Source organism: Barbus barbus (genome assembly GCF_936440315.1).
Source record: "Barbus barbus genome assembly, chromosome: 40".
Taxonomy (NCBI): Eukaryota; Metazoa; Chordata; class Actinopteri; order Cypriniformes; family Cyprinidae; genus Barbus; species Barbus barbus.
The window spans coordinates 13,379,057-13,506,297 of NC_136718.1; the positions used below are offsets into that span (position 1 = coordinate 13,379,057).

Sequence of the window (127,241 nt, forward strand, 5' to 3'; positions counted from 1 at the left end):
ACAGTATGTATGGTGGATCAAGGTGTAGACAGTTTGCCTTAATAAGAACTTAATTATCATGCTGAACAATGGTCAGGTTGATAAGAATTGGTTGCTAAAATGATTATTATCACAGACAAAGTTATGTGACATCTTTTAGTGAAAGGCCAAAGTCTGGTTCACACGTCTCTATAGGGCCTTTTTTGAGTGAGTTATGATCCCAGAAAGCCTAATTTAAAAATCACCTTTCAAGGTTAAAATAAATGAACAGAGAGCTGTGTTTGCCTTTGAGGGATTGAGATCTTTCGCATTCTGTTGATCAAATGTAAATGTTCCCTAATCTTGTGGGAATGATGTTTGTGTCAAAACAGAACAAGCAGGAACCTTTGTCCATTTTCAGAGTTTGACCTCAACAAATGGGGTCCTTGTGTTCAAGAAATATGCATACACAATAGACTTAAGGTGTTCTTCTAATGGCAAATCTGGTCAACAGAGAGTCATTTTTCCAATTACATATATCAATAGGAGGTCTCCAGTGTTGGCCATTACCAAGTCATTGCTTTACCACTAGCTACCAAGACCCTGGCCGTAAAAAAAAATGAATATGTATATATATAAGGACGGATCTGTCACCCTGGATCCTGCCTGAGATGCATCAAGCTGCCTCAGGGCTTCCGCTAATTGGCTGCTGGATCTCTCCAGAGGGACCTGAAGTGGTAGGATGGAACCTGGTAGGAACGCTTTTGAACAAAAGAACAGCACACACATACTTTAGCCTTAAATGACTCTTGTGATCATATAATTTATAAATCCCAGCCATTAACACTTTAACTTTGAAAAATGGATGTACTGCACACTATGCAAGTGTCCGGCAGGCTGATGGTTAACGTGATTATCGTTCTTTTCAGGCCATACATCTGTTTCTCTGTATTGCAGTGATTTATGGTGCTTTCTGAGAACACTTGCTCTTCCTTTAATAAATGTTGTATGGCACCTTGCCAGTTTCTGCTAGATGTTTAACATCTGGAATTAGCTCTATAAATCAGTGTCTGATAAGAAAACTGCTGTAGAGGTTGCTAGTTGAAATATTGTAGCCGTTTGTTATAAAAGGGGATTTAAACACTTTCACAGTTACTTCCTAATTGCTTATTCAGATCTTAAGCATACTATAATTGGCTTTTAATTGGAATAATTGGAAGTCTTTTTGTTCTTTTTTTTTTAACTCTCCCTTTTACAATCTCTGAAAAACTTATGCGGCATAATAGGTAATTTATTTTGTAAAAATTACATTTTCTAAAGGAAACCTAACATTCATTTCAAGAACTAGCATTTTGATTTGTTGGTTGATGGTTGCCAATATTTTCTCTATAGAATAAACTATAGCAGGGATAACACAAATGAAAAAATCAAACGTGGAGAATGCCTCTCAGCTATAAACACTACTTTTATCAGATCTGATCCTCTAGATTGAACAGGAAGTAGCTTAATGGCAAGATTAACTTGCTGTTTGTTGATGGAAAATTGATTTTGTGGTTTTGTGTTTGTAATAGATGTTTTAAAGCACATTGGGTCATTCAAGCTTAGAATGAAATACTGCAGCCTTAGCTTTTTTTGTTTTGATCTGTGTTTTATATATATATATATATATATATATATATATATATAGATATATATATATAAATTTATATTAATCTTCATACATACACTGCCATTGAAAGGTTTTGGGTCAGTAAGAATAATTTTTTTAACGTATTATAATGATTTCTGAATGTGACACTGAAGACTGAAGTAATGGGTTCTGAAAATTCAGCTCTCCCATAACAGGAATACATTTAAAATACATTATAATAGAAAAGTTTTTACTGTATTTTTATTTTAAATAGCCTTTGTGAGCATAAGAGGGCTTTCTTCAAAAACTTTAAAAACTCTTACTGACTTTTTGAATGTAAACTCTTATTTCATTCACCAGTTTCTAGTTTTTTTCTAGTTTTTATCTAGTTTGCAATAACGCTTAAAGTCCTTAAAGTGTCCAGTCATGCTTACAGTGCGGCATAGAGGTGCAGCATCTCGTTCCCGCTTTTTCAGGGAACAGGGTTACGGTCAAGTAACCTGAGACGTTCCCTTATCAAAAGCTACTCTCGATGCTGCCCTTAAAGCGCTATTGGGAACGAGAATACCAACGCTGCCGCACTGGAAGTGTCTGGACCCCCAACGTTGTGTAGTGTGTGCACAACATTGAAGACGTCTCAGACATGACTCTGGGATGCCGACTCAAGGACGTGCGAGCCCGGAGTAGCATGAACATCCAAACTATAGAATCTAACAAATGTGTGCAGAGTGGACCAACCTGCCACATCACAAACTTGCTGCAAGGGGACACCTCTTGCCAAAGCCATAGAAGATGCAATCCCCCTGGTTGAATGGGCCCTAACTCCTAGAGGCGAAGCTTGACCGCACACCTCATAGGCTAGGGCAATAGCATCCCTCACCCAATGCGATACAGTATGCTTGGTGGCAGCCGCCCTCCGGTTGCGTCCCCCATAGCATATGAAAAGCTGCTCCGACTTATGCCACTGGCTTGTGCGGTGGACGTAGATTTGAAGAGCACGTACTGGACACAGTAAGTGAAGTCTTTCCTGCTCCAGGGGCGTGAACGGCGGAGGGCAGAAACCTTCAAGAACGACCGGATTCATGGTCGAGAATGGAACTTTCGGAAGATAATTCGGGTGAGGATGCAAAATAACTTTGACCAGCCCAGGGGCAAAGTCTAAGCAGGATGGCGAGATTGACAGAGCCTGCAAATCCCCAATTCTCTTAAGAGAAGTAATGGCCATTGAAAAAAACATATTTAGAGTCAGAAACCTAATAGGCGCTGACTCTAGTGGTTCGAAAGGGGTCATGACCAGACCCTCGAGCACAATAGCTAAATCCCACGAAGGGACTGTCGCTCTGGTGGGTGGCCTCAACCGCTTAGCTCCCCGAATGAAGCGGGCAACTAGAGGGTGCTTTCCCACAGAAACCCCGTCAATGAGAACATGGCAAGCCGAAATGGCAGCCACATAGACTCTGCGAGTACCAGGACATGTGCCTGAGGACAATTTCTCTTGCAGGAACTCCAGCACTGAAACAACTTGGCAGTGAACTGGGTCTTCAAGGTGTGCCATACACCAATTTTGAACTTGTAAGTTCTGAGGTAGCAATTCAACCCGCGAAGATCTAAAATTGGACGCAACCCCCCCATCTTTCTTGGGAACCAGAAAATACTGGCTGTAATAGCCTGACTCTCTGTCTGGCAGGGGAACATGTTCTATGGCCCCTTTGTCCAGCAGAGCTTGCAATTCCTGTGTCAACAAATACACTCGTTCCAGTTTCACGGAAGTGAAACACGGAGGCCGATATGCAAACTGAATCCTGTAGCCTTTCTCTACAGTCCTTTCTACCCACATTTGGCAGTAGCTTCCAGGCTGCCAGCTTCTCTGAAAGGGGCACTAGTTTTGACACTTCGCTTTGATGGGGGGATGTTAGATGTGCGGTGTCCTGAAACGTGACAGGAAGCAACCGAACACGTAACATTTCGCTGGAGAGCGCTGCTCCCGAAACACCAGTGGCGACGGAGATTGAACAACGGCCTCCTGAGGGTGCCAGGAAGGAGTCTTTTTTCTCTGTTAGAACTTTTCGCGCCCCTCCCAGGGGGGGCACATCCCCGCAGTCCTGGGAGCGCAAGCCTCAGGACTTTTTCTTGGAGGAGATGATGCTCCTCAGGTCCGGTCTCTTTGAGGCGGACTGTGAAGAGCGGCGAGCCGCACCCCAGTCTCTACGAGGGGGTGCTCGGCTCGCCACACTCTCTGTTTGTGCTTCACACCTCAAAGGAACCGGACCTGGTTGGGACCGGGTGGCCAACGGTCCCGACTCTTGAGCATGGCGGTGAAGAAACCTCACAAATGCCTCCTCATAGTGTTTTGCCTCCCGGAACCTAGTGGGGCCGGAAGGCGAGATGGGGGTATCAAGTAGGAAAGCGTGGTCTTTGTCCCTGATGCCCGTGAGGTTGAGCCATAGATGTCTCTCCGTGGAAACCATGGCAGCCATGGAACGGCCAATGGCACGGGGCGTCTGCTTGGTCGCACGGAGAGACAAATCTGTGGCCCGGCGAGGTTCTAAAAATGCCTCTTCATCAACTGACCCGCCTGTGCTCAAATCTTTCAGCAGGTCAGCCTGGTATGCCTGCAAAACCACCATAGTGTGCAAAGCAGCACCAGCCTGACCCGCTGCTTGAAAGGCTTTCCCCACCAGTGAAGATGTTACTCTGCATGGCTTGGTGGGGAGAGTTGACTTCTTTAGTGATGATGAGCTCTCAGGAGAGAGCCCCGTGCCTTTGCATCAACGATAGTCGAGTAGATCGACGTCGATGGCACGAAAACACGGGACGAATACGGTTTGTTCCATGAACGAGTTACCTCGTCATGGAGATCACCGAAGAAGGGGAGAGACCGTCGCTGAGGCCCCTCCCCCCGGCTACCCAACAGATATCTGTCGTCTAACTTTGAGCGTTTGGGGGTCTCTTGCTCCTGCGGCCAGTCTAGATGTAATCGATCGACTGCCCGAGTAACCACCTTGAGTAACTCCTCATAAGCTTTTTCATCACGAGTGGAGCGCTCTGAGGTGGCACTTTCCACCTCCGCAGAAGCAAGAAATGTAGTCTCCTCGGCCCATTCAGAAGAAACGCCGGAGCGTGCTTGAGAAACGGACGCGAGGGCTTCATGATCCGGCGAGAGCGCAAGAGAAGGGGCGAGTCCGTCTCATGCGCCTCAGCCAGATCAACACGCGATCCCCACGAGCTTCTAAAGAAGGCGAGCCATGTGTAAAGCACTTTGATCTAAAGGAAATCGCAGTCCTCGCACTCGCCCTCGAGCCCGAGGATCACGTGCTCTTTCCCCAAACACTCAAAGCAGAAAGCATGGAGATCTTCGTCAGAAAACGTCTCCTCATCTCCTCTCCTGATCTACCATAGTGAGTAGTTTTCTTTTCTTTCTTTCTATATATCTACCTGCTTCCTGCTTTACTTTTTTTTTTCTTTTCACTTTTAAGCGTGCTTACACACACACACACACAATATGGTCCTTGAAGACAAAAGACCTGAGGATGTTTCCGCGTCACATCTATTTATAACCTCCAGGTGTTCGTAATCGAGTGATGTCACCTAACCGAGGTTATATAAGCCAAAGTTGGGCGTGTTTGACACACGTGCTTCAACAACCGGTCGAACAAAGAATGTTCCCAATAGCACTTTAAGCGCAGCATCGAGAGTAGCTTTTGATAAAGGAACTACTGTATACAGGTTCATAATTAATATGAATAATGCATAATGTATAATTAATTATAAAGTGAAGGTCATGGTAACCCACCAGTAAGGACTCAAGCATTACCAAAATGTTCAGAAGGAATAACTAATTATTTGGAACAGTACTCTAAAGTGAAGATCATTATAACTCTCTAGTAATGACTGAAATCATTGTAAACTTTTGAGAGTGTTGTTAAGCATTGGATAATAATTATTCAGGTGGTACTACGTCCTTCTAAAGGAATTACTAATTGTTTGGATCAGTATTCTTAAGTGAAGATCGTGATAACTCCCTAGTGATTACTGAAGTCATTGTAAACTTTTAAGGTTTTTGTAAGGTTTTGGTTAGTAATTCATTTTGATAGATTTGGTAACACTTAAATCATTACTAGTGGGTTACCATGATCTTCACTTTAGAATACTGATCCAAATAATTAGTAGTTTCTTCAGAAGGATGTAGTAATACTTGAGTCATTACTATCCAAAACCTTACATATATCTCACATCAATATTAGGGAGTTACGATGCTTTTCACTTTAGAATACTGATCCAAGTAGCTAGTAGTTCCTTTAAAAGAATTAGATAATTCTTGAGTCATTACTAGTGGGTTACCATCATCTTCATTTTAGAATTAATTATACATTATGCATAATTCACATTAATTATGAACCTGTATACAGTAGTTCTTAGTAGTTCTCCAGGATTTATAAAAAAAAATAGTACTTATTGATTAGCTAATAGTGAACTACCAGTTTGAACTGAGCGCTATTACTTACTAAATCACTAATCATAGTTTCTTGTTAGGTAATAGTAGTTACTACAATGTTAATAGTGCATTAGTGACTTGTTCCTGTGTAGTTATTCATTAACAAAGGATCAGTATTCTAAAGTGTTACCATTTTCCTTTTTATATCTTTCTCTAACAACTACCCTAGTTTATAAATTTGGATGAGAAGTCCTTAAAAATCAGCCAAATCAGTCATTTACTGTTTTAATTTGCATACCGACACAATCTATTAGAGCATGTTTATTATGTTCTTGATTATGAAGTGTGCGGTTCAGACGCTTCTTCATCTGTATTCATGGATTCAAGCAGTGATGTGCTGCCAATCTCAGTTAGCAGCTTGGCTCATTGCGGATCCCCACCGTAATGTCATTAGCGTAAGCTATGCCATTTGCACTTCATTTCTTCAACTCTTTGCAATTGCAGAGAAAAATTAAGTCAGCATTCATGTCGTCTCTGTCTGCCGCATTTGTAGAGTGAGCAGACGGGATTGGAGCCTTAATATTATTGGTAGTATTTAATTTTCAATATTTAGTTTGCAGATCACATTCTATTTTAAGACAGATTTCATCCAGTGGCTTAGATCTAACTTAGCTGTTGTGATTTTAAATAAGGCAAAAGTCTTTAATAAAGAGCTAAGGAGGTTTGCAGGAGCAAAGGTCTCATTCCATTCTCCTCGAGAGATGTTCAGTTTACTTTAAGTGGAAGATTTAGAAGATTTTGCATTTTTACTCTGCAAGCTGGCAAACAAACAGGCTGCTTTATGTAGTATTGGCATTTTAAGAAATTAAGTTGCCCATCTAATTGCCAGAAAAGCACTTTGTTGTTTGAGATGTGCTGTTTTCCTGGTTAAAAATGCCAAATGCTTCATTAATTCAATGGGTTTGTTGGCTGCAGAATGCCTGTTGACATATGCTCAGTGCAAAAGCTTATTCTGTTATTTGCTGAAGTGACCATTGGAGCCACTTATTCAGCACGGATGTCATCTTCACTCTTTTGAAAAATAAAACGATCTTGACATTCTGTTGTGATTGCTTGGAGGAATATTCACAAGTTTTGTTTTCACTGTTTAGCTGCTATCTGTCCAATCTGCCACCATAAAACAGTTTTGCAAACCATTTTGCTTGCATTATTTGATGTTTTACCAAGTGGAACAAATGTTTAGAGGGGATGAAAATAACTTGATGTTCTTTTGAAATATTGTGCACCAATGAACCATTCGCAGTAAGACCCAAAACATATGCCAAAATGTAATAACTTCAAAGATATGCATCATACATTTGTGAATTTTTTGAAGATTAAGATGTGAGATTAATTAGTATTTAATTGCATTTCATATAGCCTATAATTTTAGTCGCAGGGAACATGATGTATCCCAAATATGAGATATTTGCATGCTATGTTTTCACAGCTGCTGTCATCTGTTATATTTAAACAACACTAAACAGCATTGCAACCCATTTTACTTGCAATATTTGACGTTTTTTCCAAGTGGAACAGGTGTTTGGAGGAGATAAAGAGAACTTGAAATATTGTGCACCAATGAATAATTCATAGTAAGACCCAAAACATAAGCTAAAATTAATAAGTTTAAAGGTATGGATCATATTCCTGGTGGGTACCTACAGTAAATTTGTGCACTTTTTGAATATTTATTAGCATTTACTGGCATTTGAGTCTATATGTAATTGATCAAAAAAAGTTAGTGACAGATTGCAGAAGGGACTAGAGGCTTATTTCCACTACAGATAAAAAATGTAATTGCGACTTTCTATCTCACAGTTCTGTTTTATTGTTTCCGCCATGAAATAAACTAACTAAATAAATGAATAAGGCAATTTGAATTTATCACTCATAATACTCACTTCATATCTCACAATTATGACTATTTTTGTCAGAATTAAAAAAAAAAAAGTCAGAATTATTGTGAGATATAAAGTCACAATTACCTTTTCCCCCCCTGTGGTAGAAACAAGCTTCCATAAGGGACAAATGAATGTGTCTTAATCTCATAAGATGAACAGGTGGTATGGGTGTGTGTTTTCATCTTCAATAAGTTATTAGAATGCTAGAAGAACAGTGCTCCAAGTCTTCAGAGCTCTGAATGAAATGTTGTCATTTTATTTTGGAAAGCTTCACAGGCAGAAAAGTCGCGGCAGGTGAGGAGAATGCTGGATAAACCGGATGGCCTTCGGAGAGTGACGGCCTAACTGAAAATAGGATGGACAGGAAGTGTCTGCGGCTGACAGATAGCTTCTACTTAATGCCCTGTCCTCTTGCTGAACTGAAGAGCCTGCTTTTACGGAATGATTCATTAAGATGACACTTACACGAGAGCCAAAACCTACTGGCCGGCTTCTGTGATGGACAGTTCAGCATGATGTGTCTTCCCTGCATATTCACTTTCTGTGGCTTTTTACATTTGCCTGTATCTTGTCTTAGACTCTCCTGTACCCCACAGACCTATTAACTGTCTGTCTTTCTTAGAATTTGATTGTTTTATGTCCTTAAAGTAGAGCAGAGAGAATACTGAATTTACAGAGGGCAAGTTGGGACATGCTTCTGGATTGTTATAAGAGCAAGTTGTTTTAAGTTGTTGGTAAATCTGTAATTTTTCAGACTCCTTAAACATTGCAAAACAGTCATTTTGAAGATTTTCTGATTTTAAGTTTTATTGTTTTTGTTTGTTTTTTCATCTGTCAACATGATATTGAAATGTCTTATTTCTTTTTTTGGAAACAGGCAAACAGACTTGAAATGTGAAATATTAGATACGTAATATTTAACTGTGCATGCCTACATTTTACATTCATACCAGTTTATATAAAAATGGATATCCATACATTATTTATATGCCATAAAATATTTATTATTTATTATATTTATTCATATTTAAATAAGCTTTTATTTTTATGTGCTTTTGTCATACATATATATACAGTATATATATATAAAATTGATCTATTTATTTATTTTTCCATTTCATTTTAGTTAGTTGCAAGGGAGGCATTTCTTATTTTTATGTTTTTCATCTAATCTTTATATTTGTAACAACACTAATTCATATTAGTTGTGCTGTCATGTAACACTTACTTAAAGTTAACCTTTCAAAACACTATTAAATATAATCCAATATAGCCAATCTCGAGAGGAATATCCATATTTTATGCTGTGTAAATTATAATGTTGTGATCCCTAAATTCACATTTAAAATGACTGATTTTAGTTTTTAGTGTTTTTAATTTAAACAGAATACTGTAAAATGTTAATACTGGATGTTAGTAGCCATAACATGACAATAAGTATCGGACAGAATTGGAATATCCTTAACTAACACACACACACACACACACACACACACACACAAGTGGTCAATATAACTAACATATGCACTATATTTCAAGTCTTTCAAAACAGAATTTTCTGTAAATAATTAGCTAAGAAGAAATAATAAGCTGACTGAAATCAATCAGTTATTTATTATCGAAGTATTATTGTCATTTATTATTAAGGTTGAATGTATTCTCCACATGCTCTCAGAGCTGAATATTCTTCTGTTCTTCTGAATCTTGCATTCATGTATCTCAGAGAATCCATCCACATACTCCGTGGTCATGCACAGACAGCGTAGCGCTTGGCAGTTATGGGATTGTGAGTCTGTACAGTGTGCTCTGAATGAATGTGCACCGATATGCTGAGTTATATAGGGCATCCCTGGAAGCTCCAGGTGTATTGCTGCATCACACAGATAAGAAAATCATTTAGCTCTGCTGTGATACATAAGTACAGCTCTCTCTCTCTGCTGGACACCTTGCGAGATACTATACGTATGACTTTCTGAATGGTCTCACTGGACACGAAAGATGCTATTTTTGCTGTTTACTTGATATCCTGCAGTATGCAGCATGATAATGTCAAGGACAGCAAGTTGTGTATACATGAAACGAATTTATTAATTTAAAAATGTGTTAAGTTTTTAAGCAATTGTCTTAATTGAATTCAGCAATACTTTACTTTGTTTAGGTCATTTGAAACTGTTAGTGCAATTAATCCATTAAACTACTTACACGTTACAATTTAATTAATTAAAAATCATTATTTCATTTTTATATATGGGTTTAAATGAACTGCCATCTTAGGAAAATACCATCTTGCAAAAAAAGAGCCTCATTTAGTAAAAAGTTATTAATCACTAAACAACAATTATCAGCAGCTCCAACAGCATAATTAATCTCTCTTTCGTAGCGTTTATCCTGCACTGGTGCAGGGTCCGCTGTTTGGCACATCGCTCTCTACTTCTTCCAGTCTAGGGCATCCTCGGGGGCAGCATTGATTTGTTTCATGTCTTGTTTGATCCAGTTCATCCACCTCTTCTTCGGTCAACCTCATGGACGTCGTCAATCGGGGCTCAGGTGCAATGCTCGTCCGACAAATGATTCTTTTCCGCTGCGGACAACATGGCCGTACCAACGGGGACATGCTTTCCTCATCATCTCACTGATTGGGGCCACTCCTAGTATTTTCCATACGTCCTCATTCCGAACCCGATCCAGTCGAGTCAGCCCAAGTGCCCATCGGAGCATACGCATCTCCATGCTGTGGAGGGCCTGCTGGTGTTTGGTGGATGCAGGCCAACATTATGCTCCATAGAGTGCAACTGGCCGCACACCTTGAGATGGATGGGTAATTGTCGATCGCATAATACTCCTGAGACTTGGCGACGCTGACACGTGTATGTGTGTCTGGGAGGCTGTCACCGTCTGCCGAGAGAGGAGCCGAGGTATTTGAAACATTTCACTTTCTTCAGGCCTTGACCGTCTACTATAATGGTACCTACTATTTGTAGGCATTCCATATATTCGGTCTTTGTAAGATTGAGCCGCAGTCCCTTTTCATTCAGCCGATCTTTCCATTGTTGCACTTGCTCATTGAGAGTCTGACGCTCTTCATTTGCGAGTAGAACATCTTCCACATACAGGAGCATCCACGGGTGTGTTGACTGGATATCTTCCGTTGCTGTATACATACACATGATGAATAGAAAGGACAAAAGGGCTGATCCTTGGTGAACTCCAATGCTAACGCGGAAAGCTGGCGAGATTCCCACCAGCCAGCGGACTACACTGACAGTGTCCTGGTAGAGGAGTTGGGTCCATCGGACATAGGCCTCAGCGATCTGATGCGACCGAAGGGCACTCCAGATCAAATCGTAGGGGAACAGATCAAACGCCTTCTCCAAGTCCAGGAATGCCATGTGGACTTTTTTATTTTTCTCTCAGTATTTCTCCACAAGTAGACGGGCAGCATGGATAGCATCGATCGTTTGGCATCCCTTGGCGAAACAGCACTGATTTGGGGTGGTTCTGGCGATACTTCAGAGACATCAAGAATCCTTTCATAAATTTTCATTGTGTGACACCGAAGACGGATAGGTCTAAAGTTGGTACATTCACTCACACCACCCTTTCCCTTCTATATTGGCACAGTGACACTGGTTGTCCAAGCTTTAGGTGGCTTGTTTTCTGCAATCATCGTATTATAGAGTAATGCCAAGATCTCAGCACCCTGCCATCCCATTAATTTTCAGACTTCAGCTGGAATATCGCCTGGTCCCATCGCTTTGCCATTCTTCATTTTCTTGATGGCTGCCAATACTTCAGCTACACTGATTGGTGGGAGGGGTCCGGAAATGGGCTCATGGCTGAGAATTGGTGGATGTGGGAACTCTTCACAGGAGATCTGCGAAAAATAGTCACACCATCGTTGTAGGATGGCACGTGTGTCTTGAAGTAGCTGATGGTTTGCATCCGTAACATGCACCACCCGGCTAATGGCTTGGGAGGACTTGTGGCGAAAGCTAGCAAGGCAGTAGATCCTATTCAGCCCTTCCTTGTAAAGAGCCACATCTGCTCCTCCATCCCTGATACTTTGGACCCTCTTCAGTTTGCCTATCGCCCAAATAGATCCACGGACGATGCCATTTCTCACGTTCTCCACTCTTCCCTCACACACTTGGACAGCAACAATGGGAATTATGTAAGGCTGCTATTCATTGACTATAGCTCAGCTTTCAACACTATAGTCCCCATCAAGCTGGCATCTAAACTCACTGACCTCGGCCTAAACTCCTCACTCTGTGACTGGATTCAAGACTTCCTCACCGGCAGACCTCAAGTGGTGAAAGTTGGCCAGTTCACCTCAAACTCCATCACTCTGAACATAGGAGCCCCACAGGGCTGTGTCCTGAGTCCCCTGCTCTACTCTCTCTACACGCATGACTGCGTGTCCTCTCACAGCTCCACATCCATTGTTAAATTCGCTGATGATACTGTGGTTCTGGGCCTCATCTCCAACAACGATGAGACCGCATACTTGGATGAGGTAGAGAGACTCACATCATGGTGCCAGGACAACTGTCTCTCACTGAATGTGAGCAAAACTAAAGAGCTGATCATGGACTTTAGGAAGAGACAGCAGCAGCCCTACTCTCCTCTCAGGATCAGCGGGACCCCTGTGGAGAGGGTGAGTAGCTTCAAGTACCTCGGCGTAAACATCTCCGAGAACCTGACTTGGACTACACACATCCAATCACAGGTTAAGAAAGCCAGGCAAAGACTGTACCATCTGCGACAGCTGAGGAAATTCAGGGTCTCACCAGCAATCCTGAAAACTTTCTATTCAGGGACCATAGAAAGTGTATTGACTCAGTGCATCTCAGTGTGGTATGGAAACAGCTCCAATCAGGACTGCAAAGCTCTACAGAGAGTTGTGCGCTTAGCTGAGCGCATCTCAGGGTCTGCTCTCCCCTCTCTGCAGGACATCTACCTCAAACGCTGCAAAAGTAGAGCTGTTAAAATCTTCAAGGACTCAAATCACCCTGGTAACCGACTATTCACTTTGCTTCCATCTGGTAAGCGCTTCCGTAGCCTGATGGCAAAAACTGAGAGACTTAGGAGGAGTTTCTTCCCCAGGCCATCAGGCTCCTAAACTCTAACTCTGTCATAATATCACTTGACTCCATGTAATATCACCATATCAATAAGTTATTCATAATTTTTTTCTCCATGTAAATATCATATATCAATAAGCTATTCATAATTTTTCTCCATGTAAATATCATATCAATAAGCTATTCATAATTTTTCTCCATGTAAATATCATATCAATAAGCTATTCATAATTTTTCTCTACCTCATATTGCTGCTATTCAAATACCCTGTACAACTTTTTGCACATTATTTTTTGCACATTCCTCTCATTACTATTTGTCAACAACATACTGACCTGCACATTTATATTTATATTTTTTATCCTATCTTATCTTATTTTATCTTATCTTTTATTTTATGTTTGTACTTCTTCTTAATATTTGTATTCTTTATAATTGCACTGTCCTTGGAGCGGACCTGACCTACATTTCACTGCTGGTTATACTCTGTGTAATTGTGTATGTGACAAATAAAACTCTTGAATCTTGAATCCTGTGTATCCAGTTTGTCATACAGGTCATTGTAGTGTTTTGCCTTGGCTTTTGTTATTGCCAGCTTCGCCACTGATCTAAGACTCTTGTTTTGTTGCAAATCAGTGGCCAGACATGTCTGAAAAAAGGCCTTATAGGCCATCTTCGTAACCTTGATTGCTGCTTGGACTTCCTCTGTCCACCACCAAGTCGCCTTGTGAATAAATCGCCTTCCCTGCCTCATCTTTCCTAGCACATTGATGGACCTTTTATGGATTTGGGTGGTGATTGCATTCCAGAAAGTCTCTACTGGTTGATCAGGATCGATGTTAAGGGCATCAAGGATGAGCAGCCAATGTTGGGGAGCTATATAATCTGAGGGGATTACCTTGGCATCAAGCACTAGCCTCAAATCTCGGCGACATAACATCAATAGTCGATCTGTGTGGAGCACCCTCCACTGGAATAGGTCGTGAGGTGAGAGGGTCGCTTCTTAAAAAAGGTGTTAGCGATGGCAAAGTCATGCGCCTCAGCGCAGAAGATGCGACATCCATCGTAATTTTGGGTTCCAAAACCCTGCCCTCCGTGATACTGCTCGTATCCATCCCTTGCTGAGCCTACATGCTCATTTAAATCCCTGCCGATCAGGACATGCTCATCTGGTTCCAGTGTTCGGAGGTGGGCATCGAGGGATTCCCAGAATTCATCCTTCACATCCTCTGGACTGCCAGTTTGGGGCATAGCATGATATAATATAAATGGTGGTTAAACCCATGATAATCTTAACTGAGATAAGGAGTATTATAAAGAGATAAAGAGATATTATCAACCTCAACGACATTGTCCCGGAATTGTTGGATGATGACCACAGCTATACCATTTTGGGTTGTCTTGGTGCCATAGTAGATGATCTTATATCCCTCACTGATGTCCCTGGCTTTGCCTCCCTTCCATTTTGTCTGCTGAATACATGTAATGTCCACTCGCCGGTTCCTTAGTATGTCTGCTAGTTCGCGGCTGCGTCCCGTGAGTGTACTGATGTTAATCGTGGCTTCTTATTTGCTAACTTCTTTAACCTTCCTCATCTTTGGGCAGGTAGCCCTTGCCAATTTCTCACGCCATCCAGCGAGGACGCCACGGGGGACGCCCTAACATAGTTGGAGGTTCGCTGTGTCGACATTGCCATTTGATGCGACTGAAAGAAAACCCCAGGCTGATGCGTCGCTCTGCCTGACGCTATGGGGACCCTCACAGTTTGCCAGGGGGTTACCCTGTTACCAACTGGCACCACCAAGAGGTGGTGATAGGTTTTGTCAGCCAACAGCATAATTAATACATTGAGGAAATGACAAGACATTAATCCTATATCAGTCACTGGATAATTTATTCATGCTTCATTGCATGTTGTGAACTTGCAAGGCTTTAAAATGAATCACAAGATTATGCTGAAATACTACTAAAAATACCAATAATATCAAAAATGTCCTCTAGTATTAGAATATTTGTTCAGCAGTACTCTATCTATCCATCCAGACAGTAGAAAATATGCTTAACAACCTGCAAGAACCACTCTTCTCCTGTCTTTCTGTCCTCCTCTCTTTATTTCTCTCTCAAGTTTGTGCAGTCTTGTTAGTGAGGGTGTACCCTACAGAGACATGCTGTGTCATGCTGTCTCATGACATAGAAAAAGAGAGATGCTTTCATACACTACTTTTATATAATACTATTAGAATTTTTATTTATTTATTTTTTGGCCTGTATAAGGATATTCATCCTCGGAAGTGCTCGTTGGAAGCCAGCCAGTCAGATTATAGTTTGCTAGTTTACAGCTTGGTTTGCCAGATTGAGAAAGTGCTTTCCAGTGTTTTGTGTAAAATGCATCAGATGGCCAGGGAATGGACTGTGGGCAGTTCATGGGCATGTTAAAGCTGAGTCAGAGAGTATAATTTAGTACAAATTCACACACACACACACACACACACACACACACGCACACAGACACACGCACGCACACACATATCACTTTTCCTTGCAGTTTCATTATCTGCCAGTAGGTGCCAGTGTTGCGCTAAACAGATTGTGCAACTCACACTTCTTCAAATGTGTTAACAAAAATGCATTGATATAGGAGGCATATCTCTGTGTGAAAGAGAAGGATTGAGCTTTCAGCCTCAGAGGAGAGAAATTAACTCTGGTTGTGCTTCAGCCTTTGTCTGTAGGTCTGGTCTGGTCTGGTCATCGTTGCATCAGGCATCCATTATTACTATAATAGATCTTCTTTTCATGGCACTGAAATCGATGGGCATGGAAGATGCCCATAAACAGTCACTTATTCAGGTCATTGATCCAGCGAGGAGTTTCCTGGGAGGAGAGTGATCTAGTCTAGTATCTGCTGAGAAAGTGAAGTTGATGGTCTTCTGTTAATGCACTGTGATGAATTCTGAATCTGTTTTAGAGAATGCCTCTTCTTAGCATTCTATCAGTAAACATGACAGAAAGTGTGTAATGTGTGTCTGTAATGTCTCTGTGTACTGTATTTATGAGAGGATCATCAAGGTGTGTTATGGCAAAATTCAGATGAGCCTTAAAGAGGTCATGAACTGAAGAATCAAAATTCCCTTGATCTTTTGACATTTAAGAGTTCATTATACTATAAAAACATTCCTTAAGTTTCAGATCTCAAAATGTTCTCATTAGTCTAAAAACATCTTATTGAAGCCAATCTGCCAAAACGACAGGTGGTGCATTGTGCCATTTTATTACGTAATAGTGTAGCAGTGTTCCAGCGTTCCAGACCACTTCAATAAGAACTTGGTCCTTTGTTCACTTCATTTTACCACAGATTCGTTTAAAAACAATGCACAATTTGATGCAGGATCTTCAAAAAGCCTGAAACTAAAAGACGATGCTGTACACAACTATATTGGATCCGACAGTAATGTCGCATGAGTAACTGTTTTTATTACGTGGTCACTATTGCTTTGTCTGTATTACAGATCATCTGATATGTACTGATACATATAGGCTGTCAAACATTCACGACTTTAAGCCAATCATAGCAGTGGGCGTTTACTTCTGAGTCTACAATCCGCCAGACCTATTCACACGAAGTGTTCTGATGATGGGGTCAAAAACAGGGCAGAAAATAGCCTATTAATTCTAAATTATGATGTTTTTTGATGTAAAAAACTTGATAACATTATAACTGGACCTCAGACAGTACTTCAGACAGTACAAAACAATAAAAAACTGATCCCCTTTAATGTTCTTTTTTGTTGGCAGTGGTTTTCGCTTCACCACTCTTTCATGGATGCCATTTTTGGCCAGTGTCTTTTGGGTAGTGGAGTCCTGAACAGTGACCTTTAATGATGCAGGAGAGGCCTGCAGTTCCTTCTACGTTGTCCTTCGGTTTTTGTGACTTCTTGGATGAGTTGTCACTGTGCTCTTGGAGGAATTTTGGAAGGTCGGCCACTTATGGGAAGGTTTGCTATTGTGCTATTGAGTTTTTTCCATTTGGAGATACTTACTGTGTTTTTTTTAAGTCCAAGAGCCTTTGAAATAGCTTTGTAACCCTTTCCAGACTGGTGTATTTCAATCATCTTCCTCATCATTTCTGGAATTTCCTTCATGTTTGGCATAGTGTGCCAATGTAACTGGGTAAGACCTTTTAACCAACTTCATGCTGTTAATTAGGTTCTTTTTAAATGTTGATTTAATTGAAAAGGGTTGGCAGTAACTAGACCTGTTTGTGTCTAGTCCAGCTGAACCTCATTATCAAAAGCAATTTTATATGCTATGTCCAAAAGCTGAAAAATGCTGCTTTCACAGACAGCGTACTTTTCTGAAGTCAGCTACACTCAGAGAAACATTCATATAAAGCCCCACCCCACGTTTCTTTTAACATTTCAACTGACTTGAATCGTCAAATTTTTTTTATTGATTTTCTACTGGCTTGGGATGCAGTGTTACATTCCTAGTACCTACAGCAGGACATATTTTTTTTTTATAAAACAACAGTTTCTAAAACAATTAAGTAAGAAATAAACACAAAAACAGAAGAAATCAGGATGATGGCAAACACTATTTCAAAGCACTGTATCTTTATTATATTCTAAACAGAATGTAAATAGTTCATATCTATTAAAGGGGTCATGAACTGAGAAACCAAAATTCCATTGATCTTTTGACATATAAGAGGCCATTGTACTATAAAAACATCCTGTAAGTTTCAGAACTCAAAACTTTGTTGTTAGTCTAAAAACAGCATATTGAAGCCAGTCTGCCAAAACGACAGCTCTTGGAATGTTCTACTCTATGATGTATTAGTGTAGGTAAGCACCGCCTCCGCAGAAGAAGATCGACATCACTGCCTGTTTGGCCCCGCCCACTGATTCGTGCATAGTGTTTACGAGAGGCGAACACGCAGGTCTACGCAGAAACCAAATGATAAAGGTGCTCTGAAGAGAAAAAGATGCTGTTCAGTGTCAAGTTTTGTACAAACAGTCTTTGCATTGCCTTCCTTCTGATCCCAACATTAAGAGAGAGTGAATTAACTTTATTTTTAACAAAGGTCCAGAACGCGTCATAAGAACTTGGTTGTTTCTTCTCTTCATTTTACTGCGGATTTGTTTAAAAACATGGCACAATTCGATGTGGGATTTTCAAAAAGACTGAAACTAAAAAATGATGTTGTGCTGACTATATTCAGTGTTGCCAAGTCCTCAGTTTTCCTGTGGAATTGGGTTACTTCAACACTGTTGCCGCGGGCTGAAGCGACCTCAATAACATGATATTTATAGAATGTGAATTTTACCAGGGGAACCCCACCTAAAACGTGTATTTTACACCCAACCATTTTACACCCAATCATAGTATTAGGCGTTTACTTCCGAGTCTACAGTTCATCATGCCTATTCATACAGAGCGTTCTGAAGAGGGGGTTAAAAACAGGATAGAAAATAGATTATTGCTTCTAAATTATGATGTTTTTTTATGTAAAAAATCTCGATAACTTGATAAGTGGACCTCAGAGAACAGTAGGCTACAAAATAAAAAACAAAGGCAGTTCATGTCCCCTTTAAGATTAACTCATGTCCCCTTTTTTAATAACTCATTTCCATGTGAGTCCAGTTTTTCTAGGTAAGCGTATGGCATGCTTGAACAACCGTCTCTTTCTCAGTGTGTCTGCAGTAGTGTACTGAGCTGCAGTGAAAGGGTGCAGTGTGCAGGAGGCCATGTCTGCTTCCCTTGCTGGGACGTGGGGTCATGTGGACACTTCTAAACATCTCCTAGTACATCTACGGCCTCTTTAAACATCACAAGCCCATGACACGAAAAGTAGTTCTGTTTGATTTTTTCCATCTGAAACCAGCTCCAGACACCTATAAAAGAGTTTTATGAGTGAAGTTTTACAGAAAGTAATCTTGTTTTAGCACGGCTGAAGTGCTAAAACAAATGATAAAAAAATGAAATGCAGGGGAAGATAAGCTGTAATTTATTTCCAGCACAATTACTTTTTAAATACCTGCCCCCATTAAATCAACTCTTCTCCATTTGAAATATAGTCTTAGCCTCGGTCAAACCTCGTTCATATGCTGTGGCCATAAGCAAGGTGTTTATCATGAGACAGAGTAAATGTTATGGTGTAATTAACCCTCCCGTCTGAAGGGAAGCAGGCTGAACCTTTTCACGCCACAGGATCAACAGCTCATAAACAACTACACCACTGTCTACACTTTTTCATTTCAGCTGAAAGCAGATCTTTGATGGAGCTGTATTTTTCAGAGCCTCTCTGTTATTACAGGAGTTTTCGGACTACAGCCTATGAATTTTCGCCTCGACTCTGACTTTTGTCTTCACCAACATGTTATAAGTTCAAAACTCATATTAGTTCCTTGGTCTCACTGTTGAAAATCCCATTTTCTCAGGTGCTGTAAAGGACATGAGGGTTTATTGGCTTGTGAATGGGACCTGCCAGGTTCATTTGTTTGAGATGTGACTGATATGGCCTCCGTTTGCCCCTCAAACAATAAGCATTCTCTGTGGAGCATCTGGGTCTGTCTCAAGCCTTGAAATGATGAACAGCGGTGGTCCGAAGCAAAAAAATAAGAGCTGCGTAAACAGTATTCTCATTTGATCAATGTCTACCTGGCAGTTTATTCCCTAAGAGCAAATGTCTTTCAGTTGAGAGCAGCCATCTGAGTCAATGAGGACAGCCTGTCCACTCTGCAGACGGATTGACAATATATATCATGCCACATGTCAGGGCTTTCATGTAGTGGGTCTTTCTGTAGGTAGATAAATCCATTTCATTTGGTTGGCCAGTCAGTCACTAGAAAGTTAGATTTGAATTGAGGACTTGTATAAGTGATGTATAAGCAGCTTCATGTATATATTTGTGTGATATATACATATGTAATGTTATATTGATACACATAAAACAATGAAAAAATTAAATATTTAAAAATATAATTAAAACACTAAATATAATATATAAAACATATATATTAGTGCTGTCAAATGATTAATCGTAATTATTCGCATCCAAAATACAAGTATTTGTTTTCATAATATATGTGTGTACTGTGTATATTTATTACATATATATATATAAATAGTTGCATGTATATATTTAAGAAAAATATGTTGTTTATATATTAAATATATGTATATATAAATTAAAGTATATAAATATATACATGTAAATATTTTCTAAATATATATGGTATGTGTGTATTTATAGATACATAAAAAATATACACAGTACACACACACATGTAAACAAAAACTTTTATTTTGGATGTGATTAATCATTTGACAGCACTAGGGGCAGTCGTGGCCTAATGGATAGAGAGTCAGACTTGTAACCTGAAGGTTGTGGGTTTGAGTCTCAGGTCCGACAGGGATTGTAGGTGAGGGGAGTGAATAACCAACACTCTCAATACCATGATTGAGATGAGACCCTTGAGCAAGGCACCGAACCCCCAACTGCTCCCCAGGTGCCGCAGCATTGGCTGCCCACTGCTCCAGGTGTGTGTTCACTACTGTGTGTATACTTGGATGGGTTAAATGCAGAGCACAAATTACGAGTATGGGTCACCATACTTGGTCACACACCATTTCCCTTTTCCCTTCCCTAATATATATATATATATATATATATATATATATATAAAACATATATCATTTATAACAGTATATTATAATACATTTTTATAAACAAAAATTCTATATTTATTCATATAACATAATATATGCTCTATAAACAGTGGGTAAATAAGTGTGTAACATTGGCTAAAAATGGTTTAAAAGGTTTATAGTACAATTTTCTGCTGATTTCAGCACACTATGTATGTACAACAACAAAAAAACCATGATAGGTGCTACAATTCTGCTATCTAGCACTTTAGTGTTTATATACACAATGTAAACCTGTTGTACTTGTTAATATGGATGCCACATAGACATAAATATGTGCTGTTTATGTGTGCAGTGTGAAACAGGCAATTTACTGGATGTTTTTGTGTGCATGAATTTTGTCTTACAGATCTTTGAGTCAGTGGGAAAGTGCCAAGTAGTCATTTTATTGAATTCGCTGTCGTAAACCTGGATTTCACCCATGAGTCAGCAGTTTTCCACTCTCTTGTCAGTGTGGTTTCAGCCGCTGGCTAGATGTGTCGGACCGTCTGGGTTTAGAGCAGCACGTCAGGGTCGATAAGGACTATCTCTGAGGAGATCTCAGCTTTTGCGTTCTTTTGGAAGTCTGTGTGCCATCCACTCCTGATAAAGGACAAAAACATGTACCAGCGATAGTCGAAGAAGACTCGAAACTGCTTAAAACCAGATAAATCCTCAAACCATGGTGCAGAGCAGCTGTGTTTTATTCGGTAATCAGAGAGACATTACTGCCAGACTCAGACTTTACTATCTCACAAGTCCTTCTGTGCAAAGCAAGTCTTAATGACTGACCTACAGATACACTTCTCCTTTGACTGTGTCCAAGGCTCATTTATTATACATGCTCACGACAGAGGTGTAAGTGTAGGTATTTGCGTTAGGTAAATATTTAAGTGACTTTGAAAAAGAACACAAGTCTGTGTCAACTAAAGTGACGTGCCATGTGGCCAAGTATGGTTACCCATCCTTGGAATTAGTGCTCTCTATTTAACCCATCCAGTGCACACACACACACAGAGCAGTGGGCAGCCATTTATGCTGCTGCGCCCGAGGAGCAGTTGGGGGTGCGGTGCCTTGCTCAAGGGCACCTCAGTCATGGTATTGAGGGTGGAGAGAGCACTGGATATTCACTCCCCCCACCTACAATTCCTGCCAGACCTGAGACTCCAACCCGTGACCTTCAGGTTGCAAGTCTATCTCTCTATCCATTAGGCCACAACTTCCCCTAATGTCACCAATAATGATTTTATGGTGGATGATATATTGGTACCGTATCAGCTGATATTAGAGATTTCTTTTATTTATTGTAATATGTTTTTAGAGATTATTATTTTAAATTTGTGTATTAATATTTTTCTTTATTCATTCATTTTAGTACATTATTATTAAGATTTACTTTTGGCATTTTCAGATTTATTATAATAGTACAGATCATAGCTGACATGAGTCGAGATTTGAACTTGGGACGTCTGTAGCACTGTATGTCACTTGCTGCCCACAAGTGGTTATTAACATAATAATGTTTGTCTATAACAAAAAATAATACTCATTTATAAAATTATTATTGGCTTTTCTGTATTAGCCAGAATTTAAATATTGGTGCAGCTCTAATTGATTGTTTTGAAATGGGTTTCTAAAACACACCCCACTTCTGCTAATGGTCAATCAAACTGGTATTCCCACCCCAAAACTCATGCCATTGGTTGAGGCAATGTTGCTGTTCTGGGCTTTTGGTAACACTTTAGTATAGGGACCAACTCTCGCTATTAACTAGTTGCTTATTAGCATGCCTCTTATTAACATATTGGCTGTTTATTAGTACTTATAGCGCATATTCTGCATGACCATATTCTACATCCCTAATCCTACCCAGTACCTAAACTTAACAACTATCTTATTATTAATAAGCAGCAAATTAGGAATTTATTGAGACAAAAGTTGTAGTTAATGGTTTGTTAATAGTGAGAATTAGACCTTAAAACATGACCGGGTTTTAAAAAATAAATAAATAAATAAAATTGTTTTATATATATATATATATATATATATATATATACAGTTGGGCAAAAAAGTATTTAGTCAGCCTCCAATTGTGCAAGTTCTCCCACTTAAAAAGATGAGAGAGGCCTGTAATTTTCATCATAGGTACACTTGGATTTTTAATGAATTAATTGGTAAATTCCTCTGTAAAATAACTATTTGGTCACCTACAAACAAGCAAGATTTCTGGCTCTCACAGACCTGTAACTTCTTCTTTAAGAGGCTCCTCTGTCCTCCACTCGTTACCTGTATTAATGGCACCTGTTTGAACTCGTTATCAGTATAAAAGACACCTGTCCACAACCTCAAACAGTCACACTCCAAACTCCACTATGGCCAAGACCAAAGAGCTGTCGAAGGACACCAGAAACAAAATTGTAGACCTGCACCAGGCTGGGAAGACTGAGTCTGCAATAGGCAAGCAGCTTGGTGTGAAGAAATCAACTGTGGGAGCAATTATTAGAAAATGGAAGACATACGAGACCACTGATAATCTCCCTCGATCTAGGGCTCCACGCAAGATCTCAAAATGGGGTCAAAATGATCACAAGAACGGTGAGCAAAAATCCCAGAACCACACGGGGGACCTAGTGAATGACCTGCAGAGAGCTGGGACCAAAGTAACAAAGGCTACCATCAGTAACACACTACGCTGCCAGGGACTCAAATCCTGCAGTGCCAGACGTGTCCCCCTGCTTAAGCCAGTACATGCCCGGGCCCATCTGAAGTTTGCTAGAGAGCATTTGGATAATCCAGATGATGATTGGGAGAATGTCATATGGTCAGATGAAACCAAAATAGAACTTTTTGGTAAAAACTCAACTCGTCGTGTTTGGAGGAGAAAGAATGCTGAGTTGCATCCAAAGAACACCATACCTACTGTGAAGCATGGGGGTGGAAACATCATGCTTTGGGGCTGTTTTTCTGCAAAGGGACCAGGGCAACTGATCCGTGTAAAGGAAAGAATGAATGGGGCCATGTATCGTGAGATTTTGAGTGAAAACCTCCTTCCATCAGCAAGGGCATTGAAGATGAAACGTGGCTGGGTCTTTCAGCATGACAATGATCCCAAACACACCGTCCGGGCAACGAAGGAGTGGCTTCGTAAGAAGCATTTCAAGGTCCTGGAGTGGCCTAGCCAGTCTCCAGATCTCAACCCCATAGAAAATCTTTGGAGGGAGTTGAAAGTCCGTGTTGCCCAGCGACAGCCCCAAAACATCACTGCTCTAGAGGAGATCTGCATGGAGGAATGGGCCAAAATACCAGCAACAGTGTGTGAAAACCTTGTGAAGACTTACAGAAAACGTTTGACCTCTGTCATTGCCAACAAAGGGTATATAACAAAGTATTGAGATGAACTTTTGTTATTGACCAAATACTTATTTTCCACCATAATTTGCAAATTAATTCATTAAAAATCATACAATGTGATTTCCTGGATTCTTTCCTCCCCATTCTGTCTCTCATAGTTGAAGTGTACCTATGATGAAAATTACAGGCCTCTCTCATCTTTTTAAGTGGGAGAACTTGCACAATTGGTGGCTGACTGAATACTTTTTTGCCCAACTGTGTGTATATATATATATATATATATATATATATATATATATATTGCCTTTTAATAAATTTAGAAATAGCCATTTTAACTGCTTTACTCAGTTCAAGTTTAATATGTAGTTACACATATTGGTAAAATAATTCATCACTTTTCATATTGATATATGAATGGACATTTAAAACATTTCATTTAATTACAATTTTAGCATCAGTCAAGGTTTGTACAGTATATCATTATATATTGAAAAGTGATTTATTTACATTTTTATTTTTGTATTTTTTGATGACGATATTTTTTTTTAGATGGAAACAACTTTTTTTAATAACACATTTTTTATTTAATTTATTTTAAATTTAATTAATATATTTATTTATTTTGATTAAAGCTTTTAATATTTTTCTTTTCTTTTTTTATTCCAGTGTTTGTGCCATGATTGTTTGTCTTTTTTGTTTATAATTGATTAGCTATTGGTCAAGTTTTTTTTTTTTTTTTTTTTTTTTGCGTTAGCAGACGTGAAATCTCATTGAGATGTAATGAGTGTATTTTAAAGGACATTAGGTACTGCTCCATTTCTGCCTCTTTACAATAGCGCTGATATGAATGAGAAGTGGGGAGCAGTTACCAGGGCGACTAAAAGTGGACAGAGCCAACCTCTCAGTGCCTTATTTGCCAAGGAGGCGTGAGAGAGAGCGAGCCTGGGGAGTGGAAAGGAAGGACAGCGTGTTGCATGTGTACAGTTACACACAAAAACACACACGTTCACACATATACCCAGTCAGTCCAGGGAGGCAGAGGCAGTGCTGGTGTCTCTGTAGAGTTCTGTCTCTCTCTGTTTTTCACTCCGCTGTATCCATTAGCCAAGATGCCGCAGAGAAAGAGGAGTTTCACTTTTGGAGCATACGGCGGGTAAGAGCAATTGCTGTTTACCGAAACATCTCACATTCACTTTTCTTACTCTGTGCTGTTAAGTGTGATTATAAAATATTTGTCGGGATATCACCAACTGTGATTACGGTTTCAGTAGAGAGATACAATATCATCATGTTTGAATGCTAATGCATTGTAAAAGTGGAGTGTTATTGCTACAAGCAGACTTGATTTCATCTCTGATATATATGAATGACAGGACTGCTCTCTCGGAGTGCAATGCTCTCGTGAACTGCTCTCCTGCAAGTAAACCCTGTCATTAAAGGCCATTATAGCGGAGAGGGTAATTGAGTTTGGATTGAATTAGACACTGCGGTTGACTGAAGCATTCACACATCCAGGCGGAAACCTTGCGTCTGAGAAGCAGTCAGGGAGGTTAATGTAATCACAGGCTGTTTACCCTATCAATCCGGCCTTAAGGATTCAATTAAGACCGCTTTAAGTGATCTGTTGATTCAGCAGGGAGGAATTCAAACCCGAGATTTCGTTTGACTGAACTCCAGTGAGATTCGTCTGCCTGTTAAGGGTCTGCTCAACAGGTGTAAGGCTGCCATATTTCAGTTCTGTGTTCAGACACATTTATCCTGTCCCGCCAGAACTGTCCTTAAATAGATATATTACCAGGACACATTGCACATTTCATCTAATATGCTTAAATGCTTGAAAATTGTTTAGCAGACCAATATAAATACACATCAATTTCTTAAAAATACTATAATCCTATATACAAACTGCAGACTGAATACTGTTTAAAAAAACATTATATTTATGACCACTTCCTGGGTGGAATTAATAATTAAAATGTGACTGAATATATTACCTTTAAAAGAGTAGGCATTTTGAATCCTTAATTCATGTATAGTGACATAATATTATATGTAAAAAATGGTAAAATAATAGAAATTTGAAATAAAAAACATGAAGTAATTGCAACAAAACTTTCATACTTTAACGTTTTAAAATCGAATTTAAATGGAGGATTTACATCATTTGTCAATTTAATTTGTATTGTTACATTTAAATACAAGTGTCAATTTAAGTCTATATGTCAATTTTAAAAGTGATTAATTTACATTTTTATATTTTAGAATTAATAGTTAATATACATTTCTTAATTGTTTTTGTTTATTAATTTCTAATAAAAATAGGGTTGTGACCAAAAAATTAATTATATATATTTGTGTAATATTTAGTGCTGGGCAATGATTAATCATGATTAATCCAAAGTAAAAGTTTTTGTTTATAAAATATATGTGTGTGTACTGTGTATATTTGTTATATATATATATATATATATATATATATATATATACACACACATACAGTATATATTTTGAAAATATTTGCATGTAGGCTATATATTAATATTATTTATATTATATTTAATATATAAACTTTTTTTTTTCTTAAATATATACATGCCTGTGTGTGTTATACATAATAAATATACACAGCACACACACATTGTACACACAAACTTTTATTTTGGATGCTATTAATTGTTGCCCAGCACTAGTAATATTATATGTTTTTGATTATATACTGTATGTAATATAAAAATGAAGGTAGTTTGGCTGGTGGTGCATTCATCACTTTAAAGGGCAGCTTGTACTTTTATGAGTTTGTTTCACTGACTTTGTTGATGGAAGGAAATTATCCGTATTGATCCCTTTTCTCATTTCGCTCAGTAAATTGTCTTTGGCTGCGTTTTGACATTTGCTTGGTCCTGAAGATTGTGACATCTAAAAGCCATCTCTGAAAATTGCTCCGGGTGTAGATAACAAGTGAACAGATTTGCTTTGCAGGTGATTGGTGTTTACATGGCCTCGTGAACATGCACCTGTTTACAGAATCTAAACAAACACTCTGTAACTTAATGTGATATAGCTGTCTTTCTGTCTTGCTGAGATCTTTATGTATTTGCTTTTGATGACAATCCCATTTGCAATTACTCATTTGGCAGATGGTTTTATCCAAGTAACCTACAGTCCTCCTAAACAAGGGCATATTTCACAATGGCTTCGGTTTCCAGCCCAGATCTTGAAGCCACAGCCATATAAAAGAAACAAAGATTTAGACTCTGTTCAAATAATGATCTCATTATGCAGATTCAGATCTGCATGTGGACAATCCCCTCAGGTGACCTCAGACTGAAATATGGAGTCATTTTCTAAATGAAGCCTGGTTGATGCTATGTTGGCCCATCTCTCTGGCCTCATGAACTCTTAATGGAGTCTAATGAAATAAACAGCAGGCCCAGGCTTTGTCCCAGATCATGAAATGCTTTTCCTTTTTGTCTTTCCCTCTTTCCCTTAGTTTGGCACCTGGGTTGAGTCATAGGACTTGACTCTAGATGTCTCAAAAAGACTCTGAGTGGTCCCTGTTCAGAAACAACCATGTGGAAATGCTACTTGTTTTGCAAGCAGTGGTGCTGATCGTTGGTTTTTGGAGGTCAGCAGATTCTTTATGCCCAATTTCAGTGTTCCAGTGGGGCAAACGAATGGGACAGGGAACGAACCGAGAAGAATTGGAAACACTGAAAAAAATCACTCAGAAATTGCAAGTAAATTTCACAAATAATTACAAAGAAGTCACATTGAATTAAATTTTAATTTTTTTGAAAAACATACTCCAATTATCTCTATTGTGCATTGAAAAATCATTTTAACAGTATAATTGGTTATTGACCATTTCATGCCATTTTCCTTTGATTCTGGTTTGTACATATTGTTTTCCATTAACACAAATTTAGTTAAATGACAAAGATTAAAGGTGCTTGTCAGCATTAGTTTTTCTAATCCACTGTTTGTTTATTGAGTGACATTTTAAAGAGGCAGCTGATCCGTTTTCATTAGGGTTTTGCTTTGCATTACAAAGACCATGTGTGCACCTCTCAAGGATCTGTGAGCACTCATCCACTTCTCTCAGGAAGGTCGCTAAACCAACGTGAACCCTCTCTCCTTCATCTGATCTTCCTCTGAATTTACACTCACGTTCACATTCAGGGCTGTATCAAAGACGTGACTGAAGATGGCTGGATTAATTTTAGTGTTATTTGAGGAGACAAAGACTGTTGATTAGTTCTGAAGCAGCTGTTAGACACTTCCAGTCACATAGATGGCTCATACATAACTCATTTTCAGCAGGGGGAATTTCCTAAGAATGAACTGCACCAATAATAGCACTGTTTTTTTTTGTTTTTTTTTGTAGATGCTGTCTTGTGTTTAACACCCGATATACTAAAGTGAAATTTGTCTGGTTTATGCTATTTAACATCACATTATCATCATCATTATTTTGATCAGTTGCTATAACTCATATTGGTAGATAGAAAATATACACGAACATTTTTTATGATATAGTGTTTTTGTGAATTTAGAAATGTATCTGTAATATTGATATCTGTATTGGTCAGTATTGGATATTTAATTATCTTTGCCATGATCTAACACTGACTTAATCAAAGGTAATCTTTAAAAATAGAAAAAAAATTAACACTGATAATCTTATCTCAAAGTTAATATCAATTCCATACCGTACATTAATTTTGTGATGCCTAAATTCACATGTAGCATGTAAAATGGCTGATTTGACTAATTTATTCAAAAGATTTTTCAAAATTAGGATGCACTAAATTAATCACAAGTGACAGTAAAGACATTTATAATTTTTTTATGAGGGTAGGCCTATAACAAGACTGCTTTAAAATTCAGCTTTTCCATCACAGGAATAAATTTGATATTTTAAAATATAAAACAGTTCATTTAAATTGTAATATTTCACAATATTACTGTTCTTAATTGAATTTTTTCAGTTAGTTTAACGGTTAACGGTTAATAAAAATAATTTTCAGCTTATCTGTATTTTAAGGATTTTAATTTTGCTGCTTTTTTAGTAAATACTGAGCCTAATTTATATTTATTTAATGAATATACCTTTAAACCCCAGGTCAAATTTCCAAATGCTGTCACACTTTTGATGCATTCCAGCACTGTGTCACATGACAGGTGCTGCTGCTGCTGTTTTAATGGGTCTCTGCACCTGTGCTGTTTTGTAACAACAAATGTGGACATTACGGCTTGGAGAGACACTTCTGCTGAAACCTGAAGAGCTGTGAGACGGTCTGCATGTGTTAAGGCATCCGCATACATTCATCTGGCTGTCACATTGTAGACTTGCGACTGGTACCACTATCTCAGTACAGTACATCCACTGTACTGTTACTCTTTACTGTCTTTCAGTGGCAGCTTTCAGATGTTGAATGTTGATATTGAGGCCTGCATTGTTTCACACTTTATGGTTTGCATATGATGTATATCACTTGAACATTATTCATTATTTAACAAGAAGATGGGCATGTAAACATATAAACATGTGCTGTTTATACACATGGTGTTTTTTGCTGGGGTATTGTTCCTCTGTGTTCCAGAGTCATGAAAAATTGATGGGCGTTTATGTAAGGTTCTTGTTATGGTACACAGTGTATTGGCAGTGACTAGAGACTAACGTCTGTTCCCCAGACAGCAGGTGTAACTCCGTCCTCCTTAAACACTCCATACTGAGACATTATAGTATCTGTCAACACTGACGTACTGTTTCCTCACTAGTCACTTGCGTCATTTCTTAAAACACAACAGTATTTAGAGTTTAAAAAGAAGAAACATCTTTCTTTCTGATCTATCAGGAATGTCATATGTTTACAATTTTTCCCTTAATCAATTATTACTATTCACTAGTGCTGTCAAACAATTAATCGCGATTAATCGCATCCAAAATAAACGTTTTTGTTTATCAAATATATGTGTGTGTACTGTGTTTATTTATTATGTATATATAAATACACACACATTCGGTATATATTTAGAAAATATTTACATGTATATACATTTATATATTTATATTATTATATTTTATATTATATACAAATATGTTTAATATATAAACAACGTATTTTTCTTAAATATATGCATGCATGTGTTTGTATTTATATATACATAATAAATATACACAGTACATACATATTTTGGATGCGATTAATCGCGATTAATCATTTGACAGCACTACTATTCACTATTCAGCAAGGGCATATTAAATTGACAGTTTAAATTCACTGAAAAAAAATTATACTAATTTTTTTTAAGGTAAGTGGTTGCAATCAATTTATTTTAGCTACATTTAGCTACATTGACTAACTTTCAACAAAATTTGTTTATTTAAATATAGCTAAAATAAATTGATTGCAGCCACGTACCTTAACATTTTTTTTCAGCATTGACATTAAGTTGACAAAAGTGACAGTAAAGACATTTATAATGTTACAAAAGATTTCTATTTCAAATAAATGCTTTTTTTTTTACTATTTATCAAAAATTCCTAAAAAAAAAGGTAGTTTTATATAAAAATATTAAGCAACAGAACTGTTTTCAACATTGATAATAGAAATAAAGAAAAAAAATAATATTCTTGAGCACCAAATCAGCATATTGAAATGAAAAAAAAAAAATCAGCTTTGCCATGGAATAAATTACATTTCAAAATATAATAAAATAGACAAACGCTATTTTTAATTGTAATTAAAATTTAATTTCACAATATTACTGTTTGTTTTTTTTTTGTGTATTTTTGATCAAATAAATGCAGTGTTGGTGAGCACAAGAAACCTCTTTCAAAAATATAAAAATGTACTTTTACTTTTTTGGCCTTTGACAGCATCTTTGAACATGGTTTATAGCACAGATACATCATGGTTTGTAGCACAGATACATCTTAATGTAGTAGTGTAGTGTATAGTAACGTAGTAGTCACAAAGTAAACAATTTAGTAGTCAATTTGTAATGGGTTAAGTTTGCATCATTCATTTTGTTTCCCACCACAAGGCCACTGATTTGTGACCTTGAGGAGAGTTTAGGATCATGGATTTATTTAAGTGGATAGGACAAAATTAACATTTGGGACAACATCAGTTTGAAAAAAAAAAACGTGTTCAAAAATGTGTCAAAAAACATAGACCCACTAAATTTGTTGACTTGCATTGCAAACTCATACCATCAAAGTTTGTTTTATTTATAGCATGAAAGTGTCTCTGCTTTTTCCTTAATTATTTAATTATTTTCCTTAATCATTTTATTTTTTATTTATTTTTATTAAATTAGTTGTTTTATGTAACATGTTATTATTTATTTATTAATTTCTTTCAATTAATTAATTTAATTATTCATCGATGCAGTCACCAAAACACAAACATCTGTAGGGTAGTGGAGATGCTGGAGCCTATTCCAGCATCTCGGGCCGCGGGCGGGGGAAACACCCCGGACAGATGGCCAGTCCATCAAAAGTCTAACACATATTCATAAGCACATTTTATTTATTTATTTCAATTATTTATTTTATTCTCAATTACTTTATTTATTTTTAACGATTCTTGTTCCTTTGGAGATGAACTAAACCATCAGTGGTTGATGCTTGTGAATTGTGCTTTCTAAATTATAAATGGCATCCAGCAAGATTGTTGTGCTCTCTACTCCAGTAGCCTTGAAGTGTTCAAGACATGATTTATGATGTGCATGCACCATGTTACCTTACCAGAGGCATCATAGGCTTTGATGGTCAACGAGCTTGCGTTAGAGCCAAGTCAGCTTTCACATTTAATTCAGTAAGTCATTGTATCCTGTGTAACTCCTGTGTAAATATCGTCTCTGGCCTCAATATTGACAGTCTCCTCTGTATCTCGTACTGTACCACTCACTCCGAAACCTTTATTGCAGTGTTATAAATCCGAGCTAACACAACCTGCTCGTTTAATATATTGTGTGCGCCCGCAGAGGTTTGAGAGCAGCAATGGTACATTATTACATTAATTCAGAAGATCCTGACAGAAAGGGCCCCAGGCTCTCCATAGGGCTCAGGAAGTGTATGCTCAGAATCCTATAGTGATGAATTATACATCCTTATTGTAGTTCCACAGTATAGGGAAACACAGAATTCCATGTACTGATATGTCTAATATAATTACGCATTATCTATGATGTACTTTCAATTAAAAAGCAATCCATTCAATTAACCTGCATAACATTTATTTCTGCATGAAGCGCAACATCCAAGAGGAACGAAACTGCCTGACATTGGCAAGATAGAGTTCAACGTGAACCGTCACATTTTTAATTAAATTATGGGTGCAGATATATCATTTTGAATATATGCGAAAGAATTGTGATGTCAATAGGTCATTGATATATTCAGGAAAATATTTAATACGTCTGTTAATTTTAGCCGGCTAATTACTTAAGTCTATCACGCATGCCATTGAACAGTAATCCCCTGCAGATATTTTGGCTCAGTCGAAGCTTTGCTTCAGAGTTTTACCACACCCAGATTCAGTTTCTCCTTTTATGAGGATTCTGTGCAACACGAGAAGAGGTGAACATGAAAAAAATCTAGTTTTATGAATCTCCCGTGGGCCGACTGGAGTTCTGATATAGTCCTCATCCTTTTGTTGGCAGCACACATTTGTGACCATTTGACAGTTCATAAACATCATAAATCCTAATGTACACGAATATAGCAAACAATAAAATGTATTGATCTGTCAAGGCATTATTTACGCACAGGTTGATGGCACCAATGTTCCCTGCAGGCTTCAGTAGTTTGATTCTGTTGTGGTCTTTTGGGTGCATTTGAGTGATGTACCGTTTATGTGTTTGAGCAACTGGGGATTTTACTGTTTATTTGCGGATATGAGGCAAAGCTAATTAAACTGGAGAGACTATGAGCATCCCCACAGCACAAACGTCAGAACTGACAGCAATTATGTTTTGTAATCTACACACAGAAAGTCTGTCTCCTTTTGTCACACAGATTGTGTGGATTGTTTGAGGATTGTGGGATGTATAAATGGATAAAAGTATAAAATAACCCCCCCCCCCCCACACACACACACACACACACATTAATATAGCTGCTGAGTAAGTTGCTCAAGGTCATCTTTTTTTTCTTTTGCTGCTAAACCCATTTGAGATTTTTTGCAAAATGATTCTCTGTCAAATAAATGCTGTTGTTTTGAACTTTCTACTCATCAAAGAATCCTGAAAAATTGTGTTACAGTTTCCATAAAAATATTAAGCAACAGAACTGTTTTCAACATTAATAATAATAATATGAAATGTTTCTTGAGCATCAAATCAGCATATCAGAATGATTTCTGAAGGATCATGTGACACTGAAGACGGGAGTAATGACTGCTTTGCCAAAGGAATAAATTACATTTTAAATTATACAGTATATAAATAGAAAACGTCAATTTTATTAGTTATTGTAATATATCACCGTAGTACTGTAAATGCAACCTTGGTGAACATGGTAAAAATTTATGTCAACCCCAAATTTTGAACAGCAGTGTATATTGTAGATTTATTTAAAAAATGTGTTTGTTGTGCAAAGCAAAAGCCATTGTATCAGTTCATGGGGGTGAGTAAATGATCTTTTAAATAGCTTTAGTGAAGTGTGAACCGAAGGCACATACTTTAGGCTTGGTGCCTAAAGGCAACAGAGATGTGAGCCAAGGTCTTCACTGTACTTTAGGTCACCTGCACTGAATGGAAAAATGTAGACAGCCTAATGTGTTTCAGTTTGGCTGAGGGTTAATTACTGAACCTACTGAACTGTTATCAGTGTTTGCTTTTGTTCCAGTAATGAAACTCTGACTTGTATTAAGGAAGCCTTCTTTTGTCTCCTTTTGTAATACACAAACAATTCCAGACAAAAAACAAGCCATGAGTCAGAGTGAAGCTGTGAATGAAATGAAGCTCTGTGGCAGGATTGGTGTGAGACACTTTCTCCTAAACAAAACACTGTGCTGGTTTTCATGAAAACTGACTACGATCTTGTGACTGACTATTATTCTTTTTGAATAGTAAATCACAAGTGTAAACAGATACAGATTTGTGACAAATTAGCATTGCTAGCAGGGCTAGTCAACACATTATTGGCAAAGACTATCAAGCCCCACAGAAAAGGTGTATAAAAAAAGGAAACAATGATCTTCCCTTTTGAAACCCCACACTTCCTCAAACATGTATGGACTTGAGGTGACAATATACTAAAAATATCAGGTAATGTAGTTTTCTTTTAGCACTGTACCTTTATGGAAACATCCGTTGATGTACTTGACTCTGAGTGCCACTAAAGGGGTCGGTGTTTAACATCAGCTGTCTTATTTGAAACAAGAGGCTGTCAGAGGAAAATCAACATCTGTGACATCGATTGTCCTCTTGTCTATTATGAGTAGGTGAGGCGGGATAGTGAATTCAAAGTCAACTGTATAGCAGCTGTCAACAAAACACACACACACACACACACACCAGCAGTGATGCTTTCAGTCCATTTACATTCTGTTAGTGCTTTAGTGTCTAAGAGCAACAACCCTGCGTCTATTTCTAGCTCTAGGTCAGAAATGCCATAGATGTTAGCCGGTATAGTATGAATCCTGATAGTATGCAGCCAAATCCATGACAGACAGGTTCCTGGAAAGATGTATTGCCATAAAGCTGCGGACTCTACCGCCTGTCTGACTGAAAGGGGTGAATGTGCACTTTAAGTAAAACACACTGGAAATATGAGAGTATCTAAACAGCAGCAGGGGAAACATGTACAGAACAACTGATATGTCTGGTAAATATTTTGTATTTTTTTTTTATTTAACAGTTGCAGAGCATATTGCTTATTTTAGGGTCTCATGTGTTGTGCACAATGTTCAGTATAAGATGGTAAGCAGTTTTAATCTTCTTTGTTGCTGTGATGCATGTAAGAAGTGCAGATGTTGCACTGTAATTCTTCAGTTGACAAGCGAGTGTTGCATCACAACACCATCTGCTGGTGGCCAGGATCATGCCCAAGTCAACATTTTCCCCACACAATGTGTGCTGGCAGATTTTTCATATAGTATAAAGCAAAAAAACAAAAAAAGATTTAAATATTAACATCTGTTTCAGTCACTGCTAGCTGTTTTAATGGTAATTGATTGCTTTCAAATGTTGACGGAGGAGAAATTGATAGAAACAAATTACTCAAATCATTTTATTTAGTTTATTCTGCTTGGGAAAGTATCATTACAAACAGGGAAAAAAACAGCATTACTTCCCCTATGATTGGAAAATTATTTTTTGAATAAAGACTAAATCATCATAAGCAATGAATATGACACTACTAGGGTATTTCTGAAGGGACATTGGTAACCAAAAACATTTGTTTTTTTTTTAATATTATTTATTTATTTTTGCTCACAATGTTGGAATATCTTAAAATGTTATGCTAGAAATAAATACCACACAAACATCTGTGAGTACGGGCAGTATTTTATTTATTTGGGCAACCGGTTGTACTATGTAGAGAGAAAACCGGTGCAAGGAATTTTGTTTAACTAAAATGCTTCTTTTTTTTTTTTTTTTTTTTTGTCATTTCAGAGTTGACAAGACATTTTCCAGAGCCAGGAGTTTGTGGTAAGTACTGTCTTTTTCATTTAACTCAGTCAAAGTCTGAAACAGCCATTCCAGAAACCACAAGCTTTTATGCTGTTTTGCTCAAGGGTATCAGCCTGGACACAGTTACAGAGGAAAGACCATTTTCTGTCTGCTGTAAGTGACTTGGAAGTAAACCATTCAAAGGCCCTTTTGGTGTTGTAGCTGCTGTTTCCTTCGTAATACCATTTCGATTTCATATTTAGCTTATTGCCAATTTAAGGATGCTGGTTTAAAAAACCTTTCTGGTTACTGCTGTAGGGATGTGCACAGTTGAGAATTACATTTAGATTTCAATTTTAATTCAGTTTGAATTAAATGAGAAAAATGAAAGATGATACAGAATTGATACAGTTTGACAATTTACACATTGAATTTTGAAGATTTATAGGCCTTATGGGTGGGAGGGTGGGTAGATAGATACCCTAGTTTAAAAAATACTGTGCCATCATTTATTTAAAATTCATTTATTTCATACTAATTATACTTCAAATCCATTAACATATTTATTGTTATATCACATAAGACTTACTAATATAAAATTATTTATTTTGAGTAATTCTTTATTACACAAAGCACATTTCTTAACATTATGCCTAAAATATGTATTTTAATATCACTATTAATAAGGATTGTATGATCTCTGTATAATATCAGTTTTTAAATGTAAGAGATTTAATGTGTACCGGAGGTACAATCAAATATTCTTAAGTATATCTTTAGTTGGACCTCAGCACTACGCTCACACAATTAAAGTGCATAAAGTGTTCGCTGCTGTGTGTGCACTTTGGATGAGTTAAATGCAGAGCACTAATTCTTAGTATGGGTAACCATACTTGGCCACGTCACATCACTTGAAACGTAGGCAGTCAATTTTTAAATTCTAACTTGTGTGCTGTTGGATGTTTAACTCTGTATCTAAAATGTCAAGAGTCAAGACATGTGGGATTGTTTGACTCTGTTCAGGGAGTGTCACAAAGCCGTACAGAGGGAGGACAGACAGATTAAATGTTTTCGATTCGGGCAGTGGTTTTGGGAGGAGAATGGTCCGGAGCGCAGAGGACACGCTGCAGCCCTGCTGCCTTGTTGCCACAGCGACGGGAGACAGCTCTGCAGTGTTGGCAGGACGAACTGGCTGAGGCGCACATGCGACACTCTCATGCCCCTGTCTGTGTGAGTGAGAGTGTGTGTGTGTGTGTGCTGGCAGGCCGTGTGTACAGGCCTGCTCAGGATGCCAGGCACAGATGGACAGCAGCCTGAAGGTCAGTCCTAATGAATCCACGGGATAAACCAGATTCCCGACTCCGACGGCATCCGTCCCTCCACGTGTAACCTCAGGACCCGGCCTGCATCAGTCTCCGCCTCTGTAGCAAACAGCCTGCAGGACGAGAGCCCTACCGCGTCTATCCTTCCTCACTTTTTATCTTCTGAAGGCACAGAGCAGTTGAGGACAACCTGAGGATTTCTTCATATTTACGGCAATCCCAGCTTTTAAAATCACACTTCAGTGGTTTTGTGACGGGACTTTGAAAGTTAGTCCATTGCTGGAGTTGCAGTTTATTTATATATTTTGGAACTTGTGCGAACTGGATGCAAAATTTGAGCTGTGATCATGAAATATGATCATGTATAGCAAATGTATCTTTTTTTAATTCTAATGGTGTATACATAGTGGTGATAATTCATCAAAAAGACATGCAAATTTATGTATGAGACTTATTTTGAGTCTTTGAAAGAGACTTAGAGGAAGAGGATTCATTAGCTTGTCAGAGCGAGACAGGATCTGACTACTGTGATCCACAATTAGGCCATAATCCCATCGGTAGGCCTGAGACCTTCAGGAAGGAAGACAGATCTCAATTTGCCTGACACATCCACAATGCCTTGCTCTCCTTTTCGAATCAGGAGGCCAAAGAAGTTCTGGTGAGTTTGAATTCGGGAAGGAATATTGAATTCTTTTCATCTGAATATGAAAAGAATGTAAATTTTTCGCTAGCGGTGCAACGAGTGTTTGTTTAGTGGTCATTATGTGCGGATTGTACTCTTGGATGTGGCATACATTAGCATGAATGGATTTAGATTGGTTTGCTTAATGAAGGCACCTTGCTTAGCGTCACAAAGCAATCTTTGCACAGATCAGGCAGGAATGCTTCAATATTCAGCAATGATGCTGCATTAGAGGAATGGAGCTGCTTACTTTTATCTGTTGATAAGGTATCTTTATCTCCCTGTCTCTTTCATTCACACGTTCTCTGTCTCTTTTATTCAGAGTTTTTCTCTTTCTTTGGTACATATATGGGCAATCTGGTGACTGTCATTATGCACATATAGCAGCATTAGGTTTAGGTCTTGAGATAAAGATGGCATGAAATTGCCTGACTATCATAGTTTTTGTTCCTGTGGTGATGTATTTGAGCCATGAACGTTGCTACTGTTTAGTATGCATGTGGTGCTGGGGGGGGGGGGGGCATCATCAATGTAGATGGGATGTAATTGGACATGAAGTTGGTTAGTTGTTTTTTTTTACAGCTTTGACTGTGATGCATTAGACTGTATTGGGGAGATCTGAAAATGTATGAGAACTGATAATCCATAAATTAATTTTTTTTAAACAGTTAGATACAAGAAAATTTACTATATTGTTTTTTAGTACAACCCATTTTGTCTTTGACTGTAGTCACATACTTGAGTGTTGTACTACTTTTATAAGACAGTTAACACATAATAATAATAATAAAGAATACTAGGGATATATTCTGTTTAAAAATTTTGGGGAAGAAATACTTGTTCAGTAAGGACACATTAAACTGATCAAAAGTGAAGACATTTAAAATTATACATTTTAATTTGAATAAAATGCTGTTCTAGATAGATAGACAATAGACTCTAGATAGACTGGGCCTAATGGTTAGAGAGTCGGACTCGTAATCCAAAGGTTGCAGGTTCGAATCTTGGGCCGGCAGGGATTGTAGGTGGGGGGAGTGAATGTCCAGCGCTCTCTCCACCCTCAATACCACGACTGAGGTGCCCTTGAGCAAGGCACCGAACCCCCAACTGCTCCCCAGTTGGACAGATATGTAAATGATAACAGAATTTTCATTTTTTGGTGAACTGTCCCTTTTGGTTTGATGCTAGTATCAAACTGCAAACCTTTTCATTCTCCCTCAGGTAAATGAATGCTCCAGCTGCATGTTTTGCAGCTCTCTAGCATATAGTCCTCCTCTTCACAACAGCATCCCTAATACCAGGCCAGCGCTAAATCCGGAAGCACTTAGCACACAATACGGCACTCAGATTACAGGCTGCTGGTCCCACACTACATCTAACCCCATCTCAGGTCAGTTAAACCCATTCAAGGTCCAGAGAGACTCACCTCTCTTCCTGTAGCGGAAATAGTACGCATGCTGTATAGTTTTCCCTTTAACTCAGTGGACTTTAGCTACTTGCTTTCATTAATCTTCGAATGACCTACGGCTATGAGAAGGCTGCTGACATTCTGAGAAGCGGTTTGAAAGCAATCAAGTGTCTTTCCTGTTGCCCTTTTTTACTTCCCTAACATCAAAGAGACATCCCTGGCTTTGATAAAGTATCTCTGAAAAAAGTGCAGAAATATGTCATGTCAGTACGGAGTGATAACAGTTAATTTTACTCTTCTTTCATCACAAAGTGCAGGTGTCACAGAGAGGAGAGACGTGGTTTCCTCAGACTTTCTGTTTTAAGTCGAAGTCGATCTTTTCCTCTGGAAGTATGCTGCATAGTGTCCTATTTTGCTTTATATAATTGAGCACGTTTGTCTAACCGATGTTGAGCTGAGTTCTGTCTGGCATTATTAAACGAGACAGAGATATACAGAGGCTGGTTTAAAATAATACAATGAGCCATTAAGAGCACACAATGTCCTTCTGTCCCAGATAGCCTGTTGGGAAACAGGTTGTGTCTGATGAGATCAATAGAGTAGAGCGATGTCCACCGGTGCAAGCAGCCGCACACAATCATACATAGACATTGGTGGATTGTTTTTTACCGTACTAGGCTGTTGTTTATTTAGCCCTGTTTTGGCAATTATGGTACATTCAAGTCCTCCTGGGAAGTTTGTATTTGTCATCAGAATCACTGCATGTCATCACGTGCATTTAAATCACTTGGTTTAGAGCAAGATGCCAATATACCTTTTCTACAAAAAAATAAAAATATATATTTTTTTACTCTACTTCTAGAATGATGAAAAATGTGCATTAGGTATGTTTTTGCATGTTTCATGTGTTTCTTGCCGTTCATGTGTGTTCTACTCATAAATGTGATAATTTGGACATGAATGCAATGTTGGTTGTGCAAGACATGAACTGGCTACTACTTCTGATTCCAATTTGCTGTTTATTTATTATTAATGAAATTACCCATTTTATCTAAAGAAAATCACACAACATTTGCACTTTATATTTAATAAAGACATCAGTACTGATATTATTGATTTATCATTTAAATTTTGGGTGCAATTGCATGAAGTCATCTGCCCTCTAGTGGCTGTGCAGATTTCTCCAAGAGTTGTGTGTCTTCTAATCTTCATATCACTAATGTCAAAGTTGTTACTTAGTACCTAGTGAAAATAGCAGTACCTTTTTTATATTCGACAACCCAAGTCCCTGTATACTGTACATTCATGTATGGAATAGAGCAGCTTGAACATTTGTATAAATTTCCTTTTGTGTACCATAGAACCAAAATCATACAAGTTTGCAGTGACATTCAGAACTATACCTTCACTTCTTCCTAATGAGTCTCAGAGAAGCAGAATGTTTCTCTTTTGTCTGTGTAATGATGCTCCTGAGATGTTTGAGAACTGCCTGTGTGATATTCTTTCTTTACCAGACTCTGTGCGCCGCCACAGTTCATAGTTGTAGAGCAAAGAAGTAGGCTTTGTTCTAGTTTAGGACTATTTGTTTAGTTTTTCACAGTATGCATGCACAAGAACCGCATACAGGTGAGTTTGCTTGATCTTTCACACTCCTGTATCTGTGTGTGTGTTTATGGGAATCTATCGGCTAGAATTTCAAGGAGAAGGGAGGAGAGAGCTGTCAAACTTAATCAGCCCAGACTGTCTCTGTGTGTCTCTTACATGCAACTGTCTGACTAAATATAGCAACAATGTGACAAGCTAGTCCCTGATTCTCTGAGACAACATTTATAAATGGAAACCCATCAAAATCACACGGTACACAAAATGCGTATTAAAAACAACATTTGCAGAAATGTGCATATTTGGAAACCTGTTAAGTGTATGACAAAGCTCTTTTATGATGAATACACTTTGATGAAGTCTTACTGTATCTTCTATTCATCACATATTCCCGTTGGGTGATTAATTGATTTAGTAAAGATGCTTGTCTGCATGTTTAATCTGTATCTCTGTCACAATAATAAGCTGTGTATAATGACTGTTATCAGATGGTCAGAGAAAGCCTTTAACAATGAGAAGATAGGTCATCATTCTTCATACATACACACACACACACACACACCTTTTGTGGCATAGTGACAGTTTTCTATACAGTAGCTTTATAGTAACAGAGTATAGGAATAAGCATGAACTTCAGTGTGAAGGATGAGCACTTTTTTAAAAGCATAGTAACGTTAACTGAAGCATGTGCATTTGTATGGTTGATGGAGAGCAGCAATAGTCAAGGGATGCTTGAATATGCTCCCATAGGTCATAAAAATGTGATTATGCAATATTGTCACAGTTTGAGGCAGAAGATTCATTGACTCACAGTTTTGAGTCACAAGTATTTTGTTAAAAAATGAATGGCATTTAAATTTATGATGAGCATTAGTAAAGACCTAGTCAGCATTTCTCCAAGCTTCTTCAACATTTGTACAGGCAATAACTCTAATACCCATTTAAGCTTTTTGCTCTATTTCCATTGGATAAGGTATCATATTTTCCCAGTAGCTGTTTTGTAAAAAGATTTAGCAAATTTGCTAAAATTCCAGAAAAGACAGATATATCCACACCACTCTTTTTTTGCTTTTTCAACTCATGCTGAGATCTCTATAGAGGAGTAGTTAAAGTGAAATGAGAATAGCCTGGGCCTCAGGGAAAGCAGCTAGTTTATCAGTGTGGATATCAGCACTCATAAAAATATTAGACCCGAGCATGCTGTGATGTACAAGTTCCCACTCCTCAAACTGAAGCTGCCCATTTGGGTTAATTCCATCAAAATACCTTCAGGACCAGAAGCACCATGGGGTGTTCTGATGGCAGAGACATGGGGAGATGAGAGGCTTGTCAGATTGGTGTGCCACGCATCAAAGCTCAGTCCAAGCTCACTTCTGGAGGTTCTAGCAGGCAGACACTCATCTGACCCATTACAGACTGAGTAGGCACAGCTAGTGGAGGGCATTAGCTGTACCCACAGAAAGAGCTAGTTGTGGTGGTCACGTTTGGACAACTAAGATGAAAAAAATTCATTTGAATTTCTGATTTTTTAATGTAAATATGCTATAATGAGTGCTGGGGTTTCTTAAAAGAACTTGTGGTAATATATACAGCATTATGGTGATATTTTTCTAAAAAAAAAATACACACAGTCACTTATAAAATATTTACATTTTTTTATAAATACAAAAATATAAATGAAAGTTTATTCTTCAGTATAGTGAGGGCTGTTTCTTAAAAGAACACAGGGTAAAAGTTCTTGGTAACATTGACCAATTCTCACTATTAACTAGTTGCTTATTAAAATGTCTATTAATAACATATTGGTTTAGTACATATAAAGCACATATTCTGCATGACCATATTCTACATACCTAATCCTACCTAAATTTAAGAACTACCTTACTAACTATTAATAGGCAGCCAATTAGCAGTTCATTGTGACAAAATTCATAGTTAATTGTTTGTAAATGGTGAGAATTGGAATTGGAATATATATTAAGAAATTTAAATGTATAACAATTATTTAGAAGAAAAAAAAACATATATATATATATATATATATATATATATATATGATATTTGTGGGACATGGATAAAGGTCCCACAAAACTGCTTGGATCCCCAGGATGCTGTTGCTGCTTCTGGCCTTGGTAGGTTGAGGAATGTCAGTGTCAATAGTAGCCAGTTTAATATCAGAGCAGCAACCTGTGCTCGCCTCAGACTCCCTTCTTACTGTCACCCTCTGGAGCCTTTCTTAAATTTTCTGCTGTTACAGGAACCTTCTGCAGTAACCTGATAGGTTTGTACTTTTTCCAGTTTTCTTTTGAATAGGTCCTCTTAGAGTAGTCCAGACAGTTTGTATCAAAAGAGATGTTTGCAGAATTCAGAATTTAAATCTCTGAATGAGTTGCATAATGTATTTTTAAATAGTTGTTGTCAACATGAAGGAATTAGGAGTTCATCTCAGATGCTGCTCCTTGAGTTTTTAGCAGGGCCAGCTGGGGGCAGGTAATGTATAGCTGTTCCCCATCTGTGTCCTCCTGAGGCGGGTCATTTAGTTTCTCATCCTCTGAGCCAGGGAAAGAAGGGGAGACTTTAATTGCTGTAAATGGTGCTTTGGGTTCGTGGGTTCATCAGACACCTCATTTGCTCTCTCTCTCTCTCTCTCTCCCCAGCTGAGAGAAGCTCTGAGTCATGCTCTGGAGTTCACATTCTCTTTTTGCAAAAAATAAGATATTAATAACTGCTCAGTTGTGACAGTGGTCTGTTTAGTAATTATGTGAATGGTTTAACCCGGTGACTCTCAACTGGTGGTTCATCAGGAGAAACAATGACAAATATAAGCCAGAAAATGCAATATAATTATGCACGCTTAGGATATTTGCAAAACTTTTTTAAAATACTATGGGTATTTTAGAGCGAATTCATGTGTCACATGATGGAACTAGATAAATTAGACAGATGCCATGGATAGGTTGTGTGAGATGCACTCATACTCAAAAACCATGAACCGAACTACACAAAGAAATTATGAGTCAGACTACATTTAAATGCAGTTTCACATGCAGCGAGGATGAACATGGAGATGGTTTGTTTTGTTGAAATACTGGGGAATTATTGGAGCATGAAAATTGCAACTCAGCAGACATTTAGAAACATAAAATATATATGTAATTGAAAAATGTGTGTGTGTGTGTGTGTGTATATATACTTTAGCCTATATAAACATATTTATTTAAAATAAATAATTTTTTAATTTAATAAAATATATTAAAAAAGAAAGCAGTTTAATTTGTAATAATATTGCCATGTTTTCCACTTGATGTCCATATAATTTCATGATCTTGAAGCAAAACCGCTTGAGAAAATCCCATCTCGCCTCATTTGTGTGAATTATCCTGAAGCAATACAGGAGATCAAATAGAATAGGTGAAGGACATCTTGCCTTTTTATTTCTTTATCGTAAATCCTAAATCTTGCTGTGGATTGGAAGTGAATAGATGTGATTGATGTCTCCATGTTGCTTTGGGGGGATTAACAACATACAGTAGGCTTATATATACTAGCCACTTTGTTAAAGGAAAATCAATGTTTATAGGTAATGAAGTACATAGGCTGGCTGCACCTGCTCATTTGGTGGGTGGAGTCCAACATAAATGGGTGTTGTCTTCCCAAAGGGTGTTTCCATGTCAACCTTTAAATCCTGTGTGTTTCTAGAGGTCGTTTCCTGGTCACACAGTATCAGGCCTTCATGAGTTACATCATTCTGCCCCTGAGAGGATGAAAACATGTCACTGCATCATGTGATGCACTTGTCATCCTGCCCCTCTATGAACACACATTACTAGACCACAGTTTATATTATGGCTAAAACTTAAAACCCATCATCGGACTTATCCAACAGCGGGCTCATGCAAATTGTATAGAGGTGAGATGCATTGCTTCTGTTGGGAATGGGGAGGTTTTTTTTTTTTTTTAAAGCTAACCACCCACACAGGACATGAGGTCAGTGGCAGCAGTTGTGATCCTGTTGTGTAAATGTTTTGAACATGACTCAGTTTGGCTTCGATGGAGCTAGTGCTAATCTGAGTAATGTTTTCTTCACAAATGCATAAGGGAACTGGAGTAGGGGAAGTGATAGAGAGCATGGGGTCTGCTGAGGTTATGCTGCATTAATTTGTCCTAAAATATATGCAGATGAGTTTTGTGGCTGTGTTTTGGTTTGGTTTGTGTTATTCAGGGCTTTAGTTTTGTTTCTGTTTTGTTAATTTAAGCTTTAAGCCTATGACAGTTCAGTTAAAACTGTTCAGCATAAACAGGCATTGGCTTATAAATAAAGACAATGTGCAAAAGTGATTTGTTTTTAATGTTCAATCCATTATATTTGATACTTAAGATTATTAGAAGTAGTTCTTGTAATTTCGACAAAGTTCAGTTGTTCACATCTTTATTTTTGTTTTGTTGTTCAGGGGTTTGCTTTAGTTTAGTTTGGTTTTGTTGATCAGGGGTTTATTTTATCAGACTTTGGCTTGAAAATTTGGACACAGTGTGCAAACCTGATTTATTAATTATTTTCAATCCATTATAACTGATGCTTCAAAGATTACAAGTAGTTTGTGAAGTTTGGACAAAATTATGACAAAATCCAGCCTGGTCTCATTGTTGATACGTAGGCATTAATACGTAACATTTACAAGCACAGAACGTACATTTTTATATGTTTTTATTGATGCTAAAACGTACAATTTAGATATATTTCAACGTTTAGAATGTGCAAATCGCTACGTATTTTTAGCTAATAATGTAAAATATTTATGTATCTTTTATATCATTAAGATATTCATATCATTATGCCTTTTTATCATTTTATCAATAAGCGATTTAGATTTTTAGACCCCTTAACCTACCCCCAAACCTAAACTTACCCATTTTTTAGCGAATATGCATTTGTATAATTTTATCAATAAGCGATTTAGATTTGTAGACCTGTAAACCTACCCCCAAACATAAACTAGTGCTGTCAAACGATTAATTGCGTCCAAAGAAAAAATATTTTGTTGACATAATATGTGTGTATACTGTGTATATTTATTATGTATATATAAATGCAAACATGCAAATGCAAACAAGAAAAATATTTGTATATATATATATATATGTTTATATATGAAATATATTTATATAAAATATAAAATATAATAATATAAATGTATGTACATATAAATAGTTTCAAAATATATACTGTATTTGTGTGTATTTATATATACATAATGAATAAACACAATACACATACATATATTATGTAAACAAAGAGTTTTATTTTGGATGCGATTCATCGCGATTAATCATTTGACAGCACTAACCTAAACCCACCCATTTTATAGCAAATATGTATTTTCATAATTTTATCAATAAGCGATTTTGATTTTAAGCCCCCTTAACCAACCCCCAATCCTTAACCTACCCATTTTATAGCGAATATAAAAGGTTATAAAACGTAATTTACATGGAAATATGCATGGAAATGACCATTTTAGTAACAATATAGCATTAAAAATATTTTTATAGACGCTAATCCCACTCCTACCTCTAAACCTAACCATAACTATTTCTGTACAGTATAAGAAAAACAAGACAGACAGATAAATGCAATTACAATTATTAATTGCAAAAATGTCAAAATCAGTACCCAAAGTAATCCTAATGGCGATGCGTTGCAGTCACAGTCCTCTCTAGCAGAATACAGAAGGTTTGTGAGGTTCAGAGCAGAATTTATGTTGTTAATCACTGAAAATATTATCCAGATTATTTTCCCGATCCACTCCATGAAGGCGCACGCGCATCATTCAAACACACCTCACCAGAAACATGGCATGTCACAATCTGTGACGAATGCAAGCAAGAGCCAATGAGCGTTCGATTATCCTGCCGTAAAACCTGTCGTTTGAAGCGTCAACATTTGAATTTGTAAAAAGCGAGTAAGTAAACAAGTAAACAATTTAATAATGCAATTGAAAACATAAGGTCATTGATATGAAAACTAAAAAACAACAACAATAATAATAAAATTAATGCCGCAATTTCAATATTCATTAGGATTCATTTTTAGGTGTTGTCAATACGTCAGTATTGTACATTTAAATGCTGAAAATACGTCAGTATTGTACGTTTAGTGCCTGTAAAAACATAAGTAAATGTACGTTTTCTAGAACCACATTTTACATAAAATACATACGAATTATCATGAGATCACGTTGCAAAATCTATGTCAGAAACATAAGTAACATTCTGTTGGTGATTGTATCTGCAAAATTTACAACAACAATGTTTGCAAAGCATAAAAATCAAGACTATAATCAACGATGTACATTGTACAATGGAGTGATATTACAGTCAAAATTACTTTTCCTGAAACTCTCTCACTCTGGCTTTTTTGTGCCAAATGAGAGAAAGAGAGCAACAGAGCGAACTCCTTCGAGATTTTCCTCCTCCCCTGTGCTTAAGTTAGGGTTGTCACATTATTATTCATATATTCTAAGGCATTTTGGATTATCATTTGAATATATTAATATTCTTGGAGTATGCAGGCATGCATTTCAGGAGGAAGAGTCTTTAGTAAGCCTTTATTAGTCTGTATTAGTAATGCTGCTGTAAGAGTTTAACACATTCAAAAGCACCTAAATCCCACCTACACACAAAACCAAGCATCGTTTTTAGATCTTGTGGTCTATGTGATTCAGTTTACAATTTTAATGTGCCAAATATATCTTTAGTCTGAGTCACTCTGCTTTTGTGGTTTTGTCTTTGTTTCCCTAAAGACAGATACTGAGACAGGAACAGGATCTATTTTATGGCAGAAAAACAACTTTTTCTCTCAGGCTGTTGTCTAGACTTACTAACTGATCTCTGTTTTAAGATCATTTTTTTTGTGCTGTTCTCCACATCTCAGATGGAGGACAGATGGAGATGCTGAACACCTGCGAGGCTCAACGGCCACCATTAGAAGAGGTTTAAGTTATCAGGGAGAGTTAGAGATCAGATATGAGCATGACAGCTTCTGGGCAGTTTGAAAGACAGCACTCAGTGTGGGATGACACATTTAACCTGGGTGTGGATTAGGAGGGAAAAATGCAATAGATTTAGACTTTTTTTTAGAAATTCTTTGTGAAATACACAGAGCAGTCAGATGAGGTCTCGTAAAGTAAGATGCCCTTCCATAAAAAGCACTGGACGTTAAAATATAGGATGTGGAATGTCCCAAAGAGCAATACCCTGACAGAAAATTACATTCGGTAAGGAATATCATTTACATTGTTTCCTTTTTTATTTTTCAATAAAATATGAATTAAATAAATCTCTTAAAACAGACAACTTACAATGAAATAACTTGAAAAATTGTTTTTGATTTATATGTTGTCTTTTTATCTGCCATCTTCAACATCTTATTCATATTCTAATAACAGCTCTTCCAGTTTAACGTGATCTTCTTTATTCTCTGAATGGGAAGTTGTACATGAGCCGTGTGTTTTCAGCTTTCCAAGGCCAGCAGATTATGCTCACTGATTACTACAAAACACGTCTCTCAGAGGGGTAGAAGATTTCCTTCTAATCCTGCATTATCTCTTTGAGTTATGCTGTGGACAGCAGTATTTTGCTGTCATACGGTACACATGTGTTGTGTTTGCAGACGTCTAAAACAGCGCGGTGCTGTCTGTGTGTTTAGCTGAGCTTATTTGACTCAGTTACATGACGTGTTTATAGGAGCATCTTAAAGAAACAGTTCACTAAAAATGGGTTTTCAGTTCAGCCTCATGTTGTTCAAAGTCTGTATGACTTACTTTCTTCTGTGGAACATAAAAGATGTTTTTTTTTTTAAATATCCTGGCCACTCTTATAAATAGGGTTTTGGCTGTCATAAAAAAATATGGGGGACAAAAAAATGAGTATCATAAAGTATTTCAAACATCTTGTGTGCTGTATTTAAAGTGCTCTTTAGTGGGGTTATCTCCGTTTGTGAATAAATCATTCTTTTTAGCCAAATATGATTTTTTTTTGGAGACAAATCATTCTTTTAATAGGTCTTTTCAGTGGATCAGATCATAGCTCATAATTGGAATATAGAACATTATTGGCCAAATTTTATGATATATATATACCTATGGCATTATTTTTAATTTATTATATCAATCTTTATGCAGGCCTATAATTTGCTGAGTAGGCTACCAAATCAGGATATTCGATTGATATCTGAAGGATCATGTGGCACTCAGGACTAAAGACTGAAAACCGCTGAAAATTCAGCTTAGCCGTTGTAGGAGTAAATTACATTTTAAAATATATTAAGATAGGAAATAGTTCTTTTGATTGTTGTTTTTACTGAATTTTTCAAAAGCAGCCTTGGTGAGCATAAGAGTCTTCTTTCAAAAACATTACAAATAAAATAATGATTATTCCATAGCCTATTTTAGATTCACACATTACATTATGCATATGTGCATTATCTTTTTTGTGTATTGTATTGAAGAAAGGACATCATATATAATTGAAATTAGTAAATGATTCAGAATTTTACATTTTGGCTGAACTATCCCTTTAATTGTTCCATCTTTGGACCATGTGTGCCATCACCCCTCTGATGTGACAAGCCGGGACGCTCTGTCAAGATACTTCCTATATTTAACTTCCATATTATATTTATAAGTAAATTACCACTCTTTCCATGGCTTCCCATTCCTTCATCTAATCCACTTCCTTTACATTAAGCGTATCACGAGTCCGGGCTCTGCAGTTCTTCCTTTCTCCACCAGAGGTCGCCATCTCCCGTCCTCCCGGACTCCATTCCCCTAACTCCACACACCTGTCGCATATCACACACACCTGTCACAAATTACACTCCCAGCTGTTCCCCATTGTCATGGACTATTTATACACCACACTCCCACTGCTCTGTCTGGGTGAATTAATTGTAATTAATTGTATTTGTTGTAGTTGCGGTTTAACTCTGGGGATACATGCACTGTGTTGCTGTCTTATGTATCCCATTCCTCAACCTGTTTTGCTTTGCCTTGTTGGCCTTTTTGTTCATTAAAATTGATCCTTACCTGCACTTGGACCCAGACTTCGTCTTTCCACGGCGCTGGTGTTCCGTGACAGAATTCAGTGTGCAGGATCCCCCGCTGATGTCGGTGCGAGCGGCGTGGTTTGCTTGTGGTCCTCCCGAGGCGACCGTGCCGGGACACGTTCCTCCCGAGGCGGCGGTGCCCGCTCTCGATCCTCTTGAGGTTGCGTTGCCCACTCACAAGGCTTCGAAGCGGCGGTGTCCGCTCACGATCCTCCCGAAGCGGCTGTGCTCGCTCATGATCCTCCTGAGGTGGCGTTACCCGCTCACACGGCTTCCGAAGAGGCGGTGCCCGCTCACGATCCTCCTGAGGTGGCAGTGCCCGTTCACAATCCTCCCGAAGCGGCGGTGCCTGCTCACGAACCTCCCGAGGCAGCGGAGCTCACTTTAGGCCTTCCCGAAGCGGCGGTGCCCGCTCATGAACCTCCCGAGGCAGCGGAGCGCACTTTAGGCCTTCCTGAAGTGGCGGTGCCCGCTCACGAACCTCCCGAGGCAGCGGAGCGCACTTTAGGCCTTCCCGAAGTGGCGGTGCCCGCTCACGAACCTCCCGAGGCAGCGGAGCTCACCTCAGGCCTTCCCAAAGCGGCAGAGCCCGCTGATGTTCCCTCCGAGGCAGCGGAGCTCACTTTAGGCCTTCCCGAAGCGGCGGTGCCCGCTCATGAACCTCCCGAGGCAGCGGAGCGCACTTTAGGCCTTCCCGAAGTGGCGGTGCCCGCTCACGAACCTCCCGAGGCAGCGGAGCTCACCTCAGGCCTTCCCGAAGTGGCGGAGCCCGCTGATGTTCCGTCCGAGGCAGCGGAGCTCACTTTAGGCCTTCCCGAAGCGGCGGAGCCCGCTGTTGTTCCCTCCGAGGCAACGAAGTTCACTTCAGGCCTTTTCAAAGCGGCGGAGTCCTCTGATGTTGTCTCCGAGGCAGCGGAGCTCGCTTCAGGGCTTCCCGAAGCGGCGGAGTCTGCTGATGTTGCCTCCGAGGCCACGGAGCTCGCTACAGGCCTTCCCGAATCGGTGGAGCCCGCTGATGTTCCCTCTGCAGCAGCGGAGCTCACTTCAGGCCTTTTCAAAGCAGCAGAGTCCGCTGATGTTGTCTCCGAGGCAGCGGAACTCGCTTCAGGGCTTCCCGAAGCGGCAGAGGCCGCTGATGTTTCCTCCGAGGCAGCGGAGCTCACTACAGGCCTTCCCGAAGCGGCAGAGCCCGCTGATGTTCCCTCCGAGACGGCGGAGCTTGCTTTAGGTTTTGCCGAAGCGGCGGTGCCCGCTCACGAGCCTCCCGAGGCGGTGGTTCCCGCTCACAGATCTCCCGAAGCGGCAGTGTCCACTCAAAGTTCCCTCGAGGCGGCGGTGTCTGTTGATGTGCCCCCCGAAGTGGTGGAGCCCGCCATTACCCGCTCCAAGGGGGCAGCTCCACACACCGCTGTGGTGGCCGCTGGTTCTGCTCTGGGTCTCCATCCCGCCGGCGCTGCCTCAGGCCCTAGGTCCCCCTCCAGCACACAGACCTGCCCCCCCCATCCCACCGTTTCCGCCCCCGCCCCCGCTCTGCCATCCCCCTGGATAGGCGCTTGGGAACGTCTGGAAGCCGTTCCTTAGAGGAGGGATCCTGTCACGAGTCCGGGCTCTGCAGTTCTTCCTTTCTCCACCAGAGGTCACCATCTCCCGTCCTCCCGGGCTCCATTCCCCTAACTCCACACACCTGTTGCATATCACACACACCTGTCACAAATTACACTCCCAGCTGTTCCCCATTGTCACGGACTATTTATACACCACACTCCCGCTACTCTGTCTGGGTGAATTAATTGTAATTAATTGTATTTGTTTTAGTTGCGGTTTAACTCTGGGGATACATGCACTGTGTTGCTGTCTTATGTATCCCATTCCTCAACCTGTTTTGTTTTGCCTTGTTGGCCTTTTTGTTCATTAAAATGGATCCTTACCTGCACTTGGACCCAGACTTCGTCTTTCCACGGCGCTCCCTAAGTGTTCTGTGACAAAGTGCTTTTAATAGATCCTTAACTTAAGAGTAACAAGCTCTTTTATACATAAACCCCCTGGAGGCTCAAGAGCGGATGTCAGGAGCAGACAAAGAGAAATTTGTTTTAAAAAGCATGTAAAGGTAGGATTACAGTTTTTAAATGGGATATAGGACATCATTTGTTAGTGAATTGGTTGCCTGAGCAACAGTCTGTGATGGGGAGGTGTGCGTTTAATTAAGGCAAAGCACGATGAATGCAAATTACAGCCCCATCAGACAGCTCAGATGGACAGCCCTCAGTGTTTGAGCGAGCGGGGGAGGGGATGGGACGGGTGCATAAGAGCGCAAACGGGGAGGGTGAGAGACACATAAAGAAAGAAGAGAGAGTAAAAGAGCAGTAGAGTAAGAGCAAGAGAGCGATACATACAACAAATGAAGTGATAGTGGGAGGATCAATGCTTCTAGCAGGTGTGCGACTGCCTTGAGAGGTTCACCGCTGCAAGACAAGAGAGGAGATCCTACGTCCATCCGCACGCAGTGAGTAATAGCACTGTATATGTGTACAAGAATATGAAGTGTGACAGTTGTAAGTGGTTTGGTGTGTCTGGCATACGGCGTGAGATTGGTGGCACGGCCAGAGCATCTGGCAGGTGTGCGGCGCATGAACGGTGACATGTAGAATATGCTTTTAGAGTTGAGCAGATTGGCAGAGTCTTCATTAACACATATAGACGGATGCTCGGAGAGACAGCAATGAGTGCGTTTGCGAGCATAAGCGACGTTCGTTCACGGGTCATCGTTTACAATTAACTTCTTAACGGGTGTCCTACCAACCTCTTTAGTCGTGCTCCGAGCTCCAGCGCTCAGGAATTGACTTTGTACTTTTCTCCAGCACCACATTTGAGACTGTAGTTCATATTTCATTAGTTTCTCCTCCTTGTTTGTGCATTTCATCCTGCATCTGCTGTGGGTACTCAAACTCTCTGAAGCAGTGGGAGGCTAATGAAACATTGCTGTGTGGCAGAACCCCAGGAGTGAATGGTTTACGTAATTTCACATGAAACTACACTCCTCGCAGACTTTAAATATCTGATTTACTCTCAATCTAACTTCGCTCAAGAGGAAACAGGGGAGAGGCTGGGGTTTCATACAAGTCTTTAGAGGGGTTTCCATAGAGTCTTTAGCAGCCGAGAGGAAAATTATTTCACGTCTTCATCAAATCAAATCAATTCAGATGTTTAATAATTCAGTTGTTTAATAAGATAGAAATTAGAGATTGGGAGATGTGTATTATGAATTCTTCTGCCTGGAGTTATTTTCATTAATGTCAACTTAACTTAATGATGCTCTTGTGTAATAGTGATACACCACTATTAAAATTTGTGGTCATACCATTAAACATAATTATATGAAATTATGATTAAAATAATTATTAAAAAGGAATGCCATTTTCATGGTCTGTATTTAAATGTGATACTGTTTTGTCTAAATAGAACAACCAAAAAAGACTAAAAACTCAATTTTAATAAAAAAAATGAATAAGTAAATTTATGCATCAACTATTTGATTTACAGTATGGAAAAATAGATATTCATTTTGAGATTTGCAAAAGATATTTGTATATATATATATATATATATATATATATATATATATATATATATATAAATCATGGATACTGATCAACTAAAACACTTCTACTGTTGGCCAAAAAACAATATAATACCAATAAATATTGTGCATCCTTATTTTGTAAACATTGTGACTAATGTGTTTTTGACAGAAAGGTTTATATGTTTTACTGAAAAAATCTAGCATTACATTTATTCATTTAGCTGACGCTTTTATCCAAAGCGACTTACAATTGCTATATATGTCAGAGGTCGCACACCTCTGGAGCAACTAGGGGGTTAAGTGTCTTGCTCAGGGACACATTGGTGTCTCACAGTGGATTCGAACCCGGGTCTCTCACACCAAAGTCATGTGTCTTATCCACTGCGCCATCACCACCCACTCTGCATTATTTTAAAGAAGTTAAAAATTCATAATTGAATCTTTGGCACTAATACAAAAGAAACCGTTTCTCCATGATGAATGTTTATCAAGGCTTTTGAATGTGTTTGAGCATTAATAACGATTTATATAATGTTATGCATAATTTCATGGCTATACTCCAGTAGTGTAGTTTCACAGTAGTGTAGAGACTTCAGTGAGGATTTTGTCTGTTTGGTGCATGGAAATGGTTTCTGGGCTGCTCAGCTGTAGGGAGTGAAATAATGATCCCGGCTGTGAATACAGAGCATTCAGCAGTCCGGTGGGAATTTCTTGCCTGTGTGGGAATAGAATTAGTACATAGGAATTCTAATCACTCTGTACTGTAATAAAGCAACCAGAACTATGTGTCAGTTTAACGGTATAGTAAGTTACCACTACATTACAGTAATTCACCACCACATGCTGAGCCTATAATATTCAATTTTTATAGCTAAAGTGGGATATGCACTTCTAAGATCCTTTCATTGAAGTTAATTTAAAGGATGCTGAGTTAATGGAGGATGGTTTAATTAAGGATATCAGCACAGTAGAGCTTTCTGAGGATGTTCGTAGTTTATTGAGCTTTTCTGTTATCATTTGTTTTGGAGCTGAGCTGCGGTTCATTTAAGGTCTGTGTTCCAGCACTGCTGATCACTCCCGCATTACATCACATCCATTATCCACAGGAGAAATCTACGCCATAAGACATCTCTGGATCAGTTAAAGGCAAAATTTCACATGAACACCCATATGTGGGTTATAGGGCAATCTGGAGGTTAATTTAAAACAAGCCTCAAATTATGGTTTGCGGTAATGCATTAATGTGAATGCTAAAAGCCAAATGGCCATGTCTTAAAAATCTCATTTACCTTTAAAATATCTGTCTGGTTTTGATGGATAGAATATGCAAGCAATGGGGTGGCTGTTGTAAAGCTCAGACTCCGGGTTTATTTCCCACAACAACCCGTAATAGGCATCAATGAAACTGACATGAGAACTATTGAGAAGTACAAACTGGAAAGTTTTCTTTTGTTTGATTCATCACAGGTCTCCTTTTGACCTTCTCTTACAAACTGGAGAGATTTCAGCGGTAAACATTTGTAATAGTTCTCAACTTTAATAACCCCACTTTGATGTCAGAAAGAAGGATTTTCCCAGATATGGATCTTCAGACAAGTTTTTGCCAAAAGCAATACAAGCACCTAACAGGTCCTGAAGGGCAAATTCAGTCAAGATTTACAACACCTTTTTACCAGATGCTAAATGCACTGAAACACTGCTGCACTGTGTTAAAATAGAAAAAAAAAGTGTATTGAAATGCCAGAAACAATATTTGCTCTGCACATTTAATTGTAATTTTTTTATTTAATTTTTAATTGCAATTTTTTTTTTATAACACATTTTATTGACCACAAAGACTGTGAATTGCACTGTGCAAATTGAATTCAGCGCTAATTTTATGCGCACATTTGCTATTACCTGATTTGCATAAAATCCCTTAGTGGTGCTGTACTAGGTATTCTTATTCAAATCCCCCTTTAATCTTTAAAGTAATTTTTTGGTGCAAGTGCAGCATCTGTTTTGTTAGTGTGTTCGCTTACAGTTCCTTTAAATGGACTCATTATTTTATATCCATATCCATTTTCTAAATTACCATGGAGGATTTGTGTCGCAGCAATCACAGTTATCTTGTTGGAGTTTCTGTCAGGATACATTTTTACGAAAACATTATGAAAGAATAAATTGTCCAGTTGTCTTATTATGGAGCATCCAGGGTCATTCTTTAGCTCACTTACATCGCCCTGAACCGTATTTAGCCTGCAATGTAATACAATCTGTTTCCCCTCAACTAAAGTATAATGGGAAATCTAATCATGGCCTCATGTCAAAACAATAGGAATCTGAAAAAAATTAGATTATGCCAGCCCCCGCATATTGCACATCAACTCTTCAACTCCATGGAGCTTTGCACAGACGGAGAAACCTGCTAATCTAAATGCAAAGCCTGCTCAGAGGTGCTGCCGTACGGCCATGTGGGGGGTGATACAATTGTCATTACTCAGGCTATCACAATGCTAAAGCTTCCCCTGCTGTGACCCCATGGCCTTTGACCATTTAGAGCAGTGGTTGTCAAATGCTTTTGGACATCAAGGACACATTATACATCAAGTAGTAACAAAATGTCCTTAAACTAAAAAAAAAAATTATTATATATTATATTATATTGTTCATTTGTGCTAAATGATCATAGAATTTGACTGGACACAGTCCAAAATAACAAAATATAGGCATATAAAGAATTTTCTTCCCTATGTTTTGTTATGTTATGTTATATTATATTTGGCTATATAGGAAGCATTTTCCTGCCTTTAAAAAGTTAATAAGCCTGTTTTTGTTTAGTTTTTAGGCCTGAATAAGTCATTTTAATTTAATATGATTTAATTATACAGAATGTTACCAAGGTAAAAATGAAGGGAATTAATCATTGACTGACAGGCCACAAAGAATTAGCATTTTGCGCTGTTTTCCCTACTGTGACCCTTTTTAGAAAAATGACGGGTGCGAATTTGTGTATGTGCACATGTACTGCTAGACTGAAGTGTTTCTCTCATTTCAGGAAACAGGATGGAGGAGAGCCCTGTATCTCTAACACACTAGATCCTTCACTGTTCCAACCGTCACTGCCTCACACCGGCCCTGCGTTCCTCAAGGTACAGTATCACAAAACTCCTGCGTGCCTGCATGCTGAGCATCCTCTCATCCTGCCAATGCTTGACTTCTGCTTGCTGAGTCTGTCTCACCTCTTCTGACCCATCTGCTCCATTACTGTGAGCCTGTATAGAACTATCACTGATTTGCATGGGGCCATTGTTTGGAGGCATGATGATTATGGACTTTTCTGTTTGATATTAATACACATGATTGACATGCCATGCAGTTAAATGAGAGTGATGTAATTAAATGCCAGATGCTATTAATTAACAAATGTCAGGCCGGTTTCTCAGTCACACACCTTATTCCATGAGACAAACTAATGGCTGTCAAAATAGCATTGATTAGGAAAGGTTATTTATCTACTGACAGTGGCTTATAGCTCCTTACACTCTTAGAAGAAAAGGTTCTATATAGAACCTTAAAAGGTTCTATCAGGCGCTACATATTTGGAACCCCTAAAAGGTTCTATATAGAACCCTTTTTAAGGGTTCAATCAAAAGAACCCTTTAGGGTTCTTTGTAACCAGGAAAAAGGTTCTATATAGAACCCTTTAAGGGTTCCCATAATGGGATCATTCTTTGGATTTAATTTTTGTTTTAATAAAATTTTAAGGCTTAAACAGCTCACATAACTAATTTATCACTAGAAAAACTGAAATATCCATAAGCATAACACATCAAGGTTTTGTGTGATCATTTAAGACATTTTTATTAGCATTTACTGTGACAAGCAATATATAGCACAGAAATTCATAGTGCAACAGTTACAGAGATTAACATGAATCCATGTTTCTTTATTTCATTTTTACCTGTCTAAAATAGCACTCTTCATTTTATAAATATTGTTTTTTCAACCCCTTCCACCTTACTCGCCCATCCAACATGTCAGTCACAAATATATGTTGATTGCTAAGAAACCACAAAAAACAAAAACAAAAATAACAACAACTGAATGGAATGTTAACTTGCACAAATAAACTTAAAGTTAACCTGCAAAAAATTATTATATATTTTTTTTTAAATACATAAAGTTAGAATGTGAAAAGTTTCAAATAGTACTGGTATATTAATGACACTCTTATTTTGCATCTCACCACCAGGTCATTACCCTTTACCTTAAATAAATGTCAAGTATGACTCCTATAAACCTATAAACCAAGTAGTTTGCCTTTTTTTTTTTCGTATGCTGCAACTTTCCCCAATTCTGTAACCCGTGAAAGATGGTGAACCACATGTTTCTGAAAATGGAGCTAAAAGACTAACTATAGTATTGTTTTTAAATTTATAAGCATTAAATATTAATTTTACATTCAGATAAGCATTTAAACAATAAAAACAAAGGACCCATGACAATTTCAGCACTGGGAAGGGCTAAATAGTGCTGATTGAAATGAACTGAGTGATGGCTTTTGGATGCTCCATACTGAACAAAAAGTAGACAGCAAACAGATACTTCTGGCATCTCTGTTATTGGTCAGGATGCATCCATTTTGATGCTAACTCTCCTTGCGATGAATAGGCTTGACATCCTAAGATGGGGATACAAGTCAGAGAAACATTTATTAGACCAATGGGAGTATAATATAACAGGAACAAGAAAAGAATCTCTCACAATTAAATCAAATCTTAAAACTTACTTGAATTAGTTAGGAGTGTGGTGTTTTCATCTGTATGTTGATGAACAAACAAGTAATGCTGCGCTCCAGAGTCCAGACCTGCAGTGACAGTGCAAAATATGTATTTATCTATCTATCAATCATAAGAACCTACATGATAAAAGGTGGAAAATAGAAGAAAAAAAAAGATATCAGTAACTTCACATTAGCTGATTGATGAGTTTCAGTTGGTACTGTGAGGAAAAACAAAAAATGTACCTTTTGTGTTGTTTTGCAGCAGGTTGGTCATGTTTCCGCTGACTTCCACTTTTCAACACTGATAAACTGGTGGTAAAATCTTTAAAAGTGCTCTCTGAGTTAGATGAACATCTAAAACAACCAAATACAGCGTGTTTAGAATAATATACAATTACTTCAGCAAAACAAATAATTATATTTTACTATAACTGCAAACACCAAATACTCACAGTTATCCACAGAAGAAAATGGAAGCATCTCCATCAGCTGCTTCTCTGTTTGTTCTTCTTGGTGTTAATTCATGTTTATAGGCAGTCTGACGGTGATTTGACCGAAACTTTGTTTCATCTTTTCCTATAACGTTATGTATAGGTCCAATACAATCTACAGGGCAAAAATAATTTAATAAAAATTACGTTAAACTATATCATGAACTCTCGCCAGCATTATTAATCAATTCACAACAGTTTTTATCAAGATACTTTAGGGATTCATGTTAAAAATGACAAACCTCCCAGCTGAGAATTGTGCAGGCCTGGACAACGCGATAAACCACCTTTCTTCTTTTAGCTTCTTGGAATAAACGTGTAATGTTAGGCTAACTAAAAATGACAAGGGTTTAAGCAAAAGTAATAAGCTCAAATTAATTCATTTTCTCACTTACCAATGTAACCGTCGTTCGCCTGAGCTCAGAGCGCAGTCAGCGCACCGTGAACCGTTGAAGTTTAAGCAGCGGCGCCCGCGCGCTTTTAAGTGGTCACCCTAGCGAGAGGCCCGCACTGAAATGCGCAGCTGTGCAGACGGGACAAAACTGATCAGCGCATAGATACACGTTCAAGCTGTTTGCCGTTTATGTCAAAGATCATTTTATGCATCTGTTTGGAGGGATGAGTTATAAGGAAAGCCTTTTAGAATCTAAATGAAACACTGAAACTCATATGAGCATGTTGCTTGTCAATAAAAGAGCTGCACGGCATCTTACATGACATGATAACTAGAACTTGCAATCAAGTTAGTATGCTGATTAAATAGAAGACTAGCGTGTACCTATTAATAAATAGATCAAACTGTTGCTATGCACTGTTAGCACACATGTATTTCTACCTGATCAGTTTGTTGGTATAGTAATAGGTTGATTCAGTGCAGATGTACATTTTAAGTTTATTTTCTTTGGAATAAAGCACAAATATAATGTAGTATAATAATTTTAAATAGCCTAATGTGTAAATATACATAAAGCATAGTTTAACCGAAAGAACCCTTTTGTGCCAAAAATGGTTCTTTCTCCTTATACAGAACCTTTTTGGCATAAAGGTTTCTTTGGAGTTGAGCATAGAACCCTAGGGTTCTATATAGAACCCCAAAGAACCATTTTTCTAAGAGTGTACCCTTAAAGGAGCAGTTCAAACAAATACTTTTTTTTACTCCTCCTTTTGTTGTTTCAAAGCTGAATGTCATTGAACACAAAGGAGAGATTTTAAATAATATACTCTTTCATGCAGTTACAATGATTGGGGGGCTTTCGATCTTCAAAAAAAAAAGTAAAACACTCTAAAAGTATTATAAAGTGGTCCATATAGCAGTAGTCCAAGTTGTCAACTTTGTGTGAGGAACAAGCAACTGGATCATTGAGTCAGTGAGTGTAAATCATTTGGACTTGTTTTGTGAACTGGATCAACTGATTCAAAAGATTTTTTATTTTTTATTTTTAATCATAATCATTACACTTAGGGCTGTATACCTTGGAGAACCTGGCGATACGATACATACCTCGATACACAGGTCACGATTCGATACGTACCTCGATACAGAGCTGTCTCGATACGATTTGATACAATGTGACACGATTCGATACGATTCAATAAAAATACATGGGCCAGAGCCAATTAGTTAATGCTGAACACATTTACTCAACAAACAGAACTCTGCATTTTTCTTCAATTTATTGAAGACAAAAGTGCATTATAACAAAGTGCATTTTGCTTAAATATTTGCAACTTTAAGTGCTCTGATTAATTGTACACAAATTGTATTAATCTGGAAATTACCACAAGTCAACATTTAACTTTCCAAGGGTACAGTCTGAGCTCACACAAGCACAAAATCTTCTTCTTATTATTCTTAACTTCTTATTAAATCTTCTTATAATTCTTTTTTGTGACACCATGTACTGCCATAACATATTTCACTATGAAATCACTTAAATGCTACATCTTGCTTTAACATTTTCCATGAGTTTTTTGAAACTCGCGGGCGCCGCTGCGCCCCCTAATGGCTGGGCGGAGTATCGATACTAAGGGCTAGAATATCGATACTGTATCTTTTTTTATTATATCGGTATGTATCTAAGAATCGATATTTTGAGCACACCCCTAATTACACTAACACATTTTTTATAAAAAAACAAAAAGTTCATAAAGGTTTGGAACGACATAAGGACAAGTAAATAATTACATTATTTTCATTTTAGAGTGAATCCCTTTTATATCCAAACTTTAATTTTAATATCCAAATGCCTTTTCTGCGGTACATCACACCAAACTCCTTTCATTACACAGACAGAGCTTGTAATCAGCTTCTAAAATGCACCTTCAAGTGTTGAAGCTTCAGTGCTTGTGCTGATGAATTATGTAGCCCAACTCATGCATGAATTTTAACTGCATGGTTCAACTTTGGCTGATGGAAAGCTAAAATGTCTTTTTCGTTTTTTTCTTTTTATACTGAGCTGCACAAATCAAATTTATTGCATTTTAATATTTGCTGATCCACAGATCATCTAACACTCTCCACAGTCCTAAGAGAGTGAATACAAGGGCCCTTAAACCCCGCTTTTAGTCGAATGTTATTAGTTTCATTGTTGAGCTGTATTTTGTTTGGAATTGTTTGGCGATCTTGGCGATTGTGTCTAACAAAGTTAGATTTGAGGGTCAGGTTCTCAAAGCGCAGGGGTAAAGAATAAGATCATTTGTGTATTGTGTGCAGTGTGTGTAAGTAGTTTGAGTGATCTCTGTGTGTGTAGGAGATTTTAGTGCTTTTAAACTCGGTGCGCTGAGCCTGCGATTAAGAGGATAAAGTTTGGGTGATGTCAGAGAGCTTTAATGGCATCCACAATTCTGCAGCGTTGCTTATCTACAGCATAATGGAGGGTAATCTCACATGTATGAAATGGGAGAAAGAAAATTAATGGAAAAAGAAAAGAGAAGATGTCTTTGGAGGTCATGGCATTCATTTTGAGTCTATCCTGTGGTAAAAGGAAAGGTTTGTGAAAAGGAAGCATCCTTCAATGTATTCCCATAAGCAATTCTATAGCTTTTTTCTCATTTATGTCATTTAAGTCATTTAGACTTTTGTATCATCTGCAAATTCAAACAAAGCAATCTGTGAAGTCTGAGGGAGTCTTTTCTCAGTAGATTTTCGCAGAAATCAATTTTCTCAATTGCTCTCCATTTAATTTCATTGCTGTTTAAGAGAAGATTTGAAATTCTAAAGAGATCTCATTTGTCCTTATTCTGTTGGTTATGTGTTTCATTTGTCATTGTCACTCTATGGGTTTCGTATGTCATTCGTTGTCACTTGTTTGTACTTATTTTGTTCACTTTTCACAATTCGTTAATAAAAAGTAACCCTAAAAAAGTGACTCTACACATAAATAATATGATGATAATTTTATACTTAGCTAAACATGCTAAACAGATATCAACCAACAGACCTGTTTGTTCAACTTTATAGTTGCATTGCCAGAGCAGTTCTCTGCTGGATTGTGCTTTGAGCAGTTTGATGTCATTTACATTAGAGACTGCCAAGTCAGAGAGGATTTTAGTTTTACGCGCTGTCTAATTCTGCGTGAGATGCAAGTCTTTTTTACCCTCTGACATACATGCTGCAGGCCTGAGACGCCCTTCTGTGAACTGCTGTTGTTACAAGGCTAATGAGAATGTCTCACCATTCTTTTTTCATTGTTTTGAAAGCACAAAAAAAATTATCCAAAGTTAGCAACAATGGCCTGCAGTGTTAGCATTTGTTAGATCAACTGTAAACGAGGAGCATATGGGACTGCTTGCCTCCACGTGACACTCCTCTAGAGAGAATGGGCACTAGCAACTTATAACTGAGAAGATGAGCAGCATCTGTGAAGGTCTAAATTAAATAATATAAAAAAATGCATTGTCACAAACTCATGATATGTAAGAGCTCCAGTGCTTGTGAGGTTCTGGCCTGTGTCACAATTCCCTCGCTCTCTCCCCAATAATTTCCTGTTGCTGTCCTCTATCTGATCTCATAAAAATGCTGAAAAGCCCCAAAATATATATACTGTATAAAACATGATCCTATTCATACAGACCTGTGACACCAGTGAAGCATTGTTTTTGCTCTGGGCCTCGTGACCATGTGAAGAGAGATGTACTGCCTTTTGCTAGTCTAATAGCAGCATCTTCTAAAGTTAGATTTGATTTAATTTGTGCTGAGCTGAGGATGATCATGGATAGGATGGAGAGAGTGACTAGAGAATCACATGAAGGGGATCATTAATTAAGGATTGGCCTGATTTCACAGTGGAGATAATGCCTCTGACTATCTATGTGTATCAGTCCAGTAAGCCCATCAGTAGTTATTTCTTTCTCTGAGCTTCATGTGACGAGTCGGCTGCCTCCCCCCTTATTATCATCACCATCCCGTCCCGTATTCGCCGCCCTTCACCAGGCTCCCGACGGGAGTGGGTGTGTGAGAGAGGAGGGGCGCTGAAAAAGCCAGGGCTGGCGCGTATGATGAGGCGCACCTGATGTGAGTAGAGCCTCATTACCGCCGCTGTTTAAATGCCGAGCGCGCCTCTCCTCGGGAGACCGGTCTCTTCCCTGTGCATGCACGCTGGTGTCCTCGTGGGTCCAGGAAGGGAGCATTGAGAGCGGATGGACCACCGCACACGTGAGACGGCTGACGGGCCAGGATGCCGGGCCGTCGAATCCCCCGGAAGTGCCACGGACAGAGGATGGACGAAGCCGCTGAGAAGAAGCCGCCGCCACTCGTGCCCCAGCCCCGAGAGGGGAGCGCATGCGGCCACTGGACTCCGCCCCTTACCTGGACCCTTCCTTTCTGAACACTGCCCCCCCCCCCCCGTTTATTTTGGAAACTTTTACCCCCTTTGGACACTTTATTTGATTATTTTGTTTAATAAAAACCTCTCCGAGGCCTGACGCCACGCCCGCTGTGTCTGTCGTTTGCTCCTCCCGTCACATTCATTAAAAAACAGGCGATTTTTCTCCACCTTTGTCTAACAAAGTTTTTATGATGTCCATTTTGATTACACACTACACTTTAGCCACATTTAAAAATGCCTAAATGTCATTACTTGCAGGCTAACTTCACTTTTCTGAGCCATTTTTGTCAGTGTGTTTTTTTACTAAATGGTCCCAAGATGATTGTTAGTGGATGTATGAAGTCATTTCCCTTCAAATTAACAGTGTTTTATAACTAGAAGGTTTCCAGTTACTTTTCATCTTCATCTTCAATAGTCAACTTCCTATTATTTTATCTTTTGAAATGTAACTTACAACCTGTTTTGCCTGAAGATTGTTTGCGCTCATTTTCTGAGACTAAATGCCATTGTTTTGATATTTTGTTATTCAGTACTTGCAGTGATATTTGCTTATACATACATGTGTATGAAGTATCCAAATTGGGACACTTTTGTCTGATTATTTGCCGTTATATTAAGTAAAAAAAAAAAGTGGTATTTTTTTTGTTGTTGTTTGGCTAAGGCTGACACAGAGATAACCATACACATTCTTAATTATTTCATTTAAAATTTATTCACAATGTCTTTTTTAAACCTGTTAAATAGATTTGCTCATTTCTGCTGAGCCCTGGAGACATTTCCATTTCCAAATCCACTCGCTGGCTTAAAGCTTTATTAGAATAGACTGCCAGTTCATGGCAGGTTGGCATGAATCATAGATAACTATGAAAAAGAGTTCCTCAGAACATTTTGGAAAAAATCTACTATTCACATTTCTCTAAGCATAGTCACTGCAGTCCAGCCCAAATCTAACAACAGACCTGTTTAAGCTGACATAAGAAGTCTGTCTTGCACCACAAATCTGTCTATCACCCACACATTTCTGACAATATTGATCGCACGCGTACATAACAGCGTATTTAATTAAGATTTTGTCCAAAGACTCAGGAGTCAAACTAAAGAATGCCCTCTGCATGCTGATCACCTAGGTGTTACTTCACTTTAGCTAAAGTTTCACCTGACCTCAACTGTATATGAAATATTCTGACATTTTTGTTATGTTCAAGTCTAATAAGCTGCCATCATAAGCAACATTGTAAGACATCATAGGTGCACTCCGAACTCAAATTGTGTTTCCAAATGTGTGTTGTCTTATAAGATGCTCATTTTGGCCATCCGAAGGCAACGTGTACTGTATGCTTCACAAAGAACACAATCTCAAAATGCACTGCTACAAGTTCAATGAAAATTCAAAATGTGGATTAGGAAAGTGAACTGTATAAATGGCTAATACATATCTAACAAATATCTTAAAAATAAATGATATTTTATTCAATACCAAAAAGTAATTACAAACACAGTTTATTCACCAAAACTCACAGTATGAAAAATAGTAAATAACAAAATAGTAAACATTGCAAAAAGCGAACAAATGTGACTTTACAAAACCATTCTACAAAAAATTTAATAGATATGAGAACATATGATAAATAAAACTATTTAATAAATATTTTAACAATTTTTTAAAATTGTTAAATTGTTTAAATTCTGTGAATGTACTGTATAATAATAATAATAATTTTGACTTTTTAACAATTAAAATGTTATTTTATGTTTGTGCTTTTGGAAACATATTTTTACATTCCTTTAATTAGGCTAATTATTTTACATTTCATGCTCATTTTTAGCACAGGGTATGTATTCTGCAAATATAATTGTTGAAAGTAAATGTAATTGTTGAAAGTGTAATTCTTTAGATGATTAACACATTTTTTTTTCATTAAATTAATTATGTAATTAATTATTAAATTATTAATTAAATTGTGTGTAGTTTTACCCACATAGTGTGGTTAAGGTGTGTGTGTGGCGAAGTTCATGAACATTTAAAATTATGTGCAAAACAATCCCAGACCCTGTTCTGGCCCTCATTGTTAAAAATTTTGCAGTATATTTCCAGTAAGTTACTGGCAGTTACTGTATTTTGTTTTACAGCAATGTACTGTAATGCAACTTTACAGTATGAAGAACAATGAAGAACAGTACTTTGTAATTTTTTTTCTGTAATTTGCTATTATTATTGTGTATTGTGTAGTTGAAATAGTACATACGCATAGTTTGTAAAATTGTGATACTACTATAATTCAGAATAACATTACAAATCCAAAGACAATCCAAACATATTTACAAAAGTATTTTTATTAAAATATTTCAAAACATTTTAGTATGGTGCATCAACAATTTACAGCCATGAAAGCATTTTAAGTGTGCAAGAATATAAATGAAACAAACACACGCATCTTGAGGGCTGGATTGGGAATCAATGTCCTAAGAGGGAATTTGATTTATCTTAAAACTATCTAAAAATTAAACTTCAAATCTTAAAATTAGCAAAAACAACAAGTTTCTCATAACCATCGCCCCTAAATGCAGGGCATGTGGGTGGTGGCAAACAGGCCACTGACCCACTCTGTGAAGTCCTCCATTTAAACATCATATTGGACTGAATGAAGCTTCTGACATGCAGGGTTGATGGCCATCACTAAATTACAATCAGGCGACAGCAAGGTTACAGCAACACTAAAATATACTGTAAAATATTCTCGCCAAGTCAAAATTACCCAAATGCAATATAAATTACAGTATTTTACTGTAATGTATAAATGTGGTATTGTACTGTAGATTTTTACAGTACTGTGCTGCTGAATCTCCAGTTCAGAATTGTTTCTAACAATTATATTCTACATGCAAACAGTATTGCATTATCAATTGTTGATAATTGATTATAACAGTGCTCTTCTCACACTTAGGACATCAATTCATTTCTGAATCATAACTCGCCAAATTGTCGATGGTGTTAAACATTTAATTTTCATCCACATTTGGCAGGTTTTCGGATGTTCATTTCAAATCCTGATTGCGATGTTGCACTAGGTTTTGGAACAAAGTTGATGAGTAAGTAAGACTCTGCTCAGGCTTGTCTGACTGAAAGAGAGCAGATCCAGACTCAGATCAGCTCCGTTTTATCCTGAACTTCTGCCAGTGAGAGAAAGAAAAAGTGCGAGACGTAGAGAAAGTTAATTCTGTAGGAATGCAACATCTCCTCCACAATTCACTCTGTTCCCCGAGAGAGGAAAGACTCCAGAGCACCTGGAGTTAAGGGAGTTTAATGCTTAAATACAAAATTAGACTTCAGGTTACAGACATGCATGCACCTCCCAGAGTACACACAGCAGTCGAGTGCTGCCCTGCTGGAGTTTCTCACTTTATTAACATGGAACCTACTGCAGCACTCAGGCCTGGATTTTTCCTCTCACTTCTGAGAACAGAGGACTTTGTACAGTTGCAGCCTTCAGACAATATTTGGCTTTTTGACTTTTGAAGTTTTGGTTTTCCTTTTTGAAAAATGGCTAAAAGTCTGTATGCACAGCTCAGCCCGCAGGAAGTGACAGTTGCTCACTGGAAAAGACCTGATGCAGTAAGTATGTCAAATCTGCAGTCTTAACAGAAATACTGGATAAATGCTGGGAGGTAAATATCTGATTTTGTAGCAGTGTTTGAGTTGAGTACACACATCAGTAAAAATAGATGTTTAATAGTTATTATGAATTTATATATAAAAAGCAAATCTAATTATAATCAAAGATTATCACGAGTTTGAAGAGAGCAGGATATATTTGATTTGTGCAAGTTCTGGCATCTCAGAATATATTTCATGCTTACCTGATACATTGTCATGTTCTTACAGCGAAATATCAAAGGCTTTCCTTTTCCTTGCACAGCAATTTTTTAATGCAAGCAAGAAAAGAGAATATGGATTTTCTCCCATCACTGACAGAGCTGCTATCAGGATAGACTGACATGCACTATCATTTTGTTGCAGATTCATCTTTTCAAGCTAATCACAGTCCGTCATGTTCAATTACCTTTAGTTTTATCTAAAGATCAAATGGATTTTGCCTTTAAAATGGTTCTTACATCCATACATCCGCTATTTGAGAGGCGAACAAAGGAAGCTCATACAATTAAAAAGATTATAGTTTTTTGCAGTACAGGTTACTGTAATATATTTCTGTACTTTATCTTTTCATTATATTTACAGCATTTCTGTAATTCAATAGGTGTTCATCTGTGCATGTTTGTTTAGGGAAGATACTGGTTACTTTGAACCATAAAGTGCATATGGTTTGGAGTTTAGTAGTATTATTAAATTACTTTATGATCTGTTGTTTTGGTAATTCATTTGGCTAAAGAGGCTTTTTGTGTTACAGGACTATCAGTCTGACTCGTCTGACCTCATGTCAATGTTGATTCAGTTTCCCAGAATTTTGTTTTCCAGGCAGCAGTGTAAGTTATGTTTGCCGATGGTGGAGGACTCGCACAATGTGTTTAAACAATGTGCTACAGTACACAAAGTATTTGTAGGAGACTGTGAGAAATTCATCCAGTCTTCATTCTCCACACATCGAAGATAATTGTTTCCACTCTTGTTCACGTTGTCTTTGGGTCCATCCCAAAGGCTGGACAGAACTCTACTGTCGGTGTCTTGGAATTTGTCCTAGAATAAGCTCACTAGAGTAAACTGGAATCACATCATCAGTCAGTAGATAAAAATATGGTAATGTGTATGGGAATAAATCAAGTAATAATCAGAAGAATTAAGAAACAAAACAAATGTATTTAAGATGTAAAAGATAAATATTACATTTGATCCTCAGATTAAAACAAAATGCCTCGTGTTGTGAACACTGTCATATTGCTAATTGGCATATACATGGGAAATGATTGCAAAGTACTTCAGCAGCCAATTATAACAATTATATCCAATTATAACTTTAGCCAGTTGTAACCAACTTCATAGCTACAAGACAGTCAGCTACAAGCATTTTATTCAAATACGAGGGCCGTTGATTAAGTTATCTCTGTACTTTTTCTGCATCATCTAAAAATGACATGCTGCCATCGGGCGAAAGAGGAAATGCCAATTCCACCGTATCCGCATGTTGGGCCAAAACTAACTTTGCCACCAGCAAATATTGAGTGTACTTGGCATTACTAACTCATAGCTGGATCCAAAAACACTGTCATGGCCCTGAAGTTGTGCTGATGTTAAAATCAATTTTATGTGGGAAAACTGGTAACTAATAAATACCTAGGAAGTCGTGGCCCAATTGTTTAAAGATTCGGACTCGTAATCCAAAGGTTGCGGGTTCGAGTCTCGGGCCGGCAGGGCGGGGGGAGTGAATGTCCAGCGCTCTCTCCACCCTCAATACCACGACTGAGGTGCCCTTGAGCAAGGCACTGAACCCCCAACTGCTCCCCGGGCGCCGCAGCATAAATGGCTGCCCACTGCTCCGGGTGTGTGTTCACGTTGTGTGTGTGTTCACTGCTGTGTGTGTGCATGTTGGGTGGGTTAAATTGGATGGTTGGATGGGTCACCATACTTGGCAGTATGTAACTTCACTTTACATGTTACAATATTTATTAATCTTTGTTAATGTTAGTTAATAAAAATACAGCTGTTCAGTGTTAGTTCATGTTTGTTCAGGTCCATAAAATAATATTAACAGATACTGCGTTTAATTTTAATAATGTATTAGTATAACTGTTGAAATTTACACTCCAAAGGTGGCATAGAAGCACTTTTGAAGTGGCATTTATGTGTCTTTACAGACTGTTTAATCCTGCTTAGAAGAGGCATAAATGCATTTATACAGCAATCACAACTGTATATTTTGATACTAAGGTCAGAGCTGGGATAATTGAGTCTGACTTTTATACAACATTGCGACTTTACACTGAATTTTAAGCAGGCACAGAGCAGCCTTAACTTGACACCATAAGATTAATAAATACTTTAGAAATATCATTCATTGTTAGTTCATGTTGATGTAGTTAACTAGTTGAGGTGTCTTTACGTAGCTAAGTTAAGGCTGGTCTATGCCTGCTTAAAATTCAGTGTGAAGATCCAATGCTGGATAAAAGCCAAGGTAAATTATGCCTGCTTTGCCTCACCTCAGCACTTGGTATGAAAGTATACAGTTGTAATTGCTGTGTAAATGCATTTATCCCTCCTCTGAGCCACATTAAACAATCTGTGGATTCACTTTGTCATCTTTGCATTATAAATTTGACAATTAATGGAACATTATTGTAAAGTGTTACCGGAGTTAAGGCTGCTCTATGCCTGCTTAAAGGCTGCATAAAAGCAAGTCAAAATTTAGCTTTGACCCATCTCAGGCCCTAGTATTAAGGTGCAATTGCTGTGTAAATGCATTTGTGCCACTCCTGAGCAGCGTTAAAGAAGCAGTCTGTGAATGTGGTCTGAATGCTTTAAATGTCTGATTCTTGATTAAGTCTGAGTGATAAATAGGATATTTTCAGTAGGCAGCTGCAGTCAGATGTATCCTGCACTGCAGCCGTGTTGTTGGCCACACCCTCTCATATCATGGGAATGTAATCAGGGGTCAATTCTAAACTCATCTCATCTCATTCCATCTCATCTCCTCTCCTTTCTTCCAGACTACTGATTTATTTGAAATGATTGAGAAAATGCAGGTAATGTGTTTCTTTTGCTTTTCTCTTTTTTCCTTCCCTCTGCCTTTCATCGTTGAAGTAGATATTTTCCATTAACCCTTGAATCAGCTGTCCTAACTGGCTACATAGTTGCATTTGCACATGTTTTGTTGTAGTTGAAAGTCATCATTGTAAATAATGAGGACATTTATTCATTAGAAACCACAAGAATGACCCCAAGGTCAGTTACTTACCCAACCACTTGCACATTTTTTAGCAGTTATTGCAGATTAAACCTAATTTTTATAGTCTTGCAATCTAATTTGTAATTTAGATTTATTTATTTATTTTAAATAAAATGTTAAAAGTGTTGAATTAAAAATATGACGTAAAATCTGTCGTTATTACATTTATTACAATTATGTTATTACAGTTATGCCAAAAAATTTACATATTTATTCTTGTGCCCTGATTATCATAGTTATTGTCTATTGTCTATATGCTATTGTTAAATCTGTAATGAGTACATGATTGAACTATAAAGAGAACAAATTCTCTGTTGTCTCTGGTGCTGAAATACAAGACGTTCCTGTTGTTGGGTAAACAGAGACATATTGATCTTAGTCATTTGATATTACTGCTGTTATCTCTAACTTAGAATGGAAAGATCTCTATACAGAAACTATAATAAGTGCACTAAATGCACCATAAAGCTTCGGAGAACAGCATGACATTGAAATTGGATCTGATTTATTGTTGGGTTGCAGCTGGAGGACATTATACAGTAAATGAGAAGCTTAGCTAGATGTACAGGATGTTTTAAATAACAAACGTGTTGATATGCATATCACAGTTGGTCTGCCATAAAGATCCCTTGAAGGAATGCGTCATCAGATAGATCAGACATTCATCCCCACTGCATCACAGTGCAGCATTTCAAATCTACAGCAGCTCTCAGTAGAATCTGATGAGACTAGCTTATACAGTATTTTCATATTCAACTGTACTGAACTGTTTAGGGCTTCTCTCTTTTGAGTCACTGAAATGGTTTCTTTTTTGATGTTCAGCACTTTAGTGAAGTAAGTGGACAAAGGGTTTGATACTTGCAACTTTAAGATGTTATATTTTGTATAATGGCTGTAAATAACCTTGTAAATATTTAAACGTCTTCTCTCTGCATGTTCACAATCACGCTTTGATCTTGTGTTCCACCGTCTGCCGTTTTCCTAAAACCTGATTAAAGAGAATAAAAAACAGTTCATTGTCTAAGACTGATCTAAAGGCTTTTTCTGTCTTTCAGTTTGCCTTTGTAAAATAATGTACTCTTTTCTAATATTGTTTAAATGCATGTGAACTTTCTTTAATAAGATGTTATGGTCTTTCATAATCGTTTTATGAATGTCCCATTATGCTGTTTAACTTTTTCCCCTTGGCTATTGTCTGTTTTCCTTGCACTGACCTTTTTTATGAATTACATAATATTTTGTTGTAAATTATACTGAAATAATTTCTCAAAATAAATTGCTTTTTTAGAATACACCCTCTTTAAATACAAATTGATTTGTATTTAAATTTGTTTTGCTCACTGTGGGCAATATAATCTAAATGTTTTTGAACATTTACTGTAGAATTATCAGTGCTTAGTGAATCCATCTAATAACTTAATTTCTATAACACGTCTTTCTCAATTTCTTAATTTTAAAGAAATTTCCAGAATTCCTATAGTTTATAAATTGAGATTATCCCACATATGCATATCATGTATTTTTTTTAAAGGCATGAAAATATAATTAGATTCCTCTCCCTCAGTAGATCTAACCAAAGTGTTATTTTTGCTTTCACACATGGGCTGACAGGGCTGCTATAGGGCTGACAGATTCTCTCTTTTTATCTTTCAGAGCAACAGAATGGATGAGCAACGATGCACTCTTCCTCCTCCTCTCAAAGTATGTTCACCTCACCAGCTCCCTTTTGTCCCTGTACACACGAACACTCACAAAAATACAAAACATGTATTGTCTGAGGTCCACAGACTGCTGTTTTTATCTGCGGGCAGACAGCTTCAAATAGAAGAGCTGGTTATCAGTCAAGCTGGTGCGTCTAGTTTTCAAAGACATCCCAAGCCCACTTTCCCTTGCACTAACTAAACTGCAATCAAATAAGATTAGCTGGTGCTAAGCAATATTCTCTGGCCTAAAGCCATACTGCCTGTATAGAATCAAACTGATTGCACTGAGTACAGATAGTGAGTTAGTTCTCTTAAATAAACCAGCAGATGAGCAAGTAGAGTGTTTTTTTCTCCTTGGGTCATTGGAATTTAAATAGGGTCTGTTGCAACCAAATAAATCTTCTGCATTATTAATGTTTTGAATGTCATCTCCTTACAGACCGAGGAAGACTACATCCCTTACCCCAGCGTCCATGAGGTAAAACAGTTCAGAAAAAAGAGCTGACAGAAAACATTTTGCTGTCGATATCTCAGTGGAATTTTATTTTGCACTTGCACGACTGACCGTCACAGTAATTGTTTTTATTCGCCGTCTCTGTCAGGTTCTCGGCAGAAGGAGTCCATTTCCCTTGATTCTGCTGCCCCAGTTTGGGGGTTATTGGATTGAAGGGACCAATCACGAGCTGAGCAATGGGATTGACCTGGACCAGCTCCTGTCTCCCAACTCACGCTTCAAACTGGAGTGCAACACCACCGCTAAGATCTACAGGAAGCATTTTCTGGGCAAAGTAAGGATTGCTTAAAGTAATAGTTCACCCCAAAATTATTGTGTTCTCACCTTCATTTCATTCCAAACCTGTATGATTGGCTTTCTTGTGTGAAACACAATATGTGAATATCTTGAAAAAAAAATCAAAGGAAAATTGTTATAAAAGTGGTCCATACTACTCGTTCACGATATTGCTCTATCCACTATATGTTTTGTGCAATAAAATTATGCATTATTAGGGGCATTTCCCACTTGTGATAGTTAACCGTGGGTCATTCTAAACCCTGGGTAAAAGGAATCCAGGATTATCTTGCTTCACGTTTAACAGAAGGGTTTAGAATGAATGGCAATAACCCAGGGTTAAGCTTTTAAAGTCATATATTAGCTTTGTGAGATGAACAGTCCAAAATTTATTACTAACTGCACAGTGCTCCTTGGTACTTTATTGTGAGTTTGAAAAGTAGAAATGTCAAATTCACGGTCTATTCCTTTGAGTCAGAACTTTTCAGTGAATCAGTTCACAAACTGGTCTGAAAGATTCAGTGACTAATCAGAATGCTTAGGTTCTCGGATTCAACTCAATGATTTGCCCCAAACAGTCCACAAGAGATAAAGATAATCAGTGAACAATATGTCTGCAGAAGACCTTAAACATAAAACATGAGCCCCCACAAGTTGAAAATGCATAGAAAAGCTGAACATTCAGATTGAAATCACTTTCAGCCCATCCATTTGAATAGGTTTCAATAATGTAATTGTTAACAAATGTAACCTAATTACATTGGCCAATGTGACACTGCAGCAGGCAGACATAATGAAGATTTATTAGGCTTTAGCTTCAATGGGCTTAATGTATTCACATCAAATATCCATTATAAATTAGACTAATGTGCATAAAGAAGTGGTCGGTTATCCCTTAGATCTGTGGGGGAGTGTTGGAACTGAAAACTGAAATGAGTTTGCAAGTGTGAAGATGAATGAGCGCTCACATCTTCGCCTTCTGCTCCTTCATTAGGAACACTTTAATTACTATACAGTGGACAGTGCCCTGGGCCACCTGGTGTTCTCCATGAAATATGATGTTATCGGGGACCAAGAGCATCTCCGTCTCATGCTCAGGTGTGACCTTCTCTCTTCTAATACTGCTTTTTATTCTCAATCCATTCTAGATTGCTTCCCCCGCTGTCATGTCTTATTTATTTTCTCGAATCACTTGTCTCCTGGCCTTGTGTCCTGCCAAACGTCTCTATCGTGTAGATGAGGGCGACTAATGAAGGGCTTAGTGTCTGGCACAGTTTCACTACTTTGTTTTGAGATTTGTTTTTTATTGTGAACATTAAACAGATCACACTGATATCTATTCATTGACAACTGTGAATGTTTCCTGGGACCCACAATAAAACCCTTTTTCTCACAGATTAAACAGGCCAAATGTACATGCCACCCTCATTTCCGCATTAGGCACCAGATGGACAATATAGGGCAATGTGTGTGGGTGGAGGAAGACAGCAGAATGTTCCTGTTATCAAATCCATGTGACACATTTAATGATGCCACAATGACACTGAACTGAAAACTGTTAATAAGTGTTACTGTTGTAGGTCTGGGCCATGTTGTGCTTTAATTCCACTAGAAACTTTTTTGTTGTTGTTTTTGAGCTGCCAGGGTTGAGGATGTATGTGTATTTTTAATGCATTACTGAAGTGAAGCAAAACTGAGAATGATAATAAATCTTGTTTTCAGAGAATATATGTTATATGTTTTAGCACACCAGGGTGACTAAGAGCATGAAATTGTCCAACCATGTAACACAAAGGTCAAGTTTCTTTAGTCATTCCCTTAGTTCCCAGAGTAAAACCAAAAAATATAGTTCTGATGTGTAGAAAAAGATTGTTGAGCTTCACAAAATGGAAAGGCATTATAGGAGAAAACTCAGAGATGTTATCTTGGGAAAAGGACATTGCAATATTTGGGTGCCAATAATCGTGGCCAACATGAACTAGAGAAAACATTTATTTCATAATTTCCCCCCACTTTCCATTGTTTTATTTCAATGAAAGGTTAGAATTTTGTGAACTTTTGAATGAAAGATCAAAAGGATCAACTATGTAGATTTATTTTCACAGCCACCTTTGCTCATATTTACATATGCATATTGCATATATATTATGTATTATATATTATATATAAAACAATATTTAAATGTATCATGCTTTTAATTTAAATTTAGTTATTTTTCTAATATAAAATAAAATTTGTCATTGGGGTAGGAAAAGTGTATGCATATACACTATATATATATATATATATATATATTCAAAACGATACATGATGCATCTTATGTCATTCATCTTATGTCTACAAATGTATTTGCTTTTTTTTTTTACAGAACAAAAATTAAAACATATCACGACGTGATTCCAATATCTTGTCTGACCGAATTCCCCAACATTGTCCAGATGGCCAAGGTGAGAGTGAATCAAGTGCGGAGGGGGTGAAGGGGTCAGCACTATTGTTTTCAGACCCTCCAATTCATCAAACTCCTCTCCGAGTGACATGACTGATTGTCTCACTCTCCCATGAGCCTGTTCTGTCCTTCCTGGACAGACAACCGTAGTGTTGCATCACTTTTGCAAGATCAGATAAGAATGAGGAACAAATCAATATGTGTTTTCTCTTTTCGTTATCAACAGCTTGTCTGTGAAGAGGTGAACGTGGACCGATTTTTCCCGGTGCTTTACCCAAAGGTACACAACAATTACAATCAATCTTTTTGTATGACCCACCTGCACCGAAGTGATATGCTTTACTCACTAACACATAATCCTAAATCATTTGTCCTGGTTAATTAAAGTGTGGCACTGGGAAATATGCTAGTTTCTGCAAAAGTATTGCTCATCGTCTCTTTGGGTTTGCAATGTTGATAAAGCAGTACCTAAAGGACATTCATCTTGCTATTGAAAACGTCTACTCTCCCATAGGCCTCCAGGCTCATCGTCACTTTCGACGAACACGTCATAAGCAACAACTTCAAGTTTGGTGTCATTTATCAGAAGTTTGGACAGGTGAGTCGCATGGGAAGCCTTATCTCCGTTAGCTTCTTCACAACCGATTTCCTCTCATTTAGCCGATGCACAGAGATGAATTGGTGCTGTAACTCATCATCGTAATTCATCTTTATCTAGAACAACACCATTTTTTTAACAAAGTAGTCCTTCCTTCTCTCGAACTCACAATGGCTCCTGTGCTTAGAGAACAATCAAGCCGTTGTCTTCATTTGTCTTTTATTAAAATCATGAGGCTATTGTTCCCAGAGGAGAGCTTTGATTGAATTAAGACAGATCCTTGACCTTTAAGGCCGCAGAGAGTGAGAGGTGCCTGAGAGGTTCTTCGAGGACGCTTGCCAGCAATGCCCTTAGCGTATTAGCATGACATCGGAGGCTGCGAGATGTGCTTGAACAGCCTCTTCATCTCACAGATCGTTGTGTTTACACACTCAACCTTTCCAATGTGGGCAGCAAGAACACAGAGGCTCTTAATGAGACGTTCTCATGTCTGAAACACACCTTATGGATCAGCCCTGAAAACTTCCTCTTGCCCTCCTTGACTCTAAATGGGAGACTATGTTTATTCAGAGGAACAATTTGCATTTTCATCAAGCTAATTGACTCATGATGAGCCATTTAGGTTTGCTAATTTTAGAGTTTGCTTTTGTCCTCATCAAGATGTTCTTGTTTTTTTTGTGTGTGGGTTCGTTTCATATGGGGTTTGTTGAATGTCAGGCTTTGTGCTTTAACATAAAGCACCGTCATTATGTGTTCTTGTTTTTGTGATGTATGAAAGATTGAACTAATTTGTGATTTTGTTCAGTAATTGAAGTAATGCTAATGCATGAAGCTTCTGTGTTGTGTTGACCTTCTCTTATACCTGAAGGGTTACTGTGTCTGCTGCCAAGGGCACAATACAAATGTTTGTTTGAAACTTTTAAGCATTTTATGTGTTTTTATCTGTGTAGACCTCAGAGGAGGAGTTGTTTGGGAATAATGAGGAGAGTCCTGCTTTGGTGGAGTTTTTAGAGTTTCTGGGACAGAAAATCGAGCTCCATGACTTCAAAGGGTAACACTCTCTCTCTTACTCTCTCTCAGTACGGCACAAGCGAGATGTAGACGCACTAGATGAAATGTTTAACAGCATGAATTCATTAAAATAAAAGCTTTGGATGTTGGTGTTTTTATTTGTGCACTTCTGAGGAGAGATTTCACTAAGAATGAACTGCACTTTCTTATAGCTCTCTTATAGCTCCTCCAAATCCCACAACAAGTGTTGTTATTAAAATGTTATTATTATCAAGCCCGTGTTATTATTATTAAAACTATAAAAAATTAATGTGTTAATTAAAATAAAGATGAAAAAATATAAATGTTACTAAAATATTAATAATATTAATATATTAATAAATATTACACATATTACTAAAATAAACTTAAATTGTTGCCTTGGTAACTAACTCAAATAAAATGTTTAAGTTCAAGTATAAAATTGCTAAAACTGAAATAGAAGTAAATTAATGCTAAATAGAAATATTTAATGAAAAAACAAAAATTAATAAAGATGACAAAAGCATTTAACAAAATTACTAAAACTTAACATACAATTAAAATGAAAACTAAAAAAATTTAATAATGTGTGTGTGTGTGTGTGTGTGTGTGTGCGTGTGTGTGCGTGTGTGTGTGTGTGTGTGTGTGTGTGAGTGCGTGTGTGTGTGAGCGTGTGTGTGAGCGTGTGTGTGTGTGTGTGTGTGTGTGTGTCGTGTGTGCATGTTTATGTGGTTTATGAGAACACAAATTTGTATAATAACATGGGTATGACAGAGGTATTACAATATGAAGGTGGTTTATGAGGACACTGCCTATGTCCCCGTAATTCAAAAGGCTAAAAAAACATACTAAATGGTGTTTTTTTGAAAATCTAAAAATGCACAAAGTCTCCTGTGAGGGCTAAGTTTAGGTGTAGGGCAATAGCATATACGGTCTGTATAGTAGAAAATCATTACGCCTATAGAGAGTCCCCATAAACCACAAAAACCAACGTGTGTGTGTGTGTGTGTGTGTGTGTGTGTGTGTGTGTGTGTGCGCGCTTAATGCAGATCACTAATTCCGAGTATGGGTCACCATACTTGGCCACACTTCACTTACTGAATAATAGAACACAAGTTTTGTGCAGAGATATCATTGCATTGCAAACAATTTAGCAATTTTTTATGTAACCTTTGCAAAGATATCCATGTGATAAAGTTTTGCTACAAAACTAGGATTCATTGTCTTTGTGAAGGTTAATGCTAACAATATCCTTCATGTTTGACGGCAGAATCTTTGAATATGCTTTCTTCTGTAGGTTTCGTGGAGGATTGGACGTGACACATGGACAGACAGGCTCTGAATCCGTGTACCACAATTTCCACAACAAGGAGATCATGTTCCACGTGTCAACTAAGCTGCCTTTCACAGAGGGCGATACACAGCAGGTACTTACAATGCTGTGGGTTCAGACAGTGAGACGGTCACTCATAGTACATGTGTTTTCCCTGCTTCTAGATCCTATAATCAATACAACTGTGGTAAGCATTAGTGGAACAAAATATAATCAGTTGTCCCTGAGAGTACATAATGTCCTGATGCAAAATAAAATAACAAGCCACATAGGTATGAGCCATCTGGATTGACAGAAGGGGAGAAATCATTCCTTAGCACTGGGGCAGATGCTGTTTTCTGCAGCCACACTCTGCTGATGTGCTGGCAGATGATTGTTGACTCACAAAGTGACCTTTATTCTGCACCTTCACTGGCAGCGCTGTGTCCTCTGAGGAAGAGTGTTTTTAGAGCTCACTCCTCAGGGAATCTTCTACATTTAGAACACATGAAGCATACTCCTCTCTCTCTCTCTCTCTCTCTCTCTCTCTCACACACACACACACACACTGTCGTGTGCACACACACACTCTGCAGTGATTGGAGGTTGACAGCAGATTCAGTTGGTGAACTGATGTCCATGTTTAAATGAGCGGCTGCAACCTCTGTGTTTGCCCTTGCCAGCCATCTGTTGAGACATGTTGTGAAAAACAACTTCAGCACATGACATCGACATAAATTAAACCTAAAAAATTAATGGAATTTATCATCAGATGTCTGCCAGAAGAGCGACACTCATCGCAACTGTTGGTTTGTAAATTACATCAAATATGTTTGGACTGGCTTATTTCATTCCTAAGTAATAAAGTGCAAGATGTTGTGCATTTAAATATATATTGATGTATAAAAGGCATAATATGCAATGGATATTCAGAATATAGCACATATTCTGCATAAGTCCCTTAGTGATTTTATATAATGGCATGATAAAAAATATTAAAGACGTGAATTATCATCAAAACTGCATTTTTAAAGCTAATTTATTATGTCTTGTTATTCTTTTGCAGCATACACTATTGTTCAAAAGTTTGGAAATGAATACTTTTAGTCATTAAATGCACATTAAATTGACCAAAACTGACAGTAAAGACATTTATAATGTTGCAAAAGATTTATATTTCAACACTGTTATTTTAAAATTTCTATTCATTAAAGAATCCTGAAAAAATATTAGAATGATTTCTGAAGAATCATGTGACACTGAAGACTGGAGTAATGGCTGCTGAAAAATCAGCTGTTCCACCAAAGGAATACATTTAGCTTCTTTTGTTCCACCAAAGGAATAAATTACATTTTAAAAAACATTAAAATAGAAAATATTTATTTGAATAAAATATAAAATATTATTTATTTTATCAAATAAATGTAGCTTTACTCATAAGAGAATTGTTTCAAAAACATTAAAATATTCTTATAGCCTCCAAACATTTTAACTGTATGTAGGTTAATTAAACATTAATAGTTGGCTCTTTATGAAACTATGGTGAACAAGTGTTTTGCATCATACATTACTATAGTTTCTATTTTAGTAGACTGCAAAACTGTTTCGACCAATCAGCATCCAGGACCCACTTTTTTATTCTTCTTTGGCTTGAAAGCTGCTAATACATTTTAAATTATGCCAAAATAATCTCACTTTAACAGCTGTATAGTATTTGAGTTTGATGAAAGTGCTACTGTTACATTTAAATTAAGAATTATAAAAGTGAACTCTCTTGTTTTGTTATCACAGTTACAAAGGAAGAGGCATATAGGAAACGACATTGTGGCCATCGTGTTTCAAGATGAGAACACTCCATTTGTGCCAGACATGATTGCCTCCAACTTCCTGCATGCCTATGTAGTGGTGCAAGTTGAAAATGCCTGTTCTGACAACGTCCTGTACAAGGTACATCATCACAGCATTACTGCAATCTAGTGCTTATGTAACACTTCTCTGTGAGTCAGTAAGTGATACAGGCATTTGTCATTGTCCAGGTTTCAGTAACAGCGAGAGATGACGTCCATTTCTTCGGACCACCCCTCCCCAACCCAGCCATTTTTAAGAAAGTGAGTAGATGAATCTAAATGGTAACACTTTATAATAACGTCCAGTTATAAGTAATTTATAAGTGATTAGATAATGATTAACTAATCGTTTACAAAACATTCATAAGCAATTAATAAGTGATATGCTAACAATTTGTGTATGTTTTGTTAATTCATTTAAAAGTCATTTACAAGTAATTAGCTAATGATGAACTAATCATTTACAAAACATGACTATGCATTCATAGATGATTAATAATTGATATGTTAATATTTTTATCTATGTTTTGTAGAATACGTTTTGAATCATTTACAAGTGATTAGATGATGATGAACTAATCATTTACAAAACATAACTATACATTCACAAATGATTAAGTAATATGCTAACGATTTATAAATCTGTCATAAGTTATCTTTATAAATAGCATCATGAAATAATTAAACACATCCTTAATGGTTAATAGTTACTAGTTAATATATTATTAATCACTTATAAATCATTGAAATGTCAACATTGTACTATTATCTCAATAAACATTATAAATCATTTACAAAGCTTTCTGCGTCCCCTAATCTAAAGTGTAAACTAATCATCAGTTGTAAATGTTTTACAAACTTTATGGTTTCCAGTCGTGTGCGCGTAAATATATATATATATATATATATATATATATATATATATATTCACAAACAACCTGTAACCTGGAAGGTTTGTAAAACATTTACAACTGATGAGTAGTTTACACTTTAGATTAGGGGACGCAGAAAGCTTTGTAAATGATTTATAATGTTTATTGAGATAATAGTACAATGTTGACATTTCAATGATTTATAAGTGATTAATAATATATTAACTAGTAACTATTAACCATTAAGGATGTGTTTAATTATTTCATGATGCTATTTATAAAGATAACTTATGACAGATTTATAAATCGTTAGCATATTACTTAATCATTTGTGAATGTATAGTTATGTTTTGTAAATGATTAGTTCATCATTAGCTAATTACTTGTAAATGACTTTTAAATGAATTAACAAAACATACACAAATTGTTAGCATATCACTTATTAATCGCTTATGAATGTTTTGTAAATGATTAGTTAATCATTAACTAATCACTTATAAATGACTTATAACTGGACGTTATTATAAAGTGTTACCGGAATATATGCAGTAAATGCTCTTTAAGTGGCATTTGAGGGAAAAAAGTATCTGCTTAAATACAGTTCTTTTCATTTCAAATATTTTGGGTCAGTAAGATTTTATTAAAACTTTTCTCAAGTTCTCCTATGCTCAAGGCTGCAATTATTGGATATAAAATACTGTAGAAACTGTATTACATTTTAAAATAATGTTTTCTGTTTTATATAGTTTAAAATTTATTCCTGCAATTTCAGGGTTTATTGCTGTGAATTTCAGTGTCACGTGATCCAATTTGGCGATCAAGAAACATTTATCATTATTATTTGTTGTGCTGCTTAATATTTATGTGGAGACTATTATTTTTTGAGAATTCGTTTGACTATAAAGTTCAAAAGAATGGCATTTGTTTGAAATATAATTTTTTTATATATTTTAATGCCTTTACAATTACTTTTGATCAATTTAATGGATCCCTGCTAAATAAAAGTATTATTATTATTATTATTATTTTATCTTTTAAATGGTAGTGTATGTAAAGAAAACAAAAAAAACTAATTTTCCTCTCCATCCATCTGTATCTCTCTCATTTGTTCTCCTTCTGCACCTTGCTGCCTCTGTCAGGGCCCAGAGTTTCGTGAATTCCTGCTTTCCAAGCTGATCAATGCTGAATACGCTTGTTACAAAGCTGAAAAATTTGCCAAATTAGAGGTGAGTGTCATTAAGATGTCAGAAATCAGTGCTCATATGCAACACCAAGGTTATGGTTTTAAATGCAATGTATTAATAAATGTATTTTATGATATATGTGACTAGCAAATGTAATGCAATGTAAATGTCCTCAAATAAATTCACAAGCCTCATCTAGCATTAATTTACGATGTTCAAATGTATTCTGTGTCTAAATACTAGTATGCTATCCCACTTTTATCACCAGGAGCGTACCCGGTCTGCTCTGCTGGAGACGCTGTACGAGGAGCTGCACATCAACAGTCAGGCTATGATGGGGCTGGGAGGAGAGGAGGACAAACTGGAGAATGGAGGAGGAGGGGGAGGGGGCTTCTTTGAGTCTTTCAAGGTAATCCACAAGGACACAGGGCTCTGGGGTCTCTGAGAGGGCACTTACATCCAGAATAGAGGAGGATGGGGATGTTTGTGAAGGATTGCTGTGGCTTGTGTGTGAATGCTGGACGGGGTGGATTTGGTTTGTGGTCATAAATCTTTTCCTGACATAAGATGAGTCGTTCATTCAGAGCAGTGTTATTTTACTGTCTTTATATACTATCATATTTCTATAAAAATATAATATTTTTTATAATATTTTAAATTTTATTTTATTTTTATATTTTCTGTTTTCATTTAAGTTTTTTTGTCATTTTTATTAGTTGTATTAGTTTTAGTATTGGTTATTAGTTTTGATTTAATTTAATTTAGCTTTAGTTATTTTAGCACTTCAACTTAAACAAAATGAAAATAAATTCAGCCTTAGAATAATTTTTAACATTTTTATGGTTTTAGTTTTAGTTAATGATAATAACTCTAGTTCAGACTGGTCTTTTTATCTTGCTGATATTATTCTTTATGAACGGTAGCATTTTCTTCTCTCTTGGGATTTAGATGGTGGCGTCTTTATGACTCCAGCTGCCAAGTGATGTAACCAATGCTACCTAAATTAAATTGCTCATTACATAATTAACGCTAATTAGTCCTATTAGCACGTTGTCGAGCATAGATGCACTCATGAGATTTATCTCATGCTCTACAGTGTTTTGCTTCCTGAAATACTTTGCAAATTAATCAGTAGCACATGATTAATCATACACCACACAAATATTTCTCTGTAATGTGCAGCATTATGCCTGGCGAGTATAGAGGTTATTTTTCAAGAATGAATTTTCCATAGCTATAATTCATTACAGACAGAACGTTTGTATGTGCGTGGCAGTCGGGTTTATAATTGAAGGTGTTCATTGGTGTTCACACATTGTGGTTGTGGCATTCTGGGATTTTCCCATGAAATTGGGCAGCACTTTAGTGGGTGATATTAAATCAATATCCATTAACACTCTCAGACGGTTCTGCCCTCTAATAGTTGCAAGCTTCAATCGTGAGTAGCCAAGTTCTCTGCTAGCTTCATATCATCTGTCCTCCCTCTGCCCACTTGCTTTTTTCTTTTACGAACAAAACTGCACTCTTCGCTCAGGTGTTGCTCAGGTCATTTTAGCTACTGGATTCTTTGGCTTCAGACCCACTCCATTGGCCCTCGCTGACCTGCCGCTGCTCACCGTGTCTCCTCCTCATCTCTCCCTGTGCTATAGCGGGTGATCCGCAGCAGGAGCCAGTCTCTGGACACCATGGGCCTCAATATCAGGAAGTACACAGTCTCCAATAGTCACAGCGGCAGTTTCACCCACAACAACAACAACCACCACTCACCAGAGACCCCCAAACCCCCTGGGATAGTAAGTAGGCTTTCCAATGGGCCAAACTATGCTAGTCCCCTCACTTCCCTCCACTATGAGGTAAAACCCAGTCCTAGTAACATATACTTCACTAATTCCTGACTACACTGAAAGTTAAGCACAAGCACAGATCCTCTGAGTTGCCAAAATGAGAACGAAACGACACAACGAAGATGAAAGAATTCATGATTAATCAACAAACTTCAATGTAATTAATATTCATGCACCAGTCCCTTAACATTTTTTTCCCTCATTCCCATCATGCTTTTTATATGTCATCTCTGCAGCCACTGATCTTATTCACTGGACCTTTTACAGTTTACCTCAGGAACGTTTCTTGGAAGGGTCACTTAAATGCACTGGTCTTGCTCATGTTCGCTGCTCTACAGTCAGGATTTCCTGAATTTTAAGGGTCAATGACATGAAGTTCCTATCTATTAATTTATTCTAAAGTACATTAAAGATGTAATTAAATTATAATTTCTGTATTAAAATCAATTTTGATATATATATTTAAATTTATATATATATAGATATATATAATTAAATTTTTTTATTAACTATTTATAAATACTAAACAGTGAAGCAGCTGAAATGTTTTCTTTTATATATATATATATATATATATACTGTATATATTGATGTTTCAATATATCAAATTGTATAATATACATATATATAAAAGAAAACATTTCAGCTGCTTCACTGTTTAGTATTTATAAATAGTTAATAAAAAAATTTAATTGTTATTTATTTAAAGAGGACCCCTGAGGACTTTGTGTTGAGATCAATAAGTCTCTTAAAATATCAGATAAGATTAGTTCAGGTTGTAATTTAATGTTAATTTGGTGCAACTCCCTAATATATATATTTGTAATATTCTATATTCTTTTAAAAATAGTACTACTACCTTGAAAAATATATTTAAAAACCTTTTTGAAAATTATGGTTGCATGGCATTTGTCACGTGACATTTTTTTCAGACAATTTTATTTCAAAAATTATATTAAAGTTTTTCAAATCATCCATCAGAACTTGACACGTATGTTTTAATCTTGATTTCTTTAAAACTGTTTTCTTTTTCTTTATTGCAGACACTTTTACTGTATAAATATGTCATTGACCCAAAAGCATGTTATTTGAATTTGCGCTTTCCCCAGAGAAGACTGTTATTCTGTTATAATCACAGGAGGTGTGTGTGTTGGTTATGGTGAAGATGAGGTCCTCTGAGGGGTGCATGACATAAAGTAGTCTGGAATGTGTTGCATGTTGCTCATGAGGGAATGAAATGCTGTCAGATCTACAAGGGGTCATGTGAGACATTATTTTGTTATTTTCCTTGCAGTGTCTTTCAGGAATGAATACTATCTGATTTTGAAGTAGGATAAGGCGGCCTGCAGCAGTGTTAGTATAAAGATGGTTGTGAGTGTTTTGACCTTACCACATCCCCCACAGTATCAGACACACATCAGCACTGCATTAGAACCTGCTGGGAGAACTACATATTTATGTGTATGCATGTTGAATGGATTCTGCTGCGCTTGTGTTTTAATATGCAGGTGTCCTGTTGGTAAGTATAATGCTTTCACAGCTTAAGTGCAGAGATGGCGTCCTCCAGCCAGCCAGCTCTTGCTCCATCAAGCGCAGTGGCTGTTATAGTGCTGCTTCTTGCCCTGGGGACTATCACACACTGAGAGCATTGCTATGTCATGCCAGCGCCCCTCGTGAGCACAACTCATATGAGTCGAGTGAAATCCCACTTTCCCCACAGGGACTCGCACTGGAACAGACTTCAGAGTTACTGAGCAATGCCTCTGTCACAGTTAATGTTTCTGTTATTTATAGCGCTATCATAAGCCATGTCAGTCAAATGGCCTTCACACAGGTTATGCAATGGAGAATAAAGACCAAAATTTTAGTACAACTAATACTTTGGTATTGGGAATTTAATCCCAAAGGTTACAGACAAAAATTAGAAATGATGTATTGATGCATCCCCTTATGGTGACTAAGTCAGAACAACCAGGGCTATTGCGAGTCATGGGGGCCCCACTAAGGTCCTCTGTGACAGTGGTTATCAACTGGTTTTGCTGCAGGACCCAGTACATTGCATGCCAAGTGACAACTCAACACTTACCAAATTTATTTATCCTAAACAAGTAAATAAAAACATAATCAAATTTACATTGAAACTTGCATAGGTCCAACAATATGCGAAATTAGTAACATAAAGTAAAGAAAAACTTCTTTAAAATCACACTGAAACTTGCACAGGTCCAATGATATGCATAATTATTAACATAAACTGGATAATCAAATGAACAGTTTTGTAAATTCAGTTTTTTGTATTATAATATTTACATTTTTGTTGTATTTTATTTTAGTTTTAGTTTTTCCATAAAGTCAGATTGAAACTGTAAAGTGCTTAGGTCCAACATTATGCAAAATAACAAACTGGATAGTAAAATTTTAAATTTTGAAAATTTTATTTAATTTAATTTTATTATTTTAGCCTTTTTCCACTTCTATGTGGGACCCTGATATGATACAATTAAAATTTTTATAAATTTTGTATCTTATTTTAGCATTTTTCCACTTCTATGTGGGACCCTGATATGAAAATGGATTGGTTTCAACAGGTCGATCCATTTTTATATCACGACCCACCAGTTGAGAGCCACTGATCTATGTCAAGTCAAGTCAAGTCTGCTTTATTGTCAATTCTTCCACATGTACGGCGCATACATACATGATATAACTATGAGTATGCATTTTTGCAAGTTTAACATAACACCTGGCCCAATTAAACAGAGCTCAGTTACCAAAATAATGATTAAATGTTTATTTAACAGCATGATATATATGAACTTCCTTGTCTGACTAACTTGACTAACTGTTAAACTGTGTTCAAATGTCAACTGTCCCAATGTCACAAATTGTGTGCTATGTGCTCCTACTTCAGCTTTCTTGTCCTTCACAGGTCCCCGTACCTGCTGAGGTTCCTCTGGCCCTTTTTTCCTTGTGTGGCTACTCTGTTGTGTTCATGACAGCTTTTTTCTTGCTGTTCATGCTTTGATGACTGTCTCTCCAGCAGATGTTTGTAGGCTATTTTGTTTGTATAACACATAACCTGCTGCATGGACTCATGATTTCTCTCGTTCTCTCTCTCTTTCTCTGTGGGCTCTGTGCAGTCATTGCTTGTCCCAGGCAAAAGTCCCAGTAAATATGGACGGCGTGGCAGTGCCATAGGAATAGGAACCATAGAAGAGGTTCATGTATAACTCTCACTCCTCTCTCATATGCATTATTTGTTCTCACCGCATGACTTTTACAACAAACAGGTGCAGTTACAGTCAGCTGTATGTTTTTTTCAATGCACTGATCAAAATTAGATTATGGAAATTCATATTAAGGGCTGATGCCATATTTAATTTTACACAAATAAAAATGAGGCTGAGAAATGGATGTGCATCCAGTTTAATTTGTTTCACTTTAAGTTTTACTTAAAATGTTTAGAAATCAGGTTTGTCCAAAATTGTTTGGAAATACACATTAATGTTTTGTTAACGGAGTGATTGCCACCAGCTATACACCCACTATGTTTATTCCAGGGTTATTATAGTTTAAATTAATTAAAATAAATAAATTTCATTTAGTTTTAAATTTCAATTAACTTAATTGATATACTAAAATAACCAAAACTAACCCTAACCCTAATAATTAATAAACACTATCTACACATATATAAAACAAAAGATAATAAAATGGTAAAACAGCAAAATTACTAAAACAAACATAAATTAACATTTTTTTTAATTGTTTTCAATTAAATATGGCATATTACCCTGAATTTTACCTCTAACATTCTAATTTCTGTTTTTCATTTAAGTTTTTACATTGTAGTTTATGTATTTTATGTATTTTTTTTGCAATAATAAAGTGTGGCCGATAACCGATACATTATTTTGCCTAAATAAATACAACTAATAAAAATAAAACACTAAAACTAAAATCAGTCATTTTAAAAGCTAAAGGGAATTTAGGCACCACAAAATGAATGGAAAAATGGATATTCATTTTGAGATTCATTTAGCCAAGTATTACATTTAAAGTGTTAAGTTATTATTAATTCATAAATTATTAGTATTTTGCAAAGATGAACTTTAAATGAGCTTTACATGATGGCAAAGTTCAGCTGTAAAAGCAGAGGAAATGGGCATGCACAATTAAATATCCAGTATCGGCCAGTAACAATGACATATACATGACAATAACATGTTCATGATGAAAAGTCACAGATTTCATGATAGCTCCCCTTCCAGCATCACTTCCTGCATGTAATGCATAGCTCTGCTACGTTTTTAATGTCCAACGTCACTTCTTGTTGTGTAGTACTATTCGGTATATTTCTATCCTCTCGTCTGAAAATTGTACACTCTTTGCGAGCTAATGGCATAGAAACACAAAGGAAAAAGGCAACAGAGAGTCTTTCCGAAGCCTTTGAAGCCATTTTAGATAAAAGCCTTTTTGAAGGCCTTTCATTTGAAGTCATAAAACAGAAGCTGTAAAATCCCAGCGCTCAGGCTTGAAGAGAACAAAGTGTCCCCAGCGAGAGCACAGTGAAGCTCAGGAGATCCTGCTCCCATCTTTCATCTCTCAGTTCAGGCCAAAACCCTCAAGCGCGCACTTCACATCCACCCTGCCAGTCAAGCTACGGAACAAAAGAATGGAGCACGCCACAGATAGAAGAAATAATAGACTACAATTGCACAGACCTGACCTATAGAGGACGTATTATCCTTAAAGAGACCACACGGTGACCATCAAAGTGTGAAGGTGTTTCTGTATGAATCCTTGGCTCACGGACCTTCTTGTTCTCTCCTACAGTCTTTGATCATTCCCGGAAAAAGCCCAACTAGGAAAAAGTCAGGACCTTTCAGCTCTCGACGTAGTAGTGCAATTGGCATTGAAAACATCCAGGAGGTCCAGGAGAAGAGGTAAGAGGAGGAGGAAACTTCAGAAGCTGCAGCTGTGAAGCATGAGTGCCTTGAAAAGCGCTATATAAATGTAACAAATTATTATTATTATTATTATTATGACAATTTCAATGTCACAGATTCAGGCACCCTTTTGCTCAAACCTGCTTTCAGCAGCAAGATCTTCTGTCAATTTCATATATGCACTACAATTCAAAAGTTTGGGCTCAGAAATGTTTCATTTTATTTATTTATTTATTTTGATATCTTCTGTTATTATTTATTATTATTTTTATTATAATTGTATTCATTTATTTTATTATCACAGTAAAAAAACTTAAGCAGCTCAACTGCTTTCAACATAATAAGATAAGAAATGTTTCTTGAGCAACAAATCAAATCATAAACCTGGAGTACTGGCTGCTCAAATTCAGCTTTGCCATCACAGAAATAAATTACATTTCAAAATATATTAAAAGGAGTTATTTTGAATTGTAATAATATTTCACAATAATCCTTTTTTTTTACTGTTTTTTTTTGTATAGGAATATTCCTATATAAAACAGTTAAGTTGTAATAATAATTAAATATATTGCTGTTTTGATCAAATAAATGCAGCCTTAGTGAGTATATAAATCTTTAAAAACATATCAAATAAAGTACAAATAAATCCAAATTTTTGAATGGTAGAGTATGTGTGCGTGTTTGAGAAAGAGCAGGGCTCAAAAATAGCAATCACATTATGGCTCAGGCCAGTTTGAGAGACATATTATTGACAATGTTAGTACTGACGGAATGGTTATATCCCAAAAATCTTAAATTTATTGATCATACACTGTACATGCAAAAACAATACAATACTAAATATAAAATAAAAGAGTTATAGGCAGAACATGAAGTGTAATATTACACTGAACTTTACACTCCTTTTGTGTGTTTGTATGTGTTTGGTGAAGAATTGCCGCTCTGTTGTCAGAGGACAGGACAGTGCTCTGTCTCTCTCTACCCAGCGTCACTCTCAAGAATGGGAGGCTCATCGTGGATCCCTCCAAGTATATGCTACCATAGAATGACACCTCTATAACCATAGAGTAGCTGCTTTCCTTATCTGGCCATAGAAATGCATCTGAAATGCTATGAATTATGGCCTTTAGCACATTATTAAACCGGTCACACATGCAAAATCAGCATGCTAACTGATTGGTGGTCTGCTAATTTTTCAGCCAATCAATGTCTGTTTTACTGATTTTGCATGAGCTACCCTTTGTCATATGTGCTGTAATACTTTCAGGCCCTTTGATTGGTGTTGCTCCGAATTCATGTGCTTCAGTATAGTGATGTGAATTGGCATGCACTGTTGTATCTAACCTAACCTAACTCTGAGTATACTGCAGTTGAGCTTAGACTCTGTCACCTCACCTTTGACGTGTTGTTTCAAACACAATGCTTATGCTGCCCCCTGATGGTGAAAGTGTGTGTGTGTGTGTGTGTGTGTGTGTGTGTGTGTGTGTTTCTGCAGCAGTAGAGAGTGCTCCCCCAGCACACAGAAGACTCCTGACAGTGGCCACGCCTCCCAGGATCCCAAGTCTGAAAACTCCTCCAATCAGAGCTCTCCTGAGGTCCTCATCACCAAGAATAGGTAAAGTCAAAAGCATTACCTTGAGGGATGATTGATTCGATTTGTTCACATATTTCAGTGAGCCTTAAACCTTGTGCTTTTATGTCTCAAGGGTTTTTGTGTTAAAATTTAAATTGTTTTTGAAACTTTCTACTATGCCTTTATTTATTTTTGCTTATTTTAAAATGTATTTTAAATGTGTATATTATATTGTTTTCCTCTTGTCACAAACCCAGATCTTCTATCTTAATCAACGAAAACTCATGATAAAATATAAATTATTCTAATATTAATATATTTAAATAGTTAAACATCTTTCATTTTAATAAACATTTCATTTCATATTTCATTTTAACACTTCAAATGTTGTGTTAGAATGCTGTAAAGTTCAAATTCAAGTTTATTTGTATAGCGCTTTTTACGATACAAATCGTTGCAAAGCAGCTCTACGGAAATTAAGTTTCCACAATATATTTATGAATTGCAGAACCTTAATATATTTAACTTATGGCAAAATTTGGTAATTCTGTATGTTGTCTGAGCATTGGCATCCTCTGAGGTCCTCTGAGGGGTTGGCATTATCTTTTCTCAGGTGTTCGGTCATCTCAGATCATTTAAGGGTTGGATCCAGACTGAAGCTTCTGTCATTCCTAGTTACCACGGGATGTTAATCCCGTGACAGAAACAGAGAAACAAATAGAGACATAATTAGCGTAGCTGCTGTTCCATCTAAGCAAAAATGATTTGTTCAACCCAAGCTAAAGAATAATAATAATGTACATTTGATCAGATATAACTGCAGTACAAGAGTATAAGATGCATTATGTAAACACAGTGATTTATTTTTGAAAATTGAAATTGCCAGTACTGATGGACTGGTTATGTTCCAAAAATCTCACATGTAGTGAGTGATTATGCAAAGCAGTGTGATACTCTGTGTGTGTGTGTGTGTGTGTGTGTGTGTGTGTGTGTGTGCGTGTGCATGCGCGTAAAAAAAAAAAAAACAATTTTGTGGTGTGCTGTGTCCAAAAAGGCTGATTTTTCAATTATACAAAACATGGAGAAAAAATTTTAAAATTGAATTACCATCACTTCCTTAATTTGAGATGTGGTGAAAATGACATGATAATGACTGAGAAAAAAATTGCTGAAAAAAAAAGGTCACTGCTGGACATTGTGAGATTTTACTCATATTTGGTGCTTGATAGGGTTTGCTACTAAACCCTCGATGTGCGTTTTGGTGGATGCAAGCGATCTGACAACAAGAACTATGGGAGTTTCTTACTTGTTACAGGTGAAGGCATTAAGAACATGTTTTTGTATGTATGTATGTGTATGTAGCTCAAGCATTTACTGCCGGGCTCCCTCCATTCCTGAGGCTCATGACCTGTCCCGCTCCTCATCTAACGCCAGCAGCTTTGCTAGTGTGGTAGAGGAGAATGAAACAGAGGCTACAGAGGACTATGACACCGGCATGGTGAGAACAGCACATTTATCGTCAATACATTCAAGTAATGAGCATCTCTAGAAACTTCACAGTCATTGCATGCAAACTGTCTTTAGCACAAACATGTTCACAGCAGACTACCATTTAAAAAAAAAAATTTGATGTATTTGTCCCATTCAGGAGAGTCTGTCATCAGCAGAAACTCCTCATAAACGAGATTCGTTCACGTACAGCACATGGCTGGAGGACAACATGAGCACTGCCAGTACAACCAGCATGGGAAGCTCTCCTGGTGAGAGAAACAAGCTATACAAAATAGTTTCACTCACACCCTTAACATATTTATAAAAATAAAACATCTTTATGGTATATTTGTGTAGTAGTGTAGCTTATGTTTGTGTTTATCTATTAAATAAATGTTCTTATGTTTCCAGCCGGGAAACCAGATGGTGGAAAGAACCAGGAGCAGAACCGTACAGACATCCGCATCAAACTTGAGCGACCGCATGACCACAAGTCCACATCTGTGAGTCTTACAAGCCTAGTCTAAGCATAGTGGATTTAATAGTATCTGCTTTAGTGAACAGCAGTGTATATATTATGCACACAGTTTGCACATAAAGGATGGTAGCTTCATTAGTTATTGGGTGAGTGTGTGCCCTTTCTGTCTGTTGTAACTCTATTACTGTGTGCATCTGTGCAGAACTGCTAGCCCCTCCCGCTTGACTGCCTCATGGATGTCCATCAACAGGTTAGATTTACTGTATCATGACTCAATTCATTTTCTTTCATCAACTGAAGATGTAAACTCATAATCTAGTCTTTTGTATAACCTATATTATAATATTAAGATAACCTTTTAAAGTTTTGCACGTATATGGCCAGTGGTGCATATTTGGGATCATTTACATCTGAATCATGCTATTTTTTAAGGCTGAATGAAAGAATAAATTTCGGAAAATGTACAAAAGATAGACAACATAACTTCTTTCTACTTAAATTATGGAAAATGTTTTGAGTTATTGTTAGTTTTCCAAATTTGCCAGAAATGATGAATAATTTTTGGTAAATGCAGCCTCTGTCTCAGTACCTCAACATTTCAAATGTATTGTGTTTTGCTCGGCAGCCCATAATGTTTTTGTAAGTCAGTTTTTTTAAAAGAAATTACTACTTTTATTCAGCAGTGATGCAGTAAATTGATCAAAAGTGATAGTTAAGACATTTATAATGTTCCAAAAGATTTCTATTTAAAATGAATGCTTAGGTGTTGTATCAAAAATGTATCAACTTGAACTTCTCTACAAAAATATTAAGCAGTATTATTATTCAACATTGATAGTGTTTCTTGAGCTCCCAATCAGCATATTAAAAGAATTTCTGAAGGATCATGTGACGCTGAAGACTGGAGTTTGCCAACACAGGATTAAATTACATTTTTAAATATATTTAAATAGAAACTGTTGTAATTGTAATAATATTTCACAATATTACTGTATTTTTGACCAAATAAATGCAGCCTTGGTGTGCACAAAGGACATAAAAATGCTAATTTTCTTTGATGATGTGTGTAATTAGTTTATGGGGGAAGTCGTGGCCTAATGGTTAGAGAGTCGGACTCGTAATCCAAAGGTTGCGGGTTCGAGTCTCGGGCCGGCAGGGATTGTAGGTGGGGGGAGTGAATGTCCAGCGCTCTCTCCACCCTCAATACCACGACTGAGGTGCCCTTGAGCAAGGCACCGAACCCCCAACTGCTCCCCGGGCGCCGCAGCATAAATGGCTGCCCACTGCTCCGGGTGTGTGTTCACGGTGTGTGTGTGCACTATGGATGGGTTAAATGCAGAGCACGAATTCCGAGTATGGGTTACCATACTTGGCCGTATGTCACTTCACTTTCACTTTCACTTTCAGTGTATGTGGCAACTCTTGTACATTTTTAATTTGTTGTTCATGCTAATGCAGTGTCAATGACCTGATTATTGTTCCAAACCTTATTGTCCAAACAGCATTTCCATTAGAAACACCTTAGAGAGAAATTGAGAACTGGAGTTTATGCCGTTACTTGATGATGAAGAAGAGGATGATGAGGATGTGCATGCCCCAGAACCACAATTGTGACCATACCTCCATCAGGACACTCACTTCCCTCGCAGACTTGACCAGAAACAGGAAGGAATTGGTTACAGGCATCCAGAGACTGTACACTGGGCCTCCTCTAGGCTTGTCCTTTCCCCCTTGTGAGTACATCAGTAAATGAATAAGAACACTCTGTAGAGGCATCTACTGACACGCCACTGTGCTGGTGAGTGGCTAAACTAGCAGGTTATTTGAGGTCCTAACACTGTGCTGAAATTCAATTCTGTGAAGTTTGTCTCCTAAAGAACATTTCATCTGCTTGCACGACGAAAGCTTTTTAGCCCTGTCCCAAATGGTGGACTTTGCAACAGGGATAGAGCATCCTTCTGAAACCTAAAATGACAAATGGGAGGCGCTGCGGTCTCGAGGACTTCACTGCAAGAACAGTACACATCAAATGCGCTATTTAGGACAGGGCCATAGAGACCAAACCATTTCTCATGTTCTGATATTGATGTTCTGTCGTTCAGATTTCAGGGTTGTAAACCCTTCATCTGATGTTCATTTCAGCAGTGCAATACATTATTTAAGAGTAACATCACTCCAAAAAGTCAGTTCAGTTAAAATGCGTAGGGATGCACCAATATAAAAAAAATATAGCTTTACCGATAAGCTGCTAATAATTTTGTGTTATGGCCAATATTAAAATTCTATACTATTTTGTAAAGAAATAACAAATAAAAATTAATTTTTAAACGCTACAGGGGAATTAAGTTATCACAGCAATATAATATACAGTATGAAAATGGTTATTTATTTTGAAATTTGTTAAATATTACATTTAATAGTGTTACATCATTTTTTGTGTTTTATAAGATGAACTTTAAGTGAGAATTAGCTGATGGCAAAAGATAATCTAAATGAATAAAAAAAAAAAAAAGCATGAACAATTATATATCCAATATCGGCCAGTATTGATGAATTAAGACATTTCTAATATCAGCCAATAACTGATATGGTATTGAAACTGTATACTGTGCATCCCTAGCTTCTTTTTATCTACAGTGTGTATATGTGTGTATATATACAATATATCCGTATATTAGGGGTGTAACGGTACACAAACATGACGGTTCGGTACGTACCTCGTTTTTGACATCATGTTTCAGTATGGTTTTGGTACAGCAGGAGGAAAAAACCATACATAAAATTGCTTTTTTTTATTACTAAACAGTGGTTTACTGAACAAATTGTTCTTTAATAAATTTCATTATAATTACAATTTATAGGGATAAAAATCTACCTCAGCTTATCCTCTAAACTACTTTTACATTACTATAAGGTTACAATTAACTACAGAGTCCAAACTTAGATTTAATTACTATTTATTTTTAAAATATAATCAACACTCAACTTTGTACGGAAGCGTATTGCATTCACTTGAGGAAGAAAAATCTACTCTGTTTTTCTGAATTAACGAGTTAATTATCTCAGAATTACGAGATAATTTTTCATTAAAAAAAGTTTTTGCTCCGTTTTTCTGAATTAATGACTTAATTATCTCGTAATTCTGAGATAATTAAGTCATTAATTCAGAAAAACAGATCCGTCTGCGATCCGTCAGGCCACATCAAAGAGCGTCAAAATGTTGTTTTTGTAAAAATTGTTTGAATTTCCTGAAAAAAAAATTTAGCTGAAAAAAAGTAGCAATATATAAAACTGCAAGTGCTCAATTAAATTTAACTTGTGCAGTAGTTAAAACAATGCTGTATTTGTTCGGTATGTGTACCGAACCGAAATACCTGTTTTGAAAATTTTTGGTACGAATATGTGTACCGTTACACCCCTAATATAGTGTAGCTCATATTTATTGGTGAGAATTTATCAGAAACTGAGGGTGCCGTTACTCTTAAATAATAATTTTAATGAGTGCAACTCAAAGAAAATATTCATATTTGATTGGCATCAAAACATGACAGTTTCGTGAAGTGTGACAGATGCCCTCTGAGTATATTAGATTAGATATTGCAGATGCCTTACCTTACCCTCACAGAGATGAGATGTGCATCCATGTCAGTGTTACAACAACAGTGAGTTAACATACTAATTCAGCTTAGTTTCCTGACCAGCTAACCAAGCAGGACTAACTGTAAGTCATTGTTTATGCTCAGCTTTGTTTCACCAATTGGACATGTTAATTGTTTGTTACATAAGCAGCCCATGATAAATGCTTGAGACTTGGGTCTTGAGTTTCATTCCTTATGATGGCTCTTTTTTTAATACAGGAAACTGTATAAAAATCCTTAGTGGAGATACTTTCCTTATGTTGACTCAATTCAAACGGGCTCTTCTTTGCTTTGTGTGTGAATGTACAGATGGTTTTAACTGTGTGCCAAGGTGACAGTCCTCTTTAAAACACTCAGTCTAGACAGGACTTTTGAGGTAAAACAAATGTGCTGTTGCTAATCTATAAAGAAATCATTAATGCCAAAAATCAGTCAATGTGAGATTTGCTCTTTCTGTTAAAGGCAAAAAGCATTGAATGAAGCTTAAATATGTCGAGTGGTTTGGGGTTGCCTTACTCGAAGTGTCAAAATATATGAAGGGGAAAGCTTAGCAGAATTTTTTGTAATGTATTTACGATAAACGATTAGCCTTACTGGCTTCCATTAAACTGCCTTTATACCATCTTGTCCTACACCATTAAAATGTTATGTAGTTCTCATAGCTGATCCATATTTGTTTTATACATTTCCCATAATTGATCCGTCCTGATGACACACTCAGACATTGGCTGTGTCCGAAACCTGAATTTTTTTTTTTTTTGCAGGATCATGTGACGCTGTAGACTGGAGTAGCTAATTGCTAAATTCAGCTTTGGCATAACAGGAATAAATATTAAAATAGAGAACAGTTATGCAATACTTTTTGGTGAGCTTCAGAGACTTATTTGAAAAACATTAAATAATCGTGTCTGTCTGAAAGCAGTTTTGTTATGCCTGTGAATTTTTAGACTGATTAGGCAGCTGCTTGAGGTTTTGGACACAGCCATTGTGAGATATTGCATTAAAAAACAAATAATATTTGGGTTTCATACCAGGCTAAAAGGATGTACATCATCACAATAACTACAGAGAATTACTAACATCATAACTACAACCTCTAGAGGTCCTGGTATCAGTTGTGTACCAAAAAAAATGCTCAAATATGTTGGAAATATGTTTTTAGTCTGCTTTTGTTTGAGCTGCGCGGGGCTTCTGTGCCCCCTTGTGGTGAATCATGATTCTAGCACCGTTTATTTGCAGTGTCCATGTACATAAATGCAATTGCTGTTCCTGTGCAGAAGTCGAATTTGTCTGGGGAATAAAAATGCAGCACAAAATCCATGCTGATGACAGGGTATGAATTTTTAGACATTGTTATGCTTTTCTTTTAGCTGCTGCTTCGGTGACCTTTTCCTGTGCAATCATCAATGTAAATACTGCTTTTTTGTACATACTGCCCAGAAAATCTGAAACAAATAAACTTGAGTGTGATATTTCCTTGAACATGTTTGTCTGATTGTCTACTTTTCGATTTAAATAGCTGAATGGGTTGAGATATACATCAATGCCTGTGTATTTTCCCGCCAAAGCATACAGAATTGGTTTATTGCATATGAGGAACTGGGCATGTGATCTTTGTGTGGTTTACTGGCTGTATGTGGTTATTACAAAGCTTGAAATGCTATGCATGTGTTTTACCAATTAACTTGCAAGTACATTCTCCACACCAGCAGAGGGCAACATTTACATAATTCAAAACCTCATTTCAGTAATTCAATCCTTTCAAATGCAGCTGCTGAAAACAAGAAGTAATTCAAAAAGGATGTAAAATAAAACCAAATGCTTTACAAATTATTCGGATGACAGACAAATCACAATTCTAGATGTTCAATTCATTTGTACATCAAGTCTATACATGAAATAATAGCAAAAACATATTAAAGACATTTCTCAAAAGCATCAACGTCAGCCACAATATGTGGACAGAGTTTAAAATATGAGAAAATTGTTGCAGAATCTCTATCTGACAACATTTTATTGAGCATAACTGGTAATTGTTACTGTTAAAACTTAAGTGATTAACATTTATTCTTGGTAATTGAAATAAAGCTGAAATAAAATAGAAGTATTAGATAAAAACATGCTTAAAAAATACAAATGAGAAATGTTGCCACAGCAACTATAACTGAAACAAGTTGAAATACTAAAATTAAATAAAACTAAAATATAAAGCTATATAAAAATATACTGAAAATATTAAAAGCTGCTCAAAATATTAAAGACTTTTATATAGTACACTACTAAAATAACAATATACTACACTACTGCATCACAGGATACTTTCACTTTGATATACAATATCTACAATGATTGGGTACTTGTTCCAAGAAGTCCAGTATCTGTGCACTGGGTCAGAGGTGGGATGATGATGTGGACTGATGTCAGACACAGCTGGTAAGGTGTGAGGGTGGCCATGAATCAGAGTTTGGAGGAGATCCAGTCCCTCTTCCAGCTCTTGTAAAGCGGTGCTGCCCCGAGAAAGGTCAGACTGCCCATCTACATTACATCTTCCAAACCTGTTGACCCTGTTTACGAGATCTCTTGGTACATGTGAAATTAATAACCCCGGCTGTTTTTCTCTCTAGGTTTGACCCTGACTTGTCTGTACCACCAATTGCTGTTATGCATTTGTGGCATAATGTTGGTTACTACAAAAAACATTTTGAGGTTAAAGTGAGGCACTTAGTACAATGGTACAATACAGTATAATTTTGAGGCTTTAAAAGCAGAAATGTGAAGCTTAATTGTATAAAAGAAATATATAAAGTATTTTTTCTGTCAAAATATGTATTATTTGATTATTATTCAATAATTTTTACTCATGCACTGTAAAAAAACTTAAACTTAAAATTTCAAGGCAACCAGCTTCAGCAGATTTTTGAGTTCTCTCAACTTATTTTTGTAGGAGATTCTCAGCTTTTTGTTGTATAAACTTAAAACAAGTTGAGAAAACAAAAAAATCTGCTGAAGTTGCCTTAAAATTTTAAGTTGGCTCAACTTTTTTTTTTTTTTTTTACAGTGTGGCTACCACGTATATCATTACAGAAAAGGTTCAAATGTAATATTTTCACACTAAAATAATGCTAACATATATTTATTTACAAATTTTACCTATGTTTTTCAGAGAATATTTTAATATTTTCGAGGTTACAGTAAGGCCCTTCCAATGGAAGTTAATGGGACCATTAAATATGTCCATTTTTGTGCATTGCAAATCAAATAATATGAACGTTTTGACAGGGGGAAAAAAACATTTGGAAGAGCTTTTTATAAATGTTTCATTTAAATTTTAATCTTGAAAACAAGAGCAAGTCAAAATAAATCAATATTTTTTTAGTTGATCAGCATTAGGCTACAAATGCTGTCGATTGAACTTTTGCTTGTGTTCTGTTTAGTTTAGTCAAAGAACTGTTTGAGTTTGAGCCCATGTGTTTGGAGTGTAGATGTGCAGCGTGAGCAGCTGGCCGTGAGTGTGAAGAGACCGGAGCCAATCATTTCACACTTTGTCCCATAATATGATGAATAATTCACACTGCTTTCATCAGCCCTCATTTAGTGGCTCATTTGTCCCCTCACACCCTCGAAATCCTTGCTCACACACTCCTTAATGCCTCGCGGAGTCTGGAGGACAGTCAAGGCTAATTAAATGGCTTTTTACATCCTTTGAGATGTTTAGTTTTCATCACAATATCCTTTTGCTTCTCACTTTACCATTAGATATTTTAAGCTGACACAGAGGTCCTCTATTTAAACCAACAACTGATCTCTTCACAGTTTTACCTAATACCTCATTTCTAGGCTATTAAAATTCTTCTATTTTGCTTTTAGGCTACTGTTTGACAAAAAAAAAAAAAAAACAGTTATAAATAAAGACTATTTCAAGTCTGTATACTTCAAAATTTCACATTTAATTCAGTGTTGCTTGCAGATTCTCTGTAATTATTTGTTAAATTCACTAGCAATTTCTAAGTGAAAATTGTTTCTACAATACATTTTGGGTGGCATTTTTTATTTTATATATATTTTTTTAAATTAGACATTATATTTTTAGCACAAGTGACAATCTGGAGAATAATTTAAATGGAAATGTGGACCATGACAAAATTTTTATTTATTTTTTTAATTGCTTAGATTTCCAAAAACCTGCAGTTCTCTGAAATCGAAAAGTGCTTACTGTACGTTTGCCAAGACCCTGACGTGGCGCTAAACATTTTTCCACGTCATAGACCGTTTTTATACATTTGAACGTTGACGTGGATTTTAGCAAACACACACACTAAGATCACATCTGTGCGTACGCCTACACATTTTTTTTTATAAACGAGGCCCCTCGTGTCATTCCTGCAATTTTTTTATTTGTTTAGAAGAATGTTTCCATGTGGTTTGTGCAGTAAAGCTTGAGCTGGACTGAAGTGGACATGTAACTGAGTGAGCAGACATGGAAAGACATTCCAGGAACCACATGGACAAAATAGCATGTAACTTTACACAGCTGAGTGCCTCACTGATGGAAGGGTATATTCTAGCAGTCAAAATATACATAAAAATAACTTCTAGGCAACTGTGTGAGAGAGAGAATCTGATGATGTGGGCAGAGTTTGTAGTTACAAATAGACGAGTCTGATAAAATGATGTACTTGAAATGCCAAGGTCTTTGCACAGACATTTCCTGAATGTCTAAATACAGTAGGATGGATAGGATGGTCTTAAGAGAATATGACATAAGAGGACAGTATTGAAAGTTCCAAAGACTATAAGTGCCTGGCGGTCAAGGCTTCGCCGGTTAGCATGGACCTGTAAAGTTTTTGAAAATCTCTAACAATCTTTTAATTTGCATTTATTTAAAAAACAAAACGGTAATATTGTGAATATTACAATTTAAGATAACATGTATTTTTACATGTAAATTACTCCAGTTTTCAGTGTCACATGATCCTTCAGAAATGAATTATTATTATCAATGCTGAAAACAATTGTGCTGCTTAAACTTTTTTGGATTTTTTTTTTCCTGATACATTTTTTCAGGGTTCTATGATAAATAGAAAGTTTAAAGAACATTATTAATGTCTTTAATGGCTTTGCAGTCTAAATGCATCATAGCTGGATAAACGTATTAATGTCTTAAAAAAGACAAACTTTTGAATGGTAGTGTACAATTATTTACTAAATGTATTGTGTTTTTGTAATTATTATTTATTAATTTATTTATTATTATGCATAATTTTTTATATATTAACTAATTTAACTTATTTTCATAATTATTTTATTACTTTTTAAATTAATTTATTATATATATTTTTGGCAATTATGCAAAAAGCATGCTTCACTTCAAAAGTAAATGCAATCAATCAATCAATCAATAAATAAAAATTGCAAGCAATGCATGAATTGCAAATATTTTATTATAGGTGATTATTCCTAGAAATTAGCACCATTTGCTAACCTATTACTCTCTCCAGGTATTATAGACCTCTTTTAAGTTTGAATTAAGATAATGTTCTTAACATCAAACAGCTTTGAATAAGTCATGAAGAGCCCACCCAAACTGTCTCATCAGAGCTTACAGATTACACGGCCCCCACTGATTTTGACTTCAAACCAGTGTGTTTTAACCATCATATTCACCTCTCTCACAAAGCACTTTTCATAACATCTGACTGAGATTTTCTCTTTTTTCTTCCATTTGGGCAGCATTCAGTAATGTCCACCTCATTTAGCTCAGGCGCAGGCTTCCTTATTTGACACATGCTCTAACTAGAGAACGTCTAGATTGCATCCATACTGTTTGCATGACAGGCAGGAAAAGTTTGCCATTTACGGGAGGGAGAGCGGATGATGCTGTCAGGGAGAGCTGTTGTGGTTTGTGTGCCACTAACGGCACAGGGAGTGTCTGGAGGTTTAGACAAGACTGTCCACACTGAACCCCCCACAAAAGCAAAGACTTCCTCTGTCCCAGAATCTTCACCCATCCTGTATTCCTCTCTGTGCATGAATATCAGGTTGGCCACAGTGAAATTTGAAAACTATTCTTTTGAACAGTACAGACTGAACTCAGTGCCAAAGTCTCAACCTCTGACAGGAAAATACATCATATTTTTACAGCGGCTGAGGTCACTTTGAAGTAAATGAACCCTCCATTACAGAGGAAGGGGAGAGAGGTTAAACACACATCTTGTTAAACCTCCACACAGTATGTGTTATAAAACCTCACACAAAGATGTGATACTTTGTATCTTTGGGAACAGACTGAAAGAATGAACAAACGACACACTATAATCCAATATGTATTACTATTTGTACATTGCCATCATGGTATCCTCTCAATTACGCTGGAGAATTAATAGACATGAGATATAAGGGTGTGTGTCTATTCAAATCAGAGGTAATTCACTGCATATTTAGATATCCATGATAGGTTGCAGTTTTGCCTCATCTCATTTGCTATAACTAGTAGAACAGCTTCAAAGACCCCGATTTCTTCTAGGCCCAGCCATGACTTTATAAATTGTATTAATTGAAATGATATCCATCTATCAATTTTCTAATGCTATAGTAATATTTCATATATTTAAAACAAGATAGTTTTGTTTTGTTTAACATTTTTTTGGTCACTATAAATATATATAATAATGTACCTTTTTATTAACTTTTGAATGCTAATGATATGGATATATTTGAAACAAAACATTAACATCTAAATGTTAGCTATGTTTAACATTTCTTGGTCACTACAGGGAACATAAGACAGTTTCTGCCAATCTCATGTTAATCTTGAGTACCTATAAAGTAGTATTGCATCCTTCATATCTTCAAAAGAGTCTTTAGTTCTATCAGATTTGTAAAAGAAAGATAGTACTGTACCGCTCCTCTCCGAAAACAGTCGAGCTCTTGAAGGCGTTCCGTGGGTGAAGCTCACAAAGAAGAGTCACAAGCACGCGAAGCTTTTGTGTAGCGATTGTCTGGAAGCTGTGACATCGACATAATTCCCTTAAAGCCCCGTTCACACCAAGCACGATAACGATAACGATAAAGATATAGTTCTAAAAATGGTTCTCAGTATTAAAGAATAGCAGCGTCCACACCACAACTATAACGATAAAGGCACAGAAAAACGATATAGTTGGAATCACTTCCAGACGATTTTGTTCCAGCTGATGAACGATAAAAATACTGACAGCCAATCAGAATCCATCCTGCTATAATGTGCTCGAGAATTTAAAGGGGCAGATGCACGTGAGCTTAGAATAAACAGAAGATATCGTTCGCTGGTGTGGACGATAATATCGTTATCTTTATCGTTATCGTGCTTGGTGTGAACGGGGCTTTAAGCTGGGTTCTTTGGGAAGCTGAACAAGGTTATCTTTCCCTCGCAACCAAAACCATATTTCTTTGGTGACGTTGATTTTGTGGTCAAAAACAAAATGTAAAATCCTTTTCTAACAAGTCCTGTGCAGCGTTGCCGAAGACTTCTGTAACCCGAATGAAGCTCGTTGAAGGGCGTGCTCTTGTTCTCGCTCTGGGGTGAGTTTCCCAAAAGCAACTAACGTTATGGACACAAGTTCCTTTAATTCTGTATAGGAACACATAATTCCTATACTTTCACAAGGGGCGTGATTTGGGGCGGTACAAATCGCATTTAGTGCTATAAATGAATTGTTATTGGAAGAAATCGCGTCTGGGATCCTCCTCGATTCCCACAGATCCCATAGAAGAAATCGGGTTCTGGGGGCTCCCCCTCGCGTTCTGCAGGGGCCCACGCAGTTGTGTGGGTTGCGTGGTGCCTAAACATGCTACAGATTTTTATTTCTAGTTATTTCAAAGTTTGATGACTTCACTATTATTTTTGTGTGGAAACAACCCTGTTGAAAAAAACAGCATGCTGGTTAGGTATGTTTTGAAACATGGCTGCTGGTTTAAGCTGGTCCTTTGCTGGTCATGAGCTGGTTCTTAACTGGTCATATGCTGGCCCTAAGCTGGTCCTAAGCAACTAGCTCCTGCTGAGGACCAGCTTAGGACCAGCACATGACCAGCTTAAACCAGCTAAGGACCAGTTTAAACCAGCTCAAACCAGCAGCCATGCTCCTATATGCTGGATTTTTCAACAGGGAAGTTGTTGCCTAAATTATAATCACAAAGAATGAGTAGGTGTGGTCAAACTTTTAACTGGTAGTTTAGTTATAATAGTTCTTTTGTTTATCACCTCCATACCTTCAGCTATAGATTATAACACAGTATTTGTTCTCTTACACTTAGAGTATCTCTATTCTCTTACTCTTACACATTTTTATTTTGCTTGTTTAAATTCTCACGACCCTCAACAATCATCAAAGTTCATGAAGGGAACATGAGAGCAGACATTCAAAGGAAATGTCTGTGGTCTCCCCTCAAAAAACAGCAGTGAGTGAGTGAACTTTGTCTGAACGCTCCAACTATTAGATCATGAGAACCTGCAGCACTGGCACTGCCTCATTATACCGAAAGAAAACAAAGGGAACAGCTGCAGGCTGCAACAGTCCTGACATATTGAGACGGAGACAATCAGTGACTAAAAGAGAGAGAGAACCAAAGAAAGAGAAAGGCATTGCATTTGTCCTCTAATTGCCACTTCAGCCAGGGTCACAACCCTATGTTAGATTGTACACTAGATAGACTCACGCTCTCTCTGCCTCTCCTACCAGACAGGAGCCCATCTGAAAGCCAGTGTTTTTTGGCACACTGGAAAAGTTATGATTGGACGTACGATCTGTGAGAACAGTGATGAAAAAACACCAAGGGCTTAGTTCACCGCAGTAACACTTGGCTTGTGTTATGAACTACAACAATTCCAAACCCTTTCTGTGTAAGGATTTCTGAAGGTGAGTAGCAAAGTCATACTGACTCTGAACTTGTAAAACATTCCAACTCAAGCTCTGACATTACATTCACTAAACTGTGAGGATTTACAGTCTTAAAACCACAAGCATTAAAACCAACCTGCAAAAGAAAAAAGAAATCAGGAATAATTTGCCTGTTGATTTGTAGCCATTAATAATTCCTGATCAACAGCAACTGTATATGTGCCGTGATTATTGTGCCCTTCAGCCTCAGAGTATTTGAATGACAAAGCACAGTTGTATTTACAAATGGGATACTCATAAATCTAGATGATAGACTGGACGTTGGAAGAGGCATATCGATTTGAAATACCATGGAAACACTGATCTATAATATAGATATTAGCCTATAGTCTACAGTATATAGAGATCAGTCAGCGGAAAGCAAGTCTGTAGTGAATGGAGTTAATCACTTGATTTTCATGGTTTGATTCACATTTACAGTAGTTGTGATAACATGTATAAACAGGTGGGTTTGGGTTTATTTTTAACAATACAATTGTTTTGTTTACACTACTTTCATATTATGTTTCAAACTTCAGTGCATGACATGTTGTAACAATGAACACCCAGAGGAATGAGTTTCCCAGATGTGCTTAAAGGATACATATGTGCAGGGTATAGGCTAATCTAACATGCTATGTTTTGTTAATGGTAGCCTAAGCTAGCATGCTGAGCAGCTGCCAAATGTAAGCTATAAAACCATACTGTTATATGCTATTTTATGTAACATATAATTTAAAAGACATTAATGGTCATAATAACATAGTTCAGATAATATCATAAAGGCAGCATCCAAAATTGAATACTTAGATGAAAAAAGTATGTGAAAAGAGTGGTATGTCTGAGTAGGTGAAGGTGAAAAGTACACACTTCCATTGAGATACTGAAATAGGGTGATCATACATGCTCTTGTTTCCAGACACATCCTGGCCAGGATTTCTATATTGCCTAAATTATCCAGGTTTTGGCTTTGTTTTCCTGTTTTTAGACTGATCGGTGTATAAATGGCTCTTTATGCTCGATCGGTCTGGACAGCGGCACTTCAAGTTAAACATACACCTTCTAATGTGTACGCATATTTGCATCGCTTTGACCTTTCTCTGTAGATCCCACCTTCTCACGCACCACGATTGGTCGATTATGTACAATGCCTGCCTGACTACTTTTTGATCATTACCTTCAGCAAGTATGAAAACAAAGCCAAAACCTGGATTTTTTTAGGCAATATAGAAATCCTGGCCAAGATGTGTCTGGGAAAAAGAGCACATATGGTCACCCTAACTGAAGTGCACCTCTTGATAGACACTATGAAGCCACGAGAGGAGTTGTGAAGCAAAGCAGCTGACACTGGTAAGTCACATGGCAATGACAAGATGAAGGATGTAGTACGTTGAGAGCACACACACTATTTAGAACATACTTTTTACCACCCAGAAAGTGCTTATGCAATATAGGGTGAAGCCAAAGTGATTATTTTAGGATTTCTAATCAGGCACTATAGTGTCTTCAGCCAGTGGTATCACTTTGGGGTCCTTGGTGGACCAAATCATTGAGACAAGCACCCACTGTTGATGTCAATGAGCAGGAATATGGCAACTGTGACCTCCATGCTGCATTTCAAGTGCACCTGGAAAACTCGTACCTCAGAGGCACTCATTATTACGAGACGTCACACATTCATGTTGGAAACATACCATGGAAGAAGCCTAAACAAAATCAGTCATTATAATTAACTACAGATTTGATTTCATGTCACTGATCTCTAGAAATAGATTATTGAGATATTATAAAATATTGTCTATAAATCCACACTCTCCTTCAATTTCACAACTCATGTATCATGTAGAATTCCCACATTTTTTCCTGTGACTCCTCAGAGCAGTCCAGAAGTATAGGAGGGGCTCAAAACATTAATAATCACACATATTTCAGTGGGATCGACGTGACTCTATGTCATTTTCTGGGCAAACATGGGCATGGAATTGCTGAACATGTCGCTATGAGCTCTTTAGTCCACTTACGGAGTGTCGCAGACAGTTTTCCGACTGTCGTAATCCCTTCACATAAATTGAGGCTGCCTTCTTTTTTATTTATTTTTTCAAGTATGCAGGACATGTTTGGTGGCTGTGGTGCTGGGTTGCTGGGAGACGGTAAGTGGGGCTGAGACTCGAACAGAATGAGGTTTAGGAGAGAAGGACCTCACCACCTGCTTGTTAAACAACCAGTTTGACAGCCCTCTAGAGTTTGCTGTTACAGCAGACTAATGTTTCCAGTTAGCAATGGAGCATGCCATGATAATAGCGGCTCTAGAATGAGAGCTAGCTACACCAGCATGGAACTGAGTGCCCTGTTTATTCAGTTGGGCCAGGGATAATACTGTTGACCCGCCGTTGACACTTACTGTCAGATGACTGTTATGATGTGATGCTGTCATAATAGATAGCATGATAAATTTGCTGCTATGTAAGCAAAGTACTGCTGCACATTTTTGCACTAGGTCATTGCACTTTGGTGCAGTGAATGTCAAAGAAACTGACTATGTCAGCATTAATGTTGAGGGGTAACTAAATAAATTTAAGGACATTAGCATAGGCATTAACAATATTTACAATAGCTGTATTTAACATACCAATATAACAGTAATGCTTGGCTTTTTTAGTGAAATATAAATGCTGTACACTTTGTTCTCAAAACGTTTGTTATTTGTTCTCATATATAGGTTTATAATTATATCTGTTATATGTTTTAGATATAAGTAGTTTCATAGTAGTAGTACTAATTTTGTTAATTGCTCATATTGTATTTTGATAAAAGAGACATTCTAAGGGGGAGGAGACGAATAACTTATATGAAAGCAGTTATACTGTACTTGCATACTTAGAAAATGGCTGCATCTGAAATTGCGTACAGATGTTTAGTACTTCTTTTGAATATTTTATGCAGTAGTATTAATGTCTGTAGTATGAACATGATGTGGATGTACATTCGTCACATTGTCATTGTCATGTGACCTACTGGAGTCAGTTGCTTCACTTCATTGCCATTCACAATTCCTCTCCCTTGGCCTCATGGGTTAGTAAACTGTCCACTGGATGTGCAGTACAGAATCTTGCTAGGAAGTAGTATGTCATACGTGTACTTTTTGGCTACTGTTTTGATTACTATGAATTTGGACTTACTACTCGTCTCACATACTGTTTTAGTCTAATCTAGTAGGAAAGTAGGCTAATTCAGATGCAGTCAGCAGCATATTACCAAATTGGCTTACTTAAGGGACTACGCTGTCATTTTTCTACTTTAAACTTACTAAACACTTCTACAATAAAGGTTACAAAAGAGGATTTTCACAGCAATGCCATTTTTGGTTCCCCAAACAGCCTTTCAGTGAACAGTTCTTACATTTAACTTTTTAACGGAAACCCTGAAACGAAAAATGGAATGAAAATTAACCATGGTTTTATTGTAGTAAAAATGAAGTAACCATGATTTTTGTCATATTGATTACCATTTATATAACCACAGTTTCCTATACAAATACCATGTTTATATGGTTAGTGTAGCAAAACCATGGTTAATTTGTGGTTACCATGGTTTAACTATAGTAACCATGTTTTTTTTGTTTTATTTGAAGTAAAACCATGGTTAATTTTCATAAGGGAAGGCCCCATGGATGTTAAAGTTTCTTCATGGAACCATATAAAAAAACCTCTGATGATTAAAAAAAAAAACAGTTAGCATTGCAAAGGTACAATTACTTTATTACTAAATGATCCCAATAAATTCAAAATTACACAACATGAATTAGTTTTAATAACAGAGTAAACTGTTTTCAAAAAGATCATATTGACATAGCCCCAGCAAGAGGGTTCTTCAAAGTGCAGTTCAATGGGAGCTCTGAGAAGGGAAAGCCCATCTTATTAGTAGCTAGCCGCCAAACCACAGGCTTTCTTGGAAAAAATGCTCCTAAAAGAAACCTCTTGTTTCTCGTAAAAATGTCCATAACATTCTAGTCCTTAACATAATGAATTAGTCTATCATTTTACCAAGACTGTCTGCAAGCTTTATTAAAGACAGTGTTGAGGCAATGTAGTCATAGTGGTGGGACATAATCTGACTCTGCTATTGTTCATAAATCCAATGAGTTTATATGAACAGTTTAAGGATTGTAAAACCGAGTAATTGTGACTTACATTTTGGTTTGTTCCTGACAAAAGACTATAAAATGTAGTCATATGGACTACTTTAATAATAGTTTTATGGTACTTTTTTGTTATTTTGGAGCTAAAGAGCCCCACTCCTCATTCAGTTTCATTATGAAAGACTAGTCAGGATGTTCTTCATGAGACTAATCTTTTGTGTTCCACACAATAAAGAAAGTCATATAGGTTTGGAAGGAATTAAAGCGATGACAGAGTTTTCATTTCTTATTATTCCTTTAATGCTGTTTAAGTCTTTTTCTCCACATCCAAAGTAGAATGTGTTCCCCTCTGCAGTGAACCGTGATCCTATTTGCAGTGACATGCCCTCTACTCCCTCTCAGAAACATGATCTCACCTTGGCCACATATACTCTTGAATGATTTACCATCACAATAGCCTCTATTCACAAACATTTACAGTCATCCTGTAAATAATGTGCTGATCTCTATTTTCCCCTCCACTTGAATAAAACGCTTTTGTCCCAGTTGTGCGTGAACCCATGGCTCTTTACATAGTTCCATGTGGCCACATTCCCAACAAAAAACACTATTGTGTGAGGCTGGGGTAATATTCATCCAGTAAGAGAAAACAACTGTGTCCTGTGTGCATTCTGGAGTCATCATTTCTAAATCATTCACAGAATATGTCCTTGAAGTTTGTGACGAGAAAGTCTAAAACCTCTACCAAGGTCTCAGCATTTCGGCTGGGTGTTTGTCTGAAAGTGTACAAATGTGTTTTCCTGCCTTCAGCCAATAATTGCTCATTAAATTAAATTAAATTAGGCTGTTTACTCTAATGCCTATTAAATGGAACAGAAAGAACCTCTTCTTCTCAGTTCCTTTATCCTGAGGTCATTATTTGTTTACTGTCTTCTGCTTCACAACATATCAGCTCGAAAATTTCCCCTGACCATATGATGTTCTGTCACTTGTTTATGAATACAAAAGGCCAGAGACATTTTTAAACTTATCACTGGAATGACGGTCTAGATTTCAGCTCAATACCTTTATTCTCGCATCATGGATCTCCAAACTCAAAACAAAAACAAAATCATGTTCTTAAAAATGCAGAACTTTAAGTATGGGCTTAGGTTAAGGTTAAGGTCACTCTGATGTCCTTAAGAACATGTCAAGAAATGCAAGCATTTATAAATCTTATTTATTTAAAATTACATATATATATATATATATATATATATATATAATTACAAAATATAAACAACTATTTGGTTTACATAAATTTAAAAATAAATAAATAAAATAAAGTTTAAAGTAAAAAATAAAGTGAATTTAGGCATCAAAATATTATAAAGAATAGTGCAGTGTGAAAAATCGTTTTGTTCAATTCCAAAAAGGTTCAGAAGTCATGACTTGGGGCACTGGGAATGTCTGAGCGTACATCATAAATGAATTAATCTAATAAAGCCCTTTTGACTTCATTTGAGGCCCACATATCTGAATGAGAGCCTTAATTCACGAGGTCTTGTTGACATGTAGCAGGGGTTCTACTAAGAGCACATAAACACGGCAGACACAGCTGTTATCTGGAAAGCCAACCGTTTCCAAGAATCCTGTACAGCCTGCCTTGTTTTTGTTACACAAGCTTTGATAGGTCTCGGTAATGCATATTATCTTGATTAAATTAGACCAACATTTTTTTCAGACTTAGCGTTTACTTTTTGTGATTTGAGCACAGACCTCAAAATTGACAGAACTGAATTTCATTTACAGTAACAGTTTCAGGACTGAAACAGAATAGAGATTCTATTTTTTGCATGTGTAAAAGGTATCACTTTTGGAGGCTATGCTACTCTAAAGCATTGTCTGATGTAATGTCATATCCTGTGTTTGTAATCAATCCACCCAATCAAATAACTGTGCCAGTGGTCCAATAAAAAGGATTGAGTTCAATGAACCAAAGAAAAGCTAGGACAGCCAGAGTGATATAACATTTAAGAGTTTTACAGACATGAAAACAGACTGATGTTGTGACCAAATTTTATAGTCAGTCAAATCAATATAAAATTACTGTACCCAGCAAAAAGAGACACAACATAGACACAAATTATAGTACATAACATTAAAAGTTATAAATCAAGTCGTAAAATCATAAGAACAATACACTGACATTTATGGTGGGAACATTCCATCTTCTGCTGCTGTTCATGGAAAATCATTTCTTGAAGAATACAGGAGATCCTCAGAAATTGTGAATTGTATGCAGGTACCCTACTGGTACCAAACCTTGACAAAATCTTTTAAGCCTGAACTACACTGTGAAAAAGATATTGGAGTATATAAACATAATTGGAGTACACTTCACAAGAAAAATACTATTTCAGTATTTCTTATTCAAAATGTCACATGTGAAAACAAAACAATATACATATAACATACCCATAATGTTGTATACATGCACAATATTTGTTATAATGCATAATACTATGGCTACATTTTATTCCTCATGTTGACTATTCTGCAATTTCTGGAGAGTTTCATGACAATCATGTGATTTACAAAGATGTCTACATTCAGTCTGGCCATATGACTAAATTATCATGGACTGAAAGATAAATGAATGTGACAGTAATGACTGTCAGATAATATCTGTACGACTCAATGAATAACGCAGTCCAGCCCAGATATGGCCCAGATATGGGATGACTGATCTCTGCCCCTTAACAATTACTTCTCTATGTCTGCTGTCTAACATCTTTTGGGTTACAATAAATGACTTCTGTTTTAAGTAAAAGTCATTTCAATGTGTTGACCTGACAAAATATGTTGATCTGACAAAATTAACTAAGTTTCTTTGAAACACCCTTCTCCATTTATATCATTTGAGTCTTACATTACACCCCAGCCCACCCCAGTGTTAATAAAACGCCATACTTCTTTCCATTAATCAGTGGAAGTAATGAATAAACATCTCATAATGACACAGTCCCAACTATCCAAAAACTGACCTTTACCCCATATGTCTTCTGCAAAACAGATATAATGTCTGCTATGAATGTGTTTGCCATCACACTTCAGCTTCAGATCTTACATTTTAATTTATGGAATTAATGTCAAGGTTCATGGACTAAACATCTTAGTGTGACTCTATATCTGTGCTCGACTTTTTGCTATATATATTACAGTATTCAGGCGATTCCTCCCAGTTCTTTTATATAATTGGAGAACAAGACCTCAGGATGACAGCAGTTAGCAGTGACTAGTTCAAGTGAACCTTAAAAGCACAGTTCAGGAGGGCTAATCTTAACCATCTCACATTTAACCAAGCTTTAACTATTGCTGCCAAGCCCATTATGCATATCATGTTACAGCCATATCTGTCCACACCTCTGACTGCAAAACACAGTCTTTCTGTCTATGGTTGCTTTCAATGCCCCTCAGTAAAACGTGAGGTACACCAGAGCATGATTCTCAAAATCAAATGCTCGTGAGCATAGACTGAGGCAAAACCATGCTCAGATTACATCACAATAGGAAGGTCTATATTACAGAAAATTAAACTGAACAATCCCTAGGCCTTGATCAGAACTCTGATAAATTACATCTCGGCTTCCGATCTGGTGTTCGGGCAAAAGAGGGAAATAATACCTGGAGAAATCTAGCTGTTAGTATTTCCATTTATGCACCATCTGTGCATTGCAACGAAGACTATTTATAACTGAAATAAGCCCAAATTTGCATGCTACTAAATATGGAGCATTACACCATTACACTTAGTTGAAAAGTCACCCTATACAAAAAGGCCTTTAAAAATATGTATTGTAATTTAAATCTACAGATGCAAAAAGATAAAGTGTTAGAAAATAAACACTTTAAAAGTGTATTTTGGAAGTTTTCTTCAAACTAGTTTGAAATAAGACACGATATGGAAGCAAAATAGCATAAAACCAGTGCATGAGAAAAACGATGCTTGCCTTGAATTTACTATTTTTGTTTACAATATAATTTATATAATTAACTATAATACATTTAGATGAAAAATGAAAATTCTTTCATCATTTACTCAACCTCAAGTTGTTCCAAACCTAAAAGAGTTTGTATGAGTTAAACCTGTATGAGAATGTTGGTAACTAAACTGTTGACAGTAGACATTGGATTTTATAGTATTTTTTTCCATACAATGGAAGTCAATGGCTACTGTCAACACATACAGGTTTGGAACAATTCTAGGGTGAATAAATGACAGAATTTTTATTTCTAGGTGAACTATCCCTTTAAAAGAAAATTAACATTTATTGCCATTGACAATCATGCATACATGGCTTATCAGTGTAGAAAACTTATAGTGTAGTTACTGCATCTACCATCAGCAGCTAATGGGACTATCCTAACCGGCCCAACTACGACCCCTCAGTTTGGGCCTATTCCGATACATCACATTTTAAGTGTACAAACTTTTTTAGTATGCCAAAACACAATCTATCATGACTTCCAGACCTCAGCAAACGTAGCACACTGAGAGAGCTAAGTGGCTCACCACGCATTCGCTCATTTCACAAGGGTTGGTCATATCCAGCAGCTCCGAACCCGAAGCAGGGGAGACCAGACATCTTCCCGCCGATACGGGGTGAGAGATGGCAGCAGGTCCTGCCCACGCCATCCCCTCCGCCACACTCTTTCGCATGGATTAATGCAGCTAAATTACAGTTTGCGGTCAATGCAGTGAAAATAGCAGAAAAACAGCATGTTGTGGTGTCTGGCTAGGCGTTGTGATGTCTAGCCGATGGGAAGAGCTGTGAACCGCAAAGGGCTGTGAATAATTCTGCCACAGGAAGCAGGCCTGTTCACATCAGCTCCCAACTCTTTCCTCTACCTCCTGCACTTGAACACATGCTCTCAATCAGCACTCGCAAAACAAAGACAAGAGAAAGAATTAAGATCTGCCTGGGATGAAAATCTAATGGGGTATTTCTAGCAATGCCAGAGAATTGAAACAAATGTTTGACCACTGCAGCTGTGGGGTGCATTTGAGGACATTACTTGTGCCTATCTATTGAAGCTGCATTTATAAAACTTTGCCTTAGTCTAACAGTGAAAATTGATAAGGTCGGCTAATATCAGCTCCACCATGATTGTAAATATTTGTTTATAACAACGTCAGAATTTGGTTTTATGTTTTTATGACCGTGTACTGTGATATTTTTTTCTCAATGATTCAGAAGTGGAACTTTGCACAGTAGCACAGTCATCAGACCACAGTCCTTCATGCTGTAAAAACTGAAATGTTTTATAGTGGCATGATTCAGAAAAGGGACTTTTCACAGTAGCATGGCTATTTTATGCTTTTAAGTGAAGGGATAGTTCACTTAAAAAAAAAAATCTGTTATTACTTACTCATTTAATACTTAACCTACAGTATATGCCTTTTTCATTTTTTTCATACAAAGACCAAAAAACAGCACAACATCTGTTTTGTACAAGCTGACAAACATCTTTAAAACATCAGTTTACATAGATTCCAAATCAAACATCTTAAATACATTTTCTAATTGTCTATTTGTCTTCCGACAGGAAACATTTTAGAGACATATTGCAGATGAAAACAACATCCTAAATCATAGTTAAATACTCTTGAAGAGATTCTTGCACTAAAACTCTGAATTTACAGTGCAGCAATATAGTCTAACTCCCAAACAAATAACTCTTATCAACTGGTTCTTTTTAGTGAATTAAACACAAAGTCCAACCAATACAATCCAACTCCAACAAGAATGACTATGATACGGTTCTTTTTGTCCAACTTCCAAACAAATGACTCTTTATAATATGTTTCTTTTTTAGTATATCAAACACATAAAGCACAACCAGTGTAATCAAACTCCCACAAGAATAACTCTTATGATTTGGTTCTTTTTAGCAAATCAAACACATAAAGCGCAAGTAGTGTGGTCCAACTCCAACAAGAATGACTCATATGATCTGATTTTTGTCATTGAATCAAACAAATACAGCAAAACCAGTCCAACCCCAACAAGAATGACTCTTATGATTATGTTAATTTTAGTGAATCAAACACATAAAACACAAGCAGTGCAGTCCAACTTCTGAACAATTGACTCTTGTAATCTGTTTATTCTTAGTGAATCAAACACATAAAGCACAACCAGTGTGGTCCAACTCCAACAAGAATGACTCATATGATACGATCCTTTTTTGTAAAGCGAACAAATACAGCACAACCAGTCTGACTCCCACAAGAATGATTCTTGTGATTTGGTTCTTTTTAGCGAATCAAACACATACAGCACAACCAGACCAACTCCCACAAGAATGACTCTTTTGATACAGTTCTTTTTAATGTAGTCCAACTGCCATGATAATGACTCTCATGATTTCATTGTTGATAGCGATTCAAACACATACAACGTGACTAGTGCGGTCTGATTCCCCAGTGACTCTTATGGACCATTTCTTTAGTGAATCGAACACATTCAGCACATTAATTTTTACATTTCATTAGTACACTGTGAAAACCAGTGTGATTACCTTATTATTTTGCAATGGAATTGAACTCTTTTTTCCCAAATACACGTACAGCTGTCTGTTGGTGTATGAAATTAAATTTCACTCTTTGTTATTCTTGACACAAAGGCCTCAGGGCTTATACAGAGTCAACAACTCCCAAAAATCTCCTTAAAAACCTTATAGTCAAAAGCATGTCATCAAAATGCTCTATCTTCTTCCCTCTTACAACACAAAGCTTAGCTCATGCCCGAATGATTAACACAAAACTGTTGCGAGACTTACAGTTAGTTTCGACCGAGTCAGACATTGTATTACTGTAGTGAGTAAGTCAGCTAGTTTTGATGAATCAGAGGAATATACTGGAGAAGCTGCGGCTGTCTAAACCACAACCTCCCTACACGCTTCAGCTATCATTCAACGGCCTGACTATCACACCATCAGCCTCACACATATTGAAAGAGTGGAGTAATTACTGCTGCTAACTATGATAAATTGACTGCCTAATTAAACGGGACACTTAAACAAACAGCCTCTTCATTAATCAGTCTTGTTCGCTGTTTTCCACTTTCAAGTGGGCTCTAGCAGCCATTTGTGGTAATTACACTCTTTTCCATTACTGGGATTTGCCACTTAACGCTCAGGGGTGCACCAGGCGTGAGTTCACCCGGCCTGCTCGTCTTCTGGGTGGTAGTGCTCTAGCTGTGCCCTTGAGCTAGGCGGAACATATGGCCAACATTATCCCTCCTATTTTAGCCTAGCGTTAAGGAGCTAAATTGTGCACAGCCCTTTAAAATGAGGAAATAAATAGTTTGCATTTCAAGCGCATCAGTAATTACATTCATAAGGAAGTTGATGATTGTGTTGTGAGTCACTGCCATATGCATATCAAAAAACATACTTATTACAACATACCAAGATTCAAAGTCAAATATCACAATAAATGTCGTTTTACTGTATGTCTGACTGAGAGAAGAGTTTGTTTGCAGATAAAGCAGTATATAAAACAGTATTGCTAAAATTTTTAATAGTTAATATATTTAATAAACATCAAATTAATAATGCTTCAAGGGTCAGTGATTCCCAACCCAATTAATCCCAATTAAATTATGATTATTAATAATAGTATTGTACAGGTCCTTCTCCAAAAATTGTGATAAAGTTAATTATTTTCTATAATGTACTGATAAACATTAGACTTTCATATATTTTAGATTCATTACAACACAACTGAAGTAGTTCAAGCCTTTTATTGTTTTAATATTGATGATTTTGGCATACAGCTCATGAAAACCCAAAATAAATCTAAAAAAATTAGCATATTTCATCCGACCAATAAAAGAATGGCCATTATGTTCATTTATGCACTCAATACTTGGTCGGGAATCCTTTTGCAGAAATGACTGCTTCAATGCGGCATGGAGGCAATCAGCCTGTGGCACTGCTGAGGTGTTATGGAGGCCCAGGATGCTTCGATAGCGGCCTTAAACTCATCCAGAGTGTTGGGTCTTGCGTCTCTCAACTTTCTCTTCACAAAAAATTTTGGCACTGTGAGCAGGTGCCAGGTCGTGCTGAAAAATGAAATCTTCATCTCCATAAAGCTTTTCAGCAGATGGAAGCATGAAGTGCTCCAAAATCTCCTGACAGCTAGCTGCATTGACCCTGCCCTTGATAAAACACAGTGGACCAACACCAGCATCACTGACTGTGGGTACTTGACACTGGACTTCAGGCATTTTGGCATTTCCCTCTCCCCAGTCTTCCTCCAGACTCTGGCACCTTGATTTCCGAATGACATGCAAAATTTGCTTTCATCCGAAAAAAGTACTTTGGACCACTGAGCAACAGTCCAGTGCTGCTTCTCTGTAGCCCAGGTCAGGCACTTCTGCCGCTGTTTCTGGTTCAAAAGTGGCTTGACCTGGGGAATGCGGCACCTGTAGCCCATTTCCTGCACACGCCTGTACACGGTGGCTCTGGATGTTTCTACTCCAGACTCAGTCCACTGCTTCCGCAGGTCCCCCAAGGTCTGGAATCGGTCCTTCTCCACAATCTTCCTCAGGGTCCGGTCACCTCTTCTCGTTGTGCTGCGTTTTCTGCCACACTTTTTCCTTCCCACAGACTTCCCACTGAGGTGCCTTGATACAGCACTCTGGGAACAGCCTATTCGTTCAGAAATTTATTTCTGTGTCTTACCCTCTTGCTTGAGGGTGTCAATGATGGCCTTCTGGACAGCAGTCAGGTCGGCAGTCTTACCCATGATTGCGGTTTTGAGTAATGAACCAGGCTGGGAGTTTTTAAAAGCCTCAGGAATCTTTTGCAGGTGTTTAGAGTTAATTAGTTGATTCAGATGATTAGGTTAATAGCTCGTTTAGAGAACCTTTTCATGATATGCTAATGTTTTGAGATAGGAATTTTGGGTTTTCATGAGCTGTATGCCAAAATCATCAATATTAAAACAATAAAAGGCTTGAACTACTTCAGTTGTGTTGTAATGAATCTAAAATATATGAAAGTCTAATGTTTATCAGTACATTACAGAAAATAATGAACTTTATCCCAATATGCTAATTTTTTGAGAAGGACCTGTACATAAAAAACCGACTCCTTAAAAAATATTGAATAGACTTTAACACCAAATATAAAATTGAGCCACAAACAAAACTTTTGAATAATCTGTTAAGTGTCACAAATTGTATTAATTTGATTTATTATTAGTTTTTTTGTTTATTTGTTTGTACAAAAATTGGTGTAGTGAAGCAAATGTCTTATTTATATAAATGGCATTGTTAATGCTCACATCCAGGGTTATTATCATTGACTACAACTAAAAATAATAATAATAATAATAAAATAAAGAAAAGAAAAGAAAAGAAAAAAAAAAAAAAAGTTATTTTAGCTAGTTTCCAATGCAGTTTTTCTCATTTTTATTTTGTTTGTTGAAGTACTAAAATAACAAAAATTAAATAAACTAAAACGTAATTTTTAAAAAACTATATTGACATGTAAACAGAAACTAAAATGACAGAAACACAAAAAATTACTAAAACTTTAACTAAAATTACAGTGAAAACAAAATATAAAAATTAAACTGAATTCAAAATAACAAAAAAATAATAATAATTCTATATTAATGATACTAAAATAACACTGCTCACATCCCAAATACTTGAAATACAATGATTGAAATAACTACTGTACCACTGACTAATTTTTTTAGCGAAGTGGGAGAGATATAGGGGCGGGATCAAGAATGGTCAGAATTTGAACTCAGGACACTCGAAGCGCAACGGTACTATATGTCAGCATGCTGCCCACAAGGCCATCAGCGCCAACAACACTAATTTAATAATATTCATGATGCTAAATAATCTATTATAATATGAGGTAAAAGGTCGGAGCATACTTTTGGTTTGGTGTCGATGAAACTGAAATTTTGCTGCCAGTTTACTAAGTACCACAGTGATAAACTGGAACTTGTTCCACGTTTTGCAGTACAAGATGCTTAAACAATAGTAGTAAAACATGTAATATAGGACAGGCATTGACCTATAATTATGTTACTGACCCATTTTTCTCATCAAATCTACCCAGACTAAAAGGGTCAGACTGTACTTATCCCAGGTTCATTAATACCTGGCAGCAGCAATGCCCCTGTGTTACTCCCAGGGAAGGGAGGGAGAGTTGGAGCAGCAGATGGTACCGAGGCCACAGTGACACAGACGCTCTATCACACTTCCTGTTTGGCTCCAGACACCGAATGCAGACGCCATTCCAACCACCAGGACACAGTTTGGCCTGTATCTGAAGTCACAGCATTTTATTCCCATACACGTCACTCCCACAGCTAACCTACATAGACCTTGATGAAATGAAAACGCTGGTTATTGATGTTCGACATTTTTATATGATGTTATTGATGTTATAGTCATTTTACACAGTCCTGCTGTCCTAGTACATCAAATGTGAAATTATTACCTTTTAATGCTTATAAACTTCTCTTAATGGGCTCAGTGTGTGCACATATGGGTGAGAGCATAACGGCGCAGTAAGACGATCGGACATTTCATCTTTTGAAATGCAGTCTTGAGATCGGACATGCCGTGTCTTGTGTCAAAAGGCTGATGAGAATCAGATGCAAGTTTGAGATGAGTCACGGGGAGTGCTGAAGCTTTTAGCCGTTTCATGAGAAACCATTGTGGTATTAAATGCGTTTTGAGGCAAGCCAAAAATATTGCTCATCTTTTAGCCCCTATAATCATGCAGGAAGAAAAAGGACTGCCTTAGTTCTCAAATCTTGTTTAATTTCACTTTCATAACCAGCAAATTTGTTGCACAATTCCTTTGCATTATATGAGGGATATTCAATATTTTGGATGCCAATGATTTCCAAATATGATCTTTGCCTTTATGCCTTTGTGGTGAAAGAGAAGAGATATATTTTCATCTATAAATAACCCATTTATACTTTGTAATACTTCTTCTATGCTTTAACTATTTCTTCTATTCCTCCCTGTTCTAGCTTGTACTATTCTGAAAATTATACTGTATTGTATTTATATTGTAAGTATTGTAATTATATGGTACTGTATATAACTTGCTTCTTGTATTCCTCATTTGTTAGTTGCTTTAGATAAATTAATAAATATAAACATTAATGTAAATAAACAGGCATCAAAATTTTTATAATTGTATCAAGAATTAAATAATTGTATTTTCTTTTAAATTTCATTTTATTTCAAATTGTTAAATTGTCTGAAAAATATTTGCTTTTTATTAAGCTAGCAATGCATCTGAAATTAACATTTAGAAATATTTCTTATTCATTTTAAAAATGTAAAAAATTATTAAACATTTTTAACATTTAATATAAGATTATTAAACAAATTATTAAAATTTTTAACTATTTGATTTAAAAAAAAAAGAAAATTAAAAATAAAAATAAAAAATAAATGTTTATATAGATATGTTTTTATTATTTATATAAATATAATATTATAAATAATTAAATATTATATTATATTTAATTATTTATATTTATTTAAATATAATATTGTATTTAATATTTAATTTTATGGTGAATGTGAATTAAATGTGTATTAAATATTAATATAATATGAAATATTAATAGCATGACTTCACATTTTAACTTTGACGGTCCTAAAAAAAAAAATCGGTACAGATTTTTTTAAAAATTGCTAGTGAATATATGACAAACAGGAACAATGCATCACACCCAATATTCAAACTAGGAAAAACTGTGGGAATTATTAATTTTGGTAGATTCTCTCTTCCAGCTTGACACTGCTGATCATAAATCCTTACGGTGTAAACCTTTACAGTATCCTATATGCTGTTTTCATCCTTGATAATATTCCTGAGGATACATAAAGCTATAATAATGTTTAAACTGAATCTCTAAGAGCAAATAATGTGAAAACCTAAATCTCACATCACCAGGAATTATTTTACTATTATCGATTTATTACAGCTTCACCCAATTCAACGCTGGGGAACAGTCTGGTAAGGCTGCATTTATATGAGCAACATATAAAGACGTTGGATAAATCCTTTGCCTGGCACAAGGAGAGTAGATGGAGTTGTTTTGGGGGCCCAGGCTCTTAGAGGGGTGTCCCTGTTTAAGAGGCAAAGGCCCTGTGAGATCCATTGGCACGGAGCTCAATTCAAGTGTGCCAAGAGAGCAGCTTGAATCTAAAACCCTTCCCAGCCTCCATGACTACTCACTCCACTATGAAGCATCAGGCACTGGCAACAGCCATGACGGACTTGGCAGGTGTTGGGGACATGGATGGCGTGCCTAAAAGACAAGAGAGAAGAAAAAGAGAGAAAGGAGACATTCTTTGGCACAGACAAACCAAATGAATCTCTGTACTGTCCATACTGCGTATGAGAAACACAAGGCGATTCTTACTGTAGACTGGCCATCATATTTTCAGGATATTTCAGAGTCAGCTAATGATATGACACTGAATCAGTCATTTCTGAAAAGAGCCAATAGCGAATGGCAAAAAAGACAAAAACATGTTTTGACTGAGTGAGGAATCTTGATTCATTTTGAACTCATAAGAGTCAACATAACTCATATGGAGGACTATCAAGTGAGCTATAAAAATCATACACATTTCTATACATTTGCAGTAGACCCCATCCCTACATAACAATATTCAGCATTCGCAATATTCAGACTCTTTGTAACATGAAAACATTCAGAAAAAGCCCATAATCTTAATTCAGCAATGACGCTTTCAATTAATCGAAAGTGACAGTTAAAATTTTTACATTGTTACAAAAAAAATGTAAAATTGAAATAAATGCTGTTCTTTTAAAATTCAAGAAATCCTGAAAAAAAAATGCACCACGGTTTTCACAAAAATATCAAGCAGCATAATGGTTTTCAACATTGATCAAGGAATGTTTCTTGAGCAGGAAATCGGCATATTATAGAATGATTTCAGAAAGATCATGTGACAATTAAAAAAAATCAGCTTTGCCACCACAGGAATAAATTACATATCAATGCATATTAATATATATATATATATATATATATATATATATATATATATATATTTACAGTGCCCTCCGAAAGTATTGGAACAGTAAAGTCAAAATTGCTCTGTTGGCTGTGGAGTCAAGACATTTACAAATATAATTAAAAGATGAATATAAGACAAAACTACAGAATGTCTCATTTTATTATTGGGTTATTCAACACATTGATGTTTTACCAGCTAAGAAGTTCAGCACTTTTAGTGTTTCATCCCTCTATCTGATGTGAGCATAAGTATTGGAACAGTTGCCTCACAGGTCTTTCTAAGTGATCAGCTGTGTCCTGTTGCATTCATTCTTCAGATATTAAAAGCAGGGAATGTGTCGTATCAGTTATATCCATTACTTCTGTATTCTGAATCTTGCATTCGATGATGACACACACAAACCAGGATGAAGATGAGGGAGCTGACTTTGAGAGAAAAGCAAGCAATTTGGATGCTAAAAGAAAAGAGGAAGTCAGTTAGAGCTCTAGCAAAAACAAAGGTCGCCACCAGCGACACCAGCAACCAACAATGACCTGATTGGCTGAGAAAACAACAGTAGTTGATGACAGACAAATCATAAAAGCTGTGAAAATGAACCCTAAAAGACGTGTCTGTAAAATCACCAACAACTTCCAGAAAGCTGGAGTGATGCTCTGACAATCTACTGTCCTCAGGAGACTTTGACACAGAATTACAGATGCTACACAGCAAGATGCAAACCTCTGACCAGCACCAAAAACAGAAAGGCAAGATTAGAGTTTGCAAAAAAGCACAAAGGTGAGCCAGAAGAGTTTTGGAACTTTGTTTATGGACCGATGAGACAAAGATTAACCTCTATCTAACTGATGGGAAAGCAAAAATGTGGAGAAAAAAGGGAACTGCAAATGATCCCAAGCATACAGCCTCATCTGTAAAGCATGGTGGAGGTGGTGTCATGGCATGGGCATGCATGGCTGTCACTGGAACAGGCCCTCTCAACTTTACTGATGACTTAATGTATGATGACAGTAGCAGAATGAATTTGAAAGGGTACAAAACCATCTTGCCTACCAATATTCAAGAAAATGCCACCAGATTCATTGGGAAGTGCTTCATATTGCATCAGGACAATGACCCAAAACACCCTGCCAGTTCAGTCAAGGAGTTTATAAGAGCAAAGAAATGGAAAGTCTTAGATTGCCCAAGTCAATCTCCAGATTTAAATCCGATTGAACATGAATTTCACCAGCTGAAGAGGAGAGTAAAGAATCAGAATCAGAATTAGCTTTATTTCCAGGTATGTTTGCACATACGAGGAATTTGTTTTAGTGACAGTAGCTCCACAGTGCGACAGAATGACAGCAACAGGACAGGACACAGTAAAAAAAAAAAAAAAAAAAAATTAAATAATGTACAAATATACAAAAATGGACAATGTGCCAAATAGGACAAACACAATATTGTATATAAATCAGTATATAAAACAGGTATGCTAGGTGCAAATTTGAAATGTAATATGTGTGTAAAATAAAAATAAAAATAAAAGATGAAGAGTATTGTTAAAGGCAGAAACTCCCCAAAACAAGCAACAATTGGAATTGGCTGCATTAAAGGCTGGGAAAAGTATTTCAAAGGATGAGACCAAGAGTCTGGTGATGTCTATGGGTCACAGACTCACTGCTGTGATTGTGTGCAAGGGATCTGCAACTAAATAATAGCTTTTAATCTTTTATATGTGCCTTTTGTTCAACTGTCCCAATACTTATGCTCTCATCAGATAAAGGGATGAAACTCTAAAAGTGCTGAACGTTTTATTTGGTAAAACATCTATGTGTTGAATAACCCAATAATAAAATTACATTCTGTAGTTTTGTCTCATATTCATCTTTTAATCATATTTGCAAATGTCTTGACTCCACAGCCAACAGAGCAATTTTGTCTTTACTGTTCCAATACTTATGGAGGGCACTGTATATTAAACTGTTCCTTGGCCTGTTTATGTGAATACTGTACTATATATATATATATATATATATATATATATATATAATTATTTTTTTTTGTAAAAGTTATTTCCTATACTCCCAAATAATTTTGACTTGGTGTGGTATGGCTTGACCCCTAACAAGGGGCAAGTTGTGCCACTAGATTTCTGAGAAGTCATATATTTGTTATTGTCTCATTGTCATTTCTCCTTGCATAAAGGACAAGTTTACTAAAAAAGTGCCACATATTACCACACTTGCCCCTACATTTTAATAGACTCTGACAGTTCAGACTCTGGAAGAGGATGCTTGTCAACGTTCTCCATCAAGCAGACCAGAGAGAGTTGATTCTCGGGTAACCTATCACCATTCTTCCATGAGCTAAATTCCCCGCCGATAGTTACAGGTCAGCTATGGCATTATTTCTGCAGCTGGGGCGGCTTGTTCACACAGACTTTGAGACGCACGAGAGCCTTTCCACATGTATTTTATCACTCTCTGCCATTTTTTCCCCTCAGTCTTTCTTTTTAAATTTCATCAGCATATATCATGGTTTGGAAACAACCTGAAAAGATCTACTGCCAGCCCCCATGATGAAGTCTCCCTCCCTGATATGGCTCATTCTCAGCACTGCAAGTGGTTAATGGTTGTTTTCTTTTTCACTGTCTCTCACTTTACCTCTTAAAACCTTCACATGGTAATGATTTTCAGTGTCTGGTTTGATCTGGCACCTCTCCAGCCCATCTGGCACAGTGTAAACTGAGTTTTCCCTTTGATTCAATCCTCAGAGTGTTGCTCATTTATATGTCTACATTGTTTTATTTGAAACTACAGGACAGGAACCCACCGTACAGAATAGCACGAACTGTAGCATGTGAATCCAACTACGAAGAAAGAGTTTGACGTCAATTCACTTGGGGGAACAAAAATATTTACACATATGAGCACAGGACATATCAGATTAGTGTCTGAAGTAACACCTCATGAGTGTGTTCAAGCAGGGCATCATATAGAATAGAATTTAGAACAGAATAGAATTTCTTTATTGTCATTGTACACAAGATACAACGAAATTGCAGAGCTTCTGCATAAGGTGCATGGTACATAATAGACCAAAAAATAAATAAATAAATATACATGATACAAAGTGATGTACAATTAAAATATTTAAGCTACGACAAAGAATAAAGAAAATGAACATAGAAAGAGTTGCTTGTATATATATAAATAAGTAATAATAAGCCACAGTTTGTCAAAATGATTATTGCACTAATATGAGGTAGACTTCTGGCTCTGAATAAAACTATTTGGAATGAGAATATAAAAAACATTGCACGAAAAGTGAAGATATTTCCCTGGAATACAAGGCTGTACTGCACTGAAGGAATAAAGACTAAGAATGGAGATTGCACAGAAATATAATATACATATTGTACTGAGTAAGATGTCAGTGCATGTGAGTGTTCAGTGCATGTGTGTGTTCAGATTTAATGCATCTGTAGCGCCTGCCCGAGGGCAGCAGTTTAAACAGGTGGGAACCAGGGTGAGAGTGGTCTTTTCCGATGTTCTGAGCTCTGCTGAGGCAGCGAGAGTTGTAAAGGTCCTTCAGGGAGGGAAGAGAGCAGCCAATGATCCTCTGCGCAGTGTTAATGATCCGCTGTATTCCCTTTCTCTCTGCCTCAGTACAGCTACAATACCATACTGTGATACAGTATGTCAGCAGGTTCTCCACTGCAGAGCGATAGAAGGTCTCCAGCAGCTTCTCCTTTAGGTTTTTCTTCTTTAACGCTCAAGAAGTGAAGGCGCTGCTGTACCTTCTTGATGATTGCTGTGGTGTTGGCTGAACATTTGAGGTCTGCTGAGATGATTTTGCCGAGGAATTAGAATTTTTTAACCCTCTCTACGCAGTCTCCATTGATGCCCTGTGCCTTCTAAAGTCAAGGATGATTTCCTTTGTTTTGGTGGTGTTAAGTGTCAGGTTGTTGGCTGAACACCACGCTGACAATCTCAGGATCTAATTTCTATAGGCAGCCTCATCCCCCTTTGAGATTAGGCCCACCAAATTGTATGATATCGTTCTGGTGATGGACTGGGCGGCAGTCATGCGAATAGAGAGAGTACAGAATTGGGCTCAGCACGCACCCTTGAGGGGAGCCAGTGCTGAGCGTGCGGGTGGAGGAGAGATGGAGACCGAGTTTAACAGTCTGAGAGCGGTCAGTCAGGAACTTCCTGATCCAAGTGCAGGTGAGTAAGGGGAAGGCCAGATCTGTGAGTTTGCTGAAGAGGATGTCCGGTATGATGGTATTGAAGGCTGAGCTATAATCGATAAAAAGCATCCTCACATAGCTCTCCTGATGTTCCAGATGGCACAGCGCATTGTGGAGAGCTATGGCTATTGCATCCTCAGTCGATCTGTTAGCTCTGTAAGCAAAATGATGTTCATCGAAGGTGAAGGGGAGGCAGGTTTTCAGGTGGTGCAACACCAGCCTCTCGAAGCACTTCGTGATGATCGGTGTGAGGGCGATAGTCATTGAGGCTATCCATGGCTGATTTCTTTGCTATGGGGATAATTGTGGAGGATTTCAAGCAGGATGGAATTGAGGCTTGTGTCAGAGAGAGGTTGAAGAGGTTTGCGAGGACTCCTGAGAGCTGGTCAGCACATATTGCATATTCCTCCAATCACACTTTCCTGTCAGTGCAAGATCATCTAAAATTGGTCCAGTCTACAGTAATTAATTGTCTAAGATGGTTTTTGTGATCTCACGAGAACAACCATGTTCCTTTAAATACCGGTAAAAGCAAACAGATGAAGTTGGGACGTCCTCCATACTGAGAGGCGTAATGCTCTCTTTGTGCAAACATTTACATGTTAATTATGCTCGTGTTATACAGTGCAAATGGGTAACAGTTAGCTTAATGGCTATTTAAGACAAGAGACCTTTAGAGAGTTTTTGTTTCATCTTCCTATACTAAACTAACAAAG

At 37.1% G+C, this 127,241-nt stretch overlaps 1 protein-coding gene across 4 annotated transcripts; it reads left to right on the forward strand.

Annotated features, from left to right (window-relative positions):
• The first annotated feature begins 25,073 nt into the window (after positions 1 to 25,073).
• On the forward strand, positions 25,074 to 97,627 carry LOC306859313 (rap1 GTPase-activating protein 1-like). 4 transcript variants are annotated; one of them, XM_079400300.1, is made up of 27 exons: positions 25,074 to 25,240; positions 35,719 to 35,754; positions 56,450 to 56,543; positions 70,152 to 70,187; positions 72,044 to 72,091; positions 72,533 to 72,571; positions 72,696 to 72,881; positions 73,878 to 73,981; positions 75,252 to 75,330; positions 75,556 to 75,609; positions 75,844 to 75,927; positions 76,878 to 76,978; positions 78,257 to 78,386; positions 80,063 to 80,218; positions 80,308 to 80,379; positions 82,130 to 82,216; positions 82,443 to 82,583; positions 83,824 to 83,967; positions 87,159 to 87,236; positions 88,855 to 88,964; positions 89,900 to 89,995; positions 90,463 to 90,582; positions 91,903 to 92,038; positions 92,189 to 92,300; positions 92,443 to 92,534; positions 92,712 to 92,759; positions 94,012 to 97,627. In XM_079400300.1, the coding sequence occupies exons 1-26, from the start codon at positions 25,197 to 25,199 to the stop codon at positions 92,718 to 92,720; spliced, it is 2,388 nt and encodes a 795-aa protein (XP_079256426.1). In that variant the 5' UTR covers positions 25,074 to 25,196; the 3' UTR covers positions 92,721 to 92,759; positions 94,012 to 97,627. The 4 variants fall into 4 exon arrangements, with proteins under 4 accessions (XP_079256426.1, XP_079256423.1, XP_079256425.1 ...); XM_079400297.1 differs by lacking the exons at positions 70,152 to 70,187; positions 83,824 to 83,967; positions 87,159 to 87,236; positions 89,900 to 89,995; XM_079400299.1 differs by lacking the exons at positions 25,074 to 25,240; positions 35,719 to 35,754; positions 70,152 to 70,187; positions 83,824 to 83,967; positions 89,900 to 89,995 and adding an exon at positions 52,165 to 52,335.
• Positions 97,628 to 127,241: the final 29,614 nt, after the last annotated feature.

What these genes read in the sequence shown, in the direction of transcription:
- LOC306859313 (XM_079400300.1), top strand. Translation starts at nt 25,197, where the DNA reads ATGCCGCAGAGAAAGAGGAGTTTCACTTTTGGAGCATACGGCGG. An exon ending in CTTACCCCAGCGTCCATGAG is followed by an intron (nt 72,572 to 72,695) that starts GTAAAACAGTTC and finishes CGTCTCTGTCAG; the next exon opens with GTTCTCGGCAGAAGGAGTCC. An exon ending in AAAAATTTGCCAAATTAGAG is followed by an intron (nt 82,217 to 82,442) that starts GTGAGTGTCATT and finishes TTTTATCACCAG; the next exon opens with GAGCGTACCCGGTCTGCTCT.